This window comes from Papilio machaon, chromosome 24 (assembly GCF_912999745.1).
Source record: "Papilio machaon chromosome 24, ilPapMach1.1, whole genome shotgun sequence".
Classification (NCBI taxonomy): Eukaryota; Metazoa; Arthropoda; class Insecta; order Lepidoptera; family Papilionidae; genus Papilio; species Papilio machaon.
The window spans coordinates 5950524-6091356 of NC_060009.1; the positions used below are offsets into that span (position 1 = coordinate 5950524).

Here is a 140833-nt window from a genome sequence, read left to right on the forward strand (position 1 = left end):
CAGAAATATTTAGAGTTTCAAACAAATTAAATATTCTTGTAGAATAACATAATCTATATTGGAACCATTTCACTTTTCCTTATTATAATTTATTTCTAAAATGTAACCGGTTTACAATATTATTTAGATAATGTATGTCAGAAAGCGACAGCGTTCACAAATTAAATGTTAATGAAGTTAAACAAAACCGGTAGACAAACTAGTGCAATAAGAATAGACACATAGTAACCACTAATAACAAACATTCTTGCCGTTTGTTTTCGAAACCAAAATCTCTATAAAACATATTATCATCACTGTTAATTTTTTTGTCAATACAGAGATGACAATTTGTTTTTAAAGAGAATTTTGAGAAGTTTGAAATGCAGGTCTAAATACTTATATGACATATGCAAGACTGTCTATTTGAAAGAAATACCATTATTATTTTTATAACGTCATATTTGTATGATATTTTTCGTACATTCACAATAAAATTTTAATTAGTAAAGTTCACATAACGATTAAAAAACTAAGCAACACTTCTATTGAGTTAAATGTTGTCTAATTATGAATTGTAATTAAAATAGTGATCCGCACAACCTCGACACAGAATGTGAACAAAGCAAATATTACTAAATGTTTTTATCATTTACTTTAAGAAATCATTATTTTATCTTTTTCAACATTGCTTCTTTACCGTGAAATTCGACTGACGCGATATTTGTATTAAAACATATCGTTGTCTCTACATTATTAAAGAAAATGTAAGAGATAACAATATTTTATACCAGTATGACGAAAGAGTTGCCTTCATACCGTATCTCGAGCAATCGTCGAGCAGATATGACCAAAGGTGTTCCAGAACCGTGCAAAATGTAAATCCATCTTCTCTACCTACTCCTCTGGGTTACGAGCATGCTTTTGTTGGTGTTAAAGTCTTATTTAAATATAACTGTCGCTCCCGACGCCGTCTGTGCAGTTATACAAAACAAATTGATGAGTAGCCTATGTGTTCTTCCAGACCATGTTCTACATCTATACAAAATTTCATCAAGATCCGTTGAGTCGTTTCGGAGATAACTTGTAACAGACATCTATCCATCCATCCAAACATTTGCATTTATAATATTAGTAAGATTTTTTTTGGGTTCTCTTGACATAAAACTTAGAACGTTTTGAAATTTGAATATCTCATGATGTTTATAGAGAATACCCTTCTATTTATTTACGTACAGTTCTAGTGAATATGTGAGATTCATTACAATTAAATAATTTACAAAACTTACCAAAAATATCGAATAAATCCGAAATAAACGCGATATTTTCACATAAATTATCACAACAGATTTATATATCACAATGTCCACACACAACACTAATGTTTCTGTTGTTTTGTCCTTAATTAAAAAGCTTCAATAGTTAATTTCAAAATCGCGAATGATAACGTGTCAAATAATTACCAAAGCAACGCACGACCGCACCACGCGCACTCTCCGCAACGAATGCGATGATGAGATGTGAGCTTGGGTCATTTGCCGTGAAAGCTTGCGGGGACGGCGCTAAGCAACAATGAAGCAACAAATTCCTTTCCTATCGGTATAGTAGACAGCGCGGCGCTGCGCGGATAGTTTACTTATTCACAGTACTTTATACGTATAAAGTTATTAAGTGTCGTATGTTTTCATAAGTAAAAATAGACTCAAGCAAATAGACAAGTATATATTTCGTCTAGAAATAGGAACATCACTTATTTGGATTCGATGGATACAATAAGTCCATTTTACTTACAGACAGTAAAATAACTTTTGCAATATTCTCCATTATTAGATTAAAATTATATGTTTCATACAATAATTCTTTATCTATCACCAATTTTTTTTGTACAAGTTTGAATTTAATTTTCAATACAGTTCTTATAACTTGATAGTGACATCTGGCATACCACTATCCGGCAACAGGTGGTAAGCAGGCAGGCAGGCAGTGAGCGCGGACAAGCCAGCGACTTCTGTTCTCATGACCAATGGCATAACTTGCCACCTACCATTCACAAGTCCACAGACACTGGACGCCGTTCACTGGGCTTTAGGCTCTGAGCGTTGGATTCGCAGCGGTTGCCACGACTCAATGGTCACTTATAAGCCAAACGCAGACAATACAAAACAAATAATATTGGGTGACGCGATCTAGGTTTATTGGTTAGATTGCTATGAAACTCTAAATCATAATTTTTTATGTCACAGAACATAAATTAATCACAAGTCGACACTTTGCTGCAGGATATTCGAGATGCTAAATGAAAAACGTACTCAATTATTTGATCTGTATTTTTTCGTACTTTTAAATTTATTTTCAGTTACGTAATACGAAAATAATACTATAGTTAGGGAAATTCAATGAAATAAATGTTATTTATTAGATCAAGGTTTGTAATGTTTGTTTTGAAGGATCAGGAAGAATTTCTTAATTATTTTATATTATATTTTAATTGTATCATTAAAAATTTTAACCTTCACGCGAGGTTAATTAGTGCGAGGGAAGCACAAAATAAGTTCCTTCGCCGCTGCCACACTTCCGATTATACTAAATTAATATTGTTTGTTTGTATAATTACTATGAAATAATATTAACTTAGTGGTTAGAGTAAATAACCTATTAATTGGTGTTCGAATCCCAAACTACGGTGTCGCCCTCTGGTAATTTTTCTTTTTGTTTCGTTTCGGTAATAGAAGACAACGTAATATAATTAATTTGTTGTTAGTTTCATTCTTTAGTTTTTTTTAATAAGAATATTACGTAGATTATTTATACTCTGCATTATGGCGTAACTTCGTGATCTGCAGTTCGAAGGAAGATATTGCCTTGCACTCGATTGTATCTGTTTTGTTTGTTTTACTCATCAATTTGTTTGTTCTCCCGCTTTCTAACACATACCTGTCTATATTTATTATCTGTGTAAAATTGTCTAATGTAACAAATAAAATATTTCACGCAATAAAACTTTAACATTCTTGTTTCTTTTGCTTCATATTGTCTGCACTGCAAAAACAGTCGTAAAAATATGTTGTTATTTAATTTTTTAACAGATTCAGATATAGATAGCATATTTTATGTTATCTCGGTCTCTCACAGACTTAGATACGTTTTGTAAAGTACTTTTAGATTAATTTAAGTTTGCCTTCAAAAATCGACAGTTTAAATAACCATCGTATAACTAAAGCTAATCTACACTAATACCTTAAGAACAACTTATTGCATAACAAAGTGAACTTACTTTCGTTTTTAATCAAAACTGTCGAATGAGCATCACTTTACAGGTTGCCGCGTCTTGTATCACTTTAAAATACAACACTCACATAAATAGTTACTCACAGATTTGTTTCTGGGTTCCGTAACATTTATTCGAATAAATGATTACTGTACCTGAATATAATATTTCCATTGGTTACTAAAATGTCAAAATAACACACCTTCCAAATTTTGTTTTCTTTTGTTATTCTAAGAATGAAATGGTTGACAATGTTATTATAGGCAGTTTTTGTACACATGTAAACACAACAGAGCAATGATCTCACGCTGTCAGTTTCGGCATCTCGATATCACATTACTATGAACATATCATATTTAACTCTAGACGAAATCGACTGAACACAGTATTAAACTACGGACTGCCAATTTCACAATGTTGACCGATATGATTAAAAAGAGTACAGTTAAAATTTAAAGAATATTTTACTTTCGGTAAATCTTCATAATGCAATAGACGTGTTGTGATTGTTAACGCCACCTTTTGGCAAGTTTTAGTAACTAAGTAAATGGTTAAGTAAAACGATAACCTAAGCGATATATGAAGATAAGATAAGCCTTACTACAGAATGCCAAATCGTGGTTAATCTCTAATTCAACCTGTTTGATTACATTCTTACGTGTTAAATATTTAAAAATGTTTTAATGTGACTGAACCCTAAATTAAATAACGAACAAGTTTCTGGCGCATTCGGGATGTGAGGCGCGCTTTCTCCGGCCCCATGAGCCTTCATCTCGCCGCACGAGATTCATGAGGGAGCGCTGATCGGCCATCATTATACTGCGGGTGTGGCCGAATTTATAATCGAAATGATGATGACCTTTTGATGATGTAAAGGAAGCAACTATTTAATATGCATCTCTTATTAGACATATGAAGAGAGACACGTGCCTCTTCTTCATCGTATCAGTTTACTGTATTAATTTTTTCACATATCTTGGCGGTCCAAGGTCACCGGCACGCTGCGCACTGCCCTCCCTCCGCTCCCGTGACGCCTCGCTACACCTACAATTTTGTAGTGCGTCTCGCGTGAAGCTAAGAGCTACCAAGTTATTTGAAAAGACTTGTACTACTACCTCCGAATATTTGAGTATTTAAACGGATTTATTACATAGCTATTCATTTTTTAATTTACATTATTCATATATTATATTTATGACTGACTTTAACATGCATGTTTAATAAATATTGAATAAAGTTTGCTTTTCTGAAATAAAAACAACTATGATTAATTAAACAAACATTATTTCACACAAATATTTGTATTTCGCCTAAAGGCAACGCCATCTATCGAGCCTAATGAACCTTGAACTTAATTGACTCAGGAACCGCCTGAACAAGGCCAAAAAGCCAGCAAACAGCTAATTGACGCATACATCTTACTAATATAATAAATGCAAAAGTTAAGATGGATGGATAGGTGTATGTTTGTTTGAAGTTATCTCCGGAACGGCTCAGCGGATTTTGAAGAAATTTGCTGTGGCTTATCTGTGGATAGAACATAGTCTGGAAGAACACATAAGATACCTATTAAGTTTACCACTCGGATGGATTCATGGCAACAGTTAGCCAATAATAATTTAATTCTCAAAGGTAATGTTACAGTAACCGAGACAATTTCATCGGATATTTAATCCAACAGTCTGCTTTTCCCAATGTCAAGACAATGAAGTAACTCGAGTGAGGAGACATGTGTCGGTGACAAGCACGCCACCTGTCGCCGTGCAGGTGAAAGTGACGAGCGACAATTAATTAAAATAATAAATATGGTGACATTGGCGCGGAGCAGTGAAAGGGGTAGAGATGATAAGCTCACAGCGCGCCCGCCGAATTCAGTGCGACTGGCTGACGCCCGACGACATGTTTGTATCTACATGGTACGATCATTAGGTTTTGTTTTATTAATAAAAAGGAACACCGAGTACATTATAATTAATTTTTATTTAATATTTACATTTTATTATTCTAAAACTGAAAAGAAAAAAATTAATGATGAAAAAATGCACTAGGGCATGGCGTCGTTTGAAGGATTTAAGGCGCCGCTGTGCCCGGCGGGAGTGCTGCGGCGGGCGCGGGCCGGCGCGGCGCAAGGCGGCGGGAGCGCGCGCTCGCGACTGCCGGCCCGCCGGGCCAAACGACTGGACACGACTACTGCAAATCCCCACAAACGGCCACGATGCCATGTTACCAGCGTAGTGCAGTGCGTAATATTCTCTTTTGCTTAACCTACGTGCCCAGACCTGGTCCCGGAAAGCTACGTCTTCCAGGACCCCATCTGGCTAACCTAAGACTTACAAATAGTCGGACCTGAACACGCACAAAATAGTAGATGAGCCTATTCAAATCTCCCCATGATGTTCGGTAGCATATATACATCCCTCTGCCGCCTCTTACGGCTTGCCCGGGAGGATAAGCAGCTGTTGCATTCTTTTTAAATCCCACATCAGCACGGGATTGGGGGCTGGACCTCGACCGCGCTGACTTCGGCGATGCGTGCGGCCTGAGACAACGGCGCTCGCCGCTCGTCCACGATAGGTGAGGCGCGGCTCGCGAGGTGCAACGTGACATCGCGAGGAGCCAGTCGCGCCCCCTGGCAGCCGCGAGGCCGAGTGCGTGCGGCGCGAAGCAAGCGACGGACGCGTCCCTCGGGACACACCTCGTCGACGTCAGCGCGACTTACAAAGGTCGGTGGATCGGCCCCCGAGGTTCCCTCAGTCGCCTCTTACGACACCCGCGGGAGGACATGGGGTGGCGACATTCTAACGCCGGCGCCACACGGCACCCTAGCTATCTCTTACATCGCCTTTAATGAGTGAATAATCCTGAAATCCAGATTATTGATTCCTTACGGGACAGTTTGTATACCATGATGATGTTATTGATTACCAAAAAGGAAATTTCGACAAAACCTGTTGACTTGGTAAAAATTGCATGAGATCCGCGGATGGTTACATTTCTTGTTATTGTTTATTCGCTGACGGTGATTGTCAGCTGTTTGCTGCGGCTGGTCTCGAAGCGGTCCATCGTCTTGATGTCCATTATCATACAGATGGACACGGCCAGCCCGAGCACCATGATGCACGACACCATCAGACCGGACCTGAAAGAGTACCTCATTTTGAATACTAAGTCATTGCAAGTATCCCAGCAAGCACTTGTACTATCGGTAGTAAAAAAACATCTTCATTTTCCTGAAGTCATCGTGAAAGTTGCTAGAAGTCTAATAAATACTTACCATATGGGGACTGAAGTGAAACCGATGCAATCGAAAGCGTCGCCAAACTTCTGAGTGTTCTCCATGAATGGTTGCATCTGAAAATATGTACAGAAATTTTTGTAACATTCTTGAAACATGCACGGGCGAAATTTTACATTTACATCAATGGCTTTTGTCATACACTCCCATTAACTGTTAGTAGCGTTATTCTTCTAGTATACTATGATATATAGTGACCATTATATCCGGGAAGGTGAGCGTTGCGTTGTCAGCCGCGTAGACGAGCGGCTGCGGGCAGCTGTATGCGTGGCCGAGCACTGCTGCGGGCGCTGCTGGCGGCGCGGGCGGCAGCAGGCCGAGCCCAACGCCCCGCCCTCGCGTCACCTCCACGCCCGCCGCAGACCACCAGCCCGCCGACTGCTTGAAGCTGAACTCCAACGTTATCTGAAAACAGAAGAAATTCCATCAAATTATTCGTCGACATAAAGCGCGATAATTGAAGGTTTTTATGCACCGATAACTAATATTTCGAAGTCTTCTTTTATCGTGCGCACGTCAAGGTATCGGAATAAATTGGCAGCGTTAATTCAAGTTATATATCTGATCGCCACATGGAAAGGAAACTCTTCAAAAAATACAACTAGTAATGAAGCAGACCTTGTCTCTTGTGTTGTCACCGTCGGCGAAGCGCACAACGAGGATGGTGTAGAGGCGCGTGGGCTTGATGGTGGGCTCGCCAATGGGCGTGTCCAAAACGGTCACGCTGCCATCTGCCCACTGCAGCTCTGGCCAGCCCGATGAATATAGCAACGCTGCCTTGCCTGGCGGTCCTGGCGATTCGTGAAAACTACCATAACGTAAGTCGCTTAACATTTTAGATAATCCTAGGTAGATTCAAATATAGCAAACGAATAAGCGGCACACAGTCAAAGGAGTACAGATAGATTTTCTTATTGCTAAGATTGCAGCTCCCAGTTTGTTCGCTTAATGTTCTAACTAGTACTCAAGGTTTTGTTCTTGAAACTGGATATTTTCCCCTCAAACCGTGCCACTGCAAAATCCAATATCATCATACCAATATCCTCTAAAATAGGTAATGTTGTTATTAAAGCTACTTTGACCGTACCAGTAGCATTGTAGAGGGCGTACTTAGGCAGCACCTTGGCGGGCTTGTCGTCGTCGGCGGCGGCAGCGAGCTGAGTGGACCTAGGCGCATCCGTGGCCTCACGCTTCACCCGGCCCACCTCCCCCCACTCGCCTGACTCCGTAACCTCGGGTCCCAGGTACTCCGCCTGGCTCTGCGACACCGAATTGCCTAGAGCGGTGACACGCCGATTAGATCATCATTATAATGGCATCATTTGATCGCGCCAGCTTGTTACGTACATTTAATTATATTTATAAACATGCATGTCTTCATATACCGAAAGATCTAGCGTGCAGTGTTTTTAATTTTTGTGAATGTTCCAGTAAAATTGTTGAACATTCGCTGTGCACAAAGTAAGTACGTTCGCAGTCGCTAGCGCAGCAGTAGAGTGCAGCGACCCAGATGCCCAGGTGCCCGAGTGCCCGAGGGAGCGGCGTGGAGGTAGTTTACCCAGGACGCCGAGCACGCGACCCGGCCCGTATATATCCTGCAGCCGCGCGAAGGTCTCTGTCATCTGAGCATCGCGTTCCGACCACGGCCCCTGCAGCGTCAGCACCTGCATACAACAAACACAGCATTAGTTCAAGTTGCAAAAGTGTGTCGAATATTTTTTATAAAGTGGCAAACGAGCATGGGGCCTGAATGCGGCCTGAACTCGCTGAAATAGCGAAGCCATCGCTGCCCATGGACATCTGCAATTGCAGATGCGTCGCCTACCTTTAATAAACAAAGGAGAGGACGCACAGAAATAGGACATTACCCCTTCCTATGCCATTGCTTTTATTTTATTCATCCTTCCTTTTCCATCATTTCCTTATAAGAATTATTTGAAATGCCATTAGACTATCACGATAGCAATATCCAATCTACGTAATGGTTGGTTCTAACTGTATCCATTGTATTTACTGTTTAACGATTTTATCTAAATACAGTTCCATGGCAAAGATGATGGCTGGATACCCCACCTACATTTTTCCCATCCCCCGCCTTCTCCCCCGATTCCCCGTCGCCACCCTCTATTCTCCTCCAATTCCCGGTCCGATTGAATCACACGACTTGAATTATTTTCAAAATGGCCGATTGAAGAAAATGGACAATTAAATTCGATGGAACTATTCCTTTATTTTATAGCGTTGAAAGAGCGTAGGTTAAGTTTCTCACGACGTTTTTCGTAAATGGTCAGGCTAAGTTATGTATCCAGACACCGATACAAGTGTCATGAGAACAAACATTTAGACGCATGCGCAGGGGCGCGGTCGCAGGTGCGGCTGACGACAGCGACTACCACCCTCCCCCACCCTACCCCACCGCACCCGATCCCCTCTCACTCCCACCCCTCTGACTTATTGAAACGCAAAAAGTATAAATCAATATCTGTTGCCTTGATGACCTTTGAGAGAGAGATGAAGGTTCAAAATAGTATCAAGCCTAGGTATTATGACGTAATCATTTTTTTGTAACACAACAATAGTGTCTCGCGACATATCTTCAATCTTTCATTTCAAAGTAAGGTCTTTATATAAATGAACTAAACAATTTATAATGAGAATTAATTATTGTATTTATTTTATTCAAAGAGATTCGAATATAATACATAATAGTTATATTTTTTTCAAATTCTTTGATGTTACAATGTTGTAAATACCAAATTGCACTAACCTGTGTCTCGTTGCTGACGTAGTCGGGGTGCACGTCGAGAAAGTCCTGCGGCAGCACTAACACGCTCTGGCGCTCCAGCATCTTTCTCAGCCTCGGGAAGTACCCGCTGGACAGCGGCACCGGGTCCTGGTTGTTGAACACCACGATGGCCGCCTGCTCGCCGTAGATCCGCATCAGATCATCCTGCTCCAGGTACCGCAGCGCAGTCCGCTTGTACTTCTCCAGGGACCGCGGCCCGAAGAACAGGAACGGACCCTCCAGGTTCCCCCGGCACAGCCCCGCGAGCCATGCCACCAGGAACGCAGTCGCCCCCACATGCATGTCGTAGACGACTGAGAGCAGGGGATGCCCTGCGCCCCTTATAAACCCTACGTTCGGTTCAGTTTAGCGCATGCGTTAAAGACCTTATTGATTATTTTCATAATACAACTAAAAACTTGTCTTAATCTGACATTCATAGAATTCACTTTCAAACGATGATGTCTTAATTTTCTAGAACCAGGTTTTGCCTAGGTCCAAAATGCGCAGGTTGCATGTCCTAGATTCGTATTTTTAGTTTAAATCGCATCCCACGTCTAGCAGCCGGGCGGCGGCGGGCATTAATCAATATCGTCTGATATTCCCCGGGGAACGTTCGAGAACTTATTCCTTTGTTCTCATCTCGCCCACCGCTCACAGCCCACGACCCACGGGCTGTCGAACATCGCTAATAAAAATAATTTTCTTACGAATTTGGCTCCGGATTGAGACACTTGTTGCGTCCTAAGTTTTCTTCGATCGGATTTTTATTACTTATATTACTTACTTTATTTTTATAATTACTAGTTAGAAGTTAAAACTATAGGTAATTTACAGTAACTAAACTTTATATTGTCGCTTTTCCTCATACATATATTTTGTGTGAAATACAGGTAATTAAAATAAAAAGAGACAAGTTAAATACAAAATGATTTATTGTACAACTTAAATTACATTTTTACAATAAGATTTTTATTTATAAAATTAATTGTCTTATGATTAGAGTTACAGAGATCCAGAGCGCCGTGAGGGACGTGGCTCGCAGCGCAGTTTGCCGCGACGAGAAGAAAGAGCTCTCTGTAAATAAAAAAATAATAATATTGGTAGAGTCTGCTGCAGCATTAGTACACGATTGGCCTGCTCCACCTTATAGAAGACAGTCGTGAAGTTTCGTCGACGAAACAATCAAATGTGCCAAATTCTCACCTCCTTATATGGAAAGGATGGGAAATTGAAATGGCAGGGGACGCATAGGAAACATTCTTATTACGTCTTTTTTGTCTAGTAAAGGTAATGTATCTGCGTTGTAGCAGATGTCCATGGGCATCGGTCTTTATGCTATTTTAGCGAAATCAGGAGCCACTTGCTTGTTTGCCATCTTATACCATAAAAACTGCCTAATATAATTATTTATTTAAATAAATAAAAAAAAATATAATTCATACAAACAAACATCGAGAAACATTCACATTTCATGTCGAATTTTGCCAATTTATAATTGTTGTGTTGACATGTTTATCGATAGATGGCGTTATATTAAATTTTCCATCTATTTCGCAAAAATATGATTTATCAAATATATACAATGATAAGTTTTAGTATAAAAATGTAATAGGGACTAACTCTTCCTCTCGTTGGGGTCTGTGACGCCGCAGTGACGGTGCGAGGTGGTGCGCTTGCGCTTGCTGTTCACGTATCCCGGGATGAAGATGCTGGGCGAGTCCAGACGTCCCGACGCCAGCAATCTGACACATCACAACACATCTGTTTTTACACTAAGCAAGAACTAATATTTTTCGTAGTGTTCCATCCAATCGTTCATTCATTCATTAATATCGGTCCGAATATTAATATAGTTAGCTTAATTTTATTGGATATTATGGGATTTGGCGGAGGAGGTGACGCATAGGAAGGGATAAATTCTATTTCTGTGCGTCCTCTCCTCCGTCGACTACGACGTCGATAGGTAGGCAACGCATCTGCAATTGCGGATGTCTATGGGCAGCGGCCGCTCCGCTATTTCAGCGAATTAAGTGGCCGCGTTTGCCACCTTTTAATACAAAAAAAAACACATTTTAGGGCTGAAGTCTGTAGTCTGTACCAGACTGTAGACGTATTTAGTATGCGATGAGTAGAATACCTGGTGAAGTCTAGCTCGAGCCTGTTGGCGTCGGGGCCGGTGAAGTGCAGCAAGACTTGGACGCAGGCGCCGTGATGCAGTTCGCGTGTGCGCCGCGAGTCCACGCCCACCATCCACGCCGGCACTCCCATCACACCGCGCATCTCCTCCAGGAACGCGCCCCTGACACACACACACACACACACACATGTGGACATCATTCGGACTTATAACTTATTCAACGTAGAAGTTCACATCAGTGGCTATTGAGATCTGTTCTGATCATTCTCATAAAGTGCATCCCACAACCTTGGGGTCTCATGAGATAATTTATCTGTTCTACCTGGCCGTGCCCGAAAATCTTTAACATATTGGCAGCAACGAACGTTCTCCTCATCCACTTTAGTATAATTCTTAGCCTTTATAATGTATAATTAACGTACAGAACGAATCGGGGCGGCTTCATGATGTTGACGTATTTGATGATGTCCTTGTCGGGCTGGATGTTGGCGCAGGCGAAGCGCTCGCTGCTGCGCTCCGGCCCGAAGATCACGATGGAGCGGCCCATGGCGGACACCGCGCCCTCCAGCGGGAAGTTGCTGTCCATGAACATCTGCCGCTCGCCTCCTATTGCTGGAGACAAAGTCGTATTGCGTTACGTAGTGTAAACCAATTACATCGGTGCCCGGTTACATAGACAAACAAAGGATAACCATCCGTCCTATCTCGACAAAGGAGTAAAGAGCTAGTGTATCGACGTACTGAGGGTGCCGAGGCGCGCGGTGAGGTCCCCCACGTCGCAGCGTAGCGGGTTGTCCGCGCCGCACTCCGCCTCGTACAAGTCGTGCTGGAGAACAAACAATCATATGTACAATTCTAAGACGGTGTCAATTAATCTAATCCGGTGGCTCCGTACAAAGAGGGTTCACTCACGTTAAGAGGATCTGCGAGCTGCGTGAAGTAGGGGTTCCACCTGTAGCCGCCGGCCACGCAGCGCGTGTTCGTCACCTTCACCGCCGCGTCCACGCCCACGGGGTTCACGAAGATCTCCCACTTATGCCCGTGTGTCTGCACAAAGCAATACAGGTTAAAAAAAACTATTTCGATTTCAAAGTTACGAGCCATGTAACGCAAGCTTAATATAAAAGGTGCAAGCAGTAAGTGAGTAGAGGTGAGAGACCAGGTTCCTGTCCCGCTCGCCGGGGTAGCGCAAGTTGACCTCTATGACGGTGTCGCTGGCGCTGCCGTCGTTGTGAATGAGCTGCGTCATTCGCACGTAGCCGCGCGCGAACCCGCCCGGGTGGTGGAACGACGCGATGCCGCGGATCTCACGCGCCTCCGACGGGCTGTAGCCGCGCTCTATGCTCGAGCACGCCGACCGACGGTTCTTGCTCTGCAACAAATAGGAAAACATTTTATTACGTTACTCTAAGTATGGAGAGACAATTCAAGCTCTTAAAAGCCAAGTCGAAAAAAAATAAAGAGAAAGTCCGAGAAACCTAATCGCTTAAAGTCGCGTGTTCTTACATTTTGGTGTATAACGACAGAGCGCCCGAGGATGCTGTAGGGACCGAATAGCGACATCTGCGTCTCGTTGAATACCGCGTTGAACGACTTGAAGTCGTCCAACAAGCCGTACTTGTCACCGAAGTCACCGAGCTCGTACTGGTCGGCTGTACCTAAATAAATAAAAATAAATTCTTTAATTATAGTTAATTGCAAAACAATGAATTGGAATCAGTTTAAATCTTTTATAACTCTAAATAGATTTTATTTCGGTACCTTTCATGGGCGGCGGACTGAGCGACTTGTTGACGTGGAAGGGATTGTAGGCGTCGTAGAGCGTGGTCCGCTCGCACGGAAACTCCAGCTCCTTTTCCACCGGCACCTGCCACGCGACCAGTTAGCACACTAACAGAATGCACACAAGCACGTGGTAACGTCACACTGGGCCCCGGAATGTGGTACTCACCACATGCAGCATGTAGTTGTGCGCGTCGCGCAGTCCGGACAGCTGCACCTGCACGTTGGTGACGTCGTACTCGGACTGCTGCACCAGCTCCAGACGGCCGGCGGGCGCCTCGCGCTGCCCGTTGCCGAACCAGTCGCGCACCACCGCTTTGCGCCGGTGCAGCCCGTTGATTCTGGAACGAAAATCACATTTTAATTATTCATAATATTAATAAGCTCTCCATTTTTATCGAACGTGTGTAATACTGACAAGGAGCAAGCCATTCTCTCTCCGCGCGCGACGGGGCCGTGGTCGTCGTAGATCACCAGCGACCTCCGCAGCACCGAGTTCCTGCCCGTCAGCGGCAGCGACGTGTCCGTAAACAGCTTGCGCGTTAACTGCGCGCTGTCACGCTTCTTGCCCGCCACCGCCAGCGTGCCGTGCCTACGATGGTTACATTAGTGTTTATCCTTAACGTAATAAAATGTTATGCAATACTAACCGACAGCTATTTTTTTGTTAAACTCTCCGTCAGTTTCCTCACCTGGTTGTGAGGTCCCCGATCCTGCAGAGGGCGAGGCCGGGCCGGCAGTAGATGTCGGGGTGGCGCGTGTCGAGGTCGAGATCGGCGGGGTCGAACATCTTGCCGGCGCTGAGGCAGCGGCCCGTCCAGTTGTAGTAGTCCTTGCCGGGCGGCTGCTCGTGTACAGCCCACCGGTGCTCGAACGTGTTGTTCACGTTCGAACCGTCCGCGTGTACCTTCGCACACACAACTCAACAACTTACTCGGTGTTAAAACGACTCAATATAAAATTTTGGATTGCATCTGAGAAATCTTCTAATTTTTTATTTTTGGATTGATGGCATACCATATCTTCGATGATGATGGTTGTATCCTCCCAGGGCCTGTCCTGCGGCTGTCGGAATATGACGCGGCCGACTAACGGGTAGCGGAAGATGACCTGAGCCGAGGTCATCGGCGTCTGGTACTCCGTGTTATCCTCGTACGACAGCAGCGTACCGCACACCTCCGGCTTTGGCGAACGTCTGCGACATTGTACTACTTTGAGTATTATTGATACAAGATACTACTATGAAGAGATATTTGCAGAAATAAAGATACCTCTCGAGCACAAGTGGCCTGTGCATAACGCTGTGGCGGCCGTAAAGCGGCAGATAAACATCCCAGTAGGCGCCGCTCAGCTCGTCCGCCAGGCCTGGCAGCAGGTAGCGGTGGTTGAGGTACTCCGTGCGCTCCTTGTACTTGCCCAGCAGCGCACCTACCGGGTACTGGTCCATCGTGCCCATGCCTGCACCGTACACACGCCTTCATTTATCATCTCGATTACGGTTTACAATAACAATACAAGAATTCCCCTGTAGTCATTTCGTAAAATCCTTTGCTTGTTCTTAATCCTTTAAGTGACATGCTATATTTTAGCTAAATCTAATTATTTTTAATTAATATCTAAATTTACTAAACATTATTATGTAAAAACTATGAATAATATGTTAAAACTACTAAACTAAACTGTATACTTATATATACCAAACTAAAAATAAAACTAGATTATGTTAAAAATCGACCCCAAATCGCTGCGCTCGCAGGGTAAGGTGCCCAAGAGACTGGCGGCATTTCCCCGTTGAATGGCCAGGCTCAACCTTTGTTCGAAATGCGCGCCAGCCCTTGGATCCCCTGAGACGTCGATAAGGCGTACGGAAATCTCCTTGAACAGCTGACGGGCTTCCGCATCCCAAGGCCCCAAGGTCTCCACCGCATTTAAAATTATATCTATGTACTTAAACTAATATAACAAAGCATCAACACACACTTATTTGTAACGCAAATCAGCAACCACATCATATATATGAAAAAAATATTTTTGAAACGAAGTGCAAAAAGGTTGCGTTGAAGAGTTGAAGCTGTCTGTATTCATCTTTGTAACAAACGTATGTATGACGTACGTAATGTTTGTTTTTTATATAACCTAAAACAATGTACTTAATTGTGTTTAGTATAACATCAATGCAGTCAAAATGATGTCACGGAATATCTAAACAATAACAAATTCCATACAATGAATCGGTGACGTACGACAACTTCCTGCGCACATCATGCGAGATGATCGAATGCATCATTGTTGCCTCGAGCCACAACATCTGGCGTTCTACCAAGAAGTCAGGAAGCACAACTGACCAACATCGAAGTGTTTAACCTGACCTTATTCCGGACGAATGCGATACAATCGCTAAAAAAATGTGGTAAATTTCCATTCCACATCGTTTAAGAATTCTAACACAGAGCACGACGAACATAAAAATAGCAATGCATAGCGCTGAAAATATTTATATAAATTTCGTTCCGTTCACTTTACAAACTATCACATAACCGATATATTTTTCAATTTCTTTACTTTAAATTTAAACTCGAAAATTCTATTGGAAAATTTCCAAATTGTGTAATGTTAACACATGATCATAATTTAGCACTTTTTATAAGACATGGCCCAAATAATATTTCACAATTGATAGTAAAAATATTTATAGACAAACCTGGCGGAGGCACATCGTTCAGATTAATTCCGGTGGGATTGTATAATTCTCCGGTGGTATTGCACATGGAGTGTACGAGGTCGGGGCCGAGTAGGCGCGCCGGCACCTGCCGAATGTTATACTGCTGCATGGCACCCACAAAGCGCAGGTTGGACTCGTACTCCTGGTCCGCTGCGCCCAGCTGGAAGTTCACCCATGTTGGGTCGAACGGTGACCGCTGCACGAAGTCCACCGTGCCCCGGATGCCGTCCATGTTGATCAAAGCCCTGTACAAAGAGTAACAGTGTTTACAATCACTCGTTTGATTTCAAACGTTATCGAACGGGACAAAAACTAATCACGACTTAAAAGATATACTAAAAATATAACGTTACACATATTGTGCAAGAAACATCATCTAGAATTAAGAGAGCTAAGTGCTGATTGATTTTTAGGATTGTATTGTAGTACTGACTTGGCATTCTTGGGCTGGCTGGGACGCAGCTTAGCGCAGGCGAGAAAGCTGTCGGCATGCCGGTTATCGTAAATGACGACGTAGAGGCTACGGCGGGTCACCTCCATGTCTGCTCGCAGAAGGCCCAGCACCTCGTCCTTGTAAAGCCGCCTCAGCCGGCGCACGCTCGGGTCCGTCGCCACCCGGATGAGACCCAAGCGCGAGTCCAGGTCGCCCACGCTCATCCCGTCCCCGCTGTTCTCGGGGTCGAACACTGCCTGCAGGACGTTACAGTTGTCCTCGTAGTTGCCTTTGTCCGAGTCAAATATGTCCGTCACAAACAGCTTCCACTTGTGCTGAGTGAACTCCCCCTTGTCCTGATTGGCCTTCGTGTGATACAGATCCGCGAGAAGGAACGCGTCGGACTCGTCGAAGTCCCTCGTGTATAGCCAGCGGAAAGTGAGGCTCCCGGCGATTGGAGACGTAAATCTCGCCTCCGCATACTTTTCGTAAAGTTTCTCCGTCGACAGAATAGACGCGCACACCACTCTGTCCCTCTCCGCCGTCTCCAACACTATACTCTTCCCCCACAAGCCTAAAGGACCGGTCAAGCTGTTCTTGCTTTCGAACTCGGCATGATCTTTGCCAGGTATTATCAGGTATCCCAGCTCCTCAGTGAGATCTATGAGTTCTGTGCCTAGGCTAGCATCAGAACACCTCTCGTCGGAGAGGTCCTGGTAGTCGACTGGGAACTCGTGCACAGTCCATCGCCAGACGCCATCGGGGTGCTGCAGCGTGGGCTTCAGGTTGGTCCGGATGCTGATGAGAGTGTCGTTCTTGTTGGAGAACTCTATCTCGCCGTGTAGTCCGTGCTGCGAGATATACGCGCGCAATACAAGGCACTTGCATTCTGTACAAAAACCAAAAAAAATTAATAATTATAAGATGAAACTTGTACTGCAACGAATATAATTTCATCCTTGGATGTAATGAAATATCAGTATTCGTGTAATGCGTCACAGCCGGATACTATACACTTATTCAATATATCTTATTGACGGACTTATAATTTTCAAACAATGTATTGACAAGTTAATTCACACAGCTTTCAACACAGTTGTCATTACCTCTGAAGGCCAGAAGTGACCATATAAAAACACCGTACATAAAATTCTTGACGACTAACTCGTACTCTACTTAGCATCAGCCAAACAATTGTCGACGAGCTCCTGGCGTTGTTTAAAGCAGATAAATAAATTAGAGCTAATTTGACAAACATAAAATTGTATAGTTATATCAAACACGTTGCCGATATGAAGGATAGTAACTTACTACTCTTATCAAAATACAGTCAACAACAACTTTTGTTTAATTCTAAATAAGCTATTTAATAATAATAAATAAGTTGAGGAGTTAATTTTTAAGAAAGTAGAAGTTATTGGCAATTTATTTTCTTTTTAAAGCATAAATCTCGAGAATTGATCAGATCATTCTATCCTTTGCATCATCAGGAGAGCATTATATCCAATATAGGGACTGACTCTGATGATTAAAATACTTTTTATGTTTTTAGAACACGTGTATATACAGATTTAATGTTAATACGTGTAAGATATGATTTATTTCCCATCTTATACGAGTAAGTAATTAAAAATAACTTAGCTTCCGATATAGGTATTGGCTGGCTATTACCCTGTCACGTTATCACATTAACCTTTCGAAACAATCGCCATAATATACCATTTATAATTAACGTAAAACTTAAGCGATTAGTGAGCTTTAATGGTTTTATTTTTTCATCAGTGAAAGCTTTAAATTTTAATAACCTTTTAAGTCTGTTATTTTGTCTCACATTATATTTGGATCGATTCTTGTCATTCAATATATATTTTCCTTTGATTCGATAAATAATTAATCCATTCCAAGGTTATTTTAAAAAGAGAAACTTCTATTGAATTACTTTACCTTTAAGTAGAACTACTGATAAAACTAAACTAATCAATTTTGGCACCACATCACAATATTTGATAAACATTTTCACAGGCACTGCAATGTTACATGTTTATCAACAGAATATGTTCCTCTCTGATGGCCTGCGCCCGCACATTGTCGAGTTTCACTTGCCCACTTGCCGTCTGCCGTCTCATGACTAAGTGAAAGGCTTCATGCAACTTAACGAGCGAGACAACTAAGGCTAGAGCGAGATGGAAAACATCACGTAGTATGTGACGTTTCGTTGTGAATTACGATGAAGTACGCTAGTATTAGATAACTGTTAATTGATTATTCTTCAGTAATTTATAATTTACTGGCGTTTGACCTGATGACTTAACATAGGTTGTAGGAGACTCCTCTTTGTTATTGTTTGTTTGTGATGTTTTACACTGTAACTTAGATGTACATACAGATATCAGATATTGTTATCACTCGATCTGAATTATATTTGATGTGATGTCTCCATGGCATGTAATTTTAGGCTTAGCAAGAATAAGCTAAGTCGTATTGAACGTTTTCTTGGAGAATATTTCTTAAATGCAATGTTTTACCGAAGCAGTCCGTCATGTCGAAATCTTACTCTTTCCTTTCTTCTTTATATGAAGGCGTATTTAATTAATTACCTTTCACCAATGTACAATGTATTAGGAAAATATCCTTCGTAATAAAACCAATGCATTATTGTCCACACCAATTTGAAATTAAGATTGCAACATCTATTCAAGTAATGTTTTTTTTAAACATTAGCGAATATCGCGTTCATCCCTGGAATCGAACCCGGGTATAATTGGTGTGGATTACAATGGTTTATTTGTGTACGGCATGAATCACGGCGACTGAAATAGTGCGCAGCGTGACTGCGCGGCCGGTGTGGACCTCTGTTATATCTTACGTCCGTAATAATGTTGAATGTTTCGCATACCAAACCAAAACGCAGGCGCTCACGACTGCGTTGTATTGTAGAGTAGGTAGTAACTAATGCTAGAATACAAACTGAGGTGGACGATGATAGTATGAGGCACCAGAAGGTACTTTAAATAACATGTATTGTTAGAATCTAAAGTTTAGATTCGTGCCATCCGGAACTAAGCTACCGGTTCTGCTAAGACTAAGACAATTGCGTCAAGTTGCAACTGTTGGTATTTTTAACCAATCGTGTTTGTACAGATTTAACAGAACTGCTCATTGAATCTTTTAATTCAATATTATTAGCAAAACTAACTTGACATTGAAAGAAGTATTATAACTACCTAATCAGTGAACATTACAACCTCATGCAATCGGTTGTTTAGTTTGGGATAGTTAAATAGAAATCACCTACATTGTGGTAACCAAATAAGCATTGGAAATTCTAAACAGATTATAAATCGCTACAAAACTAAGAAAATTTCATCCGTTAATATCTCCTCACTATTCTTCATTTTAATAGTAGGCGGCTCCAGAAATCAAGAACTATTTATTATAAATTGCTAATTGTATTTGGATCTCGCGACAATGAAAGCAAATCTTTATTTCATCATCATCATCAGCTCACTATACGTCCCCACCGAGGGGCTCGGAGCCTACCCCAAGTTAGGGGTGACTAGGCCATAGTCAACCACGCTGGCCAAGTGCGGGTTGGTTGACTTCACACATATCATTGAATTTCTTCTCAAATATGTGCAGGTTGCATCACGATGTTTTCCTTCACCGTAAGAACGTCGGATAAATGTACATATGTAAATCGAAAATCGAAAAACACATTGGTACATGGCGGGATTCGAACCCAGGACCTGCAGATTGCAAGTCAAGTGCTTAACCCCTGAGCCACCGACGCTCCAATCTTTATTTAGCTGGTTGAAAATAGTAAAAGTGGTACGATAAGAAAAAGATCGTAACATTCCTGTAAATTTAGCCTAAAACTGTCAATATCCCTGAGTCACCAGGTGAGCTGTATATTTTTAAATCGTGTATGTCGCGGAAGGCGGCGGCCGAACTCGCGAGCGGACCAAACAGTTCTGATGCCGACTCGAACGCCGGCTATCGCATTGACCTAACTATATATGGAATGGTCGACCGACACTCGGACGAGAAGAGCGGGGAGGGGATGGGAGAGGCCTGGACGTCGAGGCGGGAACGAAATCTCGGAGTCAGGGTGAGACTGCCGAGCGGTACAGTCTCTCTATCGTCGATCCAACAAACAACACAATGGTAAGTGAAGCCAGCGGACACCAGTGCACAACTGTGAACCTAGTGACGTGATAAGTGTTCAGTTGAAGTTAATTAAGTGAACATGTGTGAACTAAACATGCCGAAGACTACGAAACACACCACAAACACTAAACATAAACGTGAAAGTAATTTATAGTTTTTTTTTAAACTCAATTGAATAAAATAAACCACCAAATGCAACAACTCAATAAAATCAAGCAGTAAACCGCGACGCGAAATAAATCGTGCAAAATGTTACAGAAATAAAAAAAATCAAATAAAACCTTCTAAAGTGGGTCAAAAATATTTTGGATTAGGAACCAATGCCAAACGTTTTTAATATATAAGAGTTAAAAGAATAAATGCAATACTCAGAGACGTTTAATGGTTACTTAAGAAGTGCCTTAGTTTAGGTTTATTCTACACCAAGACACTCCTTTAGTGACCGCAAGCGATTCTGAATGTTACAGAAAGTCTATAGCCAATAGTTCGACCATCAAAGTTAATGGTATCGGACTTCATCTGAGAGCTAATAACACCCTTTCTTAGTATATTTTAATTATAAATAGTAAGAAATAGGACAATGCTGAAGCAGAGATCGATGCTATTTCCGCTGAATCTTTACGTAACCGGCGCCTGCACGCAATCTGAGACGCCACGCTAAATATAGCCGCTAAAGTCGGCCGAAATAGCGCCTAAACGGGACAGGCGGCGTTCAATTACGGTTTGACAATTAGCCAAATTTTAGTTTTAAATTAAATGCACGGAAAAAAATATTCTAAAACAATAAGAAGAAATTAGTAGAAGCATAATTCGAAGAAAATAATAGGTATTCACATTTTCATTCATTCACATAAGACGATTATTTAGACGTCTGGCGCTACTTGGACTTCGGTGTGGCAGCGCAAAGGTTCAGCTAATAAAAAATAAATCGATTGATATGTATTCTGAAGTATACATATTGAAAGGAATTAAAACAAATATTATTAGATAACATTTAGTTTCAAGATCTTACATTTAGTCGAAAAGCAATTTTAAAGAATTTGGATTATCAATTATAATGAAGTAACTTAATTTGCTGCAAAAAATGGATAAAACTCGCCTACAAACACAACACTAACAGCCCACAACGATAAGTTGCACATAACAATAATTATATAGCGGTTCTTTGAGATAGTTGTTGTCATTGACACTTTTCTAATAGAGTTGTGTTTGTACAGGCGGATAAGGACAAGAAGGTAAAGAAGAAGAAGGCGCCGAAGGAGGAAGCGCCCGCAGAGGAGGCACCCGCGCCCGCGGCGCCCGCTGGCGATCGCCAGTCATCGCGCGGCAGCCGCAAGGCCAAGCGCACCGGCTCCAATGTCTTCTCCATGTTCTCACAGAAACAGGTCGCCGAGTTCAAAGAAGTAAGCACGTCTACTACTCTACTCCTTACTCCTCTAGCCAAATATCTTAGTAGCGCCACATTTTACGATAAATTAAATCATTACGATAAAATACACTCTAACGCTCTTTCTCCTCCCTCAGGCCTTCCAACTGATGGATCACGACAAGGACGGTATCATCGGAAAGAACGACCTCCGCGCCACCTTCGACTCGCTCGGCAGGCTGGCGACGGAGAAGGAGCTCGACGACATGGTCAGCGAGGCGTCCGGCCCCATCAACTTCACCCAGCTGCTCACCCTTTTCGCCAACCGCATGTCCGGCGGCTCCGACGATGACGACGTCGTCATCAATGCCTTCAAGACCTTCGACACCGAGGGCAAGATCGACTCGGAGCGGCTGAGGCACGCGCTCATGACCTGGGGCGATAAGTTCTCCGCCGACGAGGTCGACGAGGCTTACGACCAGATGGAGATCGACGACAAGGGCTTCATCGACACACAGAAGCTGATCACCATGCTCACCGCCAGCGCCGAGGAGGAGGAGGGCGGCGAGGCGGCGTGAGCCACCCCCAGCTGCAGCACCACCCGGCACCAACACCTAACCGCTGACGACAGCTCCGACAGTCCACCCGGTCCACTCGGTTCGCACAGAACGGATTAAATGTAGACCGAACCGAAACATGTTTTTATTTTAATTTAATATCTTTATGTAATTTATTGTTTCCATTTTATAATTTATATTATAATGAAAATATAGTACTACTATAACAAAATGGTGTCATCATGTCCCCGTAACGTAAGATTAGAGGGATTGAAGTAGTACACTGCATTTATATACACTGTACGCAAATACACTCAAAGTCACGCATCCGATTCAATTTGCTAGAATAACTTGGGTAAACACGGCCTATATACATATTACATGTCGATATATATGTGGGAAAACCAGAAACAAGGAAATAAATGTAAAACTAAACTCATGCAGTTGGTAAATGAAAAAATGAAAAAATATTTATTGACATCCAAAAATACAGTGAACTATCCAGGATCCTCGCACTAGGCTAATGTCCTAATTTGTCGACAATTATAGATAAGTTAAATAATAGGTAAATAAAGACGGATATACAATATCACAAAAAGCCTTAAATACATTATAGATTAAGCTAGAGTAGTAGACCTTACTTTGTAGCGGTAGTCCGCTAACATTTTCCGTCAGAATTATAATAGAAATATAGAATAACAAACACCATAAAAAGAATTAGTCATCATATTTTAAGAATGTGTGTTGAAGAACGTATATTTCAAATCTAATAAAACTTTAAAGACCACAAATACCTCACACTACTAAACATCAATACCAGTACACAAAGCACTTTTTTAAACTACAACCATACTGTAAAGGTTTCTTAGAACTCGCAAGAAAATACGTAAAGTGCGTGACATTATTTTAAATGGAGACTTCTTCAACTCCTTCCACAAAATGGTGACCTACTCTTCTCAAATCCAGAGACTGATCTAAAATCACCGTAACCGACTGTAGTGAGTAACACACCTCTGATGAGATATGTGATGACTAGAGGAAATATTTATGCACGCCGCCCGTTCTAAACTATTTCTGCTGCTCTCACCAAGCCTACTAATGTGCCGACAAAATTTTAATCGGCATCAAAAAAAATGGAGGAAATGTTTATTCCTCAGAGAACGAGTAGCCCGCTTGCCAGGTAAAACATCACGACCACAACGAAGATAGGCGTGAAGTAGAAAATATTCTGCGTTTAGTTTGGTGAGTATGCGTGCTAGATTCCAAAATCGAGACCTCTTCCTGTTCTCGCGCTTTCCTTATAAGGAAAGGATGGGACTCTAAGGAAGGTGAAAGGTCCTTTTTTGTATCCCATCCTCAAAGTATTAAATGGTGCACTGACATCGACAAGCGGTAGAGCAACAAAGCCGGGTCTAACATAATGAGGTACAAATTCTCTACCTAACTCACTTTCCAAGATAATATGGGGGACGGCGCGTACGCAGTCCCCACTACCAAAAATTACGCGTCCGAGTTATCCGCATTAGGGATAATCGCAGGGGTCAACCCAACCGCAGTGCAATGGAGGGGCCTCGCCCTGGGGGAACCGCCTTCGTGATCACGGTAGCCCCTACGCCAGGTAAGTATGCCTCAAAGGCGTCACTTCACAGAGGTCATTCACAAAACGACAATCTAAATATCGTGTTTTGTTGCAACCCAGTTATTTGCAGCGCCATCTATGTGGTCATACGACGACACGACTATATCCGAATTGCTCACAACTGTTTTTTTTTTTTTTTTTTCAAATAATGGATTACCGCCATCTAGAATATATATTTCGTATGTTTTAAACCCACTGCGGTTGTAAACCTGTCAACTGTCAATGTCAGTTGCCAACTATTGTTGACATACACTTGCAACAATAGTGGGTGTTTCAAGTGTATTGTCTTTTATGTTTCTCAAAATGACTACAGAACGGACAGAAACAATTGTACACAATGCAACGAAAACATTCAAGTACTCTTTCCCGACCTGCACCAATGAAGAATTATTATTTAAACTGGTAGTGCCGGTTGAGATCCCATACGACGGATCACCGCGCGAGCTGCTGCAGCGCGTTATCAATATGTTTCACATACCCCTATATCTAGAAGATGGTAAGTTTACTGCTGCTGTATAAATTATTGTACGAGCAGTGTAATAAAGTGTACAATACTTTGTTTAGAGTTAAATGAGAAACTAGCTCAGTTCATCAGCGATGAGACGCGTGAGTTCCATAATAGTCGAGACGAGAAGCTGCTCAACCAGCTAAAGAACAACGAGCTGAACGTGGACGGCATCGTCAAGCAGTGGGAGAAACTCTTCAAAGAGAATGTGGTGGAGTTTGCCGAACAGAAGGGAACTTCCGATGAGGAGGTATATCTTACTGAAATATTTATTAAACTGTAAAATGTAAGTTTTTTCCCACTGGTATTATAATATGGATCTATACACTAACATAACATACTTTAATTATTCCTGTTTGTAAATTAACTTTGATTATTAGTTATTCATTACATAACTGTCAATGTATATTTAAGGTGTTTGCTGCAGCATACCACAAGTTAGTCCACTCACCTGCACTAGACACCATCCTGCAGGTGGAGAACTCTTATGCCAAAACTGTCTCCAACATGATGCAGAGCCGCGATGAAGACATCAACAAACTCACAGAAAGGTAGCAACAGTCATTAAAATGGTTGACTACTTACTGCAGTACTTATGTCTCCCAAAAACTGTTACATAATATAATAATTGATTTGTCTTTTCATGCTTGAGCCCTAAATATTTATAGCAGAGCATTTATATATATTTATTTAACTGATAAATAAGATTTCCTTGCTTTGCATAATAAGATGAATAACAATCCATTGAACTAGACAAACAGAGGAAATGGAAGAGAAGATGCGTCTGCTGAATGTGAGCACGACAGAGGAGGAGATCAACGAGACGGCGGCGCGGCAATTCGAAGCGCAGAGCGTGGCGGCTGCGCGCTGGGAATCGCAGCTGGATGCACTCCGGCACACGCAGCGGGCTGCGCACCGCGCTTGGCTCATGGCCGCGCTCGACCACTACCAGGGTCAGGCGGAACTCGCCACGCCCAGGTCTGGAACGTTACATATCTCCCATCCAGGTTATCGTATTAGCATTTCTATTTTTATTTATGGCTGACTCTGTTTATTGTATAATTACAGCAACTCTCCGCTCACAACGTTTCCGCCAGAGACAGGGGAATTGGTCGCCCCGGGCGGGCCGGTCGAGCCGCGGCCTCAGCTCGAGGAGAGTTTCACCATCCACCTCGGCAGCCAGCTGAAGCAGACGCACAACATCCGCCTCGTGGCCGCAGACATGCTCGACCTCTGCGCACTCAACCACCACGACAAGTACTTTATATAATCTTGTTGATTCTCTTAATGAATATGAGGAGAATAAATGTATTTGTCATGTTTAACATATACTGTGTGGTGCAGCGGCGCGGCGGCGCGGCTGCAGCCCGCGCTGGCGCTGTACTCGGGCGAGCTGACGGGCGCGGTGGTGCTGTGCGAGGCGGGCGCTGCGGGCGCGGGGGAGCCGCCGCAGCGTCTGCTGCGTCTGGCCGCCGCCGCCACAGAGCACCACTTCGACGATATCAACCGACAGCTACGGCATATCGCAGAGGCGATCCGTGAACCCGTAAGTACCATCGTTTATTAAATTCAGTAACTTGCTATCAATTGTGCAAAAGATTCAAGGACGGATTTGTAATGTCGTGTATGTACGTGGTGACCGGCAGGCGGAGCAGCGCAACGCCCGGCGCGCGCAGCAGGCGGGGGGCGCGGGGGGTGCGGCGGGCGGTGGGCGCGGGGGGTGGGGCGGGGGGCGCGCGCTGCGGCCGGGCGACGTGCTGGTGACGCGGCACAGCAACCTCGATACGCACGTCATCTTCCACCTGGTGGTCGACGACTCCCTGAAGGCAGGTGAGTGTCGCCCGCACGGCTCTCCTAACTTTACATACACAAATGAAATGAAACGTTTTGTTCGATCACGCGACACTTTGCTGCGAGCAGACATAACGTCGCGACACCCGGCCATCCTCGGGCTGCGCAACATCCTGAAGGCGGCGTGCTGCAACGACGTCACCACCATCTCCCTGCCGCTGCTGCTGCGCAACGAGATCACTGAGGTACGAGGGGTACAGACGTGTGGTACAGTAGAGCATGTGCATACTGAGCTGAGAGCGTTGTGGCGTGTGTCAGGAGATGACTGCGGCGTGGTGCGTGCGGCGCGCGGAGCTGGTGCTGAAGTGCGTGAAGGGGTTCGTGCTGGAGGCTGCGGGCGGCGGCGGGGCCGAGCTGCGCACGCTGCACGCCGCGCTGCCGCCGCACGCGCCTGAACTCTTCGCCGCCGTACAGGTACTGCGACCGACATACTATACTTTGAGAATATAAAATCTTGTGTGTGTTTAGTTTGTATAACGTGTTGCAGTCGCTGCTGCCGAGCGTGTTCCGTGTGGCGGGTCCGCTGCGTGCTCCGCGCCGTGTCACACCGCTCTGACACTAAACATTGCTACAAACTTTGTTCCACGACACTGTTAAAGACAAGCCTTATGGTGAATATCCACTGTCGTAGCACATTGCGACAATATTGCGATTCCTTTCGTTCTCGATGAATAAAACAGAAGCAGCAATAGTTTTATTATACAAGTGACATGTGTACATTCCTCTTAGCGACTTGAAGTGATCTCATATCGTTGTGGATATTTATATGTCGGTAACTTTACACAAGAAAGTTTCATGGTAACTACCTTGATGTGATACTCGTTTATATTTTTATCTTATACCATATAATGTAATGTATATTGTAAATTATATTGAATTATAACAAATCAGAAAATCTTTAACTAAAACTTTTCTCAGCTTGGTCTGATACTGTGACTCGCTCTCACAGACAGTATAGTCCTTTACAAATGTCATAGTGATAAAGACCAAAAACATACAAAGTGAGGTGTTGCCAGTATTTCTGTTTATTAAAAACTTACCTCTAGATGCGGAACAGGAATGCAAAAAGGATTGGTAGGTATCCACAAGAAGGATAAAGGATCTTTCTATTTATTTGCTAGAAAGAATAAATAATAAAACAACAATTTTGTACTGCAGTATATTAATCAAGTTAAATTATTTTAATAGAATTCTTAATTCATATCATGTATTATAATATAGTTAGATACAACAAGGAGCATCTCACTATTTGACAACTTTATAACTAAGAAGTAAAACAAACTGGAGCGTCGCTGCTCGCGGACTGCGCCTCTCTCACACATACGACAAAACATACGCTGAAAATATATATATAAAAATATGTCCTAACATTTTTATTACCTTTGCAACGTATAAAGGTGAGTATAGACTAGAGCATTTACATGTAACAGAACAAGGAGCAGCTCTATCATATGCTCTAGTGTACTTTTACCTGTATTATAACATTCGTAAGAATGTTACATTACATAGAAATGATTGAGACAATGCTCTAGTGTATATTCACCTTATATGTACATCACGTATTTGTTCACTTGAGCGCTGCAACAAGCAATGGACAATTCTCTACTAACTATGATTTGCTAAAAATGTTTTAAAAATATCTAAGATAAAGTTAATTCGATAGAAAAATATAATTGTGAAACACATAAGCTAGTGTTGTATTGTTGCTCGACTTTATAATTTAAAACATATTGTCTCGAGTTCAAATTGTAATTTAAAAATTGTACAAAACTTTGCAAACCCTCGCCGCTAAAACAATTAAGGTACACGTCGAAAAACTTGAATAACTTATATAACAGAAAAATAAAACGATCGAAATAAAGTAAATATATGAACATAATTGTTATTTTAAAAACCTACATACAAAAAAGAAAATAACACATTCAATGCCACGAGTTTGACACTGAACTTGAATTAATAGCAAGTTAATAAGTAACATTAAAAAATAAGAAAGAAAATAGTTAAAGAGAAAGTTAACACGTAACAGCATACATTTAAATAATTCACCGCGTTTTGTACTTTAATTAACCAATATTACGCGTGTACAATAACATATTGTATTCCGATGACGTCACAGCTGGTGTTCAAAATAGTTTCCGTCGCATATTACTCGAGTAAGATCTAAGTTTGTTGTAATATCAGTGGAGCGAACGACATAATAAAATAATTTGAGTAAAAAAAATACAATTCGATGGGTAGTTGGAATAATGTCGCAATGGATATTGCGACAGTCTTCGGGTTAAGTCAGATTCGGTATCTACGGACCTAAATACACCTTATATATTTTTTTTACTTAATTCTGATGAAAAATGACAAAAATAGAAAAATCACTTTGTACATTAATTGTTTGTTCCTGGTAAACGTTTAGAAAAATATTACTGGAACAATACGGTTATGTTGAAAGTGAAATTTTTGTTTCAATTTTAGACCAGCAATTGTAATTACGGCTTTCTTCCAGGGAATAAATCATGTAAACATTAAACGCACTATACATTACTGTACCTACTTTGATGTTAACAGATTCGCACTAAACATTGCTGTACCTACTAAACTATCGTTGAGTCGTTACTCATAATTATTTTACAATTTTATAGTCATCTGTTCATGATTCGAATTAATGTACCTGTGTCAAAATTTTTGTTTTCTGATTTTTTACAAATGACATGTACTTAAATCATCATCATCATCAACCTGCCCTTATCCCTATGGAGGGTCGGCACAGTATGTACTACTTCTCCATACATCTCTATCAGACGTCATATCTGAATTATATACCCCCTTCTTACGCATATCCTCTTTCACACAATCCATCCATACTTTCTTTGGTCTTCCTCTACCTTTATAGCCATCCACATTCAATCTCATTACTTTTTTGTTTATATGATTATCATCCCTCCGCATAACATGTCCAAACCACGCTAACCTTCTGCTCCTCAATTTCTCGATAACTGGCGCTACTTTCAAACTTCCTCTGATATGCACATTCTTAACTTTATCTTTTCTTGTCACACCACACATCCATCTTAGCATACGCATCTCAGCTACATGCAATCTTCTTTCATCCGAAACCTTGGTGGCCCAACATTCAGATCCGTACAATAAGACAGGTCTTACGATTGACTTGTAGATCTGTCCCTTAAGCTTGGGTGGCATTCTTGGATCACAAGTCACACCGGTGACCTGTCGCCATTTCATCCAACCTGCATTTATTCGGCTTTTCACATCCCGGTCAACACCACCATCGTATTGGACGAGTGAACCGAGGTACTTAAAATCGGAGCAGGTTGGTAGGTCAACACCATTTAAAGCGATTGGAGAAAAGCTGGTCGGACCACCAAAATCGCAGAACAAATGTTAAGTTTTGGTTCTGCTGATTTTAAGACCAGCTTTCTCCAATTTATCTCGCCATTTTTCCAACCTGCTCTGCACCTCGCATTCATCCTCCCCGACAAGCACGATGTCATCAGCATAAAGCATACACCAGGGTGCTTCCTCCTGTATGTCTGATGTTAGCGCATCCATTACCAGGAGGAAGAGAACCCTGGTGTAGGCCTACCGAGACACCAAACCTGTCACTATCGCCAACAGCAGACTGGATGTGTGTATTGGCTCGACAATACATAGCACGAATAAGTTGCAGGTATTTCCCAGGCACTCCTTTCACTTTCAAAGCCCACCACAAAACCTTCCTCGGAACCCTATCGTATGCTTTTTCGAGGTCTACAAACACCATGTGCAGGTTTTTATGCACAGGCTATAGGCCTGTTCTCGCAAAGTTGGCGAATAGCAAAAATGGCATCCGTAGTCCCCCGTCCTGGTGTAAACCCAAATTGGTTCCGAGTTACCTCACTCTCCTCTCTTATTCTTCCGTCCACCACTCTCTCCCAAGCTTTCATACTGTGTGACATGAGCTTTATTCCTCTATAGTTGTTACAGATTTGTACATCACCTCTGTACTCTGATCTACTGAGTCTTTGTAACAGTCATGATATTCCACAATATTATCACGATTTCTATAAATCTTTGGCATGTGGAACCCACGAAGCTGCTGAGGTACAGGATCCGCTACAGGAGTCAAGTCTTTAGACGTGATTTTGCTTTAAATATTTTGGTACCCAATTTTTTTTTTATGTTAAGATAATACGAATGTTGGTTTAGATGAGTTTATTTCCTACAGTTCCTAATAAACTAGTCTTAGTTTATTATAATTAGAGTAGGTACATTTTATAAAATAATTTAATTTAAATAGCGCAAGTTTTAAAGTTAAGCATAAGTACCTTTTTTTATTAGGAATTCTTAATTTTCGTGGATAATATAAGTAAAAAAGTCTTATAAAGTCACGAATTTGTCATTTTAATTATGCTACTTTGATTCAATAAAAGATTGTTTAATAATAACATAATGCTCTTTTTTCTACCACTTTAAATGATCCATTCTTATATTTCTAGTAAAAAAATAATAATAATAAAAGCACTGTCAATAAAAATAAGATGTTCACGCAAAGATAAAAGATTTAAAAAAAACATACAATGATGAATATACAGTAAAATATGAATACCGTCCACAAAACGCTCATCAAGTTCAAGGAATAAGAACACAAACTATGGTTACTGTATCCATCGTGTATCCTATAATACACTGAAAAAAGCTGTAACATATTATTACTGTATCAACATTCATTTTTTTTTTCGTGGAACAAAGCTGTAAGTGACTATTACGGGAACAACCTTTCGACATAAATAGTAGCAATATGATCTTTACCGATTTTTTCCTATTTGGATAAAATATACAATCTTGTAACTGCAACAGTACTTTAGGCAAAAAATAACGAACAAGGTGACATATAATTTATTTTAAGATATTCAGTGGTTTTATAGTTATTCCATAATTTCATTAAATATTTTTTCCTGAACAGTTTCATTTTTACGATTGCGGCTTTATTCCCGGTACCCATCGAATTGTTGGTTTACTCAATTAATCAACATTTTATTATTATTGAAAAATTATAACACGTCCATATTTAAAAAAACAAGAAAATTACAAACCGATCCAAGAGATCATCATTTGTCTAGACAAAAATCAAAATAAATAACCCAAGTCATTTGTATTATTCTAGTTTCACTGAATTTAATATCTGTCTGGGGATTTGTAAGTCGAAAGTTCAGTCTAACTTCTAACTTAACACGATATGCAATAAAGTTGTGCGTACAATAATTGTATGTCTTGTCTATAGACTTATAAACTAGTTTTGTACTTGTATCTGTGGAGGCTGGCAGAGAGCGTGTCTGCATCTCTCTCATCTCCTCACACATTTCTTACAAACATATCACAAACTAATAAAGCATATCATTTAATTTGTGTTAACAAGTATATTCAGCTGTTGTCTATGTACTCGATACCTGCATACATCTGAAAACAATTTCTTTTTTAATATATACTAGCTGTCGCCTGCAACTCCGTTCGTGCGGAATTAAAAAAAACTTAATTAGTAGCCTATGTATTCTTCAAGACTATGTTCTACATCTGTGTCAAATTTCATCAAGATCCATGCAGTTGTTCTATCCATCTAAACATTCACATCTATCTATATATATAAAAGAAAGTCGTGTTAGTTACACTATTTATAACTCAAGAACGGCTGAATCGATTTGACTGAAAATTGGTGGGCAGGTAGCTTAGAACCAGGAAACGGACATAGGATAATATTTACCCCGTTTTCTATTTTTTATTCCGCGCGGACGGAGTCGCGGGTAAAAGCTAGTTTATAATATTAGTAAGATTTCGCATTAAGGTGATGAAAACAGAACGTAAAGGTGATATTACCAGAGGCGGCTACCTGCGCCGGGTGCGCGCCGCCGCCTGCTGCGAGACTGCGCACACAACATTACATCTCTACAATATATACAATCTAATATATAACATGAAGTCAAATATTGTCCTGTAACTGACCTGGAGGTGCGCTGCGTGTGCTGCGTGTGTTGCGAGCACTAGCCGCGGCCGCACGTCGTGTCTTGGGCGCCGGCGGGCCCGCTGTCATACAACATTCAATATGTTTAATAATTTGTTTACAACGAAACTTACAATTAACGCACTTTGCCACTAATCACTTTTTTTTATATTACAAGGTGGCAAACGGCGACTGCTGTCCATAGACATTCGCAATTACAGATGCGTTACCTACCCTCAATCGACGAAGGAGACGCACAAAAAGAGAATATTAGGTCCTTACATATGAAATTGGCGTTTTTCGTACTGGCCACTTTAATCACGAATTTCTCCTCTTTGGTAAGGAATTCCAAATTCAAATTTGTACAGCTATAGACTCATGTATTTGTGGTTCGATGACCGTCATTCATTTGTTTTTTTTCTTCTGTTTTTTTCTGTTTGCGTCACTCATTTTACAAAATGGAAAACTTAAAATATCGCATTATTTACGAGTACGAGTTCCGCCGTGGCACTAGTGCTGCGGAAACGACTCGAAGGGTGAATGATGTGTATGGCGGTCGTGTTGCAAAAGAAAACACAGTTCGTTTTTGGTTCCAACGTTTTCGTTCTGGAAAATTCGATCTGCAGAACGAGCCCCGTGGACGGCCTGAGACTCAAGTTGATAATGAAGAGTTGAAGGCTATTGTGGAAGCGGATCCATCGCAAACCACGTCCGAGTTAGCTGCAGGCTGCGATGTTAGTGATAAAACTGTTTTAATTCACTTGAAGCAAATTGGGAAGATTAAAAAGCTTGAAAGGTGGGTACCTCACGAATTGACTGAAGCAAACCGGCAAACGCGCGTCGACTGTTGCGTTACATTACTAAACCGGCACAATAATGAAGGTATTTTAAACCGAATCATTACCTGTGATGAAAAATGAGTTCTTTACGATAATCGGAAGCGCTCAGCGCAATGGTTGGATCCTGGCCAGCCAGCCAAATCCTGCCCCAAGCGAAAATTAACCCCAAAAAAGTTACTTGTAAGCGTTTGGTGGACTAGTGCCGGTATTGTTCATTACAGTGTTCTCAAATCTGGCCAGACTATTACGGCTGATGTCTATTGTCAGCAATTACAAACCATGATGGAAAAGCTAGCGGCTAAACAACCTAGGCTGGTCAATCGCTCCACGCCACTGCTGCTTCACGACAACGCTAGACCACACACTGCGCAACAGACGGCTACTAAATTAGAAGAGTTTCAATTGGAAAGTCTAAGACATCCTCCGTACTCCCCGGACCTTGCTCCAACAGATTACCATTTTTTTCGAAATTTGGATAACTTCTTGCAAGGGAAAAAATTCAACTCCGATGGGGCAGTCCAAATCGCCTTCAAAGATTTTATTGATTCCCGTCCGACTGGTTTTTTTAGTAAAGGGATCAATGAACTACCTATGAGATGGCAAAAGTGCATAGAAAATAATGGTTCATACTTTGATTAATTAAATATATTATATTAAAAAATATTCGACTTTTTGTTCCTCCCATACAAAACGCCAATTTCATATGTAAGGACCTAATATTTAACCTTCCTATGCATCTCCTCTTCCATCAAATCCACCTCCCCTTCCCATCCTTTGTGAAAGAGGACTAAAATTAGGTCTCCAGCACCGCACTAATTAGACTATAGATGGAATTACTTCCACTTGAAGCCTGTCTTCTTTGTGGTCGTGGTATTTCACTGGGCGAGCCGGACAATTCGTGCAACTGATGTTGTTGTTGCTGACGTCTACCACTGTTACTCATGTAACTCAGTTCAAAGAAATTAACTGAAATACAAGAGAAATATATATTGAATGAAAAAATTCTTACCTTTAGCTGGTGCTGGTGCTGGGTCTGTGTCGGACTTCCTCTTGCGTGCGGACAACGCGCGAGGTTCTGCCGCTGCCTTCTGAAATTCAGACAAACAAACTTTATATAACTTCCATAAGTATAATGTGTATATAATATAGTATATATAGCAAATCTAACTAGCTATTAATGAGAGGGGACGAAGTTACGCTTCTCAAAGAAATTTTTCTCTCTATCTGGAATACTTCAATGTTAATGATATATAATAATAAATATAACTAATTATGATTTTAATTTAATAATAAAAGCTTATACTCACAGTTTTCTGTGTGACGCGGGACTTGTCATTTTTAGCAGCAGTAGTGAGTAGTTTCTGTTTGGCGGCCGCTTTAGACCTCCTGTTAGTGGTGTTGTTCGCCGCTGTCTCTCCACTGACGTTTTGTCGCGCAGTGTTTCTGCGACGAGCTACTTTGACCTCTCCGGCTTTCTCTGGAGAAGCTTCTTTCCCTTTGTTTGTAGTTCTGCCTCTTTTTTTGACAGTAGCTTGGCTCTTGTCAACGGTTCCAGCGGCATTCTGCGTCTGCGCCTGTCTTCCTTTAGCAACGCGCCGGCCACTCTTAACGGATTCCTCGTTCCTATCTTTTGTGCTGTTGGCCACTACTGCTTTAGATGGGGATTGTTCGTTAGCCGTTTTCCTCTTTTTTCCTCTAACGCTAACACTTTCTGTATTACCCTTGTTTGCAGCTCGTCTTTTAGGTGGTTCGATCGTTTCTTGCGGCACCGCCGCCTTGCCTCTAGTCTTTTTCTTTACTTCAACTAACTTCACGGTATTTGGAATCGCTCGTTTTTGTACTAGAGTAGGTTTACTTTCATCTTGCACATTTTTCTGAGCAATAGTTTTCCTTCCTCTTCTTGGCTTGATTTCTGTATCCAGGTCCTCATTGTACGATTTATCATTAGCTTTCGTTTTCTTATTTTCTATTTGTTTGACAGAAAGCGCAGCCACCTTGCCTCTTCCGCGCTTGTTCACAATCTCCACAGGAGGCTCTGATGTAATTGCGTTTATTTTTCGAGTCCTTCGTAAGTTTTTAACCGGTGACCTCTCACTACTTACATTTACTTTAGTTTGCTTCGCAGTTCTAGTTTTCAAATTGGGTGACGGTTTTGTAACAACAACAGTATGTTTTAGGACTTTACTTCTGGTAATTTTCTTAGGTGTTAATATTTTCTCCGCGGATGCTTTTCGTTTACGTGTTGTTCTAGTTTTTGGCGGACTTACTTTGGATGTATTTGAAGCTTTACGTCCTTTGTTCCCGTTCACTGTATCGTAGTTCGCTTCGTTAACCGCGCGAATCCTCTTCCCTCTCGTTTTCTCAGCAGCTTTTGTGGTCAAATTTTCCTGAACAACTTGATCTAGTTTTCGTCGTCTACTTGTCCTAGCTTCCGGCTCCGTATTTTGATTAGCGACCGGTTTCGGACTCAGACCGGGCGGTTTCTTCGTTACTACGATAGACGTTCTTCGTTTTTTCACGTTATTCTGTTCCATGTTGTGATTGGTTTTACGGTTTCTTGTATTTCTCATTTGCATAGGACTAGTAATCTTTTCCTGTTGTTTAGGAGAGAGCTTTTTAGACATGGCTAAATTTTTATTATCACCAGCGGCAGAACTGACATTAGCTTTTCTGGTTTGTAACGTTTTATGTTTTATCCTTTCATTGGGAATCTCTGTCGATCTGAAATAATAAAGATAACAGTTATATAAAATTAAAAAATGTGTTGTTGTTATAGTAAAAAATACACAAAGCATTGGTACTTTCTTAAGCTCCAGTGTAATGCCTTAAAATAATAAGTTTAGTACACCAATGTAGGTAACATTTGATTATAAAATTGAAACACTCGCCGAGTTGAAGCTAGATATCGAATGAAATTTAGGCAAGAAATAAATCGAAACGACTAAAACTTCTGTGATAAAATAAAAAAGCAAACTTACGTGATGTTAGCGCTGAGGTTGTCCTGTTGGGGCGCTATGGGCGCTATGGGCGCTATGGGCGCTATGGGCGCTATGGGCGCTATGGGCGAGACGAGGGCGAGGGCGTGGTGTGCGGAGAGTCTGGCGGGCGCGCGCCGCACCGGTGTCGAGTGCTGCACCGCGCGCTTCTTGATCGGCAGCGAGCTCTTGTGTCCGCTGCCGTGTCCGCTGCCGTGTCCGCTGCCGTGTCCGCTGCCGTGTCCGCTGCTCCGGCTGCGAGACGTCTCCACCACGGATCTCTTCTTGATAGGCAACATGTGCGCTCCGTAAATTTCCGATGCGGACTTTTTCAGTTCGAGAGAGGTTTTAGCTTGTGTAGTACTCCTGGCGCGCCTCGCGAGCACGGGAGTCCCGCCCTCCACCGTGTCCGTGGCCAGCTTGAGCAGTTCCCTCGACAAGTTCGACTTGCTTTTAGATTTGTTCAAGTCGCTCTTCGGCGTCGGCCCCGCGCCCGTATTTGCGTTCCCTGCGGAAGTATCTCCCCTGGCGGGCGCGTCTCTCGGAGATTCTTTGCGCGTGCGCTTCTTCAATTCGTTCTCTAACCAGTCCTCCACGTTATCGTTTATTAAAGTGAAAGAATTTAGCAAAGATTGCGCCTTACGCGATTTCGGTTTTTGGATTAGCTTCGTTGCTAAGCTTTTCGCCCTCGGGTACGCTCTCACCGCCGGCTTGCCCATCAGCAGGTCGAAGGAGGTCTCTGCGTCTGCGTCCGCGTCCGCGTCCAGCCGCTCGCTGAACAGCTCCTCGACTCCGCTCACATCGTCGAGCTCGTTCCTCGGAGAGTGCCGCCGCAGCGTCGCTCTGACGCCGGATACGTCGCGCAGGTCGTTGGCGGGGCTTCTCCTTCTGTACAGATCTCTCACCCCCGAAACTTCTCGCAAGTCGTTCTCGGGCGACTCTTGGAAAAGTAACCTGAGTTTCGGAACCCTTCTCAGATCGTTTTCGGGCGAGGCCGCGAACAATTCTTTAATTCTGACGTCAGACAAACGATTTCTCGGCGTCCTCGCAAAGAGAGATTTAATTCCGGAAACCTTGGTCAAATCGTTTTTAACGGATTTCCTGAGCGTCGTTCTGGCGCTCGCGTCGGCCGTCCCCTGCCTCCATCGCCGCAACTTCAAGCTGACGTTGCGCCGGTCGCCGCCGGTGGTGGTCAGAGGGCTCACGAACACTTCCGGGGTGATGGCCGGCGTTCGCTCCATCGACGAATCGTGACTCGTGATGCCGGTCATAGCGATCGTGTTTCGTGTCGCCTTTTTCGGCGGAGTGGTTTCGTCGCCCATCAGTTGTTTCTTAGAAAATTCGATCATACTCTGGGAGAGCTTTCTCTTCACCGGACTATTGAAAAGTTGTTTAACGATATCGGAATCGTTCAGGTCGTCTATGACGGACCTTATCGATTTCGGCCTCTTGGCGGTCGAATGTTTGTTTTTCACGGCCTCGTAGACGAGTTTAACCGTTTTCTTTGGTGTCATGTCCCCGTCGTCCTGAAGATCGTTTCTAGATCGCGAGGCGGACTTCGTGCCGAATGTAAACGATTTGGAGTTGAGGCCAGTTCGCTTGCGGAGAGCAGACACTCGACCGCCTATAGTTTTCCTGACCGCGGGTCGCGATCTCGGTACGTTCCTACTGGAATTTAATAAGCTCTGTATGTTCAGCACCGGAGTGGAGACTTCTTCGGGGCTGTTGTGGTTTTCAGGGGTGGACATCCCGTTGGGCGGCGAGGTTGGCGCCCCCGCCTGATTCGAGGACCTCGAGGGCCGATGAGATGAACTCGCAACACTGACAGGAGACGAGTCGTCGTCGTCACCGCGACTGCGACTCGACTTCGATATTGTAGAATCCCTCGTGACGTTCGATGTAACATTTCCTGAGGAGTTCTTTAATGTCGAAAAAGACTTTGACCTTCTCGATTTACCGGAAATATTGTAAGTGTCTCCCGTATTATTTGGCGAAGAGAATTTCGTCGTGTCCTTGTCACGAGTGACGCTCTCAGTTCCGTGACCGGGCGAGGTATTCATGTGGCGCGTATTTCTAGTACTATTAAGCGTAATATCTGGAATGTTCTCTATATCTAGCGGAGTTCGAGTCCGCCCTCGCCCGCTGATATCATATGTAGCATCGTGCGGGATGTCAAGAGGGAAGTCGGCCGCGGACTTGGACCGTCTGGATATGATGAGACAGGAGGAGTTGCGGGAGGTGCGGGAGGTGCGGGAGGTGCGCGAGACGGCGGCGCTGCGGGGGCACTGAGGGCGCGGCGCGGGCGGTGCGGCCGGCGTGCTGGCGGCCAGCAGGCGCGGCGCGACCGGCGACCGCAAGCTGCTTCGCGCGCTCCTCTGCGGCGTCGTCAACTTGGAGGTGGTCGCGTCGGACGCGGAGCTGTACACGGAGCGAGGATCACTCGAGTCCATCGATACTAAATCTATCACCGAGTAGGATTCCATTTTGTTATCCACCTTAGAGGAATTACGCGGACTGATAGTTCTCGTGTTGCGGCTCGAGGGCGCGGTGGTGTCCCAGCTGAGGTCGGCCAGGGAGGAGCCCGTGGTTCGATAGGAGCACGATTTATCCGGCGTTTGCAAAACTTTGTGGACCATCAAGCCGCCCCGCGTGGACTTGCTGCGGTTGGGCGAGGGCTGCGGCGGCTGCGGCGGCGGAGAGGAGGCTCCATGCGACGCCTGGCGGGTGAAGGTGGTGCCGAGGGTGTTCTCCAGTATCCTGCCGCTGCGCGAGTGCTGGTGGCGGCGGGGGGAGGGGGAAGGGGAGGGAGAGTCCGGGGAGCTGTCGGAGTAGCGCAGGGCGAGGAGGTCTGCGCCGCACTCGCCGGCCTCGCTCGCGGTCGACATGTCCATGGAGTCGGAGGCCTCGTCCTCGAGGTTGCTTAGATCAAATTTAATGGATTCAACTTTTCTTGAACTCCTGTTGACGGAGGAATTCTTGAGAGCTGATTTTTTTGGATTCGGCAGCGGCGGAGAACGTAGCGAGGTGTCCGGCACCGAGTACGTAGAAATATCGCTTTCGGTCACAACTATCTGTGGCGTCGCGTTCTTTACGTCAGATGTACGTATCTGAAAAATAGTTACAAGTCAAGTAATTATCAAAGTTGTTTTTCGAAAGTTTTTCCACGTTTCCCATTTCTGGCCGTCACTCGTTTTGATTTATGAAGTATTTTAATAAATAACAAACTTGTACAAAAGAGGAAAACTTCACCGAAGGCTCGATGGATATAAGAAATGTAAATAATTCAATAGTTACCACTTGGGCGGAGGTGTTGGTGCCGGCGAGCTGGGGGCTGCGCGCGGGGCGGCGCGCCGGGGTCGCCCCGGGTCTCTTCACTAGCACGCTCGGCGTTCTCGTGGTGCTCGCCTTGGGGTTGACCCGCTTTTTGGGCGTATGTCCCGTCATCAGCATTATGGCCGCTTGTTTTGTGTGATCTGTTCACATATAAAGTACAAATATTTACTCTTAAGTTTCAAATGTCTCCTAGCTTAAATATCTAGACTATATCAGCATATAATGTTTGTGTAGAGATGCTGTGACACTGACCTACAGTGAGAGGGGCTTGTATCTTGGTGACGCGACGTGCGCTGTGTGCGCTGTGTGCGCTCTGTGCGCGGCGCAGCACGGCCAGGCGCAGCGGCGTGCTCTTCTTGGCTGAGCGCGGTCTGCGCTGCGCCGGCGCCGGGCTCTCTCTCGCATGTTTCCTGGGACTAGACTTCCTCGACTCGATCCACATCGATGCCTTCGTCGTGTTCTGTAGATTCATTTGTGGAGTTCTCGGCGCTTTGGATCTACTTTTCGTTTCTTCTGATATGTTGGACGAGCTCGTGTCCCGGTCGCTCTTTATCGTGCCGCGACGTCTGACGTTGGTGACGACGGAAACCACTGAGGATGACAGTTTCTACATGAATACATTTGACGCGAGGACGTGCGGGCGGGGAAGGGGAGGGGAGGGCAGGGTGTGTGACTCACCGATGTTGTCGGCGGCGTCGCGGCGCTGCGGCTGCACCACCGCCACCTGGCGCTCGCTCGCTGCATCACAACACATTGCATTCCATTATTAAACTTATTACTAAGCATAAGCACACATTATTTGCACTGTTCTACATATAATGATCTCAGTTATCTCATAATACATATGTGCGGCTCGTACCTGGTGTGGAGTGCCTGTGCGGGGAGCGCGGCGCATGTGCGGGCGGGGTCGGGGCCAGCGAGCGCCGCGCCGCCGCACGCGCCCGCACTCCGCTCATGCGCGTCACTACTGTACATACATACATACACACATCTCACAAACATATACACTGCTGGTAGACACAATGACAAGGAAAATATTTTCTGTACATGGCTTGTAAACAAACTATTACACTCACTACACATATACCCTTTTTTTTATATATTACAAGGTGGCATACAAATAAGCGGACACATGAATTCGCCAAAATGGCGAAGCGACCGCTGCCCATAAACATTCGCAATTGCAGTTGCGTTGCCTACCCTCAATCGACAAAGAATGAGACGCACAAAAGAGAATATTTAACCTTCCTATTTTTTCCTTTCTTAACCCCTTCCTATCCTTTCCTTAAAAGAAAAGGGTGGGAAGGGAAAGAGGAATAGATTAGGTCTCCGGCACCACACTCATCAGATTGAGTACATACACTGAGTTACTTCCACTTGACGCCTGTCTTCTTTGTGGTTGTGGTATTTCACAGAACGAGGCCAATTCATGCAACAGAATTTGTTTTTTGCTGACATCTACTATTGTTAAAACTCAACTATTTAGTTCTTTACCAATTCTACAAAGCGCCTGTAGCTCTTCTGTTTCATTATAAAACTTTAAATTGTATTTAGATAATTCTAAAACTTTTCAACTACCCTGAATAATAGCTATCAAGTAGAATTGATACTATCATATATGTAAGTTACCTGGTGTGAGTGTAGTGCGTCTAGTTGTGTGCGGGCGCTCGTACCGCCAGCGCAGCTCGCGGCCGCCCACAGCCAGCACGTCGCCGTGCGCCAGCGGGGCCACGCTCACCGCCACGCCGTTCACCAGCGTCTCCCCGCCGCCCACGTTGTGCACCACCGTCTGCAATCACATTACTGTGCTGCTCAATGTTACATTCTCAGATACTTTGCCAACTACAGACTTGACAGACGAAAATACAAGTCTTTTACTCCAACAACAGTATTATGTTTTCAAAATACACTTAAATCTATTCTTAACTAGCTTTTTCCCGCGACTCCGTCCGCGCGGAATAAAAAAAAAAAAGAAAAGAAAACGGGGTAAAAATTATCCTATGTCTGTTTCCTGGTTCTAAGCTACCTGCCCACCAATTTTCAGTCAAATCGATTCAGCCGTTCTTGAGTTATAAATGGTGTAACTAATAGTGATGCAACGGATGTCTGTTTCCGTTTCCGCAAGTGCGGAAGTTCCGCGTGCTTTTCAACATCCGTTTCTGCTTCTGTTTCCGCAACTTTTATAACGGAGATAAAACGGAACTTTACGACGGCTGAGAGATCCAAATGCACGGCGCGAGACGGGCAGTCCGTGCGCGGCCTTTCGGCACTTGTCGCATTTGTTTGTTTACGTACTATTTTGTGAATTTAAGCGCGTAATATTTTCTGCTGCTGTTTGAAACAATCAGTTTCTCTTGCTGGAGTAAACTGTCTAGTTGTTGTCCATATAAAATTTGACAACTGGCAAAATGTGACTATTTCATACTTACGAGTTATTAAATGTACTTTTGAATAAGTGATAACCATGTAATATATCATCATCATTATATAGTTAGAAATATATTTGTCGTTTGTCAACACGAGTGGTTTGGCGAACTTTAATTTGTAAATAGTGTAATTTTGTTTCCTGAAAATAAATTAAAAAAAAAACGCGTATTTTAACTTATTGCAGCGCAGTAAAAATACATACATTGAAGGCTAAAGGACACCGATATCCAATGCCTTAATAAATTAAAAACGAATACAAACTGTTTTTACCGAAAAAAATATTTTTGTAAATATGTTTTTTTAATATTATTTACACTTCTGTTTCCGCATCCGTTTCCGTTTCCGTTTCTGCTAAAATTTATTTTTGACATCTGTTTCCGTTTCTGGTTCCGGTAAGACACTTCCGTTGCATCACTAGTAACTAACACGACTTTCTTTTATATATATAGATTATACATATAACATTGTTACTTTGTCATTTCTATCAGTTTAGATTTTAGGTGTATTTTATAATAATCCTTTATTTTCTTTACTACATATTAACCTGCAAACCTTTTATTATTTTACATTTATACTTATTGTAAGTGAAACATTGCTTTTATAAGAAATAAAGATCTTTAAATCTAATAAGGTGTGTGTAACCTGCTTATCATGCACAACAACAGTGGCGTGGTGCGGCTCCACTGTGGGCAGCATGAAGCGTATATCGCATGAAGAGCTGCTGCCAAGAGTCGCCAGGCCGGTGGGCAGCGCGTACTGCTTCACCTCACGCCCCGCGCGGTCCAGCACGGCCAGATGGCCCCCGGACATGCCTGCACAATCACACACATCACAATGGAGCCTTTGTCGTTGCACAGGGAGAAAGAAACACATATATTGACTTGTTAGCTTTTTAACAACATAATATGAAACTAATGTCCTCAATGTGAAGGTATGTGTTGTCAAAATATTTTAATTGGTTAGGTTACTAGTTGGTACTTTTATAAGGTGTTTAGTAACCTGTCAATTTTCAATAAATCACAATTTTATGTTATCCAAACTTGTTATGAAATAACAAATTTAAAACGACGCTTAATAAATCTTCCTCGCCATTAATCACTTGTAAACATGCAAGAGATAAAGTGACATTTTCCCGCCATAATACATTTGACAGTTGTAAAATAACTTGTGAACACAATAACTCAGAAATAAAAAACGTATCGATACTTGTTTTCACCAAAGCGTGTTTGCTCAAATACAAGGCACATAAAGCATTGAAAATCTGAAAGTGTATAAATAATTAACATGAAAAAATGTATCCGCCGGTGCATCACTCACCGTTTTTACAGCTTCAGTTTCAAACAAAAATATAATCAAAACATGATTTATTAACCTCCGATGATTCAATTCAACGTTTTAAACGCAATGTTTTAAACACTTAAACGATAAAAAATTGATAACTCGATTGTATAGCAAACGAACAAAACAACAATGGCGTCGTTCGTAATTCGTTTTTGATTTTTTCTGTTTTTTATTTCTAGCCTGGCACTCTTCGTTGTCCGGCGCTCCGTTCGCAAATAAATTACAACCAGAGACAATGCAAACAATATACCACAAACTGTTCCTGTCTCTATGGATATCCTATATTTTTATTCTGTGGTAGTCCGGCCAGTGCCGTGCCGATTCGATTTAGTTTCGAAAACACAAATAATTCTTCATCTGAGCGAAAACATGACTGAACAGCAGAGCAATGTCAACAAGACGAATTTATAAGAACCACTGATAAAAACAAAATTTAACGAAATGGATGTTACACATTCACACAACCAAAGTTATTGGTTTGTGCTCAGGGAAGATCAAAGCAATGTTATTTTCAGTAGCAATAATTTTGCTATACAAAATCCTCAAAGTAAGTACATATGTTAAAATCATTAGAAAACAAATTATTAAAGAAAATTTAAAATGTAACTGACAATAATCCATTGGGATGTAAGAAAATCAAATAGCCCAATTCGTTGCCATAGTTTGAATAGTTTTGATAACTTTACTTAAAATCTTCCTTTTCCCTACTACGCCACACTTTTCTTCCTATGTTTAATGGATATCTATATTTACATACAATTTCTATACAAAAGATTCAGTTTATTTTCATGAATTGTATTTATCATAACATCAAGTTCCAGGCCAAGACACTGGGAATGGTATAGAGACCCTTGACACCAGGCAGTACATACAAATAAATGAAGCACCTTTACCCATATCTGATGAAGCTTTAGAGCATTGTAAAAAGGAAGCCCTAGAGACATTAAAAGAGGAAACGTTTTGGGACAAGAACAAAATAAAATTATTGCTCACACTCTGCCTTGACCAAAGGTACAAAAATTTAAACAAGGACAAAGTTTTATGGAATGAAATTGCTGTCAATGTGGGAACTTCTCCTGGAGAGTGTGATAAGAAATTTAGGAATCTTCGAAGAACATACATTAGATTGCTAAAAAAGAAAAGATTAGGTAAAGACATTAAATGGGTTCATTATAACATTTGTGAAGAAGTATTCAAAGATTGTAAAACCTTGTCACCCTCATTATTGGAAACCTGGGAAGATAACAAAATAAGAAGGATGCTAAACCTGTATTTGGAAAATATTAATAAATTTCGGAACCCTGACTGTTTGCAGAAGGATGTTTGGAAAGAAATTGCTCAACAGTTAAATACAACAGAATACAATTGCTATCACAAGTTCAAAAATTTAAAAAGAACCTATTTCAATTGGTTGGAGAGGACTAGGGATACTGGCAAATTAATAAAATGGCCTTATCGAAACTATTTTGAAAGAATATTTTACAACTACAACCCTAATGTGGGCCCTTGGGATAGAAATAAAATACAAAAGCTTATTGCGGCATATGGCCAAATAGCTCATAAATTTGTAAACCCAAGAATGCAAAAAAAAGAACTTTGGAAAGAAATATCAAATATAGTAGGAGAGAATCCAAGTAATTGTGATAGAAAATTTAGAAATTTGAAACAAACATATATAAGATTAAAAATGAGAGCAGAATCAGGTAGATCAATAACAAAGTGGTATTACTATAAGGATTTTGAATCAATATATGAGAACAGCAACTTCAGTGGCAATGATGGGGTTCCAAGACTTTTGTGCAAAAATCAGGATGGTGACTACATCCATCAAATGCTTACTTTCTATTTAAATAATAAGGAAAAGTTTAGGGACCCATTAACGAAAAAGAAAAATCTATGGAGACAGATAGGGCCCAGTTTGGGTCTCTCCACAGAAGAGTGTGATAAAAAATTCAGAAACTTAAAACAAACATATATTAGACTAGCAGAGAAAAAAAGAGCGACTGGTAAATGTAATCAATGGCCATATTACACTTACTTTGAACAAATTTATGATCAACCAAAAGTGAACAAGGAGTGCAGTCACAAGTGCACCATTGACAATGTCACACTTACAGAAATTAAAACAGCTGTTAGAAATATACACCAAAATGAAGGAAAAAGTAAATTTGAGAAGTTGGTGCAAGTAATAGAAGATTCAAATGCAATTCAAAGGGAGAGAAATAATATCCTTCATGCACTGCTTCACAGGCATTGACATGTTTTTTATAGTTTTAATCATTACACTTCTCTTACAAAACCATGTCTTACTTGTAATACTTGGAAACTTTCATATGAGGTAAATAAAAAGCAAATAGGATTGTTTAAAAATGGTTTTATTAATACCGTTCTTACATTTTTATATGTACAGTTTTCATTCTGAAAGGTGTTAAAATTTGAATAATGTCTCCGGCAACTAGTTGACAATGACTTAATGTACACTGATTATGCTTACCTCTTAACTTAAAAATACATCTGTGTGAATAAAAGCTTATCATAAATTTGACGTCAATAACACTATACCACAGTTAGGAATGAAATTTAGTACTGAAAAATAGTGAAGTAATCACACTTGGCCACCGGCAACCGCACAGTTTTATTTTGTGGGCACTGCTGTCAAATAGAGGTTGCTACATTTTACATCACTTGCAATTTTTTAAGACAAGTGGAACTCAAACAGTGTAGCAATCGTATCTTGAACATAACACACACACACACGCGCACACCCTCACTGGCTCAGGCACACAGAGTCGATATAATGCTAACCTAGTCTGAATTACCACACTATATTGTTACAACTAAAATGCCTCTGCTGCCGCTCAAAGTCATCACCACACATTTTATTTGAGATTGTTTTTTGAACTGAGTTTGAAACTGACTTAAAAGTAAATCGCAATAGGTAAGTTTACCTAAAATAGTTATCATCAGTCTCCAACAGAATCCATCTAAGTAAAGGTGTGTCGTGAGCGGTGCTCAGGCTTAGAGGCGGTTCACTTCTTGGCATTCTTCTTGGGCGATGTAGCCTTGCCTTTGGCATTGTTGGACATTTTAGATTTTTTACCCTTGGGCTCGCCTTCCTCATCATCTTCATCCTGTCAAAACATTTTGTACAATTTGTAGAGACATTTACTTCATACAATGTACCAAATAACACAACAGCTAAGCTATCAGAAGGTAAAGGGGTACTGAATGAGTACAGAAAACCAACAGCCAATGACAATGTGAGTGGTCAACACTCGGCACATTCTGCAATTAGCACTTTTGTTCGGGCCCAGTTTCACCAAATAATAATGGCAACAGAAATAACTTGACTTATATCACAAGCTAATGATGCCATTATATTTTGCAGAATTGGGCCATTGCCCTTTTCCCTCTGGTGAGCATGTAAGGAACCCATACATAATTTGATATTAGTTGAAGGTTTTCAGTACCTCATTCGCCTTGCGCTTGCCAGCTCCTTTCCTTTTATTTTCATCTTCCTGTAAATTTAGTAGTCTACTATATCACCAATACCAAATATATCTTAGTAAATAAAAATTTGTGCCAACTACAAACTACACAAATACATGAACTAGGTTTTTAAACTTGATAGAATAAGAACAGTGTCATGTCATGCATAACTGTATGGAAATCTTAAAACTATTTGTCAATGTTTGGTCAAAATGTCATATTTAAGTAAATATATTGTGTTATACCGCTTGTGTCTGCTAAACAATGGTCACTAAGAAACTGAGGTCACACAAACCTTAAATTGGGAATCGTCTCCTTCCTCTTCATCCAACATCTCCTCTTCCATCTCATCCATGTCTTCAAATTCCTCTACAAGCGCGCCCAGTAAATGTTGTCCAATTAGATGGACTGGCCCAGAGCCCTGAGTGACAAGAATTGAAGAATGTAGATACAAAAGTTTACATTTTGTCAATTACTTACAAAAAATTAGGAAATCAGACAAATGCCTCGAATCAATCATTATCAGGCAGTGTAAAGTCAAAACGACTTTACACACCCGTCAAATACAAATGGTTTGTTTTATCATCATATAAGAAGTAGCAATCACCAATATAATTCCATAAGAATTTTGTTAATAAATATAACTGCACAATTAAAAGTAGTTCATAAGATCATTCGATTTTAAGATTTATATACACATAATTTTCGAGTAATAGAAAATTAACCTGAGTGAGAGTGAAAGTAACTGGTGCATCAGGGAATTCAATGTCTAAGCGTGCGTGCCTCGTCTCACCCACTTTGAGTATAGCTACAGGAATTTTGATTGAATCCTGTAGGCACATGGTTTCCACCTGGAATCAAATTACACAATTATGTATTATTAAATCTTTTTCTCTTAACACCTACCTACAAAATTTGTGCAATAGTTTAATTTTAAATGTTTCTTTGTGTTCACATTGAACTTAAATGTTGTAAATGCTTTTACATACTATTGATAGCTATAGATAGCTACAAGTAGCGTAGGGAAGCCAAGCTAAATTTAATCTTAAAGAAATTAACCTCTAAAAACCACATCACATGGTTTACTATATTACTCACATAGAAAAGATTCATGCTTCTTGAATAGGCGTTTTTGGTTCCAGAAAACAAGTATTTTAAAGTGTTACAAATATACACAGTACCTGTACAACATTGAGTTCATCAGGTTTTGCATCAGGCCCCAGCAGCGCTTGGCGGATTAATAGCTTATTGCTGCGTGGATACTCGGCTTTCGCTTCCGGATCCCATGTCTCCGACTGATGTGACGACGATAAGGTTACACCTATAAACCAAAGTAAATAATAATATCTAACTAACGTGTAACCTTTAAATATAACCTAAAACTTTTTTAGAGTTGTATTGACAACGTACACTGTGAAATCAGACATTAGAAACACATTACGCATATTTCCACGAAACAAACTAAAACGCACACCAGAGACGCTTGGACGCCATACTTTCAAATTGCCCGCCTTGACACTACTTTTACCCATGCGAAATACACGCTTGTTAGTTTGCATACCGAGACTAACCTTAGATTGCTTACCATAAGCGGCCTTTTAGTTAAATCTAGAAACGCCATTTCAATGAATGATAACAATTACCTGGCTTTTATCATTTCAACTTGAAAATGGCGGCAATTTAATAAACACACAGTAAGCCATAGAATATTTTAAAACATATGTGAATTTGAGATTTTGCCGTACATTTTACAATATTTTCTACGCCATGTAATATTAATTACAAAAATTTATATCGCAATATAAAATGGCGAAGTAGCCGGGTGTCAATGGATACGCCAAAGTAAAGACGGTTGACCATGCAAAGTACTAGGTTTACACCATAAATATTATCTCGATTTATAACAGCACTTTATAAAGAATAAAACTTACCATAAAAGTACTCGTCCGACATGGTGATTTCACTAATTTATTGAGATTTTGCGACACGTTCTCATGCGTTGCCGGCACACACAAATCTGGGATCAGTGTTGCCCGTTTTGGCAAGGCGCAAAGAGTATTTGGCAGTTGCACAGTGCACACAGAGTAATTTTGTACTGTTGGAAAACTGGATAGGCTGTAAGCCGTGGTTTTTTGCGCCTATTTCATTTTTGCCATTTTAAAACAGACTGGAAACGATTGTTGGTTCCGGTGTGTATTTGAACGAATATTATGAGATGAAGTAACGGTCAAAAAAATTAAGACTTTTTTAAGTCAGAAAAACTGTAATTTCCAAGGATTTTAACTTGAAAAATGTACTCCATTTAAAAATCTTATGCATTGTTTTAACTACCTTAGTTCATTTCCTGATATGTAAAACATCATAAAACTTTTATTTTAAAATTAATACTTTAATCAAAAGGATATTTAAAAACGAAAAGAGAAAACAGTAAAAAACAAAACAGTTTATTATAAATCTATTTAAAATAAACCAAATTGCCATCGGACTTTGACTTATAAATTTCTTTACGAAAGTGCGGTGACAAACTATTGTGCAAACTTTTAAAATTAGTTAAACCTTCATGCCGTCTAATAAAATAAGTAGCATTTGTCGATAATGATCGCCGGAGCTGTGGTTTTTTGGTTTTTAGTATATTTTTATCTTTCTCCTCTAAAGTAGTATTTTTTTGGAATTTAATATTAGATACGCTAAAACCTCTTTTTGAACAAATTTCGTTTTCATGCGTCATTTGTATTTTCAATTGTGTATTTTCGTAATGGAGCCTGGTATTAATTTGCAATAGTTTAATAAATTTTTTGCCAGGCTTTGATATGTGAGACATTTTCAATAAACGATTGAGCAATGCGTCCAATACTTTTCTATTATCTTCTAATATAGACACAATATTGTCGCACATCTGAAAAAATATTCTCATTTCAATGTGGAGAAGTATAAGCATAAAGTTATTTTCAGTCAAAAATCTTTGACTATTAAATATAGTCGAATTTCGACTAATGGACGATCACCAGAAGACAATCATCTAAAGGCGATTACGCATTCAGCTCGTCGAGTAAGGGAACATTTATAAATTTGTCAGAAGTCCCAAAAAGTAGGGGACGCAATTCCAATAAAATATCTTATTTTACCAAAATTTAAAATTCGTGAATGAAGTTGCCTATAATTAGCTGTAGATAACTATATCGGCTTATGATAAACTAAACATACCTTTTTACTTTGCTTCTGTAATTTAATAAATCGTTTTTGCAGCGACATTTTGCATGATTTAACTTTCAGATATTTGGTACATATGTTGTAAATTATGTGATCTTTTTCTTGGATTTCCTCTTCCAATGACGGAAATATTCTTTCTCCTTCACACTTGATAAATAAAATATTATGACAAAAATAGTTAATTTTGTATTACAAAATGTGCTCATGCACTCAAAGCAGTCCAAACAACTTACACGAGTTTCAAAGATTGTGTTTGTCTCACGTCTTACAGATAACCTTTTAATGTCTTGTAACAAATATTCCTTCTCCTTAAAATGTATATCCCTGAGAAGAAAAGAGTATCCAGTCATACGTATTAAATATGAATATCTCGGTAAACGCATCAGTCGCGGAAAGTTAATTTACCTCTCGTCTGTCAACTGCTGATACAGATTTCGATTTGTCCTCTGTGCGCACTTTAGTTCTTTGTATATATTTTCTTTCTCTCGGGTTAAAATTGCTATCGCAGTGTCCCTCTTCTCCAAAGATTTTTTTAAAGTTTCATTGTTATGTTGAAGAGCTGCAATTATGTTTTCAAGTTTTATTATTTCTTCCGGTTGATAAATACTTTTGCTTGAGGAAGACGAAGATCTGAGAGAGCTTTTAGATATATTATGACTGAAATTCATTCAAAAAATATAAAATTGCCTTCAATTTCCAAAAGCGAAACATTGGTTTCGCAGTCATATTTCAACTGTCACTTCTTCTGACTTCTTCCATCAAAGTTTAAATATCTATAAAGTGCGACCAACTTATCTGGATATAATTTAGGGAAAAGCTACAAGAAGCTAGAAAGATAAGTTACAATATCGCATTAGATTAGCATCGCATAGAAGTCAGTGCATGCACAGAGTTTGGAAGATTCTCGAGGAAACTAATCGATATATATAAAAGAAAGTCGTGTTAGTTACACTATTTATAACTCAAGAACGGCTGAATCGATTTGACTGAAAATTGGTGGGCAGGTAGCTTAGAACCAGGAAACGGACATAGGATAATTTTTACCCCGTTTTCTATTTTTTATTCGGCGCGGAAGGAGTCGCGGGTAAAAGCTAGTTTATTATAAAAAAAGAAATACTTGGTTTGTGCCAAATTAAAATTATTTTGTTGAGATCGAAAAAACATTTAGAAATAATTTCAATTTTTAAAATTTATCATGTAATCTTTCAGTTTTAGGTGACCGTTGTTAATCCTAATTTTCTTATTAGAAAAAAGAGATCGTATAAGAGAAATTAATTCTCCATTTTAATTTTTTTGTTAATTCTTTATATAAAACGGAACACGGCCAACATGGGAATCATGTCAAAAATCATGATTGGCCGATTGTTTTTGCAATCTATTTTCATTGGCTCACATTTCACAAACAGAGTGCACATCCTGGCACAGCCAATCGGTGCAAGTTGACATTTTATAAAAAAATTCTATCATTAATAAAAAAATCTCGAAGGAAGAATTACCAACCTCCGTTTAGATTGACACAGAGTTGACACAAATTTATTTGTCAAAATACCATACAAACATTATTTCTTTTACGTTTTAGTCATCAGTTCTGATTTTGTTTCCTCGATTTTCTGTGAATATCACCTTGCAGCCAAAAATCTAACCAAAGCTTGTAAGTTGCAAAAGGATCATCATACTGTGCTCTATTTCCGTAATCATCGGATCATCGCGAGTGAGTGAATTGTACTCTTGGTTTCTCGTTCTTGACCTTAGTTTGGCTAACGACACCTCGATACAATTTTAAGTTGTGTAACGACGCCAGAAGTAAATGCCAAATCTCACTTCGACGCTTTATTGTTCGACAATAATACGTTTCGATGTCCAACACGGTATTCTGTCAAAAAACCTAATAAGAATTTTCTTGTAAGAATCGTTTACTCCCGCTTTTTGTAGCGAAACTAACTGTAAGTAATAAATAGTGTTGAATATTTCGATGTGCACATTGTACATTTATTAATTAGTCATGTAATTTTTTTTTTAGCTGAAAACTGAACGCGCATAACTAAATGCTCTTATAGAGCAAGTTGACCACTTTTACAAACAATAATAAGAAGGTTATGTTACAATGCCAGCCTCATAGTTGTTAACATAGGACTTAGTTGCAAGGAGGCAGGTACATATGTTTTTATTGATGGTACAATGAGCGAGGAGGCACATAATGATAGCAGCAAGAAGACTGCATCGGTTGCCGAGTCGCAGGAGTCAGGTGCCCAGGGTGCGGAGAGCATCCCCGCACAGCTGGACGCTTCCACTAATGTCTCACATGCGCAGCTCGGACAGGTAACATCTGTCTCTATCTATTTCAAAGCCTTAATATTTATTGGGTTAAAAAATGATTTACGTAATTAAAAATATTGTAAACAGTTATTACACAACATACTTTATGCTAATACTTGTAAGTACAAAATATTTCCGGAAAAACACTGATAATTAAGTTCTATTTAGTAAAAGTTAATCTAGGATGATTCCTATTAAGACTTACTTTTCCAGCATTCATTTTTTTGCATATCTTCATTGAACCATATTGGTTAACATGGCCAGGAAATCTATTTTAAAACTAGAAAGTAATGAAACTTGTTGTACCTTTGTAAGGATATTGAAGTTGTTTATATCTATTTCCTTATGAATAACAATTGTTTCTTGTGGTAATTAAAATATAAATGGTAATAATTAATAAACCTTTTGTAATGTAAAAGCTGATAACAGTTGTATACATTTATATGTACTAATACTGTAAAGAGGAAAGATTTGTATTTTTGTATGTAACAAATAAACTCAAAAACTGGATCAATTTAAAATAAATTTATGCCATTAGAAAGCTATATTATTACTAAGTAAAATAGGTTATATTCATAATTAGATTTTTTTTTATTCCATTCAAAGTCGTGGGCAAAAGCTACTTTCTTATAAATAATTCTCTGTATTAGTTGAAATGTTATTGAATTTGAATGTGGTCATAATTTTTAATTATATGCAAAACTTATCTAACTACTTAAATAGAGGAAAGGATAGACAGAATAAATGTATAAATCCCCTTCCTGCATTCCTCACCCCCATCTAAGACAAGTATTTATTAAATATAGTCTGGAGGGGGATGAAATCTAGAGATTTGTGTGTGTTCATTCAGTAAGAGATATTAAACAGTTGGCTGAATTTGCAGATGACGGCGGGCTCGGTGCCACACTCGGAGGGCAAGTGGATGTGTGAAATGTGTACTTATGAGAACTTCCCACTTTCCAGGAAGGTAATGTTGCAATACAAGTGGTAAAAATTAAGGAAATGTAAATAAAACTAAAATTGCTTTTTTACAATATATAATACTGACACATTCTGTTTATATAGTATCTCAATCACTGACAATAAGAACTGAAAATTGAGTTCACGGGCCGGCGTGCCTGTGATATCAGGGTTTTTATGAGACCGGTACTACTGATATGACAGCATAGAGGTCAGATGTATATCCTTTGCCACCCGGGCGAAGCCGGGGCGGTCGCTAGTTAAACAATATTTGTAACACTGGTCTCATTATATCAAAGGAATGATGTAGAAGAATTTTATATTAAATAAAGTTGTGAAAAATGTTGCATTGAAAACATAATTTTGTGATAAGTAGGTCAATATACCAGTCATTGTACCGTTTGTGGGAATCACGTGTAAATATAAACCAATATAAACATAATATGCAGAGTAAATGAGATGTTATTGTAGGTAAGTATAGAGTATAGAGTTGTATATCAGTGTTGTGTGTGTGCAGTGCACTATGTGCCGCACCCCCAAGCCCTCGCTGGGGGAGGACATCTTCAAGCTGCAGCAGGACGGTGCCAGCGCGTTGCCAGCGCAACAAGTCTGTGGTCAGTCAGATTCTTTCTTACATTAAGTGATTTGAGAAATTAATAAAACATTGATGATGATCTCTATGGTTTTTACCACAAGGGTTAAAATGATACATTTGGATGCAAATGAAATAGTTGTAAATTTCTTGTTTTTTGTTTAAAATATGTTTGTGTCATCAACAGGTGCGGAGGCGGTAGCGGAACGTTTAAAGCCGTTGAGAATATCATCTCCGCAAGGCCAGGCCAGCGCCTCCTCCGTCAACAAGTGGGCTTGCTCAGTAAGTTTGTTGTTTAAGTGATGTTAGAAAATAATACGTTGTGTTGCCTTACTTGATTGTACTTTTTTAATAACATTGTTGTTTTATACAGACATGTACTTACGAGAACTGGCCGCGCTCGCTCAAGTGCGCCATGTGCGGCGCCGCGCCCGCACCACACCTCGCGCACCACGCGCACCACGCGCACCACGCGCACCACGCGCACCACGCGCACCAACAGAATGACGGTCAGTACAATACATTGATAAATACATTTATGTGATACGTAAACTTGTTAGAGAAGGACACATTGATTGTTGCAGGTGGTACTGAGATGTGCAACAACAGTCAGAGCGGCGCGCACGAGGCGGACGTCACTCGCCGCAGCAAGCGCAGGAACAATCCCGACTGGCTGTGGCTGCAGGCCTGTCTCGGTGCGTACTCGCTGCACGCTGCACGCTGCACGCCGCACGCTGCACGCTGCAGGCTGCACGCCGCACGCTGCAGCAGACACACGAGTGCAGTATTGTGTGTGCAGGCGTGGTGGAGGGCGAGGCGCGCTGTGTGGAGGCGTACCTGGCGAGCGGCGGGTCTCCGGCGCGCGCGCTCACGTCGCCCGAGGTGCAGCTGCTCAACCGCGCCTCCGCCTTCGACACCGGACACACGCTCGTGCACCTCGCCATCAGGTACTCCTCGCTCTCTGACGCTCCTCTCCTCCTCACCTCGCCCCCACACCTCCACACACGTACACGTGCGACATGTCCGCAGGTTTCAGAGACAGGACATCCTGTCCACGTTGCTGTCGCGCATCTCCGGCGGCGGGCCCGGCCTCAAGCGCTCGCCATCTTACATAGGTGAACTATCGACACTCGTATCTAACTGTTACAACTCTACTTTAAACTATTTCAAACATAACATTTATACTTTTTCAACAGCAATTACTTTTATTAGCACTATTTTACGCGTCTAAGTAAGATATATACTGTATTGTATTCTAATAATAATTGTACGTTGTGGTGTGTGGTGTATCGCGTGTGACGCCACAGCGCCCGACTTGGCGGCGGCCATCCGGCGACACATGGCGGGCTGTTTGCGCACCAAGAAGGGCAACTTCCCCTGCAGATACATCAACGAGTTCTGCACATTCACCCTACCCGCAGGTAACATCTCAGCAGGTCTCTCGGCGAGTGTGTTACACGTGTACTGTTAGTGCACGAGACGAGCTAATTGTGTGCGCAGAGATAGAGGAGCTGCCGGCCGCGATCCAGGAGCAGCTGTTCTCCGAGCTGCTGGACCGCGAGGCGCAGCAGACGCTGGAGGCCGAGCCGCCGCTCATCAACTGGAGCCACGAGCTCACAGTCACCCTTGGTAATGCGTCTCATACACATACATATGTAATGTACGGTTTGTAGTGTGTATGTACGTGTAACATAAAGTATATTGCGTGTGTGTGTGTCAGGGTCGCGGCTGTACGCGCTGTGGAACAGGTCCGCGGGCGACTGTCTGCCGGACGCGGTGTGTCAGGCCGCGTACGGCGTCTTCGACCGCGGCAATGCGCTGCGTCAGGCGCTCGCTGACTCGCTGCATCACGCTCACAGGAGGTACGCGGTTGAATCTCAACCACATCAACACCACCTCGAATTACAATAACCATTGGCATGTGTCGTGTGCAGTTTCTACGAGCGATGGCAGGCGTGGGAGCGGTGGCAGGCGTCGCTGCTGCAGTACGCGCCCGAGGAGAGTCAGCTGCGCGCCGAGTGGGCTCGCCTCACCGCCGCCGCCGCGCGCCCCGGCACCCCGCTGCACCAGGTGACGTCACACGCCCCGCCCACACGCCCCACACGCCCCGCCCACACGCCCCACACGCCCCGCCCCACACGCCCCACACGCCCCGCTCACCGCGCTCTCCCGTGTGCAGGTGCACGTGTTCGCGTTCGCGCACGTGATGCGGCGCCCCATCATAGTGTACGGCGTCGACGTCGTCAACTCGTTCCGCGGCGAGGCGCTCGGATACGCCAAGTTTCAAGGTACCTTTGTATAGTTTGTAGTACACGCGTGTCTCCCCGAGAGATAGAGAGAGGTACATGTACAGTGTTGTCTGTGTGCAGGCATCTACCTGCCGCTGCTGTGGGAGCCGGAGTTTTGCTGCAAGTCGCCGCTGTGTCTGGGCTACACGCGCGGTCACTTCTCCGCGCTGGTGCCGCTGGAGCCCTACCCGCACAGGCACTCATATATATGCAGGTACTGCAGTATACAGACGTTACTGTCGCTGAACATTAACTGTACAATATGTATGTATGTATGTATGTGTGTGTGTCGCAGGGAGCAGCAGAAGGAGAGCGAGGAGGTGACGTTCCTGCCGCTGACGGACTCCGAGGGCAAGCTGCTGCCCGTGCACTTCCTGACCGGGGACGAGGTGCGAGCGGTGGTGCGGTGGGGGGTGGTGGTGGTGGTGGGTGGGGCTCGTGTGTATATGTTGTAACTGGTGTGGTTGTGGTTGTGTGGTCAGGGCGGCGAGGCGGGGGGCGAGGCGGCCGTGCGGCGCTACGTGTCTGCGGCGGCGCTGGGCGGAGGCGCGCGCGCAGCTCGCCAGCGTCTGCACCCGCGTCCACTGTTGCAGGCGCAGATGCTCGAGGAGTGGCTCAACCACTACCGCAGGCTCGCGTCAGTACTCCCATCTACCTCCTACCTCCTACCTGACCATGAGACGTTTCATCTGTATATGTTAACCAAGGTGAGAGTGTAATGTTGCAGACAGCAGAGCCGCGGCCCCTTCCCGCCGCGACTGCACGCCGCCGCTGACTTCTCCAGCGATCCAGACAGCGACGACGAGTGACCTCACGCCGCCTCACCACCTCATCACCTCACGACCTCGCGTCACCACCTCATCGCCTCACAACCTCACACCAGGTGGCGCTTCACATGCAACTGTCAAAATCATTGTCCAACTTTCCGTCAATTAATCGACTTATTGTTTATTTTCAATGATTGTAAGATTGTGTACTAACTGTATACAATATACATGTTTCATCTCGCGAACTAACACAATGTATATTTTCAAATTACTAAATTGATACAGTTGTATAAATTGTGTTTGTATAAATATTAACTTGTACACGCGTACTTCACAACATATTGAATATTATGTGATACAAGTTAAAAAAAAAACTGGAAATGTTTTCAGTTTTCAGATTTACATTTTATATAAATTGTTGGAGTGTTGCCTTATATTTGTTTTAAATTATGGTCAAACTTCAATATTATAGAAAATCATTATAAAATTAAAATCACTGCATTTTATTTAAAAAAATAAGAGTAGCGCAGAAGACAGACCATTAACAAGTTATGTGACAGAAACATTTTTTTGATCATTTTATTTTCATCATCTACCTTGATTCATAAAACATAAAGTAAATTATAAAATCGTGATAATTGAGACATGAAGTTGTACACCATTTTATTGAAATTTATAAAATGAACAGAGCAATAAAAAATATCTTAAAATTAATAATCGTTAATATAAAAGCTCAATGCTTTAATAATAATTATAAAAGATTATCGTTTGATGTAAAATTTCATGAGAAAAAACAACCATCAGTTAAAAATATACGTCACCACTATGCTACGTATAAAAGGTGCGCGCTAACTTCAGTACTTTACTGTTCATTGCAATAGAAATAGTATTTTGTTTTTTAATTAAATTAATATAGGATTAACACAAAATTGAATTTGTTGTAAAGAATAGTGTCAACGAATGGCAGCCTTAATAAATTAAATAATTTAGATTTATCTTGTTACAATAAAGCGGCTTTATTGATAGAAGCTTGTATGTGTCGGCGGCGGAGGCTGACTGCGAGAGAGCAACAGACTCCGCATCCGATGATTTTTCATGCTTTTGGAACATTATAGAACATAAGAGTTGGTTTTTGGGTTACAATGCAATCCCTGTCTTTCCCATTTAACAATATCAAATAAAAGTATTTGGTCTCTCGAATCTTACATTTCTTAACTATGAAATTACAGCTTTACAGCTTTTTAATGAGTTATATAGAAAAGTCCGACTCGAAGGACCAACATCTTATGTGCTCGTTTATTTAGCGTTGCATTTGAATGCAGTTGCATATTTACCTTTATTAATAATTAATTTATCATTTAATCGACTTTTTACTAGTTTCTAATTAAAACAAATTTTTAAACCTGTCAGAAACCAAATGAAATGATAATTTAAAAAAAAAGATAAAAAAGGCATATTATGATACAAAGATTCTATAAGGAGGATAAAAAAAATATTTTACGACATTGTACAGAGAGTTTAAGGTTCTTATATTTATTATGATTCGGTTGTAAATGTAAATAGGAGGGTATTTTGCGTCACATGTAGATGTTAGCATATGGAGCTAGCCTTGTCTGTTTGTTTGTTTGCCATCTCGATTAGGAAAAATTGCATGTCGCAGATGACGGAGTGCGCGGCCGCGGACCAGTGCGGAGATGATGTGCTATTTCACTTCCCCTAACAACTACACTTCACAATACGATTTCCCCTTGCGCATGAAACATTCATCTCTTAACATGAAAGCATAACATTTTTTCACTAGTCTATGTCATATTGAGTGGAACCTCTGCGGGAATTACTCGGTCCATGGTATTATAATGGCTTGGTGCATATGTAGACTATTGGCCGCCGAAAATATTTAAAGCTATGCAGTTTTATGGAACATTATTAGTCCCGTTTGGGCGACGACCCATATATTATCGTGTCTTTGGAGTGCGGCAACGTCCGGGTGTTCATTGAAAATTACTTCGGTAACATATTTATTCTTTTCAAAATACTAAAATTTTAATTTGTTTTCATGTTGTTAGTTATAAAATTGTACATAAGTTTCTGGGTTGGTATTCGAGCTATATTTACTTTTCATTTTGTTTAACAAAACACGTACAATTTAATTTAAAATTACAAATCTGTAATGCATACAAATTAAATCAATAAATAAAGCACTTATTTTATGAAGCGTTCGTTATTTATATTGTTTTATTAAATACAATCCCTTGCCCCTGTTTCGTGCATTGATAAATCGAGGAACAAATTCTATATATCAAGAATTGTTAAATAGCTAAGGCATGATACGCAAGCGATTCTTCTGGCGTTGCGGATGTCCATGGGCGTCGGATGAAATAACTTTAGGCGGTCCGTTGCTCGTTTGCCCCTTTCTCCTATAAAAAAAAAACTTAAAAGAAAACACTGTTGCTTTGGTAGCATTTTGAAATAGGAGCTACTAGAGATGTATAGAAATGAATCAAGTAACCTGTGCCTATGTGAGATCCCTACATACGCTATTGTATTTCAGTTCTTAAATCATAATATTAACTAATTAGGGTGACGCGTTGACCCGAAGTGGGTTTTGGCGTCCGAAAACAAAGTCCCCACTTTCTCTGATCCCGTGCCGTCCCGACCCAGTCCCGGACTTCCCGTAACTCCCGAAGATCTTTATCGGGCTCCTCCATCCAGTTCTACTTGGGATGGCCAACTGGGCGCCGATCACTCGATCGTCCCATGTATGATGAGCGTTTGACATCCCGAACATCATCCATACTTCTTAAGTGGCTGAACCAACGGAGTCATAGCGTTTTACTTCGCCAATGATTTTGAGCTCGGCTACCAGTTTCTCACACTCAGCTTTCTTCTTTATGCGCCAAGTTCCATCCACCCCTATTATTTCTCATAATGTTAAGTACCAGGAGAAAAGTCGTTTATATTATGTGGTCAGTAATACCGCAATTATTAAACTTACAGATATCAAACAGTCAAGAGCGTGATCAGACAATTTATTAATTCGGAGTCCGATTGGATCGAGTCGCTTGTAAGTTGTAATAGTGGACAAACTAAACGTATTCATACGGTACGGAGCGTAGCTAGGAACGTACGCGCGCGTTCTGACAGCAGCTGGCGCGCCTCGCTGACAAAGTAGTGCGCTGCTCGTCAAATTTCCTAATAAAATATTTTATGCGATATTTATGAGTATAAGCTAAGATTTTATCGGGAAAAATTAGTGCTCGTGTGCGTTAAAGTGTAGTTTGTGATGAAGGAAAAGAGATATCTTTAGTAGGAGGATTATTCGATCGTCGGAAAAAACGTACAAACAAAATGGGTAAGTACACCGGCTGTTAACTTTTTACAAGTTTTTTTTTATCTAATATTATGAACAGTATTGTAAAATGTTCAGAACCATAAGAAATAAATTAGCTGTATTTAAGCTGGCGCTCATTGATTTCTGATTAGAAATATAGGGCAGTAACACCGCCTTGTTATGGTGAAAATATTGATTTTTCTCATGCGTCCCTATTTCGACAGTTAGGTTAAAATAACTTCAAAAAATTTGGACTTGTCGCTTTCACATATAAAACAAATGAGGCAAATGGGATAAAATTAATTCGGTTTTCGGGAATTTGTACGGAATCTCGTTAAAAGTTCCATGGTTAAAATTTTTATAAATTTATAAAAATATTGAAGTTTGGTATTGAGTATGTATACACAGGCATTATATTAGCTGGCGCTAATCAGCACGTCCTTGCCGCGGCCACGAGCGCGAGCCGCAAGTCACGGGGAAGCTAATTCTTTTATGTTATCACTTCTTTTTCTTTCATTTGTACTTTACGTTTGTTTCGTCATGTCTGATAACATCCTGAATATTTTATCATACTTCTGATATGTTGCTATATTGATAATTTGCAAGTAAAACATGAAGGGAAAATTACATTTTGTTAAATGCATTACTGTATCAAGTAAAATTTAAAAAAGGAGGTCTTTAAAAATTATTGAAAAATTGAAAAACAATTGTTGTACAGATACATATATCATACAAGATGTACATAATGTTATAATATCTCTATAAAATATAATAAAGATGTTATAAGTTGTAATTCAGAGGAAAAACTCTAATGTAGCATGGCATTATGTAAATATTCAATGTAGAGTTTCATTTATTGCAAATGTTGAAGTAAAGAGACACAATGAGTCACGCTCAGCTTGTGGCCTGCGTGCAGTACACAGTACACACAATACCCTGTTACATGAACTAACAAATGTGTAAATATATCTGCAGACAATTAACTATTTTATAAAAATGTTTCACACATTTTCATATGTCTTGGCATTGTGAAGGACAATATCTACATTTAATGTATTTTATTATTGAATATATTACATTACCAAAAGTAAATACATGATAGAATTAGATAATGGCACAGGAGTCTTATCGGAGTGAATAAATAACATGGCTCAATACTTTTTATAAAAAAGTCATCTTTACATTGATTACAGCAGTAAAAAATTGAATGTAAGTTTAAGTGTAGTTTTTGCAGACAAATCTGCAAGTTGCTATTATTAAATGTTATTCTTATTAGACTTTTATATACTACTATATCAGTGTTGGCAAGTGGAATTTTTTATGATGGATTCAATATTTCAACTTCTATGTTTATTTATAATTCATCTCATATAGTCATATAAATTTTTAATCAAATTCACAATTTATAAAGACTTGATAGTTTTTATTACTACTACTTTTAAATCATTCCTATGAGATTATTACATATTTACCATTGATTTTCCTTGTTTGGGTTAGCTTCAAGTCAAGGACTGAGTCAAAATGACGCAGGATCTAGAAATGTGGTTGTAGTGGACTGTATTAAATAAAAGTTCTTCTTGATCGGAGATGCTTACGCCTTTATTTCTCCCAAACGATTGGACAATTTTGACAACGTACAATATCTATTTATACTAAGTTCGCCACGGCTCCAACAAACGTAACACTGTGCCGCACCGTTCTTTAGCGGGCTTCAGTTAAAACAATGCGCGTCTTTCTGTATCGGTTGATAAAGGATTTAACAAAGAAACCCTTTAGCAGCCCGCTGTGGCGCCACAAGATAAACATAGAACCGACGATAACTGTTTGAAATCTTAAACTTGTCGCGACGCGAGTTCAAGAGCGGCACGTGTAACATGAGTTGGTAACTACGTCGCCAACAGCTCTCCCCCCGGCGCAGCTTGCGTAGCCTCTTCTATTCCTAAGGCGACGATCTTACTGACGGGCCGCTTGAAGACTCCTGTTCTGGTCTTGACATCGACGACTCTGACGCCGCCGTCGGGTCCCGGATATGTGCGCGAGACAACCCCCAGTGGCCACACGTTCCGTGGCAGCGTTGGGTCGGCGATGACTACGATGTCTCCGGTCTGCAGTGGTCGTTCTCCTCCTCCGGACTCGCCGCGTGGTACGAGAGTCGGCAGGTACTCTCGTACCCATCGCCGCCAGAAGTGGTCGGCAAGCGCTTGGCTGGCGCGCCAAGTCCGTCGATCCGCTGCGTCGCACGATCCGGTGGTTGGAATTCCCGTCGATGACCCCAATAAAAAATGGTTCGGGGTAAGCGCCTCTGGGTCCAGGGGGTCGACACTCACATGTGTCAGTGGTCTGGCATTGACTGAGAACTCGATTTCAGTCAACACAGTTCGAAGCACCTCTTCTGTAGGCGCTTGTTCTTTCAGTGCAGCATTCAGTGCGGTCTTGACTGATCTGATTAACCTCTCCCAGGCGCCGCCTTGGTTGGGCGCACTGGGAGGAATAAACCGCCATTCCATTCGGTGCCGCAGTCCCTCTCCTCGAAGTTCAGATGCCCACTCGGTGTATGCAGTCCGCAGTTCTATGTCGGCTCCTCTGAAGTTCGTAGCGTTATCCGAGTACATAAGTCGTGGCCATCCTCTTCGCGCCGCCATCCGACGTAGGGCCATGATTGCTGAGTCTGTTGACAGTGATGCTACTATCTCTATATGGATGGCGCGTGAGGTGAGACACGTGAAAAGTGTACTCCACCTCTTTTCGCGGCGTCTTCCTATCTTCACTGTCATCGGTCCGAAGTAGTCGACTCCACAATTGGTGAAAGGACGATGAAATGGATCGAGTCGTGCTCGCGGCAGGTCTCCGGTGACTGGTTGTCGCGGCTTGGTTCGGCGCACGCGACAAAATGCACAGTTCCGTTCCACTGTGCGCACCGTTGGTCTGAGATGAATGATCCAGTAGCGCTGCCGGAGATCATTTATCACGAGTTCTCTATTTGCGTGACCCGCAGCGCAATGTTTGCGAAGCACGATCAGCTTTGTGAGCGTATGTCGGTCGTCCAGGATGATCGGACGCTTGACGCTCGCTGGAGTGGACGCGGCTTCGATGCGTCCTCGGACCTTGAGTACTCCGTCTTCGATCACCGGATCCAGTCTGTACAGTCTGCTTGATTTCTGTATAGGTCGACCTGCTTCAATACGGTTCATCTCTTCGCCGAAGCATTGCCGTTGCGCGTGTTGGATGAGCAGTCTCTCCGCTTGTTCCAGGTGACGACATTCGAGACGCGTAGCAGATCGGCGAATCCCGATGTCGACGAATGCGATCGCTCGCGCTGTTGCCCCGACGAGAGTTTCGTATTTAGAGAAGCGTTCTGGATCAGGTAGCCAGGAGTTCGTCTTCCTCTTATCTTCTGTCACGTGCATAACTTCCGCCTCTTTCGGTTCAGATATTATTTCGGTGGGCCACTCAGACTCTGGCTCACACAAGAAAGCAGGACCCCGGAACCAACGATCGTTCACGTTGATTACACTATTGGATAGGCGGGTCGCATTGTCGGCTACGTTTAGATCGGTGGGAAGCCAACTCCACTCGTGCTTCTGCGTAAGCTCAGTTATCTCTCTGAGTCTGTGGGCGACGAAGGGTGTGTATCGTCGAGCATCGTGGTGTACCCAGTGGACTGCTGTTATATAATCAGTTCGGAAATCGGTTCTCTTGTTGGCAATACGATGGTCATGTTTCCTCAGCAGCCGTTTCTTGCAGCCTCCATCGATCCTCTTAATGGATTTCTCGACGATATTCATTTCTCGTTGTACTTCGTCGCTGACGTGTGACTTCTGTGAGACTCCGAAATCTTTGGTCGTGAAATGATCTTCCATCAGTTCGTGCAGATCTTGGTCGTTCGTGCATTGGTGTATCGGTTCGTATACATGTAGCACGCATTCGTTCTGTGCTATCGTTCGTGGCACCGTTCCGTGTACCACCCAACCGAGCTGTGTTCGTGATGCCGCTGGCTGATCAGGGCGGCCAACTCGTAACTCACGGGACACGATACATTCCCAGTGGTCTGTCCCCACTAGGATGCCTGGGCGAGCTTCATCGTAGCTTATTTCTTCACTATCTAGGTCTTTCAGATGTTCGCCCTTCAAAAGATCTTTGGTTATGGACTGCCTGTGCAGACGTAGATTTCGTATAGTTCGCGCTTTCAAGTTAAAAGACCTTTCTTCTTTGAGACCCCGAATCGATAAGGAGACTCGTCGGCTGGAATGTTCGTTCTGTTCCATGTTCACGCCATGAAGGTGCAGCGGTTCTGAAGGGCCTTCGGCTCCGATCAGTTGAGCTAGCCCTTCGTCGATCAGTGTTATCGTTGCTCCTTCATCCAGCAGTGCATGCGTCTTGAGCTCCCCCCGTGGACCGCTAATTACCACGGGACATATCTTCAGAAGAACGCTTCTAGGGCCGGTAGCTGATCTGGGCGCTACCGACAGTACAGCTTCTTCCTCGGACTTTTTCTCTGGGTCTGGTTTGGCCTCTTCATGCAGTGAGGAGTGGTGAGGTCGTCGGCACGCGTTCACACCGCATGCCTTGGCTCTGCATACGATGCGCCTGTGTTTGCTTCTAATACATCTGAAGCAGATCTTCTTTTCTTTCACCAGCTCCCACCGCTGTTCGACAGCGAGTTCCTTATATTTCGGGCACTCTGTCAACGAGTGCTGCTGCTCGCAGCTAGGGCAGACGATGGTACCTCCTGCGTACTCGGCGACAGCATAGACGGGTTGCGTCTTCTTTTTCATCATGACGGCAGGTCTGATCTCCCGTTTGGCTGCGTTCGTCGTGCTTGTGCTCGTTGCTGGTGCATATGCGAAGCGTAGCGTTCGATCAGCTTCGCGCATAAGGAATCGTGACAACAACGTTATCTCAGGATCTGTTGCGTCTTCGTGTTCGTGTGCGTAATTGCACCATCTGGATCGCAGATGCGGACTCAACTTGTCTAAGATTTCTCGTGCTAAGAGAGGGTTATAGAGGTAACCCCTCTTATCTATTGTCTGCAGAACGCACACAGTGTTCTGTACTTTAATAGCGAACGCGTTCAGTTCGGTCGCCGATGACTCTGGCTTTGGCAGTCTCTTCAATTCTTCTAGCGCTCGGTCTATGAGCACTTCCGGCCTGCCGAAGCACTGTTCTAGCGTCTTGATAATGATGTCAGGGTCTGACGCTGCATGAAGTAGCGCCGCGACAGCGTTCCTTGCTTCTCCCTTGAGGCAGCTTCTTAATCGCTGAATATTTTCTGCCGACGACACGCCATACATGTTCGTTGTATCCTTGTAAGCGGCATAAAACGGCAACCACTCGTTTACGTCACCCGAGAAGATCGGTAGGTCGGTATGCCGTAAACGTGGTCGCGCCATATTCTCTAATGTCGCTGCCAGCTGTTCGATGCCACTTCTTCTGGTTGGCGTCGGCGATCTAGTTCGTTGGGTGGCCCTAGGTTCGTTGCGCTGGCCACCTACAATCTCCCCCCGTGGTTCAGGGGGGTTTGAGTGTAACCACTCGACCACCTTCTCACGTTCTTGAGCAGGTGTAAAAGGAACATCGGGCAGGCTCTCCCGGTCATCGTTGATGACAGATATCTCGGCTGCTAGCCACTTCTTCACGAGGTCTGCCTCCAGTTCAAGTTCCTTTTTCTTAATGGCAGCCAACCGTTCTGCTGCTTTTAGTTCTGCCAGCCTTAGTCGCGAGTTCACGCTGACGTTCGAGCGTTGCGACATTGTTGGCAATCTTCGACGGTCTTCATGGATCGGAAGCCCCGACGAAAGATCTGTGGTGGTCGTCGTAGGGAGTAATGGATCAACCCTTAGATCGCCGCTCCGTTCACCCATATAGGATCGGTGTAGTATGGGTGACGCCGGAGGGTCAGGGTGTAGGCGTAGTCGTCGTTCTAGTTCGATCTGACGTTGCGCTTCTTCTTCCTGACGATCTTGAAGCCGTCTTCGTTCTTCCGCGTCAGCTGCGTCACCTTGGCTCCTGGTGATCACCATCTCGATCTGACAGTGACTGACGTGAAATAAGACGTCTCTTCAACTAGGAATTCGAAGGCAAAATCTTCACAAATAAAAATGATCTTCAACATTAATCTTCGTAAACTAGATTGAAAACATTTCTTCAAAAATAATCTTCATAAATTCTTGCATAAATTAAAATTAAATTTCTTCATAAATTTTCATAAATCTTCATAAATCCGGCGACGATGGACCAAAACTGTAGTGGACTGTATTAAATAAAAGTTCTTCTTGATCGGAGATGCTTACGCCTTTATTTCTCCCAAACGATTGGACAATTTTGACAACGTACAATATCTATTTATACTAAGTTCGCCACGGCTCCAACAAACGTAACACTGTGCCGCACCGTTCTTTAGCGGGCTTCAGTTAAAACAATGCGCGTCTTTCTGTATCGGTTGATAAAGGATTTAACAAAGAAACCCTTTAGCAGCCCGCTGTGGCGCCACAAGATAAACATAGAACCGACGATAACTGTTTGAAATCTTAAACTTGTCGCGACGCGAGTTCAAGAGCGGCACGTGTAACATGAGTTGGTAACTACGTCGCCAACAGTGGTGGTTTCATTGTTGGAGACAAAGGCTCACTTTGCTTTGTGTCACTCTAGTTTGTGGGAATATCTTTATATTGGAGATGTTAGATTTGTTTTAATTGCAGGATATGGTGAATATTTTCATGTAATGCAACACATCAGCACCATCTGATATAGATCTTTTTTATTTTTATTTATTTAGGGTTGCCAACAAAATATGTTACACACAGTTATACATAATCTAAAACATAAGTTTCATGTAAGCGTTATCTTAAACATATTTAAAATACAGGCAAACACAGCATTCATGTAATCAAAGAGAGTACCACAAAAACAAAACTATAAATAACATTATACTTATACACATCTAAAGAGATCCAAAAATATAATCTTATTCTGGAATATAGGTAAAATAAATAGGAAAGGTTAATAATAGCAATGTGTGTGGCTGGATAGCATCACATTTATGAACCTGGTGCCCCTCAGGAGGGCCCATCAGAAAGTGGTATTCCCTTATAAAATGGAAAATTTTAGGGTTGCGGGCAGTCAAATTTTTAGGACCGTGATAAAAAGTGGCCAGTGGTTAATGTAGGGGTGCAAATACTTGCAGAGAGTTTTAGAAGCGGCGGTTGCGTTCCTATTGGAAATCCCGCGGCCTTTTATCTCCGCAGTTAGCGACAGTGGGATTTTAGTCGGTGCAAGCGCGACATAGCCACTCTTTTCTCCATTACATTACAACTGTTAGCAGTATTTTAGAAATAGGTTATTTGTTTTTGGTGTAAGTAAATGGGGTAAAGCTGTATGGCACATCTAATGCATAGACAGAAGCGAGTCTCGCGAATTGCAACGGTAAGCAGCTTCAATGAGCGGCGTGCCGACAGTTACGACGGCGACGGCGAAGTGGGTCGGCTGCGCGCTAATCGATGCAAATGTGTTCAGCCTCGGCTGCCTGCAGTCACCCGACGTCCCCCCCTCCCCCTACTGCATCAATGTAATGTGTACAAAAATAATAACTCAATTTCTAGGTAGTTTTAAGCCTGACGAGAAGAATCATCGGTGAAAGAACAGTCCTAGACTCAACGTTGTGAACTATATGATGAAAATTGAAAAGCGACTTTTAGAAAGCGGCAAACGAGCTTGGGGCCACCTGAATTTGCCGAAATATAGAAGCGACCGCTTCCCATAGACATCAGAATTTGCAGAGGCAACCTCTGAGAAAAGGAATATGATTTCACTTTCCCATATTATACATTTAATAAATTTTGTGGTATAGACGGCCTGTCTTTACGTCAGCGTCAACAGGGCGGGCGCACGTGGCCACTCTGCGATAAACTCGCGCCGAATCTAATCAATTCTATATGCAACCTAATTACTATGTCCGTGCTGTTTCTAACACTAAACTGAATACTAATAGAAGTAATCACGTCCTACTACTATTTCCTTCCATTACAAGACCAGTCACACTTCGTGGCGTTTTATGTAACCGGCTTGACACAAGCCATAATATAATGATAGCTATTTTTGTATCTATATACAGGGTGTTTTTTATGGTGATAATAACATGACCGGCTGCAGAGCAGCTGTTAGACGCGTTGTCTACTGAGCCAGAATCGATGGCGGCAGACAGCTGGAGGAAGTGAAAGGGACGTTCTATTATTTTATAAGCATTGCCTGAATTAATGTTATAATTAAGTTTGCATTTCTGTTTCGCAGTCTTTTAGATAGTGGATCAATTACTAAAAGTCGCCTCTACCCCATTAAGTCCGTCCGTCACCACTTGCTGCCTCTTGACTTACATAATGGAAGCCACATTCCGGGGGCGCGCGTGCCCATCTCGCCGCTTTCCATCACTACCCCTTTTATCTTTTTTTTGCTTTAAACTTACACACTTATCATGTGGTCTCCTGGAATTTGAATCGTGGATCGTAGTTAATAACATTTACATTGCAAAGCCTAGGTAAGGCACGTGTCTTTTCCTGTTCATTTATTAATTTCTGAATATGACTTTTATCGATACTTGACATTGCATTTCAAGTTGCGAGCACTTCACTAAAGTTTCAGCGGTAACGCGTTGCATTGTTTAAAGTCGACCGGATTGCCCAATCACCTCGCCACGGCACGGCAGCGACCTACCGCGCGCTCCCACTGGGGCCCTACAATAATACTGCGGCACAAAACGTGCTCCAGCTACGTCAAAAGCTTTTGAAAACAAACAAAATGCGATTGACCTTACAAAGGCAATCGAAGTATTAAATGCTTTGTTCTCTTAAATGGTGGGAAAAAATATTTTATTTTACAAGCTTAATCGATTAGAATGTTGTACATAACTAGTGTTTTTATTTATTTATAGTATCTATGGTTAGTATAAAAGCATGTTTTTAATATTTGGTTAATTTTGTTTCTATGGAGCCTAAGATAACAGCACTTCTCTCTAATACTGTGTATACTGTTCATTTAATTTTGACAAAAAGTAAAGTGTCAACCACATTGCAATTAAAACAACATAACGTTTCCTGTGTGAGGTAACGACTGTTATCCCTTATTACACGTGTTGTGGTCGCGGCGGTTGCTCATATCCGATAGGGGTCGTAGCGTACTATTGGTGTGGTGGAGAAGTGTTATTTGGATAACTCGTCGTGATAGTGGGAGAGTGACAAAGGGCCGCGGACTCTATGAACAGTTGCTTTTGTCTGCGGGTGATGAGTCAATCGACGCGCATTGAACTTAAAGTGGGTGAAGGCGAGCCGCCGACCAATATTCGTATATCGACAGATCGATTCTAACTTCAATTAGCGAAAATGTTGATACAAATACTGATTATTTGTGCCTATATCAATGTTTGTTGATGTTGCAAGAGTATCTATGACGCCGTTTTTAAGCGCTTGACCAGATCGGATCGAGGTGTACACGCTCCGTTTCGATCCTCGCTATGTAACAATTCAACAAACAAGTCCTTACGGTAAACTTCGTGATGCAACCTGTATATATCTGCGAAGAATTTCAAAGACGAAGATGAAGTCAACCAACCCGCACTAGGCCAGCGTGGTTGACAATGGCCTAGTCATCCTTAACTTTCACCAAGCCCTGGCGACGACTAATGTTTGCTGTTGCTAGTGGAAAAAAAAGAAGTTATTTATAATCATAACTGTTGAAACAGGTCGTATGATTTATTTATTTGAATGTGCATATGATCTGGCCTCGGTTTGTGGTAACGCGTTTTTTCGCAATACATTCGGGACTTTCCGCAATCGCAGTCCGCACCGTGGCGTGGTACAGTGCTATCCAGACTCTATGGCCGCTCGGGATATCTCACGGCACACTAACAGAACATAATTTTAGGTATCGGTGAAGAGATGCGGGCGAGAGACGCAACCTTGTGTTTGTCCTTGCCCTTGTGTCAAGTGTTTTTCTCTCCCGCGCATCGGTAACGGTACCAACCTAGTAAGACTTACGCTCGCAGCTGTCAAAAGTTTGAATGTCATTATACATGTGTACAAGAGCGTGTCGGCTGGCGGGCGGGCGCGGGGCGGGCGCGGGGCGGGCGCGGGGCGGGCGCGGGGCGTGCATTGCGCAAGTCGATGCATTATGTCATCGCTTGGAGCCTTTGTATCGAGATATTCGGCTTTCCATGACCCTTTTTTGGTTTTTGTTTTTTTTCTACGACCATGGCCTAATGAGACTCATGAGTGTTGTCGAGTGGTTTTTGTTGAAGGAGGCATCTTGTGGCCAACTTGTCTTCAAGTGATTGCTTCTGTATTCTGTCTACTTTGAGAAGAAGATAACAGAGAAAAGTAAAATAAATTAAACTTCAGCAATTATAAAGTAGATTATCCGTACAAATTCATTATATTGAAAACTTGAGTATCTTTAGCACTGCTCAACTCACATGTCATTTATATTAGCTTTATAACAAGCGTCGTAACAAAAGTGAACGCTGTTATCCCTGAGGCGATAGACGATTTCGCAAAAGAGCACTTTAGGACAGGAAATTGCCCAAAAAGCGCTCGTAACCTTGTTTCAGATTTGTATATGCATAGACGTGTACATTTTTTGTGAGGGGTGAGGGGTTTCATTCTATAATTCGTAATAGTTTTATCTTTTGAGAATGAAATTATTTGGCTTTGAAATAAAACTGCAAGCTTGCGTTCTTGGCGTCAGTGACTCGCTTTAAGGGGAAATGTACTATTGCTAGTTTGTTTAGTTGTAACATAGAAAGGATTCGACTCGTTTAGCTTGTGTCCCTTATTCAGTTAACTGACACCGTACTCTTAGTAGTTGTTAGTTATCTATGAACATTGGAAAGTGCACAGCCACTGCTTGCTTTCCAATCTGCCGGACTTCCTGTTGGTATGAGCGACAAATTATGGCACGCGATTGAATAATATCGATAATTATAACGTCCCTAAAGGAAAGAAAACGTCTTAATTCCACATACATATATTGAAACTAGTGTTGCGCCCGCTGCGCCACCTAACGACATAGTAGAGTAGTGCTTATAATATCGTTCCGCTTGGAACCCTATACCCGGACGTGTCCACTCGGCGCGCCAGCAATTGATACCGGGGGAAATGTGCGACACGACGCGATGGCTCGGAACCATAACATAAATAGAAACTATGAAAGCGCATAGCTTTACCTATGAATACTTAAATAACCACTTTAAAATTATTTTAGCACAGCTGTAAAAAACATGTCCAAATGAAAATATATAAATAAATGATATGACTGTAAGCAGAGAGCGTGGAGATAAATGAGGCGCAATTCTGCGAACAGAGGTCGCGTACACCTCATTGAATTGTAGATAACACCGGCGCAGGCCGGGGCCGGCTGGCACTCGCAGCTTGATGTCATCATATTAAAACGAGTAATTTTTTAAATTAATTTAATGTTATTGAAGTAAGAACAGTGCAGTATTGAGATGGTGAGCCGCTATCGGGCGCAACGAGCGCGATTAGATAACGCTCCGGTAACACGACCGTCTCTAGCACATTGCGAATACAACTCTCTCATTTGATACACTGCTGCATTAATTTCTCTCTTACAGCCGAAATCAGTATTCGAACTAGAACCATTTCATCTCTATCCCCGATACTTTTAATTTATACTTTTAATCCATATGATTCAAATTGAAATAATTTTCAGATCAACTAAAAGGATCATATATTAATTGCGGCCATCTCAGGTCATGTTCAGTGGTTCAGTCGGTCGATGTGATTGTTTGAAGTGGCATTGCGCACGTCTGAGATACAAGTTGTTGTAGTGGACGGCTTTACTGCACCGTGCCAGAGATAAGCACGACCTAGGCCCCGTTACTTCAGATTGCACGTCGCGACATCTCGCGTCGATAAATACAAACCTGCTGGCGTTAACTGCTAAGTATTACTGTACATTTTATCAGTATTATTAGCTTTTTTCATTATATCTTGATCGTTATTAATTAGATGTCGTTTATTATTAATATAAAAACTGAAGATAGAGCTGAGTTCAGTTCAGTGAGCGACAGGAATGTTCGCCGCGCCTCTATAATTAGCGTACTGCCGCGAGATGGCGCCCCTGGTCTGTACATAGCCTACACACAGCTAGACGGCTCTATATTTACTGTCTGAACAGAGTACACACAGTCTAAACTATAGATATAGACTGAAATTATACACATATAGATTAACAAAACTTGCAACTTGATAGCACTATAAAGCCGTGCAAATTGTCTCTTTATTAAAAAAATATAATTTTTAATATGGATAAAGTTAAAAAGGAGTTTATGTGTGAATTAGTTATTGTATGGAAGTAATAATAATTACATTTGTAGAGTAAAGCAATAGTTACATAACAAGTGTGCAGACAGCAGACAGCTGGTGTACGCAGGGCCGCGGTAGAAAGTACTTACGTAATGACAAGGACTTGCCAGCTTGTTTATTGAAGGTAATTTCTTGTTGTTATCATCGTTATGTGAGCGGCCAATCGAGAGAACTTAACGAGAACATGTCTTGTTGACTGAACGGAGAATAATAATATTTATGATTATTAGTTATTTTTTATAGTATTAAAGAAAAAAACTTAATTAGTAGCCTATGTGTTCTTCAAAATTTTGGAGATACCTTCTAACAAATATCCATCCGTACATCCAATCATTAGCATTTATAATATTAGTAAGATTGCTGACGTACAATATGTCCTAATACTGTTACCAAATTAAGCATGTATGTATATTTGATCATACAAATGTTAACAATCTCACAACTACTGGTAATCAAAGGATCCACGTAACGTCATGTCATTTTCATTTTATAGATTGTCGTGTGGTTTGGAACTTTGTATGGTTGTAAATTTATCCTGTTTAGAATGAGTGTGTCAATATATTGACATCAGTTTTACCTTTTTTGGTGTTGAGCATAATTTTTTTCTCTGTCTTTTTACATATTGTGTTTTTTTCCTCATTTCAGTATATATATATTATTGTAAACTTACCTTTATATGAGGTGCTCGGTTTTCGTTGTTTCGATATTGCAGCAATAGTTTAATGAGGAACGAGTGTTCCGTCCATTGGGGAAATGGTTGCTCGACAGCCGATAATTATGCTATTTACCTCAATTTTACTGTTAATGCATTAGTCAGAAATAATGACACACATCTTTTTGATATAGATCTTACTATCTTACTAATGTTAAATATGATGGATGTTTGTTACTAGGTACCTATCTCCAGGATGGCGTAACGGATCTCCATGAAATTTGGTATAAATGTAGAACACATAGGCCTAGTGGGATATGTTTGATTAACATCTTTACTCGATAACTCGGCAACGTTTCGCCATATGTTATTGAAATTAGGCCCCGGCATAGAACATATAGTCTCAAACAATCGTACTACTTTCATTTTGTTTTTATTTTTGCGGTGTCGCGAGCAAAATATAGTAAGAACAGCTATTTAGCATTGGGATTATTGTTGTGTATAGTGCGTCGGGATAGCTATCTCCTGTCTGTTCTGACTTACAATATCTCTGTAGCCGGTCAGATCACATGGCAAGTTCCCAGCGCCGCGGTCCGCTGCGCGCGCGCAGGAAACGTGCCTTTTATCGCCGTCTTTCTTTTCTTACAGACGACCCGATTTTTGTTGCGGCATCTTTCGCAACTTACAGGTTTGACGAGGCGATGTCTCGCTGGTTTTTGTCAAGTTTAACTTTTCGTAGTCTCCAGACGACTTTTGAGTCACATTATCAGGACAGATTTCATCCAGCCTGTTTGTTACGTTTGAGTTGTTCAAGTAATGTTACGATATAGCTTAGATAACTATTATAACGGGCTCATCGAATGTTGTTGAGACCGCTAATCACTAACGTTGTGCTCAAGCTAATGTTGGCAAATCGTATCTCTCGTATAATTAACCCTCAAACCCTACTCGGGGTGCTGCAGCACCCCACAAGGTTTATTTTTCTTATTTATTTCGTTGATTAATAATGCACGTGTTTGACTTTCCGCGTATTTTACTTTGAGGTTACACGCCACGGATTGGCCCATGTTGCGGCGACAGCCGGCTGTTGTAGATTTGTGCACGAGTGTCGTTGGGTGCTGTAGCACCCCAGTGTAGGAACAACGTAAGTTTTTAAAAATTTTCCAAACTATTTTTTAAGCTTACTTCTATAGTTGAATTATTTTATTATAAACGTATAGATTCCCCAGATAACAACATTGAAGTTGAGCTTCCAGAAATTATTAATTTTGATGATAAAACAAAGGGAGAAGTGGATGTGTTCTATGCAATGGCTAAAAAATACTCTGTCCAAAGAAGAACCAAACGTTGGCCAATATGCATTTTCTATGGGTTATTGGATGGAGTTGGTATTAACTCTTGGGTTCTCTACAAATGCTCAAAAGCAAATAATAAGCCTGACATAAAGCTTCGTCGGAGTTTTCTAAAAGAATGAATCTTATAGATGAACATTTGAAAATGCGCCTACAAACACCAACTTTGAAGAGGGATATAAAGGAGAGTATCGCTGCGATTCTCAAGCAACTCATGCCTGTCGATTCTTCTGGGTCTGAACGTCACACACTGGGGCGTTGTGGTTTCTGTCCCAGAAACAGGGATCGGAAGAGCAAGACCAGGTGCACCAAGTGCAAAATTCCAATTTGCTTGGAACATCAAGTTGAAGTATGCCAAAAGTGCTCAAATTGATGTGTAATGTAAAATTTTAAGGCTGATTCGTGATCTCATAATGTCAATATATATAAATAAAAGTATAATTTTCTATAACTGTTTTTATTTCTACACTTTACTAACTATTTTATTTTGGGGTGCCTTGTCACCCCTGTGTAGGAATACTGTGTACGCCAGGCAGTGTAGGGTTTAAGGGTTAATATTCCTTCTTTTGCCTCGTAGACGCGGCGACCTTGATCACATTCGCCAATAAACCATCAGTCGCCACGACCTTGGCACCGAAACTGCTCACACCTCGAGACCGGCCGGAGGCTGCCTCTTAGTCACTACATGTGAAAAGCTCTCATGGGTTCAACGGCCATAAATCGTCCTCCGATTCCATACAATCATACACTATAGGAAGCGAAGCTTATTTATAGAGCGGGGAGGGACGCGTGGCGCGCGCGCCGGCCAGTACCGCTCGAGCGTTCGTCGCAAACGCACGTTTGCTCTGCGCCGCGCCGCCTCAGTGACAGTGATCATACCGCTACTCTAGACAATCGAGTCTGTCGCGGTCCTTGTTGGTGATAAAGTATCGGCTCGCGGTCGATCCGCGCCGAATCGACCCTCCTTCCCGTCGATACACCGAGAGTGCATTATCGAAGGAGAGTTACCGTTGCGACTAGTGCAGTGCTGGTACGAAGATGAGGCCGAAAGATGAGACGGACGCGAAGCTCCAGACGGGGACCTTCATCCTGTCCGAGAAAATCGATGACACGAAGGCGAAGAAAAGCGAGAAGGAAATGAAGAAAGAGATGAAAAGACTCGAGAAGGAGAAGCAGGAGCGAGAGAAGAGGGAAAAGAAGGCGCGCGAAAAGGAAAAGGAGCGCGAGAAACAAGGAAAGAAAGGTCAGCATAATATGTTTTAGCGTTGCAGCAGTTGCTTATAGGAGCTAGCGTCACGGCTCACGGCACTAAACTTGTTGTTATTTAGTGTTCTCACGACTATTGTTGCGCGGTTACGTCATTAACACCGCGGCCTTGGCGGCGCATTAGTTATCCGTTTCCCGGCGATTCCGCGGCTATTTGAACCTTATCGCACTCGCAGCAGATAACGTCCGCTCATTATTTTACTTTTCTTTATTGGTAGAATTAAGTCATCGCCTATATTTGGTCGTTGAATGTGCGAGGTGGTGAGAATCGTGTGGGACTGGTTTTAGTGAAATAGAGCGGCCGCACTAGTGAATTCGCTCGAACGCAGAGCTGCCCTGCTGACTGCACTCACTGCATTCCCACTCGCCACTACTCACAAAACGACGAAACTTCTTGTCATTCTTTTCTTGTTATTCTTAGAACATTAATTTTTTTCTAAGTAATCTGCTATAGAAAATTATAAATTTATGAAGAACTTTATTTATAGCGGTAGCGTAATATTTAAATCATAAGTTATAAATTATCGAAACTATTCATATTGCAAGTATTAAGGTATTGTAAAACGAGTCTGCGTTAAAGTAATCGATCTAGTTGTTTCGTTGTGATAATTTATTTGGGGTTCATGTCGCGTTCGCGTTTTCTGCGCGTGTCATTCACCTGCGCTGTCCTCTCAAATTTAATTCGTCAAATGTATTTAAATATTTATCGCGTTGGTTCTCTGACATCGAATTTTTATACAACACTTCTCCGAAATCATTGACATCACTTTTCATTTGGAAATCTTATTTCCTTTTGATTTTATTTTCCTCTAAATGTATCTGTTTTAGATTTAGCAAACTTTATAATATACTTGACAGTATCAGTGAACTTTTGTTTTCCTTTGTCACAGTCACATTTGACATCTAATTCTAATGGTAAGTGGATAGTGATAGTTATTTCTGTAAACGCATGTGCAATGGGGCTATTGAACGTAAAAGTTTGTTCATTAATTATTATTGTTGTTGATTGGTATTCATTATTAAGATTATGGTTCTTAAATATGACCTTCTTTAGTATAATACTTTCTGTTCGTATACGTATACGTTGGAGGTAGTTGATGTCGACACTGTCATTTTTTCATTTTAATTGACGCCTCAGAATCCTTGGTAGTCCGTATAATAGTGATAAAAGCGCACCGCGTTCGTTTTAGTTACTCCCCTCCGGAGTAGTACTTAGCTCCTCGCGTTATTCTCGGCGTCCTGGCGTCCCCCCGTCCACACTCCCGGCCGCGAGATGCCAGGACGCCGGGAGGGTGGCGCGTGCCTCGTTTCACCAGCTGACAACGCCGCGCCTGCCGTTTTTATTTATTTAACGATAGGGTTGCCACTACCACACATGCCTTGATCTATACTTCACTACAAAACGATATAATCGTTGGTTTCTCTTTGGATAAATATATATTTTTTAACAAATTGACTTCCGTACACTATATAGAAATACCTACATATATGATGATTAAAAGCGGCAATATGTACCTTTATTGCTGCCTTGCAAAGTTTATTTGATATAATCGATAAATAGTTTTTTGTTCATTGAGAGGGGTCGAGGGCAGAATAGGGAAGGGGGGAAGTCGTGAGCTATAATTTCTCCGCTCCGTGCTGCGAGCTCCGGGTTGGACTATAAAGCTACAAAGTAATCCGCAGCACGAATGCCGAGTCATGATCGAGACTCGTGCGTGTCGCGATCTGCCGTGCCTAGCGCTTACTGACTGGAGCCTAGAGGAGATCTCTGGCTTTATAAAAGTCAGTTTTGGAAATAATAAGTATTGATTGTAAGTGAAAGTTAGGGTGTTTGTCGTAACATGAATTCAGTGTAAATCCGGCGATATCGTTCTATAATATGTGTTACCCAATGGAATCTCGTAATAATGTCTTTTAACATATTTTAAATTAGCCCTCATTAGGGACCTCCCCAGGTTAATGTCCAACATTAGCCGAGGTTACAATACGAAATGTATCCATCTGTCCCTGTCTCGCTAATGCTCTGTGTCGTTAAAAACCAACATCAGCAATTATATTTAATTAATAGGTTTTTGTCGGATTGTTCCAATGTCATCGCTTACTCATACGTTTGTTATTTGATTTGTCAATAAATCGTTTTGTTAAATGAATAACAATACAAATGATTGGTGATTTTGCAATACGTATAAAACGGACACAACGACGTATGCATTTTGTTTGGAAACGAGTCAATGTCAGCTGCTAAAGTGCGACGTGCGATATCGATGTCGGTAGTTGGTGAGTGTGAGTGTGACTGGGAGCAGTCCTATTGTTATGCAAACAGCGGCCGAGGAGTTGTATCCAGTTCGAACTTCATAATCGGCTTTACTTTATTCGTCCTCGCCACTCTACTTCTGACAATCTTACTACATCACTTTAAAGCACAATGCTGCAAATGAAATCCGTACAATTCCGACGATATTGAGATTACTTTCATTTACTTTTTTATTCATTACAACTCCGTTTCAAGTGTAGGCTGTCAGTAACTTCACTTAAGTTTGCTGCACCGTAACCTGCTAGTGTTGTCCCTCCACTACTCTGCGTTACGTTACGCTTCAGAGGGTCAAGTAATGTCCCGTAATTACTGAACAGGAAGACGTTGTGCGGTCTAAAGGGTCATCGTATTTAGTAGAGTATTTGAACGCTCGAATGCATTTCTAACAACTCTCGATAGCTCTTGAACTATGACCAGTGTTAAGTCCACCATATTCTACTGTGAGGTAACTATTGTCTTGTCGTATCCTAGTCCCCTGCCCCCGACGCGGCTCAGCGTAGCGGTCCATTAGTTACAGAGAGCGTGTCCGCCGCTGCAATTATTGGCTAAGCCGTGCTTTCACCTCCGCGTGCCACTTGCCACTTGACGCCTATTATTACATTCACATTGATCGATATTAATTATTCTCGCAACGAGAAAGTGCTCTATTTACGGTTGATTTTATTTGCAAGCTTACAATTTATTTTTCCTTAAAGCAGCCTCGTTGATATAAACGAGATGTTTTTCTGGTCGCTGCCAACTTTCCCCTCACGAAATTCAAGTATTTATTTGGCTATAGACCACAAGCTTACCTGATTGCAGTTCATTCAGTTGACAGTACGGATCCTAAATGCTACCTTGTAGGTGCCTTTTACTTTCATCTGGATTACACGCTTTATAGTATAGTGATGTATGAAATATGTTACTGATAAAATATTTCATAAATGTTATGGCCCAGTTAAAAAAAAAATAACATTATAACAGGTGTTGCAACGTAAATATACGACTAACGCAGTCCCGGCAATTTTGGAACATTCTAGTTAATTCCCTTTCGCCGAATTTATTCCCTGTTTTGAACGGTCGTCGGGCGGCGCGGCCGCACTTCCGCGTTGCTACGTGCGCGCGCCGACCTCATTCTCTTTACTATAATAAAACAACGCTTTACGCTAAATTCTTAGCGCCTTGATACGGTAAACCAATTTTCATATTAAATTAAATGTTTCCATACAACGGTAGTTTCGCGCGAAAGTAATGTCTATCAAAGTCCTTGAAACTTTTCACTGGTCATGATTAAAACGTATTCGTATTGTTTTTTACGATTAGATACAAGTAAAATTCGATATCCTCATTTTCGCTGTGATTTGTGTTTAATTTGTCGCAGCTTTTAAACTTACTTTAATATTAGTAGAGTCATTGTAAGTTACAGGAATAAAGCGATATAGTGATGACATCAGAACAGAGGAGAGATATTTACAAACATATTTACAGTGTGTAGTGTTCCGTTTCTGAGTCCGAGGGGGAAGGTGGTCGCGTGCCTGCATGCGTTGCATCACCTCCTACACAGCGCACACTATTTTGAAGCGCCAATAGCTTATTGGTTGATTACCGAATTATCGCTCTCGTGGTTGTGAATTTGATTGCCATCCTACTATTGTGAACCATATCTTAGTAAACGTGTTGTCGATTTCTGGAACATCCAAAAAATAAATTAGAATAATATATGTTTTTGTACAAATATTTGTGCAATGGAAACTCACGGAAAGAGTTCGTTGACAGTTGACCTTTGTTCTAATTCACGAGGCACAGGGCTAAACTCGCGTGGCGGCGGCGGAGCACAGGGCAAGGCCGCGACATGGGACACCTCGTACAGAAATGTGAAATGTAGGTACAATTTTCAATTAAGCAAGTTTTTGAAACTTGTGTTATACATTATAGGTATACAATTTATTACCAAACAAATGTTACATTCAATCTGTCAAAAGAATAACCTAAATTATGCGTAAATAAAGAAACAAATTCATAATAATGCAGGCCACAATGTTTGGTAGAAAGTTTATCTTAAAAATATCATAAGGGAAAGAAAATATGTAAGGAGTATTTGGTGACTTGAACCGACGTATATAGAGGTTGTTTTTTAATTAGTGTCATGACATTTCCGACGATGTGTTAAATGTGACAAAAATGGCCTGCGTGATGTCATGTAGAGTGCGCTGATGTCACCTGGTCTCCAGCAATGAACATCGACCCCAAGTTTCAGAGACAATGTATCTTTTTATATTAAATCTGTTATCACGCTCCGGTGATTGTTGTAATTAGTTTTATATCTGTAAATAATACTTTGTAAGGAATTGAGTTTTCTTTAGTGTGATACAAAAAACAAATTTTGTATTCTTTTTGCATTGTTAATATGTTTTTGTAGTACGGCGAAGGTAAACCTTGAACAGTGGTAAAGTCAGCAGCAGCATTAGCTGCACGAATGTCTCGCTCGGCCGAAATACCACGACCATACAGATGACACGCGTCAAGTGGAAGTTATTCCGTGTTATATACGTTGAATTTGTCCCGGAGGCCATCATCTAAGTATTTCCATTGTATAATTAGATAGATATTTATGAGAACATAATATTTACAAGAAATAATTATGATACACACTCCCACATATTATTAAACATGTTTTAAATGTTCTCACGGCATTATAAGACGGAAGCCGAGTTGTACAAACTTTTGTTGCGCGCTGTATAAACAAATTCATTTGATGTGAGAAGTTATGCCAGCAATTACAAGCACTAAAGCCGGTACAAAAAAAACTGAAACAAAACTTCACTTAAAGTATCAAAATATTTGTGCACTCTTGTTCTCTCGCTCTACTAAAAATTGTACAATGGAGTACAATTTTTAGTTCGGCATCAGTATAAGCTGAAGAAGGCTTAGAAATTAAATCACTATTGCACAGAAATTATTATACTTTAGAAATCTGTCTTAACTGCCTGAGAACGATCGCCGTCTCTCAACACTAACATAAGTTGCACAATATAGAAAAGAGAATGTAAAATCAATTTTGTTACTTTTAATTTCATAAAAAATTGTACCATCCATAATTGCCATGTCCCAAATATATAGGTAACCATTTTAAAATAAAGATCAGTTTCTCTAATGAGTTTTACAACTACTTTGAATAAGTACAATGATGTGCCTGTACGTGTTGCGTGTTGCGTGCTGCGTGCTGCGTGTATTGTGAGATGACAATAGCACTCGCATCGCCAATGGATTGTAATGTGTACACACGGTATATGGTAATGCGCGGGCTAATTGTTCGCCCTGTAGGCGCCACCGCTGCGGCTCAATGAACATAACACACACATTCAAATGTCGACTTTATCACACAACAATAAAATCACAATTACAATGACCTAGACATATCTAAGGATTGCACATCACCAAGATGACAGATACGATTATGAACTCTATCATTAAACAGTAAGATTGATATTACATTGGTGAAGTCGACGCGTCATATGGAACCCTATTTGTTGATAATTCGCGGGTATTTCACTATCAGAATGTCTCCGTGACTCAACATATTATTACTTACGAATAGTTATATATACTAAATTTATCATATTTACTTACTCAGTTGATAAGAAATCCAGGAACATTCTCAATAGAAACAGCATTATTATATGGTGACTTCACTCGTGTTTAATAATGTGTTGGTGATAATTATTACCTTGATGTTTCTGTCAACGGTTAATTAGTGTAGCTGGAAAGTGTTATAAGATCTAAAGGCGTGCAGTGAGGCTGGGTGTGGACCGGATGCGTAGCAATTAGTAACCGCCGTACTCCTCTCTCCGCCCCGTCTCTATACGTCTGCATTGTGAACTGCTGTGTACTGAAGTGTAAACAGTCTCGTTCAACATATGCTGGCTGTTTTGTTACATATTTAACAATATTTTATCTCCAACATTTAATTTTTAATTGAAATATAAAGCGCACATATCGCGTTGGCACGAATGCATATACATTATCTTTTTAATTGAATATAATAAGATTGTTTGTATAATTTTCCTCGAGCGACAATGACATCACCGGGCTTTAACTGCGACATCGTCGACATTGAGCGCACTCTCCTCTCCAACTCGACTCGAATCGAATAAACAGATTGCAGCTTGTAGCGTTCGTTAGCATAATCAGAAGGTAAAATGACTCGTTTGATAAATACATACAAGCGCTACAATGTCCTCAGCAATATAAATGATAGTTTTGTCCATAAACATATATTTACATGAACCCACTATACACTGTTTTATATATAGCGTACTGATTCACTTCTCTGCGCTTCTCATTAAAATTGATTTAAAAAATATCTGTATGTATTCTATAACAACTTGTATTTATATTCAGTCGATGTTACGTAATAGTGACTCTTGAAGTAATTCAAATAATAACTAATCGTGAAACATCTAAATCAATTAGTTCAGGAGAATGTGACACGGTGACATGTTGGCAAGTTGTGTGGTGTGTGTTCCGTCTCCGGGTGTGTAATTGTAGATTTGTAATGTGGTATCAGATTGCTTGTAGTGGTATCAGTCGCACCGATACCGCGATGATAGCGCGCCCGGAATGTGCCGAATTACTACACAAGATACTCTCTCTCTCTCACTGTCACCTTTCGCAACTATACATTTCTGTATTACTATAAATGATAGCGACAGATATCTTTCCATACAACAGGATAGGTATGTCTTTCTATCAGCTTTCATTACGTAATATTAAAGTTATTTTGGTTAACCGCGTCATGTTAGGGCGCGTCTATACTTAGCCGTTCGGTCACAGGTCGCGCGTCTGCTCCAGCTGTTCCTCCACCCTAATGTACACCTATATTTATATCAAGATTAGTCCACACACTTGAAGAAATGTATTTGTAGTCGATTTTGGACCTTTTACGTTGGCATTTAAAGTTAATATAGTTAAATGATTCATCATGTTTACCAAGGTTCGGTTTTTACGAGCGGCTCGAGTTATAAAACGCGCAATTAATCGCGTCATGTTGAGTCTTTATGTCGGACTTTATATTGTTTGTCATTTAGCTGTTGCCTGTTGCTAATAGGTCGAAGGTGAGACGAGAATTTTTAACGACCGAATTGCACTTGTTGTTTTCAACTGTAACAGTGTGTCGCTATACACACACAACCGCCCGGCCGCGAACGCTGCAATGTTGATAACATCCGACATTCAAGTGTCATCCATTGATTGCGCCACGCGGTACATGTGTACACCGCGCCGCATAGTTACTCCCTCGCCGTAGCCATCGCCATCGCCACTACTAACCTATCTATGGACTAACCGTGAGAATTTTTGGGGTAAATAGTACATTCTTCACATTGTGAGTATAAGTTTAAGTCGTCAGTGAAGCGACGACGAGCCAAGAGAACATAAGTAAATTACGCACTGTCCTACTTTGCGAGGATTGGCTATTAGTTATTACTAGGGCAACATGTTCTCTAAAAAAACATTGAGAAGGAAACTCAGATTGTATTATTGTACCGCTTACCAATAAAGTACACGTAACGTAAACTTATCCATACCACATATTTATTGTAAATAAGAACTAAAAATGTTATCATTTGATAGATTCGACTGCGCGACTTGAGCTGCCGACTGTACATTGTCTGGGAGCGGCGCGGCTGTAACACGTTGCAAAACAGTTTATCGCCTCACGCCTCGCCTCAGACCACACGATAGAGTGCTGTTTATACTTTTTGTTTAGTTTAGCGAGGAGTTTGGATTGTTGCTTCATTCACTTGTCTGACAAAGAAAATGTTAGTTTGCGGCCGGCTTCTGTACTTGGATAACAATGTATCTTTTGATTTGCCTCAAGTAAAGTTTATTGTTGAATAAACTAGAAACTTATCGCAACATGTGGGTTGTGTTAATTCTATAAAAATGAGTACAAGTTACCACTGTCTGAATAGGCTGACGCCATCGCCGTTCGTCACACAAATACCAAATTTATGTAAGGTTGATAAAAGTTGACGTGAGAATTTAGATATTTAATAAGTGAAAGAAAGTACACTGTCTAGTTATGTTTGTTAGAAGCGGAAGGAGACCATGTTATAACACCTTGTAATTGAGTGTAGGACGTGATTAATATTTAATTGCTAGTGTTGATACATTACTAACATCCGAATAAGTCTGTCTCACATTTGTTTCGTTTTACAAACATTTCGAAAGCCGCAGTTCATGTATACGTACACTTCTCAGTCCTCACCGTAATATCCGTTGTCAAATGTTTCTCTGCCTTTATACCTGCAGCACTGTTTAAGTGTAAGCGACGTCACTCGAGCGGCAACCCCCGAGGCGGCCGGCGGCGTGTTTGTGTCACGTCACGTGTTGCTCGTCCCGCACAACGTGTCACGTGCGGCGGCGTGTCACACGAGGACTGTAATTAGTCCTCACTCTTTCGAGGAGACTGGGAAGAGGTTGTTGAAAAACTTGAAACATTAAGGAGGTGTGTGACCTCGCCACGTGGCGGAATTGTCTTTAATATTTGATAAGGACTTATTTAGGGTTCATATGAGTGATACATTATGAATGGGGTTGGTTTTTAGTTAAAATCTACATTATTTAAACTATACAAGTTATTTATAAATTGTTTTTGTTACAGGTAAACAACTGTCTCCAGTGGGTAATACATACACACATACACACGTCCTCTGAGTTGTATTGGTTGTGAAGTGCAGACTCTCGTAATTCAAAATGTATTTCGTAGTTTATACATTAATTGTAACGCAACAAAAACATTAAGTTAAATTTAATTATAATTATAACTTTTATACCTACTCACCATCATGTTATTGTCAATGTCAATGAGTTTAATTACATAATGAATTGACTTAATATTCAGTTTGAATGAGATGACGTCACATAGTGACATTGTGCGCGCGGTGTGCGACCTGCGTGTCACTGCCAACTTGCAGAATTAACTCGCCGGTTGTTTGTTTGTAAACATGTTGTGAGTACATTGTGATGGTCACTTCATACTTTGACCCGCCTTATTGAGAATTATGCACTATGATCTAACTCATGTGGCTCTTATGTTGTATAAGTTAGCGCCATCCGCATGCGTGTGCTTTGTTAACGGATATGACGTTGCCTAATGTATGGCGGAAGCGTTCCTATAGCGGCGCATTTCCGCCTTTACGCATTGCTTCGTGCGTACGAATGCTCGCCGAGCGGGGCACGCGCCTTATAGGCGGCTACTGGCTACTACCTACATAGATGCTTACTTGTAACTACTAAAAGCTGAACAGTTGAGAAACTATTTTATAATCATTGCGTGGCGGTGACGTCACGTGCCGGCAGCAGAGACGCGTGGCCTTGTGTCCGAGCGGTGAGCAGTGCCGGTCGGCCGCTGTCAAGCGCTCCCTTCCTTCCTGCGGCCTACAGCTGAGCCTGTTCTGTTTGTGTCACAGCTCTTGATTGAAACAGGATGTTGAAGACTACACGGAAATGGTAGCGAATTGTCCGTGTTTCTGACAGCTTAATATTTCCACTTTATTCATATGACAGCGCGACGTGATATCGACCATGTATTATATACTTATTTTGTAACATATCTTATAATATATAATGAAAAGAAAATTTTAATTTAGAACAGGACTTAGTGATAGTACAGGCAATTGTACTGAATTATTTTCGAGTTGGTTTATTCAATTTGTATCGTTTAGGTTTGTATAAACAGTATTCCGTGTGCTGTTTACATGAGGATCCATTCATAGTTTTTGGGGCGCAGTAAATTTCTCGTGCGGGAGTGAACGCTCTCCGGGCGCCAGCGGGGCGCGAAGCGCGGCGAGGGTGCGGCTATTCCTGTGCCGTTATTTTTACCAAATTCCGAGGCGCGGAATGCTATATGTGCTGCGTCTCGCAGAGGTACACCTCCTCCCCACTTCCCCTTGTTCCCTCTCGGTACAGTCGCTTAGGGAGTCGTTTTGTTCATTCCTTCGCTGTGTTCCAGGCATAGAAGTTAATTTAGTAAAAGTTCACCTCTGCACTTTGATGTTACATATTATATCCATTAGATTATATATCTACCAGTTCAATCTTATTATTACCAGAGAAGTTTGAGCCACCAGATAATTTTTGGTAATTAGTAAAACTAAAGTAGTAAATGTAAATCCTATCTGTTTTAGAAAAAAGTCTAAAGTCCATTCACAATTAAACGAAGTGAAAAACACGCGTAAAGTTCGCGTCAACTGATGACAATAGCCATTTAGCTGATGTCAACAATGTGAGTGAGCGTGACGCAAGTGAAGGTGAACTTCATTCATAAATTATTTGCTGTAAACTCTGCCCAGTGAAGGATTATTGTAGTTTGTTGCTTGGCTCACGGGAATACCATACATTGTGCTGGAAGTTAATACTAGAATTCATCCCTGCATTGCTCAGCAATGCATCTGCATTTCCTGTGGTGTTGCGGATGTCCATGGGCGTCGATTTTCACCACAGTCTTCCCGCTGCTCGTTTGCCCCTATCTCTTATAAAAATATTCATTATTATATCTTGTATCGATTTATGTATGTTTAAAAATGTTTGATATTCTATCATGCAGAAAATATTCACACGTCACATTATGATTTCTTAATAAGATTATTTTTAGACGAGCACATTCTTCAGTACGCCAAAAAGTATTGCAACGAGATATAAATATGACATCGGTGTCATTTCCTCGCATCATGACGCCTACACATCGCCGGTTCTATTTTAGGAGCATATCCGAGACTCGGGATATGTTCAGCGCGACAATTAGCCGCCGAGCCGCTCAGCTGCCCCAACAACAACGTTGGCAACCCTAAAGGGATGTCACTGAACGATATCGATATTTTACTGTTCTTTTTACCATCATCAGATCAGCATTGAATAATTAAATTATTCTTACCCCTACTATGGTCTTATCAAACTTATATTTCATACAAAATTAGGTATTGTAGTCGCAAACCATGACGAGGGAAAACATCATTTTATATTGATAATAACAAGGAGATGATGACAATTAGTACAGATGTTTTCTAAATGTGTAACTGTAACATCAATATAAGTATCGATACTCCTATCTTGTGCAGTGGTCAACCCTAACCCCTAATACTTTGATGTGTTAGCTCTAATCGTCCAATTGCCGGGTCCGCGCCTACGGAGTCCGGTCCATTGCGGAAAGCAAGCGGAGCGCGCTAGCCTTCCCCTCGCCTTCTCCTCGCTTTGAACCTTTTCAATTACAGTGGATTTAGTCCGCTCATCTCATTTCGTTACACTATATCACGCTGAATTGCTGTTGTACAAATCATTCGGTGCACGACTTTTAATTGAGTACTGTTCCAATTCATCAAACTCGTAAATACTTTTCACAAATCTTATATCAACTAACTAGACAATTTAAACTCCATTAAAATAGTACCAAAATCTTATTTATGTACGAAAAGGAAGGCAAGGAGTGTATAGTTTCTAATTAAAATTATTGCAAGCGGAAACTGCTATCAAAAATTATTGTTATCATAGTTTCCTGTTATGCAATTACTATTTCTTTCAGTCTCGTTAATTCAAGTTTTTCTAAAAACGGCAAAACAAGTCACGCAACGTTTGCTAATCGAGTGCGGAAATTGAACACCTCGCTCACCGCGCCCCTCACCCCCCGCCCTACGTCCAGCATTACGTAATTTATAGGCCCCGGCCTGGCGGTGTGCGGTGTGCGGTGTGCGGTGTGCGGTGTGCGGTGTGCGGTGTGCCGTGTGCGGTGTGCCGGGTCAATTGACCCGCTTACGTAAACCATGTCACCGGCGCCACCATACCAACATAGCGCTTCAATGTTTGAACGCGCTAATGTATCCTCATACAGTTATGAAAATTTGAGTAATTATCGCTCGACTAGTTAACCTGTGGTAGGCGTTGTGCGATGAGGTGTATTCATTACCGGGACGCTGGAAAAGAACCATTTCGTGGTGGTCGCAAGTTAAACCTCATTCGAACTCGTTAACGGAGCGCCTTCAAACACCGTAAACACGGGGAGAGCGCCACATTGCTTAGTAAATTATGCGACAATGAGAAACAATACCGCGAGGAAGTTTGACGGCTCGTGAAGACTATCGGTTGCTTTATGCTTCCCCTGTAGAAATAAACGACCTTAACTGTCCGCCAGCGCTTTTATGTTCTATTCGAGTTGATACCGCGCAGACACAGACGCTGGCCGCTGACGCAACGACGATGTGTTGATGTTAACATCGCCGTCGGCTGCGCACCATTCACAACGATTGTTTGATACAAAACATCCAGTTATGGCCCCGCGCCGACAACGCGCGCCGACCGCGTTGAAGACGGACTTATTGTGCGGTATCGAGCGCGCGCCACCGCCGTCTCGGATGTATCCACACACAAAACAGTTTACAAACAGTTAGGATCACAATAGCCGACGCTGCCCGCCGACAAACTGCTCCAACATTCGCAACACAACAACAGCCAGAACAACAAGCTTATACTAATTTCACGATATGAGAATGTTTGTACAAACATCGTTAAGTTTAAATGCATATGAAATAACTCTTACACTTTGCTGAAATATACGGGTATTTTCAAAGACCCAATTTAAGTTTGCTGAGCTTTGTAACCTTTGTAGTCTACACGCGAGAGAGCGCTGTACTACATGACCCGACTATTGACCTCCTGTTCCATACCTAGACCCCAACACTTGCATGTCGACACATACATTATTGCTAATGACTTTTGAACTTCACTGCGACTAGTTGTAATAGCTTATGCAATCGTAAAATATGTACCAGCCAGCGGGTTATTGTACTACAAATAGATACCAAGATAGTAATCTAATGACACATTTTTTACTGCCACGATTATATTTGTAATGTTTGGTGTCGTGTCAGCTCTCTTCAGATGCAAATACACATTTATGGAGCACTAGCTGTCGCCTGCGAATCCGTCCGCGGGGAATAATAAAAAAAATAATAAGTAACCTATGTGTTCCTCCACTATGTTCTACATCTGTACCAAATTTCATCAAGATCCTTTCAGCCGTCCCCGAGTTACCTACTAACAAACATCCATCCATCCATCTAAACATTCGCATTTATAATATTAGAAACTATTATCTTAATTCTTAATTAAGATAATAGTTTATTTTTATCTTTCTAACTGACTGATAATAATCAGCACTCTGTATGTTTTCAACCTAATAATTGTGATATAAACTTAATTGACGTATTTTATGTATAAGGTTTATATCAAACTTAAGTCGGTCGATTGTTCGCCTCAAGTTGTTGCCCTTCGCGTAGACAATTTGTATGCGAGCACTTACTTATTGTTTTATTTATTACCATTGGAAAATATCAGCAATCCTACACGTATCATAGATATTTCCACATCGATACAACTGTGATAGTCTATAAGTAAAGGGTCTTCTTCCTAATAGATGTAAGTGTGTAACCCACAGTTCCTCTGATGTTTTTGATCACTTTCAATCATCAAACGACTGTTAAAACTCCTACAATAAATCATTTTCAGACGACGAAATTCTATGAATCGGTGGTACGATCTTCTTCGCTCCATGTACAGTATACAGTGTTCAGGTGACGCGCCGGCTTTACTCATGTATCAGCCGGCAGCCGCCGCCGGTCCGCTAATGTTAATCAGCTGATGTCACGTTGTGCAGCGCGTGCTGATAACCGGCGCCCGCTTGCGCGCCGCTGTTGAATAACATTTAAAATTTGCTAAAATTAAATATAATTAAAAGTGATGACTCTTAAAATATATGACTGTGACCTATTCGCGGTTGACGTCATTTTTTATTATGCCTCAGACGGAGATTCGATATATATTATGTTGAAGAAGTAAATAAGCTTAGCAAAGACTTTTCAAAAACACCTGGGTTTTCAAAACTCTTTTTTGTTTAATTCCGTTTAACCAATGCCTTTATGGTTCTTTGTGTGTTGTTATTTAAAATGTCATAATCCACTTTCTACTGATTGAATACCGGCGGCGGCGGCGGCGGCGGCGCACTGGTAGAGTCCTTGTGCGTGCAGCATGAAGTATGTACTCGTACGAGTACTGATACATTATTTATGAGGCCAACCTCACGCTATGTTCTACTCATTTATATTTTACTGAATATCAACTATATTTTTTTACGTACAATTATAAGATGAAACATTTTGTTTCTATTTTCTCAGTGACAGTCACTGGTGTACTGGTAGAATGCAACGTTGTAACTGTCCTCCCGTACACACCGTACACTGTTGTACTCACTGTTGCCGCGATGACGCTATCGCCCTTGGCTCGCCTGTAGCGGCCTCGCGTGATGTCACGCGTTCTGCACAATCTCACTTATTTCTATATTTACATATATCTACACATCAACATCGAAAATATACATTTAAACATTCAGATATGCTGTACAAGATGATCTATCTATACATCTGATACTTTATATATGATGAAGCCGATGATTGTCATTTGTCAAAAGCAATCTTTAAATCACTATAAATATCTCGATACTGAAACTATTGTACTGTCTGTTGCTATCAAGGCTATTATAATTAACTGGATGTACTTTTGATAATCGCAAAGTGATAGTTCCATATCAGAAATAACATGCGTTTAAATAATGTCCTAACAAATGTTGTAGATAATGATATAATGTATATCGTATAAGTATTACAATTATAAACTGCTTTTAGTTTGCTTTCTAAACATAACAATAAATATGTTTCTAAAAACAGATTATTTGCTATTAAGTGAATAGATAGCATTGTGCAGGAGCTTTTAATTTACAAGTACTAAGTAAGAATAACTTGATCATGAGAATTCAATAATAATCTAAGTTTATAAATTGTGCATTCAATATTCGCGTTAAAAAATTAAACCAGGTTATTGTCGGATATACGAGTACATGTTTGCAGTGAAAGTACAAAGAGTTTAATTAAGTCAAAAGTTATTTTTGCAAAATATTTACTTTCCATGTTTCGTGAAATGTGATCTATTTATTGTTGAGATGAATTGATAAAAGTTGTTCTTTGTGTAATTCAACAGTAATGAATGAGAAAGTAATTCATTCACATGCAGGCCGGCAATATTTTGCCAAAGTACTCGTACACTTACCATATGTCATCAACTATAGATGTATTGTACTGCATTATGTGCTCATATTTTATTCGTACCAAGATATAAATTAAAAATTATATATAAAACTGTGGTATAAATGTTTCAGTAGCGCTGTTTGTTTGTAGTTTATTCAGTACCTACTAGGTTTGACCCGCACCTACATATATCACTGTTAATCTCAATACCTATATATAGTTTACTTGACAGCTTAGTAAAGTAAATTTAACTGTGCGTATGTAATTTCCACAAAATTAACAATAGACCGTTCTGTAAACAAGTAGTAGTTATTAAGGAAAAAGTAATTCAATCAGCTAATTATGATGAATCGGTCATACCGCAATGGTTAGCCGACTTTATGTAATGCAAGAGGAAACGAGGCGGCGTGCACAAAGCTTACAGTGTTGCAACTATAATTGTCAATTAGCCTACATTGTGGCTAGCGGCGTGCCCGCTGCCCACGGGGCGCCGTGTGACGTCACCCACATGGCGCTACCTTGTCTGTGCTCATTATGTGGAATTACTCCGATACATTAATGCATCATTCAGTGAAAATTGTTAAACAGCCCTAATAGCGCGTTCACCGCTTTGAAACCGTACGTAGAGATAAAAGATGTTCCTTCACCACATATCCTGTATGGCTCCCGATCCTTATCTCTTCCTTGACCTGTTAAGCCAAAATGAGATCATATTAGCGTCGGTTCAATTTAAGTTGACATTGTTGTGCGGTGCGTTGTGCGACCTCGTGCGGTCGATGTTATCACACAATGGTACAAGAGACTGTTGACGATGCTTCCCTCATTAGCTAATATAATATATATGTCCGTGACCTCGCCTAGCGCTCGCTCGTAGTCTACAAACTAGACATGGTTTGCAATTGTAAAATCCCTTGTTAGTTAAAATGCTGTTGCCGAAAATATTCAAACTATAAATTAATTATCATGCAACATTGATTACAAACTTATTTACTTACATTATTAATGTTGATTGTTTTCTAGCATCGTTAGATGTTCATTGAAATGACACACATTTGTGTTATCTAAATTGATACAATACAAATAATTACTTAACAAAGTTATTTTAAGTTAAACTATCAGAAAATGATCGTGTGAATGAAATATAAATACTATAGTCTGTACATGACATTTATATATTCAGAGTATACAATAGATTTAATTTATGGTGAATAGGTTTCTTTTGTATTCGGACACATCGGTTTTGATATGCATTGATTGCGAATAAATCGTATTTATCCGCCTCATTTGGGACAATAGTTGGTATAACCCTCATAATCTAACTTTACACAAACATCCAATGTTCGCTCAGCTGAACTAATTGATTCATTCATTTGCTTTTGTTCCCAAATTAACCTCGAGCTTCTATTTCTTATTTGATCTATAAATAGAATTTTAACATTAAAAAGTTTTTAAAGAACACACGCAGTTGACTTAGTGACGGAACCCGAAAATAAACCTCTAGTAATGTAATTCAGCTGTTCTTTGTATCCGAGCTGAACAGCGTAGGATTGTTGACCTTGAGCCGCTGTCGCTAGGTCACCCCTTGCGCACCCTACGCGGGAGGCCTCAGGGGAGGGGGCGTTAGGGTGTTGTTTGCACTGTATGCTAACAAGGCCATTCATCTTAACTCCGAGTTGTTTTATAAGGTGTTGCGACTACAAACTGACGTGTGAAGTAACGAAGTGCCCAAAAAAAGTTTCTGAGTAAGTCAATAGTCGCATCATATCGTGCTTTATAACTGTTCTCTTAAGCAATTAATGAAATTAATAACTTAATCTTTGTACAACTATTTTAAATGATAGAAAATGTTGAAACTTCATCGTTCATTCCTTTTCACATTTGCTTCTTTTCTATCCTAATTTTCTTTTTATAATTCAATATTCCGCTCGTCGATATTCATTAGTCATTTGCAAATTAGCTATCAACAATGACATTCACTTGACAGGTGATAAGATATGACGTCGCATTTAGAACGAATGGTAATTTTATTGCAAAACGTTATGCAAAAATAATTGCTATAATCATAGTGGATTACATAATAAAAACGGAACGAACAAACAATGTCAGAAAGTGGACCACAAAATGGCTAACTTTATTATGTCATTCGGCAAAATATCAGCTGAGCGGAAACACAACGACGACATGTAATGTGGGCCGACTGCTCCCCCAACGAAACGACTAGCGGACATTGTATTGCAAGATACAAACTTTATTGCGGCTCGTCGTTAACTGAATCCATCGCTAAAATTTCTTCTGATAGAAAGTCACGACCTAATTTATTGATGACATGAAAATCATTATAATTGAAGTTTTAATGGCGTTCTCAGATGTCGTTTGTTTGAGAGACTCTGTAATAGCTTGCATCAATATCCCCGCTGTCATGTTGATGGATTCGACGTGCGAGAGGGCGCCGCGGGGCGAGGGGCGGGGGAGAGCTCGCATCGTTTGAATGCTGCTTTCTTACCGACCTCAGTACACTAATGATGGAAATATAAACAGTTACCTGCCCACAACCAACGCCTGATACGTAAATCTCTCAAGTCGTCGCAATCACTTGATTCCAGTTCATCAACAACCGCGTCTGATAAACACAGTAATATTTCGCATGTATTTTACAGGACGCGGGACGTATCCGCGATTCCTCAATCTTTTTCCACACAAACAAACGGGCGCACTGTTTTGTCCAGATCATTTCACAATGTTGCCGGCAACGGCAACCGCCTCTGGGCATCGCAGCGCCGGCGGTTCTAAGCGTCGTCACCTTTTTGTTGTCTCAACAAAAATATTTGGGAATGAGTACGCAATTACCCGTTAATTACGATGTAAATGCGTTTATGATGAGCACAGAGAAAGCTCTACAGAGTCAGTGCGGGGCGCACGCAGCTTTCTATTTTTTACCACGATATTGATGGCTCTTAATATTCAGTTTCATCTTAACGGCTTAGTGAACTCTTATGAGATTGCTCATCTCAAGGCTACTTGTTAAATATTATGACGATCAGCTGTTGACATACATAAATTTGTAGGCTCTACGGAAAATGCTGCTGTTATTTTTACTTTGGTTTATCATCTGATCTGAACCTGTTGCTAGACAGAGTACCTATATGTAGAAGGTAGGAGGTCTGTCTGAAGCAAATTCCCCGCTGTCTCGTAGTGTTTTAATGAAAACGCCAGTCTAAGTTGCGGTGCGGTGGCAAGGCGAGGCGAGGTTGAGTTCCACAATTCATTATTTAATGAGGTCACCAGACACAGACACCCGGACCGCGCGGCGACAAACACCGGTGCAGATTTAAGGAATGCCTACTTGCAGCCCGCGTTCTATATCGAAAGCTACTAAATATCTACTCTGCCGAATAAGTAACTGTATAAATTGTATTTTTTTAGATAAAATTGTATTTCATAAATTAAACTGTCGTATCTAATTTTGTAATAACTAGCTGTCGCCCGCGACTCCGTCCGCGCGGAATTAAAAAAAACTTGATTAGTTGCCTATGTGTTCTTCCAGACTATGTTCTACATCTGTGCCAAATTTCATCAAGATCCGTTGAGTCGTTCCGAAGATACTTTCTTAGAAGCATCCATCAAACCATCCATCTATCTAAATATTCGCATTTTTAATATTAATAAGATAAGTATTAAGTGTAAAGATTTAAGGGTTTTCAGTTATTCCCCAATAAACTGTTCTTGAAGTTTAACGAAATTATTTCAAAAGATTTTTCTCGCAATGTGTAACTTGTGTGTGTGTGTGTGAGTCTGGTTAAAACAAAAAACGCAAACGGAATGTTAACATTTATCTAACTATAAACATAATACAGAATTGTTTCTGATATAATTACAATTCCATCCATCGGAATTTAATCATAACAACAAGATCTTGTGTCGGGCTCCCGGCGCAGACAATGGTGCGGTGTTCTCACGGCGCGAGGCATGATGCGGCCATCTCGCTGGCGAGCGGAACCTCAGAGACACGACGCACGCCGCCTGACAAACAAATTTTTCAAAACATATACAAACCTTATCGATATCAACTAATTCTAAAGCATGACATGGTCTGGTATCCGTAGGTAACTGCAAAGTTATTGTTGATCACGTAGCCAGCCCATGGGCAACAGTTCACAGGGCAAACAGTAGACTACGTGCGTGTGGGCGCGCGACATCCGACCCGTTCGCACCAATTGCCTCGCGCCTTGAACTCATTGCTAAATTAATCTTCTTCCCACATGCCCACATCCATACGTCCCATATATGAAACATTCGTACACGAAAATTTCATTGTTTTATTTAAATGCACAGGAATGTTGTTTGTTGCAAGTTATATTAGCGTCAGTAAGTACGGATATAGAAAATATTCAAGTGTTGGGGTACTCCCTCATGTGCTTGTAACCCGCGGGGTCGGTCGGCAGCAAGGTGCTACAATTGCCGTAATAAACGCGTGACCCGGCTTCGTCGGGCCCGCTCACCTCACAATTAACTCCGTCGCCTGCGCCTGCGCCTCCACTCAACGACACTGATTCACCAGTACAAATTCATTGAAGGAACATTCTGTGCAGTCACCCACACAATCTTTCCCTATTGACAATTTGAAAAACCTTGATTTGTTACAAAGTAAAGTTTCTAAAAAGGATTGTAATTTAATGCCCGTACAAATTGAAATAGAAATTAATTTACAACATAATTTTGTAGATGCGATAAAAACACCATTTGCTGTGAACTCTACTGATCTTCGAAGTGGCGCAATGTTGCGGCTATCAGAGCCGTGTGATTGACGCCGGACACGACGGACGGACAATACGCTTTATAATAACGATCGCATTACACTTTCATATCGCCGCGCCCGCGCCAGTTACAGCGCCTTTCTAACGGCAACATCTAGCCATAATACTGGACAATGCCGTCAAGCAATTTAAGTTCGAGATCTGATTCCACTTAGAGTCCGTATTTGTGTCACATTTTTATATAAAATATATTGTGCTGTACACAAACAACGCTAACGACTCGCTCCTCATTGGTCACTGCCCAGACAGGACGTCAGCTCGATAAATTTCGGCGATAGTAAATCTGTCGTGTCGTGCCTATTGCGGCGACAGCCAGTAACGAAGAAAAAGGAATGTATGTTACAAGAGCGAAAGAGCCGACGGCACTCAATTATTGTTACATTATATTATAGTATGTGTCGTGCAACATTACGCGCGCTGCGAAGTCCTATCATAGAAAGTTTCAAGCAGCCATTTGCTAAGCCGATATCTCGTGAAAGTGTCTCGAATTATTGCATCGAGCAAGACTTTCCTTGGAGCGGAGGTAATCGATACTCATCTAGAGCTTTCAATGTTATGTTCTCTGTCTGACTTGTCATGTCGCATGTCGATTGTAACCGGTTCAATTCCACAAAGCAGTCACATTGCGACCGCAGGAATTGATACATGGGTATTTAATTCACACTCCACTAAAATTTAAATATCCGAAAGCAGCTCTTATTTTACTTCATTTTATTCAAAATTATCTTTTACAATTGCGAATCTACAAAAAAGAAATAAACTTCCTCAATAATCTAAACACGGAAAACATTAAATTAACTACATTTTAATTGGTTCCTCCTGAATCGAGGTTATTTAAATTTGTTTTATGAGTCATCGAAGACAAATGAACATTTTTAGCGACACGACATGAGAATTGTGATGAAATACTAACAGATAGATGAAGACAAACTCCTTGTTGACTTGGCTACAGAACTATATAATACATTGGATTTATTGTTAGTTTAACATCAGTTTTTTAGACTCAAATTCAATTAACAACCAAACATACATATAACATCGACAATATAGAAAAATTTTAAAGTCGAGAGTAGAAATAAAAGAAAAGTGCTTTGTCTAAATAGTAAATGAATAATCATCCTCAAATACAGTATTATCTATTTCGTAACATTGCACGTCTTTACTGTTACTATATTTTTGTCTAGATAATAATCACCTTGTGTGTATTCGGCAGTGCCCCGAGGCTCGGAGCTCGGGGTTCGGGGCAGGCTCGAGTGCGATTGCCTCTCTCGATTCGATGGCTCTTATGCAACCGGCTTTTGATCGCGGCCGCCAATAAACCGGCGACTGTGGATTTTGTTCACAATCGCTCGCTTTGATCCGACGCTGACAATATGTGGGTCAAGTTCAACTCGTATCTCTTCTCGTAAATTTAGAAGTTACGTCATTTTATAAATATGACGAACGATTTATATGTTAATTTAAAACGGTTTCAAGTTTAGGTCAGTGAGACTTTTTATTGAGGAAAGTACTTTCAATAAATAATGTCTTTTTATCGTAGACAAAACAACGATCGATATCTTCTTATCTAAATCTTCAATATTTATAAATAGAAATGTTTGTATGTTTTTCCATATACTACGCGTGGCAAAACTATTAGTGAGATTGTGATGGAAATATGATGTTGTGAGGACGCAAGACTTTTAGAATTTTATGTTATTTTAACTTTGGCACTGTGACGTATGCCGGATATTTGCGATAATCAAAATTCGATCTCCCGCTGTCTTATATCAAATTGACCAGATCGGCAGCTGTCAAGATGAGTTTTTTTTGGTTTCAGTAATTGACGACCATCGTTACAGCCAGCAAGCCTCAGCCTCGCCGACCTATTGTTCCTCACACATCTCGCCCCGCCCTCGCCCTCGCCCCTCGCCGACCACTCTCTCGGCTCGCTCCGAGATTTCTCTCACTTTCATGTTTTAAATTATTCCCTAGATCTCGGCACGCGATATAAATTAAAATAACAGCAGCTACGCGCTCTGTCTCTCGGCTCTACAAATTATATGATAACGGCCTTGTCGGCGGCCCCGACACGCGCTCTTGACACAAGTGTCTCTGCTCCGACACAAACAGCATGTGGTTATTTTGAAATAATAATCAGCAATGTCCTTCCTATAACTGCTTTCTACTGAGTTACAATATTCCATTAAGTACAAAGCTCACTGTTAATCTGAATATAACAATGTTTGTTGTTTTACAACAGTTGAAACTCCATAATGTACAACATGTCTGTTTACAATCGACATGTAAATACACGATATTGTAACTTATATTTTTGTAAAATATTCATTTCAATATGAAACAGAAAAATTATATTTAAAATAAAGCGATAAATGTTGTTACGATATAAATATTTCAATTGGACGTACATATGTAGTTGTAATTCAAGTTGATATTTTCATGTTTAAATCCAGTACCGCTGAGTCAGAATCGCAAAGCGGAATATTATTCGGTTCTTGAAGCCAAAAAATAGTACGACATGACCTCGAGACGATGCGAGTCACGTCCAGAACGTCTCTACGGCCTGTTGACTCATGCACCTCACATGCCACAGGCGCCTCACACGCCTCATATGCCTCACAGAAGACTAACCATGTTTCACTATATTTTCACAATCTTTTGTTGGGTTTCTGAGTATTTGTAGTCGGGTGCATGGCTTATCCAAGTAAACAGATGTAACATCGATACAAAATAAATAAATTGAACATATTTTCACATAGCGGATGCATAAACTTCAACGCGATTTAACGCAATCAGAATACAAAGGCAATCACGATGTGATTTGAATATAATGTGCGCCACCAGAGGGCGCGAAAAGTGGAGCAGTATTGAGGTGCAGTTAGTGCACCGAGCAGCGAGGTCAGCGAGTGCAGCATTGCGGAGTGCATTGTGACCTGGTGCTGGGCGGGTCAGCGGATCAATGAGCAGCCGCCGACCCCGACAACGACCTGACGAACTCCTTCCCCTCCTCCTTCAACTGCATTTGTCGCAAGCACTTACAAATTAATTTTTGGTATATTTTCTTGACATTAAATTAAATGTCGCAAGCATTTTGCGTTCGAACTGCTCGTACCTATGATTATTTATAACATTATCGCGTTCAATGTTTAAATTACTGTAAATACATTACTTGTGTCCGTTATATATTTAACAACATAGACATTGGCAAAATGTGTATCTTAATTAAATGCTTGAACAGATCTATCAACTAAATACAAAATGTCGTTGGATAAAATAGTAGTAGTAGCGTTTATATAAATAACTGTATTTATGAATATTTAATTATGTATAGAACAGTAGACAACGACGAGTGAGTCATTGCATTGAAGCGGGTAGAACGGGGACAGGGCGAGGCGGGAGTTATGTCATCGGCTGATGTTTTATTTAAAACACGTGCCATAAATTACAACTTAATTGTAAGCGGTATACTTATAAAGCGGCACGGCACGGTCTCTGCCGATGACGATAGCTTTTTATACACATTGTTAGTACGTTAATGACTGCCTCATTCATCCCATGTTCATGTGCGGATATGGAGAAAGTGAAAGATGACACAATTTGTCCAATAAGAAAACACTCGAAAAGTGATTAATGACTAATTCTGAAGTTTTGTTTTGTATACCTACATGAATGTACTCAAATACTATGAGGCAGAGGCAGTCAGTTCGACAGTCGCGGTGCGCGCTTTTGATGTTCGTTAGCTTATGCTCATTGAGCGTCGAAGCACAACATGACAAGTCTCGCTATATTCGGTAGTGCGGTGCAGGGCGCGCGGCTGTGGCGGCGGCAGACAGCGCGGCTGCAGCGGACAGCAGCGCGCAGGAACGAGGTCGACGACCCGGAACCCGCGCCATTTGCCCAGCTTTGCTTCTCTTTGCTCATACCTCATTTAAACTTACTAGTTTTTGTTGCCAGTTACTTTTTGTCTTGTTCATTTTTGAGGACTTTTATAACGGAATGTCAGGCGTGTAAAGTCAACAAGGTGTTTGCGTTTTAAACGGTTATTATGGCCTTAGTGATAAAACAAGGAGGTATAAAAATATCCCAGGTTCATTTTAATATTTGTCCGTCGAATGTTACCAATTTCTAAATCTCTGCCTATTGTATTGGTAATATGTGAAAGCAGACTCGTCCCGAATGACTTTACCTTTGTTTCGATTCCATAGTTTTTCTTGATTTATGCTAAATGTATTTTGTACAAACGTGAAAACTGTTTAATGAACCGTTATTAAGTAAACGCAACAAACGCAAATGAGTAGAAGTCGTGCACAAAAACTGTGAGCGCACATACAGCAGGAGATATTGAACGCATACCGCAATTTGCTACATGTCTCTATCGTTACATTAGTGCGGTGGCGAAAGCTCCTTTCTACATGGAAAATATACAACAACAACATAACTCACACCCGTGTAAACAACACTCAGGGTGAAGATAGTTTACAGATTTCGTCACTTTCATTTTTCCTCTTTATCTCGCCTCTGTCTACACATGGGGGTGTCGTATGTGATGCGTGTGTTTGTGTGTTGTCAGGCAAAGTGGTGTGTGGCGCTTGCGGCGGCAAGTGCAGCGGCGAGGTGCTGCGCGTCACCGACAAGTACTTTCACACGGCGTGCTTCACGTGCCGAGCCTGCTCCGCCTCGCTCGCCCGCGGCGGCTTCTTCTGCAAGGACGGACACTACTACTGCCCACAGGTACCTACACTGCGAAGACTTTCCTAGCTGGCTTATCTGACAAAGTGTTACAGTAACATTTTGCAAAGTAATATGTCATCGTGAGTCTGGTATGAACCATTCATTTTTTTCATAAAGTCTGCAAACATTATTTAACTAGTTGGTACATTACAGGGAGACTAAAGCACATAAATAATGGTAAGAACATTTCAGAAATCGCCGCAATCAATGTGTTCTATATTCCATTACAGTGTAATATGTGAGTGTGTGTGTGTCTGTGTGCAGGACTACCAGCGAGCGTTCGGCACACGGTGCGCGGCGTGCGGCCAGTACGTGGAGGGCGAGGTGGTCAGCGCGCTCGGCAACACCTACCACCAGAAATGCTTCACCTGCGCGCGCTGCAAGTCGGTACCCACAGCTCGCCTGCTTTATTTCCATTGCTTTCCTTTTACAATGAAACGTAACATAAAAGTTGTAGCTGCGTGACTGAAAGTCCACTGTGTGGTGTTCCAGACGCGCGTTTCCGTCGGGTGAGAAGGTGACGTACACAGGGTCGGAGGTAATCTGTGGCGGATGTGCGGCGCCGCAGCGACACACGGCGCGCGCTGCAGCGTCCCCCGCGTCCCCCACCACACCGACCTCTCCCGGCTCGCCCGGCTCCCCCGCCTCGCCGCGCTCCCCCGGCTCGCCCGTATCCCCCGACAGAGACGACGTCGACCAGCGTCAGCCGGACCCCAACGGTGAGCCCCATGTTGATCACGATGCCTATACGAGACACTCACGAAGTCAGAAACCACGGATTTACTACATTTTTGTGGATCAAATGAGAGAACACTGGCGTTATTGTCACTACCCAAGTTACGTGATGATGGATGTTAAAATGAAGCTGTATGAAGTATATTATTATTGTTGTCCGCCAACCGCTCGCGCCATCCGGCGCACAAATTGCCCGGCGGCGGCGGCGGCGCAAGCGCATTGTACACACGCTTTGTTAGCGCGCGACTTACTTTGAGGCTAACCTTCACAAATTATGGTCCATTTTTTATCAATAAAATAGCCGACGAATCGATGTAGATAAACTGATAACGATTTATTTTACATTATACCGTGACAATCGCGCATGCAGCCACCTGAATTCGCCAAAATAGCGAAGCTACGGCTGCCCATAGACGTCCACAATTGCAGATGCATTGCCTACCTTTAATCGACGGAGGAGCGGACGCACAGAAAAATAATAATTCCCCTTCCTATGCGTCCACTGCTCCGTCAAATCCACTTCCCCTTCCCAACCTTTCGTTATTACAGTTATAAAGGGTGGGGAATGAAAGAGGACTAAAATAAAACGACACACGAAATTACTTCCACTTCACGGCTGTTTTCTTTGTGGTCGTGATATTTCACTGTACGATTTTGATTTGTGGCTCTACCTCTGTAAAACGTTCAGTCTGAAGCTAACTCGTGACGTGGCTTGTGTTGCAGAGTGCGCGGGCTGCGGCCAGGAGCTGTCGGAGGGGCAAGCGCTGGTCGCACTCGACAGGTCAGTGAAGACTCTTCTTAGATATAGTAATGTCAACATGTGTGTGTGTGTACGCGACCTTGCGCTCAATTAGAACAAATGTGCCACTTTGTACGACTTCATTGTTCTACAACAATTGCCATTTGGCATTATCTATTTGGCGTCACTATGTTTTTGTTCATGTTCATCATACCTCTTTGAATAACTTTTTAGATGGACTTTAGAATTGATTTTGAAAATGCAATTCATGACAAATTAGCTTAATTTCAAAATTAATTTAATATGCTACGATTGCTATCTAAATGTAATTAACCTTGTCTGGTATAATGGGATTTAGTGTCATGTGCGCAGGAAACCCCGCGACTCCGCGCCGCTGTGAGCAATAGGCCGGCAAATTGTCCTCACTTTGGGTCAAGCTATTTGTTTACATGTCGGCTATCGGATGACGTCATCTATTACTATAATATCTATCACTCTATGGAGGAATTTAAAAAAAATTTAACACGAACACTAAATAAGTTAAACAAAAAGCAAGTAATACGTAATTTCAAAGGCATAAATGTCTATTTTTAGTTATAAGCAATTTTTGTTAATTTACTAATGTTTTTTGAAATCGTTCCAAGAAAAGGTCTATGTTTGTGTCAGGACATGTTGTAGGTGAACAGTATCGTACTGTATCTTGAGTGTGCGTGTGTTTGTGTGTCCGGGGTCAGACAATGGCACACGTGGTGTTTCGCGTGCGGCGAGTGCGGCGCGGTGCTGCGCGGCGAGTACATGGGGCGCGGCGGCGTGCCCTACTGCGAGCGCGACTACCAGCGCCTGTTCGGCGTGCGCTGCGCCTACTGCCAGCGCTACATCTCCGGCAAGGTGCTGCAGGCCGGCGACAACCACCACTTCCACCCCACCTGCGCGCGCTGCTCCAAGTGCGGCGACCCCTTCGGCGACGGCGAGGAGATGTTCCTGCAGGGCGCCGCCATCTGGCACCCGCGCTGCGGCCCCGCGCCCAACGACCCCCTCGCCCTCGACCGCGCCTGCTCCGAGCTGCAGGTACGCGCGCGCCCTCGCGCGCCCACACGCGCCCACACGCGCCCTCACGCGCCCATACGCGCCCACACGCGCCCACACGCTATTTCATTTTCTTCATTATTTTTGTTGTTAAGTTGATTTTTTTTTATTTTTATTAATGACCTGAACTCGACTGGCGACCCTGAAATGGCACTGGTTGTAACATGCAGTGGTCGCTGAGGTCGCGCACTCCGAGCGTCAACGGCTCCTACTGCAGCCCCTACAGCAGCCTCACCAGGAAGGTCCGACATCATTTTTTTTTTTAGTTTTTATCACCGCTTATCGATATATTATCTTTAGGTAAAATTGAAAAAAAAATATTTTTTTAAAGATATCGATTAGTGGCGACGTTTTATATTTTAAGTTAATTTCTTCTTTTTGCAATTTTTTCTTGTCATTTGTGTTTTTTTTTATTTCATCATACAAAACCTTCCGACCTAATATATCACAAATATTGCAGCGAGAATAACAAATGTTCGTAACACATTTGACGAGAGCGAGCGTGTGTTACAGTACGGGTACCGCGGCGTGTCCCCGGGACTGGCGCTGCGCGGAGACCGCTCCGGCGCCTCCTCCCCGCACCGCATCACCACGTACTCCTACCTGGCCAGCGAGCCCGCCACGCTGCGTCGCTGTGTGCAGCCCTACGACCGCCCGCCCACCTCGCCGCACTTCCACCGCCCGCCCTGTGAGTGTCCGCCCCCGCCCCGCCCCGCCCCCGCCCCGCCCCCACACACACGCTCACCGCCACGTCGTGTCCGCAGCCTCCGCCAGCACGCGCGCCAGCTCGCGCCCCGGCAGCAAGGCGTCCTCGCGGCCCGGCATGCGCGCCCTCGTCGACTCCATGCGCAGTGAGACGCCGCGCCCCAAGTCTCCGCACATGAACAACGAGGTACCGCCCCCGACACACCTCGGGCCCCGCCCCCGGCCCCCAGCCCCCAGCCCCCGGCCCCCGGCTCTAGCAGAGTGTCGCGTTGCAGGAGCCGATCGAGCTGTCGCACTACCCGTCGGCGTACAAACCTGCGCCCGGCACCAAGCCCAAGATAGAGCGCGACGACTTCCCCGCCCCGCCCTACCCCTACACTGACCCGGGTGAGTGTCACACGACCACTAATGTTATTTTGTCTTCTGGCTTCTAACACTGCTTTACCCATTGTTTGTGTGAGACAGAGCGGCGCCGGCGGTGGTCGGACACGTACAAGGGAGTGCCGGACAGCGACGAGGAGGAGGGACGTCACAACGGACACAACGGCGTCGACCACAAACTGCAGCGCGAGGAGCGCGAGCTCGCCAAGATCGAGAGCGGCATCGCGCAGGTGAGCACCACCCCCCACCCCCACCACTCACCCCCCACATATACGATAAATTGCTGTCAAACAAATTACTCAATGTAAACATATGTTGACAGGTGTTTCTGAAAGAAGTCAAGGAACGGGAGAAACTTCAGCAGTGGAAGAAGCAGAACTTAGATCCTAGAAATGCGAGCAGGTTGCTATATATATTGTTATTTGAACATCACTTCTGACTTGTGATTAATTTTATGACAATTTTAAATGTTTTGGAATTTGTAAAAATGAAATCGGTACTGTGTGCGCAGGACACCGTCAGCGGCGCGCGAGGCTGCGCCCCGGCTGCGGTACTCCTCGCCCGTCGGCGCTTCGCCCTCGCGCTCCCTCGACCACCGCGAGCGCCGCGACATCAGAGACCGCGCCTCCGCAGACCACGCCCACCTCCCCCACATACCCACATACAACGGTACGTGTCTCCCCCTCCCCCCCACCACACACACACACACCACGCCCACCTCCCCCACATACCCACATACAACGGTACGTGTCTCCCCCCTACCCCCCACCACACACACACACACACCACGCCCACCTCCCCCACATACCCACATACAACGGTACGTGTCTCCCCCTCCCCCCACCCCCCACACACACACACACACCACGCCCACCTCCCCCACATACCCACATACAACGGTACGTGTGTCACCCCCCACCACCCACCACCACACACACACACACCACGCCCACCTCCCCCACATACCCACATACAACGGTACGTGTCTCCCCCCCACCCCCCACCACCCACCACACACACACACACCACGCCCACCTCCCCCACATACCCACATACAACGGTACGTGTCTCCCCCTCCCCCCACAACACACACACACACACACACCACGCCCACCTCCCCCACATACCCACATACAACGGTACGTGTCTCCCCCTCCCCCCCACCACCCCCCACCACACACACACACACACACTATCTATCTTACATTTTACTATTAAATAAACATCATCACATTGTTCATATTTAGATGATTAATTACTATTAACCATGAATTAACAGCACCGCTTCGTGTAACTGTAGGTTTTCACTGACGAGACACTTGTATAAAAACATGTTGTCATCTCTGTCGTTGTCGTTGAGTAGACAGAGACAACGATATGTTTTAACACAAGTGTTGCGACTGTGATATTTAACAATTTTCTTTGGGATTTAATCCATTTATATTTCTATGAACTAATCTTCCTCATTTCTTTGCAATTAACATTGGTGGTGATATTTATAACATTGTACTATTGTAATGTGGAGAAAAACTGAAAGCTCTAAGTAGATGGCGCTGGCGGCAAGAGTGTCATCTGTCAAATTTTTTATACATGATTCTAGGAGATTAAATAAAATAAAAATCCTTTTTAAAATTTTTTTGTTTCAATAATTTATAAACTAACATAAAAAATTATTTTTTTGTTTAGTAAAATTTGACAGGAGTCGTTGCTATGACTACAGTACTACTGTACTAGTATTTAGTGCTACTGACACTCTTGATCTCGCCTACATCTAGACTGAGCAAAAGTCAGTCTTTCTCCTCATAGTCTCGTGCCGCGCTCTGCTCCTCCCGCCATTTTGGATTCATTTTAAATAATACCAAATTTTTTCGTCGCGATGAGAACTCGAATGCGCTGTTCAAAGCGCGGCGCACAAGACGTGCTAATTGTCTTACTGTCTCAGAGTTATTTTATCTCTAAGGCACACTAAGGGATGGTCACTAACGTCTTAAGTGTGTGTGACAGATCACTCATTAAATTACCGCCTCGTCCTCGCGCGTTCTCCATCATTCCTCAACTGACCGCTACAATTGTAGTCGCGCGGTTGTTTCGCTTCAATGTAAAAACAACTACAAAAACGCAGGGAAATAATTAACATGCTACGTACTAATTAATGCTGTATAAAAAACAAACTCGTATTAAAACGATACGACTGACGAATGAGAATGTGCCGCCCCCCCCCCCCCCCCCCCTCCTCCGCCCACAGGTGAGCTGACTGCACTGTTTTGTCCCTGTCCTGTTTCTGTACTCATTGTTTTACGAGTCGGCAACTGCTGCACCTAGAGTCATTAATTGGTAGCTTGAAAATCTACTCTGTTAGTAAACAATAACAATTAATGACTTGCGAGTGCAGCATCGCTTGAATGACAGTAACATGTTCGTTTGTCAGTTTAGCTTCTCTTCTCACTGCCTCCATGTTTGTAGTACATTGTAGCAAATGCATGTTGTGTGTAAATTGTACAAGTTTGTTAAATGCGCACCTTCTTATACTAATATTTAACTAAACATATATATGTAGAGTAATATATTTATTTCATTATGTTGTGTAGTTGTTTGACCTTGAAACTTACAAATCTGACGACTTTCATCTCTTTCATATTCATTGTTTCGTTTAGTTTTTATTCTTTATTTATTTTATACATTATGTGATGTGTTCTATTTCTTGTACTTTGTTATATATTTTTATTATATATTGAAATATTATTCAATGTTGTCGCCGTGATTTTGCATTCGCACGTTCGCCGTCACACAATTTTCACAATAAAGATTCAATGACTTTAATGATAATTAGAAGAATTTAAAGATAATTTCTAGTATTTGAAAAAGTTCTGCCTTAAGAGTAAATTATTGTAATCCATTTTTTTACAATGATATAGAAATTTTGTGACGGGTGTAATAGTTTAGATTAAAATGATGTCTTCCTTAACTTGTTATACAAGTATTCGATAAGATTTAAACCGAAATTACTACTTAGTGTGTAACTTGAACTGAAATAACTTAGTCAGTTGTGCTCTCAATGCTAAGGAAGACATCATTCATAAGTGTCATGTGCATGTCCACTGTCGGACACCTCGCTCTGTACACACTTGACGAGAGGAAAATCAGTAGAAGAGAGACGAGAGGGTGTCAGAGGCCCCGTGCTAGTGCGAGTGTTGTGCAGAGCGAGGTGTGCGCAGTGAGCGCAGTGAGCGCAGTGAGCGCAGTGTGCGCAGTGAGCGCAGTGTGCGCAGTGTGCGCAGTGTGTACGTGAGCTGTATGTGCCGTGTGTTGGGGGCAGGTGAGGGCGGGGGCGGGGGCCGCAGCAGCACTCTGCCGCCGGGCGCGCGACTGGCGCACCTCAGTCAGGTAACGAGGGCCCGGCCGGACCCCTCTTTTATAACTCTATAGGTTAGCTGTGCGAGTCACATACAACAAGTATGGCGGCTCTAGTGTTAAGCCAGCGCGAGGGCGGGGCGTGTAGGGGGCGGGGCGTGTAGGGATGGGGCGGGGCGTGTAGGGGGCGTGGTGCGGTGAGACAGAGCGAGAGTGTTACAGTGGTGTCGTCGCTGCGGTCGGCGCCGCGGCCGGGGTACGGGCTGGCCGCCAGGTCACACACCTTCTCCTCCAGCACCGCCGTGAGTATCGCCACACTGTGTCCACCACTCTACCAACAGCACTAGTTGTAACTGTCACAATGTTGCCTTATTAAAAATTTCAACTAAACCAAATTTATCCACATTTATAATGTACTTTGAATCCATAGACAAATATTATAGATTATTTTAGATCGTCATACAGCCACAAGACTATGAAGAAAGGATGAAATACGCTGCGTATAATTGAAATAATTTTTATCAATAACTGTACCGATGCTAAGTGATCATCTGCAAATAAAAGTTAAATTTTGCACTGATGTCAGTATCAGTAGTGTTGATCACGTGTTAATCTTTCTTATAGTTAAGTTATTTGAGCATAGAGTGTGAGAAGTGAAGGAGGTGAGGGAGGGAGAGAGGTGAGAGAGGGTAATATGTTGTGTTGTGCGCTGCAGGGCGACTTCACATTCAGCGGGCTGACGGCGGGCGACAAGACGCACAGCACTGACTTCAGCAGCGGCAAGTCAGATAGTGAGTACTGACACAAATACATACATACACGCTCATCATACATACATACATACATACTCTCATTTGTCTTCTATTGACCATCTAGTTAATATTCTCTTCTCTAGAAACTGTAAACAGAACAGAACAAAAGCGTCATCTGCTGATAAACAATCTTTGATATGTATGTAATAACACTAATTCAAATTTATGTTTAAGTTCAAGACATCGAAATGACTACAGTTTATGTCTGTGCTAGAAATTTTTTGAGGAGTTCCTGTAAAAATTATATAGAAATATGAAAATAAATAATCGTATAATATTACACTCGTATATTTCCATACGATTTCCGTATATTTAAAGTAGAGTGATGTGAGTGCAGACGACTCGCAGTACAATGTGAGATGTAAGCGTGTGCGTGTGAGATGTTGATGTAATGTTGTTGTTTGCGCGCAGTGCGGACCGAGCTGTGCGGTAAGTGTGCGCACGCGCAGGCACGCCTCCGCTTCTCACTTAAATACCACATAGTTCATTTTACTTTCGGTCCTTCGAGTCGGACACAGTAACTACGCATACATTTGACATCGCAGAGTTTGCTCAAACGTCATGTCACTTCTCATAGGATAGAAAACCGCCGCTACACTTCATTTGTTGCTTTTTTGCATTTCATACACATTGTAAAATTATGTTCACCCGACATCACCGCGCTTACATCAGTAGGTCGAACGCCGCAGCCTCATTGTTACACCCTGACCTCCGCAGATGTTGACTATATTTTTGTTATTACTGTTTTAACAGTACTTTGCTCTTAATTCGGTCGCTATTACTTTCTGACTATTAATTTGCTTCAATAATCAATAACTTCATTCGCTTTAATATATTGTTTAGTGAGGTGTTGAAATGACAAGAGTTGCATTTGTGTTGCAGTATCTGCCGGCTCCATAACGGACGTGGACAGGAGTGCTGTGGTGAGTGTCGTCGCCGCGGAGAGCCTCACACCGGCAATGGGGGACGTCTCTCAACCGGCGTGCGTTGTACACTTGCAGAGCACGGAGGGGGGCGTGGTGGTGCGCGGGGGCGGGACCGGCGTGGGCATGGGCGTGGGCGTGGGCGTGGGCGGGGCCGTGAGCGCGCTGGGCGGCGTGGGCCCGCGCGGCGGCGGCGTGCGGCGCTCGCTGCCCAACATGGCGACCTCGCACCTGCTGCACGAGCCCGCCAAGCTGTACCCCTACCACCTGCTGCTCATCACCAACTACCGCCTGCCGCCCGACGTCGACCGCCTCAACCTGGAGGTGAGGACGCGTCTCCGCTGCTCAGATCCTCGCCGGATAGTGAGCGCGGCTCAGATGTGACATGTGGTGTTTGTGTGTGCGCAGCGCCACCTGTCGGACGTGGAGTTCGAGGCGATCCTGCAGGTGACCCGCGCCGAGTTCTACCGACTGCCGCAGTGGCGCCGCAACGAGCTCAAGCGCCGCGCGCGTCTCTTCTAGCCTGGCGCCGGAACCCCGCGACCCGCGACCCTCGACCCCGGGGCCCTCAACTCCGGGGCCCTCAACTCTGGGGCCCTCAACCCCGGGACCCTCAACCCCGAGACCTTCAACCCCGGGACCCTCAACCCCGGCGCTGCAACCGGAGACAACGAGCCTTGTAATTTGTACGCGCGGCTCGGGATCAATATCTGTCTATCTCTTAACATTGTAAACTGTCAGATGAGGTTCGCGGTTTCAAATTTATTACTCTGTTTAGTTCTTCCTCTGCTTACGTGTGCTAAACTATGTAAAGATCATTTAAAATATGTATTCGATGTAAAATTTATAATTTGTGTAATTTAGCAAAATAGCTGCACACAATTTACAAGAAAATCTCGTAAGCATCAAAAAAGAGCGAGATGAGAAGATCCCGAGTGAGCGAGCGAGTGAGCGAGACAGACGCGCGTACGGCGCTCGTGTGATTGTATAACAATACAAGAAGCGTACTTTCGTTTGTACGTCGACTTATTTATTCGGCATAATTTTATATCTATAAATGTTAATATTTTTAATTTTATTAGAGCCAAGTTGTAGAGGCGCCCCCCCCCCTCCCCCCTCCCCCCTCCCCCCGCTCCCGCAGCGCCCTCGCCGCCGCGTGGCAATCTGTGACACTAGAGCAGCTAATCGGTTGTTAGTATGTATTGTAATTTAAGCCACATTAAGTCCAGTGTAAGGTAGCTAATGTTGGTGTCGGCGGGTGGGAGGGGGAGGGGGCTAGGGGGGAGGGAGGGGGGGTGGTGCCGGCGCATCTTTTTATACATAAATCTATTTAATTCATTAATATATGAACGATATTATTATAACTGTTCACATAATATCTAGTATGTAAGTACGCGGTGTGATTTTTCCTCGTATTCAGAGATGTATCTGACGGTTCATAGAACTGTCCGGTGCAGGCTTCGTGTCGGCTGCGAGCGAGCTGAAGGACATCTACATGTTTACTTTATGTATTCTCTGTAGGAATCATATCTGACAACAAGTGTCTCAGCCTCGCGCCCACTGCCACATACCGTATACACATCTTGCTATTGAGGATGTATGTGTGTGTCTGTATGTATGTATGACTAAATGTATGATGTGGAGCGTCGGTGTTAATGTTTACTTTAGTGAGAACCAAATATATGTGTACTTTAAGAGAAAACATTATATTGTGTTAGTGTAAGTTGGGGTTACGATTGAGTATCAACTAATTATATCATAGTGTAGATGAAGCTTTGCCGGCGGTCGCGCGGCGCGGGGTAGTGGGGGGTAGGGGGGTAGGGGAGGGGGGGGGGGTTATGTTAACCTCAAGCATTAATTTTATAATACTTAATTAGTGACTGAATGAACGGCAGCAAACGGCGCGCGGCCGCACTTCACTACTTATTGTTTTTAATGTTATTTTAGCGATGCATTGCGAGTGGTCGGCGAGTGAATGAGCTCTGCAAGTGCCTCAGTTGTTACCATTGCGTGTGTGTGTGAGTGTGTTTGGCGGCCATGCGGCTCCGCAGCGGGGATAGCATCCTATCTACTTCATATGTAAAAAAATAATTGCAACTTTATACGAAACGTCTCATCTGAACTTTAATATTCAACAAAGTGGACTCACTTGCACCTCGAGCTACCACAGACGTTGTGTCGCTAGTGTCGCTGGCCGCTGTGTGAACGGGACGCGAGCGAGAGCGATTCATCGGTGATTTTATGTAAAGACTATGCTTTTGAAGTAATAAAAATTGCATTTCCGACTATATTTTACTGTTGTTTTATTTGAATACCATCTCATTCAATAACACTCTTTCGCTTCAGCCAAATCGTGTCTATTGCACGAAGCACAAAATGGTGCACACGCAGGCGCAGGTAACTTATGACAGTAAACAATTTTAATCTTTTTATACCAGCAAATTTCGCCAAAACTTCTTTTAACGATTTACGTATATTAAAGAAACAAAAAAAGAAAACATTAACAGATTTGCACAATTTTCATGGCGCTTTTCGGCACAAAGATACCTATCGCTTTTTCACTACATTTGCGCTTGTTAAAATAAAAAGGTAAGACTCAGTTTTATATTTTATCCATGGTATTAATGGTTTCCTATCTATCCACTTTGCCTAGTAATAAATACGCGTATGGGCGAAACTAATATTTTTATTAATAAAGACTACTGACAAAATCTGCATTGTAAAACCTTTTTCCCGAGGTATATTTGTATTTTTCATGGCAATACTGCAGAAGTGTCACCTTTGAAGGCTAGATGACAGAACAGACAAAGTGTTGCATGCTTGTTGTTAGTAACTTCGTCTTATTATTCATTTGTTTAAAGAAAGCCAAACTAAAATTAATAAAATTTTAATGTTGAAAGATTTTGTCGACAATTTGATTTAATAAGTTCCTCTTCTTCATTTCACAAATAAAATCGATAATAGGTTTGATCATAGAGCTGCAGCAGTTTACTATTAGGTTTATTCGACACTGAATAGTGACATCATAAATAAACTAGCATCCCTGTCCTTTAATTTCTTTAAAAATTGACTAGAAATGTGATATATAAGTCTTATTTACGTAATTGAGCGTTGTGTCGCACGGTGTAAAAATGAGTGAAGTGGAAAGAGTACAACCGTAGATAAGATGATAAGTGACGATAACATACGTACCGCGAGTTGATAAGCACTAGCTTAGTTGGTTCTCTCAGACAACTGGCAACTCCGTCGTTGGCTGCCGCGCGTGCTTATCGTATCGCACCGTGAATCAATTTTGATTGTTCGTTCTAAATTTCCGATGACTTAGTGACAAAAATAGTGTAGTAAAAATGACATTGGTAAATTGGTAAATGAAATAAATCGTATTTAAATTTAATCGTTTCTGTGTTTATTTCGTGCTTAGTGTCAGTATTAAGTGAGTATTATGAACTTTGAGGACTATGAAACCCTTCCAACCCAGAACTCTGTCACACATATGACAGCTGGAGCGATAGCGGGAGTGATGGAGCATTGCATAATGTACCCGCTCGACTCCGTCAAGGTGAGTGGCGCCCGGGAGTCGGACCCTGTGTCTCATGCACCGCGAGCCGCGAGCCATAACCTACACGGCCCCTGACTGCACCTCAGTGCTTCGCGCGTTGCGCCACAGTTTTCTTTTAGGGGTTATGTAAAATCTAATAAGACTTTCGTTTGTTTTCCTAGATCTCAGACCTAAAAACTTTCGTTTTGACATTAGATGTCGTGTGAAACTGCTCCTGTTTTTTAAACATTGACAGCTGTTTACATCTTAATGAATCTGCATTTACTTATAGTTTAGATTAAAATTTTGTTGGAATTTGTTTTTTTTTCAGTTTCCTTTTAACAGAATTTTCGTTGTGTACAGGTTCCTTTAGCTAAATTTGGCTATTAATACTGACACTGCAATAATGGTTATTCAAGGTCTTGATTCTTCAAGTTTAACTAAACAGCATTATAATCTTGTATTAACAACTCACCAACATTAACATTATACTGGAAAGAAATAAACAGCAGGGAAAAAATATTTATATTCTTCCATTTTTATACTTTGTAATAAATGTAACAAAACAGAACTACATTTTCTTTGATATTTGTTTGAAAACAATTTTTTCATCTGTTGTATTACATTCTTATAAATAATAAGATTAACAATAGGAAACTTACTGGATTCAGTTATATTTGTTTGTCTTTCTTTGTACATTGTTCACTTACTGTGTTCTACTGCAGGCACTGTGTACGGCAGATGGGTTAAAAAAAGATAACAAGTGAAATTGGTGATGTTTAGATACTTGTTTTGTAACAGAAACATTTTTAATAAGAGGAGTTTAAATTAATGAAAGATTGAAAAGTATAGTTAGATCACTTTCCGCTATCCTAAATAAGTCTTATATAAACCTGCTTCTTCTTCTTCCAGTGCCTCTTCAGTCTTGAAGGTTGGCCGCTAACTTGGAAAATTTATCTCTATCCAATGCGGTGCGAAACAATTCCTCCGCTGACTATAAACCTGCATGAGGTCACAATATAACAAACCCAGAACGTAAAAACAAACACTCAAAAAACATTAATTCAGTATCAGTTGGGTAAAAAGTAAGAGGACTGAGGAAATATATGAACACCTCCTATATATTTGTATTAAATAAATTCTAACACTTTTTGTGGTGGGTGGGTAAAGATGACATTAACACATTTCATGCTGACTTTTACATGTTTATAAACATTGTAAATTTAAACATTTATAGAAAATGAGCACACAAGCAAGGTTTATTTGACAAGGAAATGTGTTGACAAGTTCTTTTTTTTGGTATCAGGGAAAAATCTTTAAAAGATAGACCTTATATGGAATAGACAGGTTTATATAAGATTCCTACACACTAAAACTTTCTGATGACCATCCTCAAGTCTGACAGTGCGGGTACTGGCATCTCCAAAAGAATGCACTGGGACCCTCTGCAGTAAGTTTTTGCAAGACAGAAAACTATCCCTTATGCCTTCACATAATTAGGCAACACGGGGCTATGCAATGTGTCCATCTACCCGGCATAGGTCTCATGTTGACAGGTCCTGTCTTTTAAAATTTTGAAAAGAGAAATATAAACCTTATTAAATAGTATAGCTATGACAAGGTGTGCATGACAGTGCATTATTTAGGGTTGGTTCAATTCTAATTATTTATCAAGAAATCTTTCTAATAATTTAAGTGCAAAAGTTTTGATGGATGGATGTTTGTTAGAAGGTAGCTCCAGAATGGCTCAACTGATCTCTATGAAATTTGGCATAGATGTAGAATACAGCCTGGAAGAACACATAGACTACTAATTTAGTTTTTTTAATTGCATGCTGATGGAGTATATTAATAGATTTCTTATCCGAAACTCTATGTTACTAGTTTGCGTTAAATTAGGTGCATGTGACTTTCCTGATGAGTATTATCCCGGACCACTAAATATTGTTTAATCAAAAACTGTAGCGTAAATCTGTCAATTTAACAAAAATTCTACAATTATATTAAAGGATTTTAATTTTTGTTGTAATACGAAGTAGTAAGTACAAAACTTATTGAGTGTGTATTGAGTTGTTAGTACTAGATTAAGTTAGAAACATTCTTGTATTGTTTTTTAGAAGCGAAAATAATTTTTATTTAAATGAAGAACATTTAATAATAACACATCTCGCAGATCTAATATAAGCAGTATATTACACTTTGTCTAAGATGCATTGTAATTACATATTGTATGACTGTTATGTTGCTTTGATTTCAATCTGTATAAACTTTTTGGTTGTACGTTATTGCGGCGCGAGTGTGGTGCACGGCTCGGGGCGGGCTATATGAGGAAGTAGTCGGCCGGGTTGGCCTGCTGCCAGCACAGCTGCGTGCGGTAGGCGGTGTCGCAGTCGTCGGCTCCGGCCCGCGAGCCGCACGCCCGCAGCGCACCCTCGTTCTTTGCGCGCATGTCGTCGGGCAGCATGGCCACTACGGCCTCCACGTCCACGGCGCCCGCAGACATCATGCCTGCCGTCTCCATCACGCACTTGATGTAACACTTAAGCTTGTCGTCGGGAGGCAGCGCTGCGCCTGCGTTCACCTCCTCCACAAGACGCAGCTCGACGGCGCTCTCCTCGGCGCAGCTCTCTCGCAGCATCCGCGCTAGCTCCGCCATTTCCTCGTCCAGGCAGAGCGCCGACGCCATCAGCGCGGCCAATGTACACAGTAGCAGTTGCCTCCTGACACACATTTCGAGTACCGGTCGGTGGTCCGCTCGGCCAGTTATATATCGAGCCTCAATGTCATCACACTTTGTCAATTATATGTCTTTTGTTAAATTGACGAAAAAATTGTACATCGATAGGTTGTTATTAAGAGTCTTGTGTTTGTCATTTTTATATTATTGGCGAAGTCACGCCGACAAATTGCCCGGAAAACAAAATGACTAGGTGCATACTAGTTGTTAGTTGCGGAGATAATCTCGTTTCTTACTTTGATATATTTGTCAAAAGTGTAATTTTCTTGGTATTGTTTACGGTGTGACTTTGGCCAGCGGCTGACGAGGGCAAAGTGCCCCCAGTCTCGCCCCGCTCGTATCACCCGCCGCAGTGTTTCGACACAAATCCTAGGAAGTCTAAGCTGGGACAAGATAATTCTATTTTTACCGCTGAGGTCGAGTTTAAAGCTTGCCCCCGATATCTTTCGAATCTTCGATTCAAATCGTCGTCGCCGCGACACCAATACTCTTTAATATTTAAATTTTAAATGTCACCTCGCCTATGCGATGCACAAAATAACATGCAAATTCTAATGTTCGTGTCATTCTAATATTCTCGATGCTAAATTTGCGCTGTACCATTAGGTATAAATTCATGCCGGACGGAACAATGAATGGACTGCAGTGACGATTAAAATAGGGGTTACAAACGACAATAAAGATGGTAAAGGGAAAAGACAGATATTATAACAATCGTCGAATTTGCACAATATGGATGTCATTTAGAGTATGAGCACATCTTAAAGGTTGCCTTTGTATGTGATAGCAATGGGCATTATGAGATGACGGTGTTGTTGTTGTTGCAGACGCGCATGCAGTCGCTGCGGTCGGCGCACAACGGCAGCATCCGGGAGACGCTGCGCTACATGGTGCAACGCGAGGGCCTGCTCAGGTAACATGTCACACGGAACATGACAAACACGACTTAACGCAGAAATAGTAATTAAGAATATATAGTATGCGTACTGCGTATAGATGATGCCACATGGGCCGCTCTGTCACAGCATAATTAGACTTCGTTCAGTTATTATTGCAAGCATTTGGCGGAAGGCAACGATAACACTCATCTGCCGGAAGTTCGGAACAAACATGCAGCGTCTCGTTACACTGTGTTTGTGTACAGCTACTATGTCGTACTGTGTCGCAGCGTGTGGCACAGCCGGCGTCGCGGACGTGCCCATGCTTCCGTCCAACGAGTGGAAATCGTTAGACAATACCTGTTTAATTCTGCTACCCAACCGCTGTGTCGAGGATTCCCATGACTTCATAAGGTGCTGATTAGTAGTAGTTCATTGAAGTAACTTATAGGTATAAGTTTTTAAATTTAAAATAAAATATATTCCAAGACCACGTTGCCTTTTGTCGCAGCGAGTGCAACGTCGATCCTTCCCCAGCCACAGACAAGCATAGTCTGAACTACGTCATCGTCATCGATCGCTTCTCAATTCAAATTAAGCTATTTAATTAAAAACTGACAGTATCAAAATCCGGAAATGTGGCAAGTTTTTTAATTTGACACAGTTTTTTTGATAACTTCGATATACAAGACTATCGGTGCAAAGATTACTCGCCGTAATCTTTTGTAGCACCTCCGATAACCTTGAGCGATGAGCTCGTCGGACATGCGCGGCTCGCCCAGGAGTTACTGGTAATAATGTTGAAGTATTCACATATCTGGCAGTCAGTGTACTAATGAGCGGCACGCGCTAGCGTCACCGGTTTCTCACGTAATGTATTGGAACTATGATGACATAGGCGGTATGCAAAATCTTCCAACTCACATTCTAAGCCCTACCAAGTACGCTTTCCCTTCCCCATATTTCCTACAACAACGATTGCAACAGTCTGTAACTTGTTGGTGAATCTATAACTTTTCATAGGTATGAGTATGCCGCGATCCGCGATCAACCCTTCTTTATCAAATATTTTTTAATTGATATGTCACGATGACTTCGGGGCGTGCAGCGGCACTGGCGCGGGCGCGGGCGCGGGCGCAGCTGAGGCGCTATCGGCCACTATCGCCTTATCAGCGTACGTGAGGCTGCGGAAGAGTCGCCAACAGTATGATAACACAATTTAGCAGCCGCGAATTGTCCACAGGTCAGCGTGTTATCACACTGCGCGTCCGCCGCGCGCCTGTCGACCGGCACATCTGCAACTTTTACATTTTACATCTCATTTTAATATTGTTTTTTTTAATTATTAAAAAATTAATATTCAGATCTCCGCCGACGATGTAGGAAGACGGAGGCGTCGTCTCTGCAAACCTGTCTTTGTCTTATGCCCTGCGTTCTCCTGTCCTATCCATATCCAGTTCAAACCTTCATATATTTCTTTAATACGTTAAAATTCATGCTTCTAACGTAACACTTGTCAAATCAACATATTTTTATAATAAAAGTGCAGCAGGAAGGCGCGGGACTGTAGTCACCTTCGCATATATTAGTCGCTGACCTACCACAAAATTTATTGAAATTATTGTCAAGTGTAGTAGCGCTTGTTCATTTTATGCGTATTACGAGTATAAACTTATTTGACAGAGGTAGACGTCAGCAACAACAACATCAGTTGCACGAATTGTCCGGCTCGCCCGGTGAAATACCACGGCCTTACAGAAGACAGGCGACAAGTGGAAGTAATTCCTCGTACTAGGCCTTATTTTAGTCCTCTTTCCCTTCCCATCCCTTTTCTTATAAGGACAGGATGGGAAGGGAAATCCACCTCGGATTTGATGGGGGAGATGCATAGGAAGGTCAAATATTCTCTTTTTGTGCGTCTCCTCCTTCGTCGATTGAGGTTAGGCAACGTATCTGCAATTGCGAATGTCTATGGGCAGCCGTCGCTTCGCCATTTCGGCGAATTAACGTGGCCGCTTGCTCGTTTGCCACCTTGTAATATAAAAAATATATATTGTACAAACTCCGTGCACTAATGTTGTGATATAGAATATTGATTTGTCGACGATTTATAAATAATTGTTAAAAATTATGTAATCGGTTACTAAACCTAACAAGACAGCAGTGTTGCATAAAAAATCGTCAAGGACTGTTTCCTGAAAAGGATGGTTTCGAAGCCCAAACTTATTAATTAACTTTACTATTAAAATTATAAATGTCCCGGCCATCGCGAACTTTCCTTATCGATCGCTATCTCGCTGTAAGGTTGATAAAGTAATTGCTTCATGTATGTATGTATAGATATAAACACGATGGAGCAGACGACTATTGAAACCGTGCTGTTATAAGTCAATACATTTTATATCTATCGAATGGCTGGTCTCGAATCTACAAATGACCGTCCGTTTTCTTAAGTACTAAGCTATTGCTGCAGGTCAAAGTTAGAAGCTAATGTAACTGTAAGATGTCCTCGGGGCGAGACATGTTGTGGTAGCTCGCGCTATAAATCGATTGACCTTGTGTTTGTCCACACCGCAATGAAAGCAGCGGCGCTGAACTTGACCCGCGCCGCACGCCACTCTCGCTGGCTCGCTCCTCCCTTACCTTTATTTTTTCGACTAGCGACACCTAGTATTTAAAAGGCTATTACTTTATATTGAAAGATTCACTTTAACACTTTTTTATATTCTATACCAGATTTATTTGTCTAATGAATACAATCTTCCTTAGATTTTTTTCCTATTGCTATCTCAACGAAAAGCGGACGTTGCACATCACATGATGCACACAAACAAGCACCGTGCTTACTTTTACGGTTTTCCCGCTGCCGTTTCGTGCCGTATAGTGCCGTATCGCGGTGGACACGATATATCCGCGTACACTATGTGCTTTGGAAACGGAAAGGATAACTTCCCTGGGCTGAGTTGTACTCAAAATTATTGTTTCTTTACTGTAAATAAATGACTTGTGATTGTGACGAACATTGATGCGAGATGTTTGCCGCCGGCCAACGCACTGGAGCGTCGCCGCGGTGTACGCATACATAATTAATGTCACCGCAACACCTCGGCACCCCCCTTGGCGGAACCAGGTGACGGCTGACGTCAGCGTCAGCGAGGAAGGATCCGCGAATCGTCAGGGTCGGAGGTCGGAGCGGTGCATGAAGCCGCATTCACATTTGCCTGACGTGTCGTGTCGTGATGCTTTCTGTCGTGATGGCTACTGTTCACATCTATGTGACGCGTTATGACGCATTTTTAATCAGTTCCGTTATAGCTCTCGGAGAGTTTACACATTCGCAATGTTTTTTTATGAATCATCCGATTCGGATTCAGATTATGAAGAAGATATGCAGTTATTGGCACTGGCAACACTTCTAATAAAACAAAAAAAGAGAAGAAGATATTGGATACATCCAGTAAATACAAAAAGATAGTTTAGTTTTAATAGATTGATCCTTATATTGTTTACATTTTGTATCATAAATCGCTTTATATTCAGCTCGTCGTCCATACCTTCTGACGCGTCACAACACGACACGTGCGCGTGCACACTAGTCCGACCCGCTGTGTCGTGTCGCTGCGCCGTCCCCCGCACCTCACCCAACTGACGCGGACCGGGATCGCTACTGACGCGACACGACACAAGCCATCACGACACACTGCGTCAGAGAAGTGTGCACGCAACCATATTAATTGTATGAGACCGATACCTTTCTGACGCATCACGACACAACACGTCAGGCAAATGTGAACGCGGCTTAATACACGGGCCAGCGGATAACGCAAACAACGGTTAGCCTACCACATGGCCATAGTTATTGAGATTATAAATTACTTACGATAACTTCTTTGTCATTGTTGCAATGAGGCCGGCACATTGCGAGCACACGGTGCTGCTGAGGCAGCTGGAGATCTCCCGTTTCTCAAGAACTTCAACTCAACGGCGTAAACGGCCACTCCAAAGATACTTTTTAAATTCTATCAAATAGTCGTTTCCATTTTACATGACAATCGTAAGGATATCAGCTATCAGTTGTAATTGTACAGTAGATAAGGTGCTGTATAATTAAACTAGTTAAAATTGCTCAAAGTTTATTTTAATTTAACATAATTAATTCGATACTTGTAATGTAACAGAATGCGGTTACGCTATCAGCAATTGTCACAGCGCGCCATGTCGCCAGCCGCCTCGCCTCGCCTCGCCTCGTACACACTACTCTAATCACTAATTATATTATTATTGCTAAAAAAAAGCACTAGATGTTGTTGCGTGACGTCACCTGTTTCCACATATCAGGACCCGAAACGATTTCCATTCAACAAAATATTGTGGTAGTCATCTCTACCCATAGACCTCTTCCTCCATTGATGATCAAAATATTAATCTTGATCTGCATAGAATATACATTGATAAGACTTATCAGCTTAAATTTATAAGTCACACACATAAACTGAGAAGTGTCTTCAAATATTTTAGCCTGTCTCTGCTATACGAAGTTATCACTCAGCTGTAACTAACAGTGCGCCGGTGCGAGTCAGCCGCGCCGGACAATCTGCGATATATCAGAGTTGTTAACTGTTTTGTGTTTCCGTGATTTGTGCGCTATATATGCAAATTACAATACAAAATCCATTATCAAAGTACTTTTCGTCTATGAGAAGTTTTGCACAGTAGCGAACGCGCGGCGCGTGACTCTGTGTTTGTTCCGCAAACATCCTTACGCAACCGTTTGCCGTCTTCTATTTGCACTGATACCTTGATTGTGTAGAGAGATTACACTTTGCTCATTATACATGATTGCATTATTGACTTCTCTCAATACATATGTAAGCATAGTATGTATACAAATAAATGATAATTATATTAAATTCAACGATTATAAGGAAAATGGTTCTTCGATATAAATGCATTGCAATATGTAGTTGCATTGCAGAGAACGTCCGCTCTATTTGTCTATTTAAATGACTAATGTTAACTGGTAATGGACGAGCTCGTAAGCGATCATGTAGGTTCAGAAAAAAACATAAGACATGTGCCCGGAGTGATACAAATGAAACTTTGTAAGCAAGTTTAGTCCACCTTTCCATGTTACTCTATTGATGTTAAAGTTAACTTCCTAATTAATGTTGTTTTCGGTGAGATGGCGGTGGCGCCGTTTCCTCTACCCTCGATTCATTTCCTTGTCAAGGCATGACGCGCTGAGAGACGAGCGGTCGTGCGGAGATAATTATTGTGCACGAACATTGTCTCTGCGACTGATAACGATTCATTTCTGAGTTCTCAGTAGAGCAAACATTGCGCCTTTTCGTAATAAAACATTGTCGCTATCATCTGTTTTATTATTGACTTGTGCTAAATTGGTGATTACACGTTTCTGGGATATGTTACAAAAAGGAGACATTGTTGTGTTACTGAGGAGTTACTGCGTGGCGAGCCGGCAGCGGCGAGCGCTCGTGGGCTTACTGACGAGGCGCGCTGCCGATTGCAGGACTACATCCGCACTACCCGCCGCGCCGTCACCGCACACAAGCGCGATACATTTGATTGCCATTCATTCGTTGATCAGTGCTCGGAACATCTTATTCTAGTTGATTGTAATTCTAATAAAGTAAGTAAGGCCACTGCTGCTCTCGTCATCAGATTATATCATACAAACACTGGATACATACATGTATAGTTGAAATACTCTGATAATTTTGGTGGGCGTTTACTATTGCTTGTTTTGTTGACCAGTTTAACACACGTGGATGACATGCGTATGTACAGGTTTACAACAACTGTCATCAACGATAAACATCTTTGTGACTAGACTCGAATAACCATTTACAATAGTTATGATTCTCAAGTACGGCATCTATGAAACCTGTTTATATAAGTGTAGTGTGGCGTGTGCGCGGGGAAGCCCACTGCGTCTGCCCTACGCGGTGCGGTGCGGTGCGGTGAGGGAGATGAGACTCGTGCACTGCGGCTCCCAGTTAGGACGTGAGCTCACCGCTGCTTTGATTGAAGCATGTGTCATATGCATTGTATTATCAAGCGGTTTATCATTGTAGCACTATATTAGTTCTTTGTTTATCTATTAATGTAAAAATACATTTTATTATCTTCGAAATGGAGAAGGAGTGAAGAGACTGGAATAATTGTAGCATGTAATAATACTATTTTATTTAAACAAATTTAGTAAACAGTAAAGATTACACACTTTTTTACACTTTACAAATGAATTAGATGCGCAGTGTAACAGAAGCGGTGCTATATGAAAACCGCAGCGTAATGCTGACTGGTAACAACCGCTGCTAGAGACCTTCGCAAGCGGACACTCCAATAATTACTGTTTTATTCAATTCAATTACCTTGTAAATTTATTTTGATACAATGGATTTTTGAGTATGTGATGGAGTCCGCAATATATGAATTACAACTACATCACAGAAGAAACGCCTGAAGAATTTTGCTTTCCGGCTGATGAGTGAGGTGCTGGAGGTCCAAATCTAGTCCGCTTCCCCTTACTATACTTTACCGATTCTGCTTTCTGATATCAAAATTATCCTGAAGTGTTCCCCGCTCACGGGTAGTGTCAAGTGTCACTCCCCCCGCCCCGCCTCGAACCACCCCGCCGCACGCCGCGTGCAGCAGCCTAAAGGTCACCCGACATGTGCCACGCCACAAACACACGCCAATAGACATAACGAACGTTAGCACAGGCCTTAGTAACTTACATCTATTCAGTAAGTTTTGTTTTTTCTTACCATTAAAACGATATGAAACATTCGTGACGTAAATAGACAGTAAATCGATTGGACAGGTCGCCGTTGATCGTCACAATGACTCAGCTCGTTATGCGTAAAGTTACCGCGGTGCCGCCAAGTTGCGGCCGCGGCGCCGACAGCGGTCACTTTTACTACAAATTTATATTCAGAGGGAATTCTAAACAAAGACTCTCCGTGTCTTCGCAGAGCCAGAGGCCCGTGCGTGCTGCGGTCGACCGCAACCCGCAACCCGCCAGTAGTAGGCTTATTTAAAGTATATTTTTCTCTATTATTAGAACAAAACGCGCGAATACTTTAGAACTGAACTAAAATTTTTAGTCAGTGAAAACAGCATAGGATTTAAAGGAAACATGCGTCGAGCTACGCGACACTATAAAACCACAAAGGGCACATCCGGGATCGGAGAGTCGCGGCCTTGACCTTGCGCCAAGTTTGTGGAGCGAGGGGCAAGAGGGGGGAGGCAGTGTGTTCTTCCCCGTTGGCCGCGACTGGCGACCCGCTTTCCCTCGTAGCGTGAGTCGGCGAGTGAACAGGGAAGCGCGTTGTAGCCAAATACTTCTTGTAAGCTGGAATATTGAATTTTGTACGAGTTTTTGTTTTTTACCGTTACGCATACTGTATTGCGCAGCGCCGCGGCTTGATGGCAGCGCGGCGCCGCGCCGGTCAGCGTCACGCCAACCGACACAGTCTAGCAAAACGACTAGCATTTTTAATCGTATTTAACACCTAACCAGTTTTTTTTTCTGTTTATTTATTCTGTGCGGTGAAGACAAATGCAACATGCAAATTGTATCAAAACAACATCCTAAAGTAATGTATAATAAATGTGTAGTGTAGCTGATTTTTGTATCTGTTTTATGTAGATACACCTAGATGTCAGATGAGATTTGAAGATATGTGATCTGAACACAAATTATAATTGTTAATGTTTGTAAAATAAATACATTATAGGTCCTTAAACTAAGTAACATAACGAATGTACCACATTTTAGATATGTTTCATTGGCAAGTTCATAAAAATAATTTAATTCAAGCATTCTTTCTTTTATTTTTATGTTAACTATAAATAAACTGTTTACAAAAAACACAATATTATAATTAGTAGCATAAACATAAATGACAGTTGTTTAGCTGTGATTTATGCTCTGTGGCGGCGCGGCGCGATATTTTTCCTGTTGAGTTTCACCGGCGCAGACGCAGGCGCGGCGAGGGCAGCGCGCCGCGGTCCTTTCCCGCCGCAATAGTATTGATACTCGATACATTATTCAATGTTTGCAACTGTTTTGTTTGTTTACTATGCATTGAACCATTTGACCCAACTCTCTTGCAGACTGTCCCATTTATCGTATGTTGTGTTTTAGCGTAAAAAAAACATGGGAATGTACACTTATACATTCCAAAAACATAGAGCAATGTCTATGGACTCATCACACAATTTTAAAATTATAGAGAGTAGGAGCAATGTTTGTTGCCGAGCCGTGAGCTAGAACAAGACTGTTGTGAGACGGTGGTTGTGGTTGTTGCAGGCCCATTCGCGGCATGTCTGCGGTGGTGGCGGGCGCAGGGCCGGCGCACGCCTGCTTCTTCGCCACCTACGAGCAGAGCAAGCACACGCTCGGACATCTCACCAGGCATCGCCACGACCACATCACGCACGGTAAGTACCCGCGCCGCCGCTTAACATTCCCGAATGCATATTTCATCTTCTATATATATAAAAGAAAGTCGTGTTAGTTGCACTATTTATAACTCAAGAACGACTGAATCGATTTGACTGAAAATTGGTGGGCAGGTAGCTTAGAACCAGGAAACGGACATAGGATAATTTTTACCCCGTTTTCTATTTTTTATTCCGCGCGGACGGAGTCGCGGGTAAAAAGCTAGTTTATAATAATTTTAATATATGACTTAGACCTAGACCGACGACGAACTACTTAAGATGTGTTTGTAAACGGTTCCAGGTCTGTCGGGCTGCCTGGCGTCGCTGGTGCACGACGCAGTGTCCAACCCGGCGGAAGGTGAGTGTCACAGCAACCGACACAATGGCACTGCCACTGACACTCAGACGAGCCCATTGTGCACAAATTGTCGCAGCACAATTGTACACCGCGCGCCTTGTCACTTGCCGGTAAAGGGCAGGAGAGAATCGATTAAAATTACACTATCTAAATCTGTTTGTGCACAGATAAATATTCATTAAACTTCAGGTACAGCCACGGAATAGAATATTACTACTATTCTTAATTTAAACGTATGATTCTGTCTGTTCTGGCAAAACAGTTGTGAAGTTTTGTGTGACCGATAGTCTCGCCGTCAGGACGACCGTAGGAATTGCGGAACAATTTACATACGTTTAGATTCCATTTATAACGATGAGTGGTCGATCACGTCGTCACGCGCATTCTTTTTTATTTTATTTATTTATTCACAAAAAAAAATTACATTACACAAGAATTATAAAAAGTCGCCAAACTGCACAGCAGTTTGATGGCGACAGACACTCATTATATTATACTAAACCTACTATTAAGTGTAATTAATTTTCTAAAAAATACTTTTTTAGCTTATTTTTTACAACATTTTTTGATGCTATCACCTGATGTGGGTCATTTCTAAGCCATTCTATAGCATTGTACAATTTGGGAACAAGATATTTGGTTGTTCTCTCACCGTAGTAATTACTTGCCCTAGTTGTAACATATTGGCCCTCTCTCACCCGTTTGGTTTTGTATATGTTGTTTGTTTTAATTTTATGTTCTTCTCTGAAATAGTTATCTAATATAATCCTTAACTTAACTTTCTTTTCTATAGGCAAAATTTTACATATTGTAAACAATTGATTGTAATCTTTTTTACACGATTCTAACGTATTTTTATTCACTAGTTTTTTTAAAAATCTAATTTGCAAGTTTTCTATGTCTAATAAATATGACTTAAATGTCCTACCATAAACAGCAACACCATAGTTTATGAGAGAATCTACAAGTGCATAATAAATCATATATAAAGTTTTTATATCTACAATTTGCTTCAGGTAAAAAAACTTTCCTAAGAGTATCGATAGCTTCCTACCAACCTCATCTATGTGACACTTCCAATTGAAGTGTTCATCTATTATTAGACCAAGATATCTGTAATTTTGAACATATTCCAATTGCGGACACGTACAAGCTTGTTTAGACATATGGAGGCACTGATACGAATGCCCTGTAATACTTATGTCACTGTTATTAATACTTTTTGCACCTCTATTATAAGGAGAATATATGCGCATGCACTTAGTTTTACTTATGTTAATAACGATACTGTTATCGTGCGCCCATTTTGTTATACTGTCAAAATCAGCCTGTATGTTTTTTTGTATTTGTGTCACATTTTTATCGCCATATACTAAACACATGTCGTCAGCGTACATGTACAGACAGGAGTGCTTAATTGTTTTGGCAACACTATTAACATACAAATTAAAACCAACCGGGCCGAACACTGACCCAGTCGGGACACCTAGACTGACGCTGGCTTCCTCGCCTGTAACATTGTCAACCATAACTTGTAGTGTTCTTTGTTTTAAGTAATTACTAAAAAATGTATTTGTTGGGCCCCGGATGCCACAGTCACTCATAGCTTCAAGTAATATTTTGTAATCTAAAGTTTCGAACGCTTTTTTGTAATCGATAAACAGTACTATTACTTGCTTTCCGCTGTCTAGGTATTCGTTAATTGTATCTATAAACTTCGTCAGCGCAGTGTTGGTGTCCCGACCCGGCCGAAATCCGTGTTGACACTCAGACAGTATCTTATTATTCTCTAGGAACGAGCTAATCTGCCCCACCACCACTTTTTCAGCGATCTTATTAATGACTGAAAGCAAGGCGATGGGACGATAGTTGCTGTAATCTAAATGGGAGCCATTTTTGTAAATAGGGCGAATTATAGATTTAGATTAGACAGATTAGTTTCTCGGAAACGGCGCGCAAGAGGAAATCGTCGACGACTTTCAAATTTAAAAGTATCAAATGATCTGCATTCTTATGGAATATCAAAAACCAATGAAGCGCAAAATAACAAACAGCTTCAAAGCGTTGAGAGTAGCAAATTAGTATTTAGTATAGTTACAGCGGTCAGTATCTAAACAGTGACAGACATAACTCGTGTGTGTGGCAGTGGTGAAGCAGCGGCTGCAGATGCTGCACTCGCCGTACCGCGGGGTGTGGGAGTGCGCGCGCCGCATCTACCGCGCCGAGGGCCTGCGCGCCTTCTACCGCTCCTACGGCACGCAGGTCGCCATGAACGTACCCTTCCAGGTCAGCTACCTCATCGCATTCTTACCGCCGCCCGCAGGAGGGAGTATATCAGTATATGTAAGGAACGTGTTTGCTGCAGGCGGTGCACTTCGTGACGTACGAGTGGTGTCAGGCGCGCGTGAACCCGACGCGCGCGTACGACCCCGCGGCGCACGCGCTGTCCGGCGGGCTGGCGGGCGCGCTGGCCGCCGCCGCCACCACGCCGCTGGACGTCTGCAAGACGGCGCTCAACACGCAGGAGGCGACGGCGGACGGGCTGGCGCAGGCCGCCGCGCTCGTCTTGCGCACCTCCGGCCTCAAAGGCTTCTTCCGCGGCCTGCACGCGCGCGTCCTCTACCAGATGCCCGCCGCCGCCATCTGCTGGCTCACCTACGAGACCTTCAAGCACATCCTCGCCAAGGTTCGTGCCGCCTTCTACGATGTTCTACAAAAAATAGAATCACCTTTCCGTTTATCTTTTAGGCCTATGTAGCCGAAATTATATTTAGAAGGAATACGAGTCGAGTGCGCGTTGTTCGCGCGTCCATTTCAGACACCGATCACTTCGGGAATGTAGAAACTTTCTGCGATTATCTTATTTTTTTTGTTTTTTTTTTTTCAGACGGAGGACGGTGGAGGGGATGGGGTTGCAAAAGACAGAACGGGCGGCGTCAGTAACGCGGGCGGCGTGGGGGGCGTGGGCGGCGTGGGGGGCGTGGGCCCGCCGCTGGCGTGCGCGGCTCTGCGGCTGGCGGCCGAGGTGCCGCCGCCGTCTCTGACGCGCACGTAGTCGCCGCCGGCGCCCTCTTGTTGAACTTTGTTGTTGAAAACGTTGACAAAAATATATTTGTGTTTTTTTTTTGGAAATTTCTCGCCCGATTTCGTTTCGGTCCGATGTCTGTGATGTTGTTTTAATGTGGTGCGGAGCGCGGCCGGAGTCTGCGCGGGGACTTACATACAGTCATTCTATCCTATGTTTTGTTTGTTGAGGGTTAGAAGGTCCTCGCCCCCTCCCACTCACCCCCCCCCCCCCCCCGCCCCACTCTCGCTCTCGCCCCCGGCTAACTTCTAATTGTGTATATACTATGAATTAAAATGTTATCATGTGAACTTATAGCAATTGTAATTACTACAGATAAGTTATTTCATGTAAGCAGAGGTACAGGGACGTGTGACTTTCCCTGCGGGCGGGGCGGGGGCGGGGGCGTGAAGTGGGGCGGGGGCGTGAAGTGGGGCGGGGGCGGGGGCGGGGGCCGGCCGCGCTCTCTGAGATCGTGTCCTGTATTTGTATAGTACATTTATTTGTAAATTTTTATCGCTACAATCACAATGCGAAATAATATAATATAAGGTTTGTTTTATTTTGTTGTCATGTTTATGATGAGATATGATGTTGAGCGCATGCGCACTGGATGGGGGAGGTCGGGGGAGGACGGGGGGGGCTAGATGTCGGCGGGAGCTTCGATGTGTTATTTGAGAACCTCATAAAATAATAAAGCTACAGATAATTAACTTAAGACAGCGAGACGCTGCAGTGTACAGTTGTAGATAATTCTAGAAGACGTAGTGTACTTCTCTATTGTAGTAAGTGAGATTCAAATAATTTTCTTTGCGAAGAATGGAGGGGGGGGAGGTGAGAAGAAGGGAGCGGAGGGAGGGAGCATCACAAACCGTGCTCAGGTGTAAATTGTTCAATTTGTTATCTTTCGAAAAAGAAAAAAATCGTAAAGTTCTCAGTGAGGCTGTAAGGTATCGCTTGTGCGCGGCGAATGTCGTCACACAAGTGTGCAAGCGATTTTTTCATTTAATGATCTTAAAAATACAAGTTTCATCCTTCAATTGGACGTGTCGGATAAATCCAATACGCAATTAAAAATGACCTAAATTCTTTGTAGTCTCAATTAAAGTTTACTTTTTAACTTGTAATAACGCAACATATTTATTATGAGCATAGTAATTGAAAATCCTTTATTTAAAACAGTATGTGTTATCGCATGTCGGCGAGGGCGGGACGTTCCTCAGCTGGTCAGGTGACGTGTGGCCACAACACTTTAAATGTTACTAATTTCATAATGTCGGTGTGTGGAGTACTGCACTCTCCACTCGGTCGCACTTGTGACACTGGTCGCATTGGTCGCGTTGGTCGCACATAGCGTCAGGCGGCGAAAGCGACCGCCAGCATTCCTTCGGTTGCATTTGTGAGTTGTGCAGTGCTCGGAACTACAAGCGATGATAATAAACAGTTGGACAATACTTTTGTGTTTTATTTCACTACCTGATATAAAAAAGAAAGAGGCAATGAAGACTAGAAATACTTATACGATATATATATTAGCCGCTTATTTTGAAAGTGGCCTAACTCCATTTATCTTCAAATCGAGATATTGAAAGTTTTGCGTTTCAATGAATTTAAAAATATACGTATAAGATACTAAGGAGTCATACTGCTTAAGCGTATCTAAGGATGTTAAATTTAAAGTTCCTGTTAAAATAGTGGCAATTATTAAGTAAATAACATGCGTTTTCTTATCAAAAATGGAGTTGGGCCACTTTCAAAATTAACAGCCAGATTCATTATAAAATTTGAAGGTGCCCAAGTCCATTCAACATAATTTAAGATGTTTCAAATTGAAAAAAAAAAAAAAAAAAAAAAAAAAAAAAAAAAAAAAAAAAAAAAAATACGGAATTTGTTTTGCATTTGTTTGAAAACACTCCGGAAACATAATTTATGCGGTTTTTTTTTTTTTTTTTTTTTTTTTTTTTTTTTTTTTTTTTTTTTTTTTTTTTTAAATTACAGAATAGAAAATTACAAACATAAATTTATTACAAAACAATTTACTAGACTACCCCGACGTGGTATTAAATTAAGAACTTTAAAATTTTCATTTTCATTCATGGATGTCTTATAAAAAAAAAAAAATTATATGGTTCATTTCTGACAAAACGCATCCAACATATTCACCAGTTTACTGATTCTCCATCACAATTTTTTTTTTTTTTTTTTTTTTTTTTTTTTTTTTTTTTTTTTTTGTTCCGCTAAGACACTTCCGTTGCATCACTAAAATAGTATATTATCATTTGTTGTTGAAATAAATTTCTAACGCCATCTATCTATCTATCTATTAAGTTGCAATGTAATCACGCATTTACCTTAATGTATAATACTCGTTGTAATGAGCTTAACGCAGCTGCTACCATCTGTCGGAAAGTAAGTAACGTCAACGGTGACATTTTCCTCGCTGAGTCATATATACAAACTTAATATTAATAAATAAATAATAATAATTATATGATTTACTCTCACTCTGAACTGGTCTGTGTGTAAATGGTGACGCGTGTTAAGAGATCGTGTCTGTGTGTGAGTGTGTGAAGTTAATAATTGGAATACATTCAGTAAATGTTAATGCTAACTTCCTAGCACCATCTGTCGGTAGATATAGATATACTTTGGTCTCAGTTTCAATTGTTAACAACAGGGGGCGAACTGCGTTTGGGGAATACGATATAGACTTTTCCGCCGGAGAATTGGGGTGGTAGGTTAGTAGGTGGGCGGGCGGGCGGGGTGGTAGGTTAGTAGGTGGGCGGGCGGGCGGGGTGGTAGGTTAGGTTAGTAGGTGGGCGGGCGGGCGGGGGTGGTAGGTTAGTAGGTGGGCGGGCGGGCGGGGTGGTAGGTTAGGTTAGGTTAGGTTAGGTTAGGTTAGGTTAGGTTAGGTTAGGTTAGGTTAGGTTAGGTTAGGTTAGGTTAGGTTAGGTTAGGTTAGGTTAGGTTAGGTTAGGTTAGGTTAGGTTAGGTTAGGTTAGGTTAGGTTAGGTTAGGTTAGGTTAGGTTAGGTTAGGTTAGGTTAGGTTAGGTTAGGTTAGGTTAGGTTAGGTTAGGTTAGGTTAGGTTAGGTTAGGTTAGGTTAGGTTAGGTTAGGTTAGGTTAGGTTAGGTTAGGTTAGGTTAGGTTAGGTTAGGTTAGGTTAGGTTCCACGGACCTGCTCGGTTGTCCGAGTGGGCGGAGAGGTGAACTCCGACGTGGCGCGTCCCCGGGTGGTGGATAGGGGAACGCCCCGGCCTTCTGCCGGGGTAGGGCTTCGGCCCCGCGAACCAAACACTGGTAGGTTAGCTAGGGTAAGCTAGGTTAAGTAGGTTAAGTAGGTTAGGCTGCGGGTCCCTTGTGGGCCCGCAGAAAAGAGGGCGGCGCTCGCCACAAGGCGAGCGTCTATTAGGTTAAGTTAGGTTAGGCGGGCCCCATGCGAGCCCGCACATTAGGTTAGGCTGCGGGCCCCTTGTGAGCCCGCAGAAAAGAGGGCGGCGCTCGCCGTAAGGCGAGCGTCTATTAGATTAATTAGTTATGTAAGTTAGGTTAGGGTGCGGGCCCACTTGTGGGTCCGTACAAGAGAGGGCGGCGTCTCGCCGCAAGGCGAGCGCCTTTTAGGGTTAGTTTAGAGTAGGCTAGGTTAAGTTAGTTAAGGTAGGTTAGGGTGCGGGCCCACTTGTGGGTCCGTACATGAGAGGGCGGCGAACCCGAGCTGAGTAACTGCCCTTTTCAGGGCAGCGAAAGGTGAGGGTGAGCCTTGAGTGTGGTGGGTGGCGCGGCCCACTAGGGTCGCGGCCGTCGGTCGGGACGTGGGAGCACGACCTCGGTAGCACTCTGCTTGCAGAGCTGTTATGCGATGGCGTGTGATCCTGCGTCCCATCGCGTAATCCCGGTGGCCATCACCGGGACCGCGGGCCCCTGTCTTGATCAAGACCGGGGCCAAGAGGTGGGTCTCTATAAACCCTGGCGGCACCAGCGGGGGAGGCGGGGATTCCGAACCTGCATTGCACGGTGTCGTCTTGAGGAGCGCCTAAGGGCGCAGAGAGGGCCCCTCCCGGGGCGGTCAGTGGGGCGTCGCGGTGGCAAGCTCACGCGATCCCGTGGCGCCCCACAGTATGGCCATGAGGGAACAAGGAGGTTTAGTGGGTATGCTCCCATTCGGGGAGAGAATCTCACATAACTCGCGTGTCTTCCCCGAGGCACGGAGTATGCATTAAGCATTCCTCCTTGTATAAAAAAAAAAAAAAAAAAAAAAAAAAGGTTAGGTTAGGTTAGGTTAGGTTAGGTTAGGTTAGGTTAGGTTAGGTTCCACGGACCTGCTCGGTTGTCCGAGTGGGCGGAGAGGTGAACTCCGACGTGGCGCGTCCCCGGGTGGTGGATAGGGGAACGCCCCGGCCTTCTGCCGGGGTAGGGCTTCGGCCCCGCGAACCAAACGCCAACAAACCCGTAAGTCCGCACTGAGCGGAAACGGGGGCCCTGCGCTTATCGTGGGGCCGCGAGGAAGAAAACCTCTATAAAAAATTACCCTCAGGGGGGGTGGGGTTTAGGTAGGGTGGGGGGGGATTTTCCGCGGGGCTACACCGGATAGGGCCACCCATACCGGGCAGGCCCGCGGAAAATTGGGGAGGGCGGCCCCGGCGTGCACTAACCTGCCGTCGGGGAGGGGTGGGGGGGGCATCCGTCCGCAACTAGGGAGGGTACGCCGACCTCCCTAGATTTCCGTAGACCTAGTGGCTTTGGGGGGGCTTTTTTCTTTTTTGTTTGTTTTTTCTTGCATTTTTTCGTTTTGGTCTTTTATATTTTTTGGTTATTTTTTGTTTGTTAAGGGGAATACCGCAACGACCTCGTAGAAGCGGCGCTATGAGTATGCGGGGCCACTAGGAGCGGAGCGCTTGCCTTAGCCGGCCGGCGCGCGAGAAAGGAAAACTCTATAAAAACCCGACAGTAAAGTCGTTAAAACCTACAGATACCTGGCGACCTCTGTAGTAAGAAGCCCCATTATCCGGAACGGGCGTCACCCGGTGGTGGAGTGTATATCGTCCCATAATCGTGGGAACAAGTATGGATATAAAAGAAAACAAAAGTAATGAGGAGGGGAACGTGATGAAGGAGTTGACGAAGGAGTTGAGGGTTGTGCTTACGCGCACCCCGATACCGGTAGGGCCTCAGGCCGACAGGAGGGTTTCGGAGTCCGACTCGGACGCGGCGGCGAGCATGGCGTCCGCTGCTAGTCGTGTTGGGTCCCTAGAGGTATTGAACCGGGACGATCTCGGTAGGTTCTGGAGTGAGGGTCGCGGGCAAAAGCGCCCCAGTGAAGTAGATATGGCAGGCTGGTCTGATGAGGAAAGGTCGGAGGCATCAGTTTGCATAGGGCCTCGTACAGAAAAGAGGGCCCAGGCGAAAGCAGCTAGGCAGCGGGCTGAGGAAGACCTCGCCAGGGAGGCAAATATCGCCCGCTTTCGGCGGGAGACCCGGGCTAAGTTGTTCCCGGAGCCCAGGCAGAGGATGGAAGAGAGGGGGGCAGCCCAGCTGCAGGAACAAGTAAAGGAGGACTTGGAGGTCATCACCAAGGTAGCCACCAAGTCCTCCAACCTGAAGGGTACATTCGTGCGGACCCTAAAGGACGCCGCGGCATCTATTAAGGAAGCCGTGGAAGTCCTCGGGGCCCGCACAGTCACGGAAGAGACGCGGCACTTGCAGGCGGACAACGCCCGCCTAAGAGCCGAGATGGCCAGCCTCCGCAAGGAGCTGGCAGAGCTACGGGAGGAAATGCAGAGAGGGCGGACACAAGGTCCCGCCCCCACAGCCACGGACATGACCGCGGAGGCCGCCCCTACAGGGCCCTCCCAACTAGAGGAGATCTGTCGGACGGTGATGGTCCAGGTGGGCGGGATGTTAAATGCCCGCCTGGCCTCGTTTGAAGACAGGCTCCTCCCGGAGAAAAGATTGCGGCCGCCGCTGGCAGCCGACAAGAGAAACAGCGGACGCTCTTACGCGGCGGCGCTCTCGGGGCCAGCACCGGTATCAGCACCGGTGCCAGCTCCACGAGTACAGGGCAAGGCGCCCCCAGCGCCGCCAGCCAAACCTGGCGCCAGCAGGCTCCCGCGGCAGGCGCCCGGTTCGTCCACGCAGCGCCCTGCGGCGTCCGCACAAATTCGTCCGTCCCAAGCCCAAGCGCGGGCTACAAAAGGAGGCAATTCTTCTACCCCGCTTTCGGAGGGGGAGAAGAGAAAAAAGAAAAAGAAGAAGAAGAAGAAGACAAAAAGTAGTCCTCCACAGGGGCATCAGCAGCCGCCGCAGCCGCCGCAGCTTATTGAGTTCCCGTGGATTAAGGTGGGGCCTAAAAAGCGGCCCGACGCAAAGAGTCGCGCCCGTAAGCTCCAAGCACCCCAGACGTCAGCAGTCGTCCTGACGTTGCAACCGGGGGCGGAAGAGAAGGGCGCGACCTATGCGAAGGTGATTGCCGCGGCAAAAGAAAAAATTGACGTGGCGGAATTCGGTGGCCAGGGGGTCCGACTTCGAAAGGCAGCCAATGGAGGCCGCCTTTTCGAATTCCCAGGGGCCTCCAGTGGTGAAAAGGCGGACTCCCTGGCTCAAAAGCTGCGGGAGGTCTTAGGTAGCGAAGTCGTCCGGGTCTCCAGGCCCATGAAAATGGCTAGCCTACGGGTTACGGGTCTGGACGACTCCGTGACCAGTGCCGAGGTGGTCGCCGCTGTTGCAGCGGCAGGAGTATGTCCAGCGGAACAAGTGCGGGCTGGAGGAATAAACGCCGGCCGCGACGGACTTGGGTCAATCATTGTTACCTGTCCCGTCGCAGCTGCGAAAAAAATTGTAGAGGGCGGAAGGCTGCTCGTGGGCTGGGTGTCCGCGCAGATTCAGCTTCTGGACGCTCGGCCCCTTATGTGCTTTAAGTGTCACGAACGTGGGCACACGGTGGGCCAATGCAGCGTAGAGGTTGATCGCAGCGCTTTGTGTTACCGTTGCGGTCAACCGGGCCACAAGGCCCGCGAGTGCTCCGCGGCACTGTGCTGCGCGGTTTGCACTGCCGCTGGCAGGCCGGCAGGCCACCGCGCGGGCAGCAGAGCCTGCGTCTCCCCACCCAAGGGGAAAAAGAAGGGAGGAACAGGCAGTTCGAGCCAGGTGGCCGGACAGTCTTCTTCCTCGCCCCAGGCGGTAGCGCCAGTGGCTGAGGGGGTTCCAATGGTCGAGGGTTAAGAATGGACCTGAATCTCCTCCAGGCTAATATCAACCACTCCGCCAGAGCTCAAGACTTATTGTTCCAGAGTATGGCGGAGTGGGGGATCCACATCGCAGTGGTAGCCGAGCCCTACCGCGTCCCGTCAGGGGATGATTGGGTGGGGGACATAGATGGTGTCGTGGCTTTGACGTCCCGGTCCATGGTGGGATCTCCGGCCTTCGCCAACGTTGTCCGAGGCCGGGGATACGTCTCCGCTCTTGTCGGCGACATCATGGTGGTCGGGGTGTACTTCTCGCCGAACCGGAGCCTCGCCGACTTTGAAGAGTTTATAGAAGAAGTCGGCGTTCTCATAGGCAGAAGTCACTCCGCCCGCGTGCTCGTCGCCGGAGACCTCAACGCCAAGTCAACGGCTTGGGGGTGCCCGGCGACGGATCCGCGCGGACAAGAGCTGGAGGAGTGGGCGACGGCGACCGGACTCACGGTCCTGAACCAGGGGTCGGTTAATACGTGCGTTCGGCGCCAGGGCGGCTCAATAGTAGACGTCACTTTTGCCGGTGCCGCTCTGGCACGACGTATTCGGGGCTGGGAGGTGCTGGAGAACGTGGAGACACTGTCGGACCATCTTTACATAAGGTTCGTTGTCTCCACGACTCCGGCCAACCCCACGGGCCCAAGCCGACCCTTGCGGGGGGATGGTCCCCGCTGGTCGCTCCCACGCATGGACCGCGACTTCCTTGTTGAGGTTGCCCTTGTTGAGGCGTGGTTCTCCGCACCGCGTGAGGACAACGTCACCGACGCCGTACAGGAGGCGGAGCGCCTCGGTGCTGCCATGACGCGCATTTGCGACGGCGCCATGCCGAGAGTGCGTTCCGCCCCCTCGAGGCAAGCGGCGTATTGGTGGTGTGCGGAGGTCGCCTCACTGCGCCGCTCATGTGTGGCGGCGCGGCGCCAATACACCCGCTGCCGTCGTCGAAGAAGGCACAACCTGGCCGAAGAAGAGCGACTCTACTCCCTCTACAGGGAGGCGGTAAAGGCTCTGCGGACGGCCATCGGTGTGGCCAAAGACAGGGCCAACGACGAGATGCTGGGGACTCTAGATAGAGATCCGTTCGGGAGGCCCTATAAGATGGTTCGGAATAAGCTTCGGTCCAGGGGTCCTCCCATTACCCGGAGTCTTCAGCCTCTCGTCGTGGAGTCGGTGGTCGCGGCGCTGTTTCCGCAAAGAGCCGAACACGAGGCGCCCTGCATGGCGCCTCCAACTGTAGAGGGAGAAGAGAGCCTAGGCGCGCCACCGGTCACGGAGGCCGAGCTCGGGGCGGCGGTGATGCGCATGCGCGCGAAAAATACCGCCCCAGGCCCTGATGGCATCCCCGGTCGCGCCTGGGCGCTGGCACTAGGGCCGCTCGAACAATGGGTTCGGGCTTTGTTCTGCGCCTGTCTCGAGCAGGGTCAGTTTCCGGGAGAATGGAAGAAGGGAAAGCTGGTCCTGCTCAGGAAGGATGGACGCCCGGCAAACGAGCCGTCGGCGTACCGACCGATCGTGTTGCTGGACGAGGTGAGTAAACTTTTTGAGCGTGTGATCGCTGCTCGCCTCGTCCACCACTTGGAGACGGTGGGGCCGCACCTCAGCGCCAATCAGTATGGTTTCCGCAGGGGCAAATCCACCATCGACGCAATAGCGCGGGTGAAGGCCCTTGCGGACACTGCGGTATCCCGGGGGGAGGTGTTGGTGGCGATATCTATTGACATCTCGAACGCCTTCAACACCTTGCCCTGGAGCTGCATCAAGGAGGCGCTGAGGTACCACACGGTCCCCCGGTACCTTCGGAGGATCGTGGCGGCCTACCTCTCCGAACGATCGGTCGGGTACCCTACCAGCGGTGGCTGGTCAGAGAGAGAGATGTCGTGCGGTGTTCCACAGGGGTCGGTTCTTGGGCCCCTCCTGTGGAACATCGGGTACGACTGGGTCCTGCGCGGGGCCGTCCCGAGGGGTGTTAACGTCGTATGCTACGCCGACGACACCCTCGTGACGGCCTGTGGCAGCACGGACAGGGAGGCTCGAAGCAGAGCAACAGCCGGCGTGGCCCAAATAGTGGCCAGAATCCGAGGACTGGGATTGGAGGTAGCCTTACACAAATCTGAGGCCCTATACTTTCATGGGCCTCGAAGAGCGCCTCCAGCCCAGTCCGGAGTCGTGGTTGGCGGAGTTTCCATCGGCGTCGGGAGCACAATGAAATACTTAGGTCTTGTTCTCGACAGCCGATGGAACTTCGAGGAGCACTTTCGGCGTCTCGTCCCAAAGCTCGTGGGAGCGGCTAGAGCCCTCAGTAGGCTCCTGCCGAACTTGGGCGGACCGAGCTCGCGGTGTCGCCGCCTTTACACAGGCGTGGTGCGATCCATGGCGCTCTACGGAGCGCCTATTTGGTCGGACGCTCTGACCGCCCGTACTAGGGCCCTTTTACGTGGGCCCCAGAGAATCATGGCGGTCAGAGTGATCCGAGGATATCGCACCATATCGTGTGAGGCGGCCTGTGTGTTGGCGGGGACGCCGCCCTGGGATTTGGACGCCGAAGTGCTCGCCGGTGTTTACTGGCGGCGAGCGGATGCCCGTCTCCGGGGAGAACCCCCTCCCCCGGTGCAGGAACGTACGTGGCGGCAGGCGGCAGAGGCCGAACTTGTCGTTCAGTGGCAGGAGCGGCTGTTAACGCCGTCTGCCGGCCACCGCACAATTGAGGCGGTCCGGCCCGTCCTCGAGTTATGGACGGGCCGGAAGCACGGAGCTCTCTCTTTCCACCTGGTGCAGATCCTGTCGGGGCACGGTTGCTTCGGCAGGTATCTGTGCAGGGTGGCGAGACGAGAGCCCACCGAGGAGTGTCACGAGTGCGGCCACGTGGAAGACACAGCGCAACATACGCTGGAGTCATGCACTCATTGGTCGACCCAGCGGGCTGCACTCGTGGCGGCAATAGGGACTGACCTCTCGCTGCCCGCCGTCGCTAATGCCATGGCGAGCAGCGAGAGTTCGTGGCAAGCCGTCGCCTCCTTTTGCGAGGAGGTGATGACGCAAAAGGAGGCGGCTGAGCGGCGGCGGGAGGACGACGCAGTCGGCAATCCTCTCCGCCGCCGCAGGGCCGGGCGCAGGCAGCGTGCCCAAGACCGCCGCATGCCCCCATAGTGGCAGGGCTCCGGGCGGTGGACCTGAGATAGCCATCGCCCGCCGAGCGTCAAAAAATTGATCTCGAGGTGGAAGGCGCACTGTAATGTTCCCGGTGCGCCTTACATGAAGTTCGGGGACCCCAGGTCCCCACAAAGGAGGGTCCGCTTTGTCGGACGGCGCTGACCGGGTCGCGGAAGATTGCGCAAGTGTTCCCGTGACCCGGTCACCAGGCGCGTGGCGGAACATCGTTGGGTTTTTAGTGGGTATTCCGGCCACTTCTTCTTGGCCGGCGAGTCCCACATACCCTCCCGGAAACGGGAGGGATGCGGAAATGCATTTTCCCAACGTAAAAAAAAAAAAAAAAAAAAAAAAAAAAAAGGTTAGGTTAGGTTAGGTTAGGTTAGGTTAGGTTAGGTTAGGTTAGGTTAGGTTAGGTTCACGTTAAAAGGCAGCGGACTTCGGTCGGAGTATGGCGGCCTCCAAGGCCGCGCGTCATGACTGGGGGACCTCACCCTGCTCAACAAAGGCGGCTTCCGGTGTCCGACAACGCCGGACAAACAATGACCATGGCAGACTCCAAAAATGTATTACCCCAGGAGGGTACCGCTGGCTACGCCAGCGGAGAATCCCTCCCAGAGGTCACTCTGACCTCTGGCCGGCCCACGTATTCTGGGGGGGCCAAAGGATGCCACACGACCACTGCAAGAATATTGACAACGTTTGCGAGCGATTTGGATTTGTTGGAAAAGGAAAGACGGGAAGCGTCGAGAGAGAGAGGGCCAAAGACTGGTAAAAACCCGACGGAGGAGGACGACACTAGCGACGCTGAGCTAGTGTCTGTATCCGAAGTGTCCGGAATGTCGGGACTGTCTGGGCTATCCTCAGACTCGGACAGCACAGTTGAGGGCACAAAAGACCTGGCGGAGACGAGTAAGACCGCCCCCACAGCCCCGAGACTCGCCCTCAAATTTGCGGCAAAGATGCCAAAGAAGAGGGCGCTAAAAGATGACGGAGCGGCGGCCCCGGTCGCCACCAAGGTGTCCACGGCGGCAAGAGGCCGCCCTAGACGCCCAGGGGCTCATGCCGCCTATCTGCAGGAGGCGAGAGCGCACATGGCGGAGGAGGGGGAGAGTGGAGCAAGCGGCTCGAACCCCCCCCCCTACCGGCCTCCTTGCCTCCTGCCCAGAGACTCTTCGGAGCCAAGGTGCTCCCAGCCGGAGGCCGCTACTATCGAGGCCCTGGCTGCAAAAGCCCTCCTGAATGTGGCCGCCATTCAGGGGGAGGTTAAAAAGAGCGGCCACATTAAGGGCACGGTCCTGGGCCAGATAAACCGGGCCACAAAGGGGGTGATTGAGGCGGTGGAGGAGCTCCGCTCAATCACCCCCCAAGAGGAACAACGCAGACTCCGCGCGGAGAACGCCAGACTGGCGAGAGAAGTCGAACTCATCCGCGCGGAGTTAAAAGCGTTCAAGGAGGCATACTCGGAGTCGCAGAGGAAAGCGGCCGCGACTCCGAGGGAGACTCCTCCGGCCCGGGAGGAGAGCGTGGAAACCGTGCTCAGGGGCGCCCTTGAGGAAATGAGGCGCGACCTTCTAGAGTCCGTAGGCGGGATGGTCAATGCCCGCCTAGGAGACCTAGAAACGCGTCTCCCCCCTGAGCCGGTGGTCAGACCGCCTCTCCAGGCGGACAGGCACCACCCGCCGCCGCCGCGCCCTGTGGCCCGGCCCAATTTAGTGGCTAGTGC

At 43.1% G+C, this 140833-nt stretch overlaps 13 protein-coding genes, 1 long non-coding RNA gene and 1 other non-coding gene across 23 annotated transcripts in view; 7 read left to right on the top strand and 8 right to left on the bottom strand.

The window, feature by feature from the left end:
* Positions 1-5373: 5373 nt before the first annotated feature.
* LOC123722371 lies at positions 5374-10101 on the bottom strand. Its single transcript, XM_045683930.1, has 7 exons — positions 9310-10101; positions 8101-8206; positions 7630-7818; positions 7161-7333; positions 6741-6947; positions 6522-6598; positions 5374-6386 (listed from the first exon to the last, which is right to left on the bottom strand). The coding sequence occupies exons 1-7, from the start codon at positions 9628-9630 to the stop codon at positions 6254-6256; spliced, it is 1206 nt and encodes a 401-aa protein (XP_045539886.1). The 5' UTR covers positions 9631-10101; the 3' UTR covers positions 5374-6253.
* An 844-nt stretch (positions 10102-10945) lies between these two features.
* On the bottom strand, positions 10946-18547 carry LOC106713999. Its single transcript, XM_014506909.2, has 16 exons — positions 18349-18547; positions 16405-17293; positions 15951-16216; positions 14521-14707; positions 14267-14444; positions 13942-14156; positions 13668-13841; positions 13419-13590; positions 13229-13334; positions 12974-13125; positions 12627-12839; positions 12380-12514; positions 12209-12293; positions 11890-12079; positions 11468-11629; positions 10946-11072 (listed from the first exon to the last, which is right to left on the bottom strand). The coding sequence occupies exons 1-16, from the start codon at positions 18416-18418 to the stop codon at positions 10946-10948; spliced, it is 3321 nt and encodes a 1106-aa protein (XP_014362395.2). The 5' UTR covers positions 18419-18547.
* A 1873-nt stretch (positions 18548-20420) lies between these two features.
* On the top strand, positions 20421-22632 carry LOC106713998 (myosin regulatory light chain 2). Its single transcript, XM_014506908.2, has 3 exons — positions 20421-20568; positions 21789-21974; positions 22096-22632. Exons 1-3 carry the CDS (start codon positions 20566-20568, stop codon positions 22513-22515), a joined length of 609 nt encoding a protein of 202 aa, XP_014362394.1. The 5' UTR covers positions 20421-20565; the 3' UTR covers positions 22516-22632.
* Positions 22633-23958: 1326 nt separating this feature from the next.
* On the bottom strand, positions 23959-24120 carry LOC123722389. Its single transcript, XR_006756481.1, has one exon. It is a non-coding gene; the product is annotated as a U1 spliceosomal RNA (small nuclear RNA).
* Positions 24121-24376: 256 nt separating this feature from the next.
* On the top strand, positions 24377-27339 carry LOC106713991 (protein C12orf4 homolog). The gene is made up of 10 exons (XM_045683956.1): positions 24377-24629; positions 24698-24888; positions 25053-25189; positions 25392-25616; positions 25707-25895; positions 25983-26184; positions 26285-26468; positions 26559-26674; positions 26748-26903; positions 26977-27339. The coding sequence occupies exons 1-10, from the start codon at positions 24425-24427 to the stop codon at positions 27043-27045; spliced, it is 1674 nt and encodes a 557-aa protein (XP_045539912.1). The 5' UTR covers positions 24377-24424; the 3' UTR covers positions 27046-27339.
* Positions 27340-32454: 5115 nt separating this feature from the next.
* LOC106713984 (serine/arginine repetitive matrix protein 2) lies at positions 32455-43585 on the bottom strand. Its single transcript, XM_014506896.2, has 11 exons — positions 43367-43585; positions 42692-42861; positions 41252-41411; positions 40482-40589; positions 40301-40360; positions 39875-40213; positions 39584-39762; positions 36293-39396; positions 34622-36035; positions 34324-34402; positions 32455-32558 (listed from the first exon to the last, which is right to left on the bottom strand). The coding sequence occupies exons 2-11, from the start codon at positions 42857-42859 to the stop codon at positions 32455-32457; spliced, it is 5715 nt and encodes a 1904-aa protein (XP_014362382.2). The 5' UTR covers positions 42860-42861; positions 43367-43585.
* A 152-nt stretch (positions 43586-43737) lies between these two features.
* LOC106713995 lies at positions 43738-45760 on the top strand. Of its 2 annotated transcripts, none has more exons than XM_014506905.2 (2): positions 43738-43937; positions 44212-45760. In XM_014506905.2, the coding sequence occupies exons 1-2, from the start codon at positions 43832-43834 to the stop codon at positions 45645-45647; spliced, it is 1542 nt and encodes a 513-aa protein (XP_014362391.2). In that variant the 5' UTR covers positions 43738-43831; the 3' UTR covers positions 45648-45760. The 2 variants fall into 2 exon arrangements, with proteins under 2 accessions (XP_014362391.2, XP_014362390.2); XM_014506904.2 differs by having other exon boundaries at positions 43741-43937; positions 44206-45760.
* On the bottom strand, positions 45747-48951 carry LOC106713996 (nucleoplasmin-like protein). Of its 2 annotated transcripts, XM_014506906.2 has the most exons (6): positions 48811-48951; positions 48061-48200; positions 47605-47730; positions 47175-47300; positions 46861-46908; positions 45747-46521 (listed from the first exon to the last, which is right to left on the bottom strand). In XM_014506906.2, the coding sequence occupies exons 1-6, from the start codon at positions 48830-48832 to the stop codon at positions 46420-46422; spliced, it is 564 nt and encodes a 187-aa protein (XP_014362392.1). In that variant the 5' UTR covers positions 48833-48951; the 3' UTR covers positions 45747-46419. The 2 variants fall into 2 exon arrangements, with proteins under 2 accessions (XP_014362392.1, XP_014362393.1); XM_014506907.2 differs by lacking the exon at positions 46861-46908 and having other exon boundaries at positions 48811-48950.
* A 1167-nt stretch (positions 48952-50118) lies between these two features.
* On the bottom strand, positions 50119-50882 carry LOC106713993. Its single transcript, XR_001357151.2, has 3 exons — positions 50495-50882; positions 50323-50413; positions 50119-50236 (listed from the first exon to the last, which is right to left on the bottom strand). It is a non-coding gene; the product is annotated as an uncharacterized LOC106713993 (long non-coding RNA).
* A 614-nt stretch (positions 50883-51496) lies between these two features.
* LOC106714002 (ubiquitin thioesterase trabid) lies at positions 51497-57344 on the top strand. 5 transcript variants are annotated; one of them, XM_014506914.2, is made up of 19 exons: positions 51497-51800; positions 51874-52032; positions 52110-52408; positions 53289-53372; positions 53883-53979; positions 54145-54239; positions 54331-54466; positions 54542-54652; positions 54757-54904; positions 54987-55072; positions 55265-55378; positions 55458-55586; positions 55678-55819; positions 55892-56027; positions 56137-56245; positions 56327-56459; positions 56541-56634; positions 56728-56882; positions 56973-57344. In XM_014506914.2, exons 3-19 carry the CDS (start codon positions 52268-52270, stop codon positions 57052-57054), a joined length of 1992 nt encoding a protein of 663 aa, XP_014362400.2. In that variant the 5' UTR covers positions 51497-51800; positions 51874-52032; positions 52110-52267; the 3' UTR covers positions 57055-57344. The 5 variants fall into 5 exon arrangements, with proteins under 5 accessions (XP_014362400.2, XP_014362402.2, XP_014362399.2 ...); XM_014506916.2 differs by having other exon boundaries at positions 51497-51740; XM_014506913.2 differs by having other exon boundaries at positions 51497-52032.
* Positions 57345-61958: 4614 nt separating this feature from the next.
* LOC106715742 lies at positions 61959-66363 on the bottom strand. Its single transcript, XM_045683921.1, has 2 exons — positions 62956-66363; positions 61959-62886 (listed from the first exon to the last, which is right to left on the bottom strand). Exons 1-2 carry the CDS (start codon positions 66361-66363, stop codon positions 62230-62232), a joined length of 4065 nt encoding a protein of 1354 aa, XP_045539877.1. The 3' UTR covers positions 61959-62229.
* Positions 66364-75511: 9148 nt separating this feature from the next.
* Positions 75512-110788, top strand: LOC106713985 (actin-binding LIM protein 2). Its single transcript, XM_045684028.1, has 18 exons — positions 75512-75961; positions 100792-100952; positions 101217-101335; positions 101445-101671; positions 102411-102468; positions 103161-103494; positions 103683-103754; positions 104026-104200; positions 104277-104404; positions 104493-104604; positions 104683-104828; positions 104921-105000; positions 105110-105267; positions 108172-108251; positions 108665-108740; positions 109644-109684; positions 109763-110008; positions 110093-110788. Exons 1-18 carry the CDS (start codon positions 75757-75759, stop codon positions 110204-110206), a joined length of 2532 nt encoding a protein of 843 aa, XP_045539984.1. The 5' UTR covers positions 75512-75756; the 3' UTR covers positions 110207-110788.
* Positions 110789-112897: 2109 nt separating this feature from the next.
* LOC106713987 (mitoferrin-1) lies at positions 112898-128956 on the top strand. 3 transcript variants are annotated; one of them, XM_014506898.2, is made up of 7 exons: positions 112898-113243; positions 116787-116872; positions 125176-125306; positions 125611-125667; positions 127814-127953; positions 128033-128353; positions 128555-128956. In XM_014506898.2, the coding sequence occupies exons 1-7, from the start codon at positions 113127-113129 to the stop codon at positions 128720-128722; spliced, it is 1020 nt and encodes a 339-aa protein (XP_014362384.2). In that variant the 5' UTR covers positions 112898-113126; the 3' UTR covers positions 128723-128956. The 3 variants fall into 3 exon arrangements, with proteins under 3 accessions (XP_014362384.2, XP_045540018.1, XP_045540019.1); XM_045684062.1 differs by lacking the exon at positions 112898-113243 and adding an exon at positions 115890-115964; XM_045684063.1 differs by lacking the exons at positions 112898-113243; positions 116787-116872 and adding an exon at positions 124776-124994.
* LOC106713994 (general odorant-binding protein 69a) lies at positions 115315-115964 on the bottom strand. Its single transcript, XM_014506903.2, has one exon. The coding sequence runs from the start codon at positions 115951-115953 to the stop codon at positions 115543-115545; it is 411 nt and encodes a 136-aa protein (XP_014362389.2). The 5' UTR covers positions 115954-115964; the 3' UTR covers positions 115315-115542.
* A 10699-nt stretch (positions 128957-139655) lies between the features above and the next one.
* Positions 139656-140833, top strand: part of LOC123722370 (formin-like protein 7) — a 2358-nt gene continuing 1180 nt past the window's right edge. The window contains exon 1 of the mRNA XM_045683922.1: positions 139656-140833. This exon is cut by the window's right edge and continues 1180 nt beyond it. Within this exon, the coding sequence (XP_045539878.1) occupies positions 139656-140833 (1178 nt within the window).

Coding starts and splice junctions, on each gene's coding strand:
- LOC123722371 (XM_045683930.1), bottom strand. CDS start 9,630: ATGCATGTGGGGGCGACTGCGTTCCTGGTGGCATGGCTCGCGGGGCTG. Junction 7,334..7,629: donor CGCCCTCTACAATGCTACTG/GTACGGTCAAAG, acceptor ACGAATCGCCAG/GACCGCCAGGCAAGGCAGCG. Junction 6,599..6,740: donor TCACCTTCCCGGATATAATG/GTCACTATATAT, acceptor ACATATTTTCAG/ATGCAACCATTCATGGAGAA.
- LOC106713999 (XM_014506909.2), bottom strand. CDS start 18,418: ATGTTTATCAAATATTGTGATGTGGTGCCAAAATTGATTAGTTTAGTT. Junction 14,445..14,520: donor AGGCCACTTGTGCTCGAGAG/GTATCTTTATTT, acceptor ACAATGTCGCAG/ACGTTCGCCAAAGCCGGAGG. Junction 14,157..14,266: donor CCATCATCATCGAAGATATG/GTATGCCATCAA, acceptor GTGTGTGCGAAG/GTACACGCGGACGGTTCGAA.
- LOC106713998 (XM_014506908.2), top strand. Junction 21,975..22,095: donor AGGTCGCCGAGTTCAAAGAA/GTAAGCACGTCT, acceptor CTCCTCCCTCAG/GCCTTCCAACTGATGGATCA.
- LOC106713991 (XM_045683956.1), top strand. CDS start 24,425: ATGTTTCTCAAAATGACTACAGAACGGACAGAAACAATTGTACACAAT. Junction 26,185..26,284: donor CAGAGGCGATCCGTGAACCC/GTAAGTACCATC, acceptor GGTGACCGGCAG/GCGGAGCAGCGCAACGCCCG. Junction 26,675..26,747: donor TGCGCAACGAGATCACTGAG/GTACGAGGGGTA, acceptor GGCGTGTGTCAG/GAGATGACTGCGGCGTGGTG.
- LOC106713984 (XM_014506896.2), bottom strand. CDS start 42,859: ATGTCCGGGGGCCATCTGGCCGTGCTGGACCGCGCGGGGCGTGAGGTG. Junction 40,590..41,251: donor ACGCACTACACTCACACCAG/GTAACTTACATA, acceptor ATGTATGTACAG/TAGTGACGCGCATGAGCGGA. Junction 40,214..40,300: donor CGACGCCGCCGACAACATCG/GTGAGTCACACA, acceptor TGTCATCCTCAG/TGGTTTCCGTCGTCACCAAC.
- LOC106713995 (XM_014506904.2), top strand. CDS start 43,832: ATGGATGTTACACATTCACACAACCAAAGTTATTGGTTTGTGCTCAGG. Junction 43,938..44,205: donor TGCTATACAAAATCCTCAAA/GTAAGTACATAT, acceptor CATAACATCAAG/TTCCAGGCCAAGACACTGGG.
- LOC106713996 (XM_014506906.2), bottom strand. CDS start 48,832: ATGTCGGACGAGTACTTTTATG. Junction 47,731..48,060: donor ATGAACTCAATGTTGTACAG/GTACTGTGTATA, acceptor ATTTGATTCCAG/GTGGAAACCATGTGCCTACA. Junction 46,909..47,174: donor GAGACGATTCCCAATTTAAG/GTTTGTGTGACC, acceptor CTAAATTTACAG/GAAGATGAAAATAAAAGGAA.
- LOC106714002 (XM_014506913.2), top strand. CDS start 52,268: ATGAGCGAGGAGGCACATAATGATAGCAGCAAGAAGACTGCATCGGTT. Junction 55,073..55,264: donor GCGCTCGCCATCTTACATAG/GTGAACTATCGA, acceptor GTGACGCCACAG/CGCCCGACTTGGCGGCGGCC. Junction 56,460..56,540: donor AGGCACTCATATATATGCAG/GTACTGCAGTAT, acceptor TGTGTGTCGCAG/GGAGCAGCAGAAGGAGAGCG.
- LOC106715742 (XM_045683921.1), bottom strand. CDS start 66,363: ATGGTGATCACCAGGAGCCAAGGTGACGCAGCTGACGCGGAAGAACGA. Junction 62,887..62,955: donor GAAGAGGATGGCCACGACTT/ATGTACTCGGAT, acceptor TACACCGAGTGG/GCATCTGAACTTCGAGGAGA.
- LOC106713985 (XM_045684028.1), top strand. CDS start 75,757: ATGAGGCCGAAAGATGAGACGGACGCGAAGCTCCAGACGGGGACCTTC. Junction 101,672..102,410: donor GCGTCAGCCGGACCCCAACG/GTGAGCCCCATG, acceptor CTTGTGTTGCAG/AGTGCGCGGGCTGCGGCCAG. Junction 103,755..104,025: donor ACAGCAGCCTCACCAGGAAG/GTCCGACATCAT, acceptor CGTGTGTTACAG/TACGGGTACCGCGGCGTGTC.
- LOC106713987 (XM_014506898.2), top strand. CDS start 113,127: ATGAACTTTGAGGACTATGAAACCCTTCCAACCCAGAACTCTGTCACA. Junction 127,954..128,032: donor CCATGAACGTACCCTTCCAG/GTCAGCTACCTC, acceptor TGTTTGCTGCAG/GCGGTGCACTTCGTGACGTA. Junction 128,354..128,554: donor TCAAGCACATCCTCGCCAAG/GTTCGTGCCGCC, acceptor TTTTTTTTTCAG/ACGGAGGACGGTGGAGGGGA.
- LOC106713994 (XM_014506903.2), bottom strand. CDS start 115,953: ATGTGTGTCAGGAGGCAACTGCTACTGTGTACATTGGCCGCGCTGATG.